This window comes from Ranitomeya imitator, chromosome 4, assembly GCF_032444005.1.
Source record: "Ranitomeya imitator isolate aRanImi1 chromosome 4, aRanImi1.pri, whole genome shotgun sequence".
In the NCBI taxonomy this organism is placed as follows: Eukaryota; Metazoa; Chordata; class Amphibia; order Anura; family Dendrobatidae; genus Ranitomeya; species Ranitomeya imitator.
The window spans coordinates 631,871,268-632,015,446 of NC_091285.1; the positions used below are offsets into that span (position 1 = coordinate 631,871,268).

Sequence of the window (144,179 nt, forward strand, 5' to 3'; positions counted from 1 at the left end):
CTTTCTCTACGACTGAGTAATTCCTTTCAGACGAGGACAGCTTCCTACCCAGATAGAGAATAGGATGCTCCTCCCCATGTAGCTCTTGGGAAAGGAATGCTCCTACCCCAACATCTGAGGCATCTGTCTGAAGAATAAATTCTTTCTTGAAATCTGGGGCCATCAGAACGGGTTGCTTACATAGAGCCGCCTTCAATTCTTGGAAGGCTGACTCTGTCTCTTCGGACCATTTAATCATTACTGATTTTGTCCCCTTTAGCAGATCAGTCAGAGGCGCAGCCACTGTGGCGAAGTTCCGGATGAACCTCCTGTAATATCCCACGATTCCCAGAAAGGCTTTAACTTGCTTTTTGGAGAGTGGTTTTGGCCATGTTTGGATTGCCTCCACTTTCCTGATTTGGGGCTTTATTTCATCCACGACCCACTATATAGCCTAGGTATTTAGCTTCTTCCTTACCCAAGGCACACTTCTTCAGGTTTATTGTAAACCCCGCCTCTCTTAGAGCATCAAACACCGCTTGGACTTTTTCCAGATGACTCTCCCAGTCCGGGCTAAAGATGACGATATCATGCAGGTACGCAGAAGCGTATGGCTTATGGGGTGCAAGGACTCTATCCATAGCCCTCTGGAAGGTCGCAGGAGCTCCCTGTAGGCCAAACGGCATCCGGACATACTGGAAGCATCCATCTGGTGTAGAAAACGCCGTCTTCTCCTTGGCTTCCTGTGCCATGGGGATCTGCCAATACCCCTTCTTGAAATCCAAGGTGGTTATATATCTGGCGTGCCCAAGCCTTTCGATGAGCTCATCAATGCGGGGCATGGGATAAGCGTCGAACTTGGAGACCTCATTCAACTTCCGATAGTCGTTGCAAAACCTCCACTCTCCATCAGGTTTTGGGACCAGGACAATTGGGCTCGACCAACCGCTCTTGGATTTCTCAATGACTCCAAGCTTCAACATATGCTCCACCTCCTTGGAGATTACTTCTCGACGAGCCTCAGGAATACGATAGGGCTTCACGTTCACCCGCACATGTGGCTCTGTTAGAACCTCGTGTTCCATGACTTTCGTGTATCCTGGCAACTCTGAAAACAGGTCCCTGTTTTTCTGGAGTAACTCCTGGCACTGCTGTTTCTGGGTCTTCGATAGCGTCTCCGCTATAGTAACCGCTCCAACCTCACCTGGGTTGTTTAACAACAATGGAGTTACTGCCTGCTCTCTATCTTGCCATGGCTTGATGAGGTTGACATGGTAAACTTGGAATGGTTTCCGTCTTCCTGGGTGGTGAATTTTATAATTTACCTCACCAAGTTTCTCAACGACCTCATATAGCCCTTGCCATTTGGCCAAGAACTTGCTTTCCACCGTCGGAACTAAGATAAGAACTCGGTCTCCCGGATTGAACTGCCTGACTCTTGCAGACCGGTTGTTGTAGACCCTGGCCTGAGCTTCTTGTGCCTGGAGGAAGTGTTCATTCATGATAGGCATCACTTTTGCAATCCTCTGCTGCATCAGGGCCACATGCTCAATGATGCTTCTGTGGGGCGTGACTTTGGCTTCCCAGGTTTCCTTGGCTATATCCAAGAGTCCTCGTGGATGTCGGCCATATAGGAGCTCAAACGGCGAGAACCCTGTGGAGGTCTGTGGAACTTCATGAATGGAAGACATCAGATAGGGTAAGAGACAATCCCAGTCTCTACCGTTTTCTCTATAGCTTTTCTCAGCATGCTCTTCAGTGTCTTGTTAAATCTCTCAACAAGGCCATCTGACTGGGGATGGTACACCGAGGTCCTCAACTGGGAGATTTTCGGGGCTTTGCATAACTCCCTCATCACCTTGCTCATGAAAGGTGTCCCCTGGTCATTCAGGATCTCCTTCGGCAGACCTGTCCGGGAAAAGACATGGACCAACTCACGGGCTATACTCTTCGAGGAAGAATTTCTCAAGGAAATTGCCTCAGGATAGCGTGTGGCACAGTCCAGGATGACTAATATATTCTGATGGCCCCGGGCTGATTTAACTAAGGGACCGACCAAGTTCATGGCAATTCTCTCAAACGGCACCTCAATAATGGGCAGTGGCACAAGGGGGTTCCGGAAATGAAGAGTGGGAGCAGTTAGCTGACATGTAGGGCAGGACCTGCAATAGATCACTATTTCCCGGTGACACCCAGGCCAATAGAACCTCTGTACAACCCGTTCCTGCGTTTTTTCCACCCCTAGGTGTCCACCCAAGATGTGTGAATGTGCCATGTCCAACACCTTCCGTCTATATGGACCCGGCACTACCAACTGCTCTACCAACTCCTCCCTTATTTTCGTGACCCGGTACAACAACTCCCCACTCATCAGAAAATGGGGAAATCTTGTGTCTGCCCCCCGGCTCCTGTACCACCCCGTCAATAACTGTGACATTATTAAAGGCTTCCCTCAGAGTGGGGTCCCTATGTTGGGCAGTCCCAAAATTTTCACCGGTTACCTCTAACTCCAGAATATCAGATGCAGGGGACACTTCCTCCTCATCCCCAACCAGAACACAAAAAGGAAACCTGTCTGTCTCTGGGTGTGGCAACACCCTTCCAGGGTTCATTGGTTCCCTACTCTTGCTAGGGAGCTCAGAACCTTTTCCCCACAAATCCCAAAACAAACAGAAATCCCGGCCAATAATTATAGGGTGCAACAAGTCCTGAACGACGCCGACTATGTGGGACTCAGTGCCACATTCCGTTTCAATGTCCACCCTGGCCATAGGGTAGTCCTTTGCATCACCATGTATGCACCGCACTCCGACCTTCTTTCCCGGGAACAGGTGGAGAGGAAAAGTGGCCCTCACCAGGGTCACTAGGCTCCCCGAGTCTAACAGTGCCGTTACTGCTCGACCGTTCACCTTTTACGGGACACGCTTGAGGTCCCTCGTTGGGCGGAGAGTTCACACTGCAGGCTGGATACGCATAGTATGAACAATGGCGTCCCATGCTGCAGTCCATCTGCTCAGTGGTCTGTGGTCTGGGAACAACGGGCAGCTATATGTCCTGGCCCGTGGCACCTCCAACAAATAATATCACCCGTAGGGACCTTGGGCACCACCTCCCCCGCCCTTTGTGACCTTGGACGCGCCACCCCTTTTTGGGACTCAGCTCCCTTCTGGGACCCCCAGTACGGCATGGGCTGCCTCCCGAAGGAGCCTTCCAACCCTTGGTATCTCTCAACCAGTCCGATCAGCTCGTCGGCATTCTGGGGATCACCCTGGGCAACCCAAGACTGTATAGGCCTCGGGAGGGAACGGACCAACCGATCCATCATCACCCGTTCTACCATCTGTGCAGGTGTAGATGACTCTGGCTGCAGCCATTTCTGGACCAGGTGCAACAGATCAAACATTTGGGAGCGAGGTGGTTTGTCCCGGTGATGAGCCCAGCAGCGAACTTGCTGTGCCCTGACAGTCAGTGTCACCCCCAAACATGTGAGAATCTCGACTTTCAATTTGTGATACTCTTTGGCATCCTGCAAGGTCAAGTCATAGTACGCCTTCTGGGGTTCTCCTGTCAGGTATAGCGCCAATACCTCTGCCCACTGCTCTGGCGGAAGTTTTTCCCTCTCAGCGACCCTCTCAAACACCGACAGGAAGGCCTCAACATCATCCCCGGAGGTCATTTTCTGCAATGCGCGTCTTATCGTCTTCCGGACGTGAGTGTCATCAGCCAGACCTGGGGTTGGGGCGCTCGTCTTGCCCTGGATGGTGGCTGCCAGAAGCTGTATCTGCTGTTGGCTCTGCTGTATCAGCTGCCATTGCTCCTGCTGGCTCTGCCGTTGCTCCTGCTGGCTCTGTTGTATCAGCTGCCGCTGCTCCTGCTGGCTCTGTTGCATCTGCTGCCGTTGCTCCTGCTGGCTCTGTTGTATCTGCTGCATCAACAGCTTGTTGGTCTCTTGCTGCTGTGACTGCATCTGGACCAAGTGTTTCAGTAGGTCCTCCATTTTCCCCGGCAATGCTTGCTGGCTTGCAATAGCCTTGACCCAGGACATTCAATAACATACTTACGTCTCCGCTGGGAACGCTGACCGCACATCTACCACCAATTGTAGGGATTTCACTCACTCAGGTGCGACGGCTGACACTCAGGAGACACGTTCCTTTAAAAGCTCACAGGGTTTATTGCTTCATAAACCATGTGGGAAAAATAACAGAAAACAAATAGCCTTTGGCTCAGGGAAGAAAACAAGTGTCCAGTCCTTCAGGCTCAGTCCTGGGGCCTTAACACACTCAGGAGTATTTCACTTCCACACATATCTCCTGTGTTAAGCATTAGCCTGACTTATATAGACCTAACCACACCCAGTAACCCATCACATGATTAGCCATGTGATCTGACATCACCACAGGTCCTAAAACACATATATATACATGGTTATGTGCAACAAAGAAATACTCCGGGCTACATCACAGCGACAAGCCACCTATGTGACACATAGCTCCCATCGACTACACACCGTTTAGCCATGCTACACCAGTTACAGCCAGATGCCAGCTACATGACACAGCCCACACTTGGCGCGTTAGTAGCCGCCTCTGATGGAAATGGACATTTTATTAAATATTTATTGAACAATTTATGGTCTCAAATCCAATATATCTTGATAACAGAAAGGGATAACATAAGACACTTACGATGATACAAACATGGGGAGAATTATGTTATAGTCACTAGGGTTGAGCGAAACGGATCGTTCATTTTCAAAAGTCGCCGACTTTTGGCAAAGTCGGGTTTCATGAAACCCGGCCCGACCCTGTGCGGGGTCGGCCATGCGGTATGCGACTTTTGCGCCAAAGTCGCGTTTCAATGACGCGAAAAGCGCCATTTCTCAGCCAATGAAGGTGGACGCAGAGTGTGGGCAGCGTGATGACATAGGTCCTGGTCCCCACCATCTTAGAGAAGGGCATTGCAGTGATTGGCTTGCTGTCTGCGGCGTCACAGGGGCTATAAAGGGGCGTTCCCGCCGACCGCCATCTTACTGCTGCTGATCTGAGCATAGGGAGAGGTTGCTGCCGCTTCTTCAGAAGCAGGGATAGCGTTAGGCAGGGTCCATTAACCACCAAACCGCTTGTGCTGTAGCGATTTCCACTGTCCAACACCACCTTTGTTTGCAGGGACAGTGGAAGCTACATTTTTTTTTCCTCAGCGCTGTAGCTCATTGGGCTGCCCTAGAAGGCTCCCTGATAGCTGCATTGCTGTGTGTACGCCGCTGTGCAAACCAACTGCTTTTTTCAAAGCACAAATCCTGTTGTTCCTTCCTTTCTGCACAGCTATCTTGTTTGTTTGTCCACACTTTTTATTTAATTTGTGCATCAGTCCACTCCTTATTGCTGCCTGCCATACCTGGCTGAGATTACTGCACGGAGATAGTAATTGTAGGACAGTCCCTGTGTGTTTTTTTTTTTTTTTTAATTCTCCCTAAAAAAAAGGCTGTGGGAGATTAAGATTGGCATTTCTGCTCGAGTGCCATCCCTGAGTGTGCCATCTCACATAGTGGGCCATAGAAAGCCTAATTTTTTTTTCTGTTTTTTTTTTTATTGGGTTTATAAATTCTCCCTGAAAAAAAAAAAACAGTGGGAGATTAATATTGCCCTTTGGGCTTGTGTGCCAGTCCTGAGCGTGCCATCTCTCTCTCAAATAGTGGGCCATAGAAAGCCTATTTATTTATTTTTTATTGGTTTTATAAATTCTCCCTGAAAAAAAAAAACAGTGGGAGATTAATATTGCCCTTTGGGCTTGTGTGCCAGTCCTGAGCGTGCCATCTCTCTCTCAAATAGTGGGCCATAGAAAGCCTATTTATTTATTTTTTATTGGTTTTATAAATTCTCCCTGAAAAAAAAAAAACAGTGGGAGATTAATATTGCCCTTTGGGCTTGTGTGCCAGTCCTGAGCGTGCCATCTCTCTGTCAAATAGTGGGCCATAGAAAGCCTATTTATTTTTTTTTCATTGGTTTTATAAATTCTCCCTGAAAAAAAAAAAAAACAGTGGGAGATTAATATTGCCCTTTGGGCTTGTGTGCCAGTCCTGAGCGTGCCATCTATCTCTCTCAGATAGTGGGCCATAGAAAGCCTACTTGTTTTGTTTTTTTTATTTGGTTTCTAAATTCTCTCTGAAAAAATCACTTTTTTTTTTATTTGGTTTCAAAATTCTTCCTTAAAAAATCATTTTTTGGGGGGGTTTCAGAATTCTCCCTGAAAAAATAAAAAAAAACAGTGGGAGATTAATATTGGCCTTTCTGCTTGTGTGCCAGTCCTGACTCCTGGGTGTGCCATCTCTCTCTCTCAGATAGTGGGCCATAGAAAGCCTATTTGTTTTTTTATTTGGTTTCTAAATTCTCTCTGAAAAAATCACTTTTTTTTTAATTTGTTTTCTAAATTCTTCCTTAAAAAAATCATTTTTTGGGGGGATTATAAATTCTCCCTGAAAAAATAAAAAAAAACAGTGGGAGATTAATATTGGCCTTTCTGCTTGTGTGCCAGTCCTGACTCCTGGGTGTGCCATCTCTCTCTCTCAGATAGTGGGCCATAGAAAGCCTATTTGTTTTTTGTTTTTTTTATTTGGTTTCTAAATTCTCTCTGAAAAAAATCACTTTTTTTTTATTTGTTTTCTAAATTCTTCCTTAAAAAATCATTTTTTTTTTTGGGTTTCTAAATTCTCCCTGAAAAAATAAAAACAAACAGCGGGAGATTAATATTGACATTTGTGCTTGAGTGACAGTCCTGCGTGTGTGGCATCTCTCTCATTTGGTGCCACCAAAAACAGAGTGTGTAACATTGTGCCTGCTTTTCCTTGCGGTCTCACCCACCTGTAAAGGGGTATCTAAATCATACTGAAGTTATAGCTCACCGTGTAAGTTGTTTGACAGCAACAAATACCGTTAGTTTGGTTACGTTTTTAAAACAATGAGGAAGTCTGGTGGAAGAGGTCGTGGCCGGGGGCGTTCATTGTCAGCTGGTAATGAGGGTAGTGGTAGTGGTGGAGCATCAGGTGGTCGTGGGAAAAAAAATATTGCACCTAAGTCTGGAGCTGTGGAGCCAGGTTCGTCGTCTGGCTACACAAGGCCTCGAACGCTCCCTTTTCTGGGAGTAGGAAAACCGCTTTTAAAGCCGGAGCAGCAAGAGCAAGTTTTGACTTACCTTGCTGACTCAGCCTCTAGCTCTTTTGCCTCCTCTTTTGAAACTGGTAAATGTAAAAGCAGCGCGTCGTTAGTGGATGTTCACGGTCAGGGACAAGTCGCTTCCTTGTCCTCTTCAGCAAAAACAACAACAGAGAAGGATGCAGCAGGCGACACAATGGGTTACTCCATGGAGCTCTTTACACATACCGTCCCTGGCTTAGAAAGTGAAGCAGTTAACAGGCCATGCCCATTACAAGTTGAATCTGACATGGAGTGCACTGATGCACAGCCACAGCCAGACTACTATGCTGGTCCTTTGACTCAGACCACAACATTGCCCTCGCAGGGTACTGATCCAGAATCAGACCCTGATGAGACTATGTTGCCCCGTCACGAACGCTCTACCACCGACTTACACGGTGACAAAGTTGCGCACGAGCTAGAAGAGGAGGTTATAGATGACCCAGTTGTTGACCCCGATTGGCAGCCATTGGGGGAACAGGGTGCAGGCAGCAGTAGTTCTGAAGTGGAGGAGGAGGGGCCGCAGCAGGCATCAACATCGCAACAGGTTCCATCTGCCGGGCCCGTTTCTTGCCCAAAACGCGTGGCAAAGTCAAAACCTGTTGGAGGACAGCGTGGCCATCCGGTTAAAGCTCAGTCTGCAATGCCTGAAAAGGTATCCGATGCTAGAAAGAGTGCAGTCTGGCATTTTTTTAAACAACATCCAATTGATCAGCGCAAAGTCATCTGTCAAAAATGTTCAACTACCTTAAGCAGAGGTCAGAATCTGAAAAGTCTCAATACAAGTTGCATGCATAGACATTTAACCACCATGCATTTGCAAGCCTGGACTAACTACCAAACGTCCCTTAAGGTTGTAGCACCCTCGGCCAATGAAGCTAGTCAGCAACGCAACATCCCTTCCGGCAGTGTAGGGCCACCATTTTCCGCACCACCTGCAGTATCTGTGCAGGTTTCTTTGCCAGGCCAAAGCAGTCCGGGTCAGGGAATCACCAGTTTCGTAGTAGGAAACACTGCATCTAGGGCACCGGCGGCAACAATACCATCTCTCACCGTCTCTCAGTCTGCCATGTCCACCGGCACCCCCGCTAGTTCCACGATCTCCAGCTCTCCAGTCCAGCTCACCCTACATGAGACTATGGTTAGAAAAAGGAAGTACTTAGCCTCGCATCCGCGTACACAGGGTTTGAACGCCCACATAGCTAGACTAATCTCGTTAGAGATGATGCCCTACCGGTTAGTTGAAAGCGAAGCTTTCAAAGCCCTGATGGACTACGCTGTACCACGCTACGAGCTACCCAGTCGACACTTCTTTTCCAGAAAAGCCATCCCAGCCCTCCACCAGCATGTTAAAGAGCGCATCGTCCATGCACTCAGGCAATCTGTGAGTACAAAGGTGCACCTGACAATAGATGCATGGACCAGTAGTCATGGCCAGGGACGGTACGTGTCCATCACGGCACACTGGGTGAATGTGGTGGATGCAGGGTCCACAGGGGACATCAATTTTGGGACAGTTCTGCCTAGCCCACGGTCTAGGAAACAGTTGGCTGTAGCCGTTCGCACCCCCTCCTCCTCCTTGTCCTCCTGCAGAAGCGAGAGCTCGTCCACAGACCGCAGTCACCCAACCGCTCCATCCGTAGCTGCCACTGTTGCACACCAGTTTTCCCATTATGGGGCAGCTACTGGCAAGTGTCAGCAGGCTGTATTGGCTATGAAGTGTTTGGGCGACAACAGACACACCGCGGAAGTTCTGTCCGAGTTCTTGCAGAAAGAAACGCAGTCGTGGCTGGGCACAGTAGATCTTGAGGCAGGCAAGGTAGTGAGTGATAACGGAAGGAATTTCATGGCTGCCATCTCCCTTTCCCAACTGAAACACATTCCTTGCCTGGCTCACACCTTAAACCTGGTGGTGCAGTGCTTCTTGAAAACTTATCCGGGGTTATCCGACCTGCTCCTCAAAGTGCGCAGACTTTGCTCACATATCTGCCGTTCGCCCGTACACTCCAGCCGTATGCAGACCTATCAGCGGTCTTTGAACCTTCCCCAGCATCGCCTAATCATAGACGTTGCAACAAGGTGGAACTCAACACTGCACATGCTTCAGAGACTGTGCGAACAGAGGCGTGCTGTTATGTTTTTGTGGGAGGATACACATACACGGGCAGGCAGTAGGATGGCAGACATGGAGTTGTCAGGTGTGCAGTGGTCGAAGATACAAGACATGTGTCAAGTCCTTCAGTGTTTTGAGGAATGCACACGGCTGGTTAGTGCAGACAACGCCATAATAAGCATGAGCATCCCCCTAATGTGTCTGCTGATGCAAAGTTTGACGCACATAAAGGATCAGGCGTCTGCAGCAGAGGAAGTGGAAAGCCTTGATGACAGTCAGCCATTGTCTGGTCTGGGCAGTGTACAGGATGAGGTAGCGGGCGAAGAGGAGGAGGAGGACGAGGAGGATGATGGGGATGAGTATATTTTTAATGAGGAAGCTTTTCCGGGGCCACTGGAAATTGGTGGCGTGGCAAGGCTGGGTTCTGGTTTTTTGAGGGACACAAGTGACGTAGATTTGCCTGAAACTGCCCCTCAACCAAGCACAACCGCAGATTTGAGAACTGGAACTTTGGCCCACATGGCGGATTATGCCTTACGTATCCTCAAAAGGGACACACGCATTACTAAAATGATGAACGATGACGATTACTGGTTGGCCTGCCTCCTTGATCCTCGCTATAAAGGCAAATTGCAAAATATAATGACTTATGAGAACTTGGAACTAATATTAGCAACCAAACAATCAACTCTTGTTGACCGTTTGCTTCAGGCATTCCCAGCACACAGCGCCCGTGATCGTTCTCACACGAGCTGCAGGGGGCAGCAGACCAGGAGTGTTAGGGGTGCACACATCAGAAGTGGCGTTGGACAGAGGGGTTTTCTGACCAGGTTGTGGAGTGATTTTGCTATGACCGCAGACAGGACAGGTACTGCAGCACCAATTCAAAGTGACAGGAGACAACATTTGTCCAGTATGGTTACTAACTATTTTTCATCCCTTATCGACGTTCTCCGTCAACCGTCATTCCCATTTGATTACTGGGCATCCAAATTAGACACCTGGCCAGAATTGGCAGAATATGCATTGCAGGAGCTTGCTTGCCCGGCAGCTAGTGTCCTATCAGAAAGAGTATTCAGTGCTGCAGGTTCAATATTAACCGAAAAAAGGACTCGTCTGGCTACCCAAAATGTAGATGATCTAACCTTCATTAAAATGAACCACAACTGGATTTCGAAATCTTTTGCCCCACCTTGCCCGGCCGACACCTAGCTTTCCTATGAAAAGGTCTTGCCTGTGGACTATTCTGAATGACTTTTCCAATCTCGTAATTTGCAGCACCTGATTGTTCAGCATACGACATGTTTACACTTCCCTAAATGGCCAAACTCCCCACACGGGGCCGTGGTATCGCCACTTGGCGCCAGCACCCGTGAGAGTGCTGTTTGTCTGAAGAGGTGGGTGTGCCCGCTTTTGGTCGACGGCACTGCCACTGGGTCCCTCATAGTACAATAAAGTGTCTCTGGCGGTGGTGGTGCGCACCCAACGTCAGACACACCATTGTAACATGAGGGGCCCTGGGCCTGTACCGCCGGCCACAAGACAGTTCCCCCACCCCCAGCTCAAACATTGCTAAACCACTTGCACAATTATCTCTCACAGTTCCACCAATGTTTAGTCTATGCGCTGACATCCTTAAATTCCAGCCACTGACAATACCATTGTATTGACATGTATGATGGTACTTAACATAGTCCGGGGCAGTGTCCTATATTTACCCAAGTAAATACTTTGCGCCAAATTACTAGGTCTGAAACTCCGCAGAGGAGCCCACCCAGTACTGAATGATTGCACCCTTTGGTGGTTTCGTTTTGTTGTCATGTGAGAGATTAACATCTATTTATTGTTTGGGACTACTGTAACAACTCTGCTGGCATCACAGCATGGCCTCACATCTCTCACACAATCTTACCCACTGCTCCAGGCCATGATGTGCTTTCTCTTTAATGCCAGCTCCATGTTCTGTGTCTTTGCTCTCTGCATGCCTCATGGCTTTGTGTATAGGGGTCCGGCGCCTGAACTCTCTGGTTCTTATAGGAATCAGGTGCACCTGTCCAATCAGTTCCTGACCAATTACCAAGAGGCCTCCTGTATATAGTGCAGCTCCACCCTGTGGTCTGGGCCTGTGCAATGTGTTAGCTCAGTTAGTGTTTAGCTGCTGAGTTTGCCTGGCCTTGCTCTGAGTTTCTCCTCTGAGCTTTTCTCTGTGCTTTTGCCTTGTTCTTGTAGTCCGCCCTCCAGGAGGCAGAATATCCTGGTCCCTGGGTCTTTGTCCCTGTGTCTTGTTCTATTGCCTTGTCTGTACTTTGTCTTTTCTCGGTCTCCTTATCTGTGGCTTCCTTCCCTGCTTTCTTTCCTTGTGTTTTCTGTCTGCTTTACTCCGCACTCTTGCGGCTCTGCACTCAGACCTTGCTTCACACTCTCTGGCTTTGCTCTGTGTCTCCGCTCTTTGCGGTTCTATCTGGCTCCGCTCTTTGCGGTACTATCTGGCTCCGCCTCCTGTGTTTCTGCACTTGGCTCCGTCTCTGCTCTTGGCTCCGCCTCCAGCATCTCTGCTCTTGGCTCCGCCTCCAGCGTCTCTGCTCTTGGCTCTGCCTCCAGCATCTCTGCTCTTGGCTCCGCCTCCAGCGTCTCCACTCTTGGCTCCGCCTCCAGCGTCTCCGCTCTTGTCTCCACCTCCAGCATATCCGCTCTTGGCTCCGCCTCCAGCATCTCCGCTCTTGGCTCCGCCTCCAGTGTCTCCGCCCTTGGCTCCACCTCTTGCGGCTCCGTCCTTGGCTCTGCCTTCTCCTTCTCTTCTCTTAGTTCTCCCTTCTACTTGTTACTTGGTCCTCCTGTGTGAACAGGTCCCTACCTGTTCCTTCATTCTCCTTTCCTACTGGCTTGTTTCCGTACCTGCATCTTCTGTGTGTACAGGTCCCTACCTGTTCCTTCATCACACTCACAATAGGACTGCACTCGGGTATCATCAGAGTGCAGCCTGATTCATACACCACATCAACCCGTCCTGTGTATCCTGTGTTCCTGCCAGTCCTGCCGTTCCTGCCCTGCCTTCCAGTCCTGTGTTCTCTGCAGTGCCTCCCAATCCTGTGTTCCTGCCAGTCCTGCCGCTCCTGCCCTGCCTTCCAGTCCTTTGTTCCTGCTGTCCTAGCCAGTCCTGTTTCCTGCCGTGTCTCTGCCAGCACTGAGTTCCCTGCCGTGTCTCTGCCAGCCCTGTCTCAGCTGTGCCATCCTACTCGTCTGTGTTCCAGCAGTGCTCTTCTGCCAGTTCTGCCTAATGCCCGCACCAATCCAGGTGTTCCTGTCTCCCAAGTGGGATCAGCAGCCACAGCCAGACACCACCCTGGAGTAGCACCTGGCAGCTGCCTGCTGCACAAGCCTGTCCTCACCATCAGAGGCTCCAGTGAAAACCCAGGCAGCTGTCATAGTCACGCCCCTTCCAGGGTAGTCTGGTTTGTGGCACAGTGGGGCCACAAAACCCCCGAGCTCACGCCCACCAGTCAGGGCATGAGCGTGACAGTTTGCACAGGCCATGGCCTCCGCTGTATCCCATGTCCTACCGCTCTCAGAGCATGATGAACTTTCTCTCTACCGGTATGAGCAAGCTGAAGAATTTGTTGCGCCCTGTGTCGTTCCTATTGAGGAGACCTCGGGCCCAATCATAATTTCAAACGCTCTCTATGATCAACTCCGGGCCTATGAGGAGGAGCACGACCCAGCTGACCCACCTAGGTTCTATGGGAATCCGGAAGAATGCCAAAGCTTCCTGGAACAGTGCTTGCGCTACATCCTGCAGAATGCAGCTTGTTTTCCCTCTGACCGGATTAAGGTGGCCTACATCATGTCCTACCTAGCAGGAGATGCTTTATTAACCACACATCCAAGCTCTTTCCACCTCCTGTCGCCTCCAGCTCAAAAATATCTCCAGGATCCGTCCTTTCCTCAACCCCCAATCTACTAAAATGGTTGTGCACGCCCTCATCATTTCCCGCCTTGACTACTGCAACATCCTTTTCTGTGGCCTCCCTGCTAACACCCTTGCACCTCTCCAGTCCATCCTTAACTCTGCTGCCCGACTAATCCATCTCTCTCCTCGCTACTCCTCCGCTTCCCCCCTCTGCAAATCTCTTCACTGGCTCCCATTCCCTCAGCGTATCCAGTTCAAATTGCTAATACTGACCTACAAAGCCATCCACAACCTGTCTCCTCCATATATCTCTGAACTAATCTCTCGATATCTTCCCTCACGTGACCTCCGGTCCTCCCAAGACCTCCTTCTCTCCTCCACACTTATTCGCTCCTCATCCAATCGCTTCCAAGACTTCTCCCGAATATCCCCCATCCTCTGGAACTCTCTGCCCCAACACGTCCGACTATCAACCACAGTCGGATCCTTCAGACGGAACCTGAAAACTCATCTCTTCAGGAAAGCCTACAGTCTGCACTGACACCGCTGCTGCCTCATCACTATCGAAGCTACCGCCTCACCAACACCGGAGCTACCGCCTTACCAACACCGGAGCTACCGCCTCACCAACACCGGAGCTCCTGCAACCCTCAACCTACTGTCTCCTTCCCCATAATCCTGTAGAATGTAAGCCCGCAAGGGCAGGGTCCTCGCCCCTCTGTATCAGTCCGTCATTGTTAGTTTGTTTACTGTATGTGATATTTGTAACTTGTATGTAACCCCTTCTCATGTACAGCACCATGGAATCAATGGTGCTATATAAATAAATAAATAATAATAATAATAATTATGGATTTGTCCCCTCTGGGAAGCAGGGGATCCTATCGTCATGAGTCTTGGGGCCTTCCTGGTGGCCTTCCGTAAAGTCTTTGACAAGCCTCGTCCTGCTGCTCCTGTGAAGTCTTCCCCATCTAGATCCGAGAGGCGCTCCAGACGGGCGAAACCTGTGAGGAAACCTCCACGTCAAGCCATGACCGTCTGTGATCCTGCAGTTCCTCTACCCGTTAAAGCAGCTACTCTAATAGAACCCAAAAAGACTGTCAAGAGTGGACTGGCAAAGCATCAGTCTAAGACCAGTCGTAAGAAGGGCTTACTATGTCGCTGCTGTTGTGAGGAACACCTGGAAGACCTCTGTCCAGGGGATCTAAAGCTCCAAAACCTCGGGCCAGTAGGAGAGACTGCCCTTGGTGAGAATAACTCCCTTCCGCTAAAGTCTGTGTCTGTTCCAGTGCCTTGTGGGAGCTTCGGTCCTGCAGATGTGTTAAAGCTGCTAACCTGACGGATTCTAAGTGTGGTTCCTGTTCCACTGCTCCAGAATCCTGTGAAGGTGTTTGGTGATTGCCGAGTCCTACTTATGAACAGTCCAGTGTTGAAGGGACAACTACAGCTCCAAATCGGAGCATTGTATGCGGAGAGATTTGTTTTCCACTTGTTGACCAGTCCGCCCGTCGGTCGTTCTGAACCGGATACTCTGCTGCCCGCTCCGGTCCAAAGACCCAGCGTGGTTCTGCGTTTGGAACTATCAAGTCTCCAGAGGTTTCTTGTTCCTAAACTGCTAGGTCAACCTACAGTGTTGATATCTTCTCCACCCAATCAACTGGCTATTGAGTCACGGTGTGCTGACCTCACTGAAGTAAAGGAGACAGTGGCGTCCTCTCCGCACACCTCCAGTGTCAATACCTGTGACCAGTTCCCAGGAACATCTCTGTCACTTAAAAAATTTTCTATGAACTTTGGGAAGAAGATGCTTCCTGTAATGATGCCTTCGGATTCCATGTGGCAGGTGGATGAAGAAATTGAAGCTGAAGCTCTTGCATCTCTGTTCTTCACCAATCCGGAGGAAGAAATGGTCCAGTCTTGTCAGAGCAACTGGCTGATAGGTCTTGCTAAATGTATGTCGTCTGCTTCCAAGTGGCTACTTGCTGATAATACTAAGACAGAGACTTACTCATCCTCTAATCTTGAAGAGGAGGTCCAGTTTTTTCAGGGTACCAGGTTGAAGATGTTTCCTATATGTATGCCACCAGTTTCCATCTGGCTATCGGGCGAAGATCCCAAGACTGAAGTGTTCTCATCTCTGCTTCCTACCGGTCTAAAGGAGGAGGTCCAATTTTCTTGTGATGATGGACTTAAGTTGGATCCAGTGAAGGTGTCTTCAGTGTCCAAAGAATCAGTCTATGTTGTGGTCAAATCACAAGCTTCCAAGTCCCTGCTTTCGGTTGACCAGGTGAAAGAAGTCCTGTCCCTTGTGTCTTCTGAGTGGGAGGCTGATCTTACTGGACTCAAAGAGACTGAGCATCCTGAGATCTTTAATGTCTCAAATACCTCATTCTACGAGAGGAATGTTGTGATGGCAATGACTATGTGTCCTCCTATCCTTCTTCTACAGGTTGTTCTGGCGGGCTTGAAGAGGAGGGGCCGTAAAGGGGGGGGGTACTGTAACAACTCTGCTGGCATCACAGCATGGCCTCACATCTCTCACACAATCTTACCCACTGCTCCAGGCCATGATGTGCTTTCTCTTTAATGCCAGCTCCATGTTCTGTGTCTTTGCTCTTTGCATGCCTCATGGCTTTGTGTATAGGGGGCCGGCGCCTGAACTCTCTGGTTCTTATAGGAATCAGGTGCATCTGTCCAATCAGTTCCTGACCAATTACCAAGAGGCCTCCTGTATATAGTGCAGCTCCACCCTGTGGTCTGGGCCTGTGCAATGTGTTAGCTCAGTTAGTGTTTAGCTGCTGAGTTTGCCTGGCCTTGCTCTGAGTTTCTCCTCTGAACTTTTCTCTGTGCTTTTGCCTTGTTCTTGTAGTCCGCCCTCCAGGAGGCAGAATATCCTGGTCCCTGTGTCTTTGTCTCTGTGTCTTGTTCTATTGCCTTGTCTGTACTTTGTCTTTTCTCGGTCTCCTTATCTGTGGCTTCCTTCCCTGCTTTCTTTCCTTGTGTTTTCTGTCTGCTTTACTCCGCACTCTTGCGGCTCTGCACTCAGACCTTGCTTCACACTCTCTGGCTTTGCTCTGTGTCTCCGCTCTTTGCGGTTCTATCTGGCTCCGCTCTTTGCGGTACTATCTGGCTCCGCCTCCTGTGTTTCTGCACTTGGCTCCGTCTCTGCTCTTGGCTCCGCCTCCAGCGTCTCCGCTCTTGGCTCCGCCTCCAGCGTCTCCGCTCTTGGCTCCGCCTCCAGCATCTCCGCCTCCAGCGTCTCCGCTCTTGGCTCCGCCTCCAGCATCTCCGCTCTTGGCTCCGCCTCCAGCGTCTCTGCTCTTGGCTCCGCCTCCAGCATCTCTGCTCTTGGCTCCGCCTCCAGCGTCTCTGCTCTTGGCTCCGCCTCCAGCGTCTCCGCTCTTGGCTCTGCCTCCAGCATCTCCGCTCTTGGCTCCGCCTCCAGTGTCTCCGCCCTTGGCTCCGCCTCTTGCGGCTCTGTCCTTGGCTCTGCCTTCTCCTTCTCTTCTCTTAGTTCTCCCTTCTACTTGTTACTTGGTCCTCCTGTGTGAACAGGTCCCTACCTGTTCCTTCATTCTCCTTTCCTTCTGGCTTGTTTCCGTACCTGCATCTTCTGTGTGTACAGGTCCCTACCTGTTCCTTCATCACACTCCTCACAATAGGACTGCACTCGGGTGTCATCAGAGTGCAGCCTGATTCATACACCACATCAACCCGTCCTGTGTATCCTGTATTCCTGCCAGTCCTGCCGTTCCTGCCCTGCCTTCCAGTCCTGTGTTCTCTGCAGTGCCTCCCAATCCTGTGTTCCTGCCAGTCCTGCCGTTCCTGCCCTGCCTTCCAGTCCTGTGTTCCTGCTGTCCTAGCCAGTCCTGTTTTCTGCCGTGTCTCTGCCAGCCCTGAGTTCCCTGCCGTGTCTCTGCCAGCCCTGTCTCAGCCGTGCCAGCCTACTCGTCTGTGTTCCAGCCGTGCTCTTTTGCCAGTCCTGCCTAATGCCCGCACCAATCCAGGTGTTCCTGTCTCCCAAGTGGGATCAGCAGCCACAGCCAGACACCACCCTGGAGTAGCACCTGGCAGCTGCCTGCTGCACAAGCCTGTCCTCACCATCAGAGGCTCCAGTGAAAACCCAGGCAGCTGTCATAGTCACGCCCCTTCCAGGGTAGTCTGGTTTGTGGCACAGTGGGGCCACAAAACCCCCAAGCTCACGCCCACCAGTCAGGGCGTGAGCGTGACAACTACTAACTGGCAGACACTCATTACAATCGGCCTCCGCTGACAACACCAATGCTGCCCGTGTACCCCTGGAACCAATTATAAAGTGCGTACAGCCCAATTTTATTATGTTAGGCCTTCGAAGCCTGTCTGCGGTCCGTTCTTTCTACTACTCCTCCACTGACCAGACCACTGCTGCCCGTGTACCCCTGGAACCAATTATAAAGTGCCTACAGCCCAATTTTTTTTATGTTAGGCCTTCGAAGCCTGTCTGCGGTCCCTCCTTCCACTAGGCCTCCACTGACCTGTCTACTGCTGCCCGTGTACCCCTGGAACCAATTATAAAGTGCCTACAGCCCAATTTTATTAGGTTAGGCCTTCGAAGCCTGTCTGCGGTCCCTTCTTTCTACTACTCCACTGACCAGACCAATGCTGCCCGTGTACCCCTGGAACCAATTATGAAGTGCCTACAGCCCAATTTTTATTATGTTAGGCCTTCGAAGCCTGTCTGCGGTCCCTCCTTCCACTAGGCCTCCACTGACCTGTCTACTGCTGCCCGTGTACCCCTGGAACCAATTATAAAGTGCCTACAGCCCAATTTTATTAGGTTAGGCCTTCGAAGCCTGTCTGCGGTCCCTTCTTTCTACTACTCCTCCACTGACCAGACCAATGCTGCCCGTGTACCCCTGGAACCAATTATAAAGTGCCTACAGCCCAATTTTATTAGGTTAGGCCTTTGAAGCCTGTCTGCGGTCCCTTCTTTCTACTACTCCTCCACTGACCAGACCAATGCTGCCCGTGTACCCCTGGAACCTATTTTAAAGTGCCTACAGCCCAATTTTTTTATGTTAGGCCTTCGAAGCACACCGCCGTACTTTGAGGGGCCCTGTGCCAGTGCCAATGCCAACGAGTGGGCCCCCCTGCTTGCTCAGGATCACAGCACTTGCAAAGTTTAAATACTTACCTTACCTTAACTATTATTATAAGGGAAATTAAGATTGACAAGCTTCATTAAGAAGAATGCATGGTTTTGGCATTAAAATGGGCACTCTAGGTGTTTTCCTGGCCCCCACTCACTGCCGACTATGCTGCCCCATTGACTTGCATTGGGTTTCGTGTTTCGGTCGATCCCGACTTTACGTCATAATCGGCCGATTTCACTCGACTCGGCCGATTTCACTTGCGAAACCCGACTCGACTCTAAAAAAGTCAAGGTCGCTCAACCCTAATAGTCACCTATGCAGTTTTTGATGGTTTGCTCTTGCCAAAGTCCACTCTTGCTGATATATCTCCTGCGCAACTCTTTCCCAGGCGCTCTCTTTTTTCAAAAAGCAATGGCGATAGACTTCTTGGTGAATGTCCCAGTGCACAAGACGCTTCTGCACCAAAATTATTAATTTTTTTATATCTAGTGGAGGTGACATGGTGCCACAGCCAAAATAAGAATACAATGGAGAGATCCTGGGGTTGCGGCTTCAGAACACTGATATATTCTGTGGGTCACAACCCACATTTAGGGATATTGCCAAAAACTTAATTTCCAGGATTTGCATGGATCTCTTCATGTGACAGTTTGGGATCAAATGAGCATCAAAGGTAGCAGCTTCCAGCTCTACAGAGGTAGGGGTAAGGTCCTTTTCTTTTGTGTGAAGGGACCCAAGATCACATCTACATCCTCAGATGTTAATGGACAAAAAAGTATGATGATTATTTTTGATGTTATTACTTTTGCTGTTGATGTTTTTCAATTCTAGATGTTCGGTTGTCGGCCACTTTGTTACAAGCGTTCGCTTCTTCTTACGACGACATAGAGCTCACCTTTGAGTGTTGGTGTTTCCATTGATGGAAGAATGGAAATGTTATTTGTACAGGTGACACTTGGACGTGACATCCACGAGATGGTTTCTAGGTCTCTTGTCTCTACTTGTGTGGCTACCGAGACTTTAATTACAGGATCAGTGCTTGTTCTTTTGGAGGCCACTTGGATGTTATTGAGATCCTCCTCACTTACTTGTGTCCCAACGGTTTTGTATTTGGGGACTTGTGGATGAAGCTTTGCTGATCCAGACTTTTCCCTAAAAAAAAATCCAAGAATCTCCTTTTTACAGTCTTAGAAGGTTGTTTTGTCATCTTTATAGGACTTCCCTTCCTGACTGACGGGGACAGCCTCTTAATCAGCCCCTCTTCAATTTGTACCAGTTCCAGTTCGCGTGGTGAATCGCTGCTTGTTTCTTTCTTTGCTATTTCAGCAGCAGCATCTGCTGGAACATCATAAGGCTTGATCCTGTTCTCCCTTTCCAGAATGGTTTCCATGACCTCGCTGGAATTTTAGTCTTTTTTTCTGAAGTGTCAAAGATGTCATCAAATGACCCAGCCAGCTGATCTCCGAGCATGAAACATCCGAACAGGTTCCATTTCCTATCATCATTGCTAAAGCATGGGATGGAGCAGGTAGATTGGAAACTGTCACCTCACGTACCGGAGCCACTGACGTGTGAAACCGGCCTAAGTCACATACTGTCCATTTCCTTGTGATCCTCCTTGAGATCGTCCTACTCCTTGATTGGAGGCCACCTCTGTTTAATTAAACTGATAGGACTTGATTTGGAAAGGCGCACACCTGTCTATACAAGACCTCACAGCTCACAGTGCAAACTCAAGCTCAAACTCAAATAGGCTTTATTGGCAGGACCAAAATACATTAAGGCTATGTGCACACGTAGAATGATCCTCTGAGGATTATTGTGGATTTACCGCGGTTTTTGTGCGGATTCCACTGCGGTTTTACACCTGCTGTTTTCTATTCTGGAGCAGATGTAAAACCGCTGCGGATTCCACACAAAGAATTGACATGCTGTGGAATGTAAACCGCTGCGTTTCTGCGCGTTTTTTTTCCACAACATGTGCACTGCAGATTGCAATTCTCATAGGTTTACATTGTACTGTAAACGCATAGGAAACTGCCGCGGACCCGCAGCTGCAGAAACGCTGCGGATCTGCAGCAAAATCCACAGCGTGTGCACATAGCCTTAGTGTTGCCAAAACAAGGAAAATAAATGTGACAGAGGATGGGATTGGGGTTATGGGAATGGGGTGTTGGGGGCACAATTTTGGAAATAGTAGTCCATTTGGGGTTTTAGGCTACGTGCAAACATCACAGATTTTCCCGCGGATCTGCAGCAGTTTTCCATGCGTTTAACAGTAGCATGTTAACCTATGGAAAACCAAATACCTGTGCACATGCTGCGGAAAAAAACGCACGGGAGCGCAGCATTGTTTTTTCCGCAGCATGTCAATTCTTTGTGCGCATCTGCAGCGTTTCTGCACCCATAGACTTCCACTGAGTCAAGCACATCCACAGCAAAACCGCAGATGTAAAAAATCTGCAGGTTAGCTGCGGGGGGAAACGCTGTAGATCGGGAGGGAGTGTGTGGGTGGTGACTGTGTGCGTGTATGTGTGTGGGCAAGGCATCTGCGGGCTGTCCGGGGGGGTCTGTGGGCTGTCCCGGGGTGTGCGGCTCTGTCCGGGGCTGTGCCGGGGTGTCCGGGTGTGTGCGTGGCTGTCCGGGTGTGTGCATGGCTGTCCGGGTGTGTGCGGCGCTGTACGGGTGTGTGCGGTGCTGTCCATCCGGGTGTGTGCGGCGCTGTCCGGGTGTGTGTGTGTGTGTGGGTGCAGGAATCGTCCGATGGGACTACAAGTCCCATCGGGCTATGCCTGCTACAGTAATAGTGATTGACACATTAGCCAATGATGGGACAGTAGTAGTCCCATCATCCGGCTATTGTGTTGAATGTAAAAAAAAAAACAAAAAACACATACTGTACATACAACATACAACAGAACATACAACATATAACATACAGTACATACAACAGTACATACAACATAACATACAGAACATACTACATACAACATACAGTACATACAACATATGACATACAGTACATACAACATATGACATACAGTACATACAACATATGACATACAACAGTACATACAACACATACATATAGACATACAGTACATATACACAACACATACAGTACATACAACATGTATGTATGTGAGTATGTACATGAGTACATACTCACCATCACCTTGATCCCCGAAGCCATTGTTCACCTGTAAAAAATATTAAAATAAACCAACAATATACTCCCTGATCCGCAGAAATCCAATTAAAACGAGTGTCCCACGATGATTTCCCATGGAGAGCAGCCACATCAGCTGATGCGACCGCTCTCCAGGGGCTCCAGGATAAAATGATGGAAGATATCCTTCCGCACTGTATCCCTCCGCTGCTGTGAGAAATAGTTCCTACTCTCACTTGTGGCACTGCTGTGTGGGAAAATTCCCATGCAGCTTTGTCATAAAGTGAGACCCTGAACTCAGGTAACCTCTTCAGTAATGCACTGCAGAAGCCATTGTCTCCTGTCAGTGTGTCACTGGAGGCCTATAGAGCAGTGACATCACCCGATGTCACTGTTCTATAGGGGAGATTGTCGTGGGATACTCGTTATTAATTGGACTACGGCGGAAAGTGAGTATACGGTTGGTTTAATATTTTTTATTTTTTGCAGGCGATCGAGTATGGTAAGTATGGTGAAATTAAGAATATTAAAATACTTTTTTCTGGCTGTGTCTTTTTTTTAAACTCTTTCACTACTATAGGATTAGTAATGGATAGGCATCTTATTGACACGTCTCCATTATTAACCGAGCTTAATGTCACCTTACAATAGCAAGGTGACATTAACCCCGTATTACCCCATATCCCACAGCTACAGAGGAGTGGGAAGAGAGGGGCTAAGTGCCAGAATTGGCGCATCTTACAGAGCCAGTTTCTTTGTAGCGCTTGATGGTTTTTGCAGCTGTACTTGGGGACACTTTCAAAGTTTTCTCAATTTTTCGGACTGACTGACCTTCATTTCTTAAAGTAATGATGGCCACTCGTTTTTCTTTACTTAGCTGCTTTTTTCTTTCCATAATACAAATTCTAACAGTCTATTCAGTAGGACAGGGATACTGTTGAAACTCCATGTTTGCTGGTCAAGCCAGAAGGGGTAGGTGTCACAACTTGAGCATGGGAAAATATTCTGAAAAGTTCCCAGGCTCAAGTTCATATGAGTTCATCCAGCAGAGGGCGCATCACCGCGACTCGAGGTAACTACAGTACATTCCCCTGCATTCCATTCATTCACCAAGTTTTACAGTCAGTAGCACAGCTGCATTAGCAGAGCTCCTGGGTGTAAAATGATTTAACTCCTTCAGATGGATTTACAGCGTAGGACAAGACTGAACGACGGAAGGTATGGAATATTGTTGTTTGTTTTTTTTAACTTTGTTTCAGGTGACAAAGGTCTTCAGGTGGATTAAGAGTATAATAAAATATTAAAACACCATGTGTCTTTATTTCATTAACCCCTTCATGACCCAGCCTATTTTGACCTTAAAGACCTTGCCGTTTTTTGCAATTCTGACCAGTGTCCCTTTATGAGGTAATAACTCAGGAACGCTTCAACGTATCCTAGCGGTTCTGAGATTGTTTTTTCGTGACATATTGGGCTTCATGTTAGTGGTAAATTTAGGTCAATAAATTCTGCGTTTATTTGTGATAAAAACGGAAATTTGGCGAAAATTTTGAAAATTTCGCAATTTTCACATTTTGAATTTTTATTCTGTTAAACCAGAGAGATATGTGACACAAAATAGTTAATAAATAACATTTCCCACATGTTTACTTTACATCAGCACAATTTTGGAAACAAAATTTTTTTTTGTTAGGAAGTTATAAGGGTTAAAATTTGACCAGCGATTTGTCATTTTTACAACGAAATTTACAAAACCATTTTTTTTAGGGACCACCTCACATTTGAAGTCAGTTTGAGGGGTCTATATGGCTGAAAATACCCAAAAGTGACACCATTCTAAAAACTGCACCCCTCAAGGTACTCAAAACCACATTCAAGAAGTTTATTAACTCTTCAGGTGCTTCACAGCAGCAGAAGCAACATGGAAGGAAAAAATGAACATTTAACTTTTTAGTCACAAAAATTATCTTTTAGCAACAATTTTTTTATTTTCCCAATGGTAAAAGGAGAAACTGAACCACGAAAGTTGTTGTCCAATTTGTCCTGAGTACGCTGATACCTCATACAGTGGGGCAAAAAAGTATTTAGTCAGTCAGCAATAGTGCAAGTTCCACCACTTAAAAAGATGAGAGGCGTCTGTAATTTACATCATAGGTAGACCACAACTATGGGAGACAAACTGAGAAAAAAAAATCCAGAAAATCACATTGTCTGTTTTTTTTAACAATTTATTTGCATATTATGGTGGAAAATAAGTATTTGGTCAGAAACAAACAATCAAGATTTCTGGCTCTCACAGACCTGTAACTTCTTCTTTAAGAGTCTCCTCTTTCCTCCACTCATTACCTGTAGTAATGGCATCTGTTTAAACTTGTTATCAGTATAAAAAGACACCTGTGCACACCCTCAAACAGTCTGACTCCAAACTCCACTATGGTGAAGACCAAAGAGCTGTCAAAGGACACCAGAAACAAAATTGTAGCCCTGCACCAGGCTGGGAAGACTGAATCTGCAATAGCCAACCAGCTTGGAGTGAAGAAATCAACAGTGGGAGCAATAATTAGAAAATGGAAGACATACAAGACCACTGATAATCTCCCTCGATCTGGGGCTCCACGCAAAATCCCACCCCGTGGCGTCAGAATGATCACAAGAACGGTGAGCAAAAATCCCAGAACTACGCGGGGGGACCTAGTGAATGAACTGCAGAGAGCTGGGACCAATGTAACAAGGCCTACCATAAGTAACACACTACGCCACCATGGACTCAGATCCTGCAGTGCCAGACATGTCCCACTGCTTAAGCCAGTACATGTCCGGGCCCGTCTGAAGTTTGCTAGAGAGCATTTGGATGATCCAGAGGAGTTTGGGGAGAATGTCCTATGGTCTGATGAAACCAAACTGGAACTGTTTGGTAGAAACACAACTTGTCGTGTTTGGAGGAAAAAGAATACTGAGTTGCATCCATCAAACACCATACCTACTGTAAAGCATGGTGGTGGAAACATCATGCTTTGGGGCTGTTTCTCTGCAAAGGGGCCAGGACGACTGATCCGGGTACATGAAAGAATGAATGGGGCCATGTATCGTGAGATTTTGAGTGCAAACCTCCTTCCATCAGCAAGGGCATTGAAGATGAAACGTGGCTGGGTCTTTCAACATGACAATGATCCAAAGCACACCGCCAGGGCAACGAAGGAGTGGCTTCGTAAGAAGCATTTCAAGGTCCTGGAGTGGCCTAGCCAGTCTCCAGATCTCAACCCTATAGAAAACCTTTGGAGGGAGTTGAAAGTCCGTGTTGCCAAGCGAAAAGCCAAAAACATCACTGCTCTAGAGGAGATCTGCATGGAGGAATGGGCCAACATACCAACAACAGTGTGTGGCAACCTTGTGAAGACTTACACAAAACGTTTGACCTCTGTCATTGCCAACAAAGGATATATTACAAAGTATTGAGATGGAATTTTGTTTCTGACCAAATACTTATTTTCCACCATAATATGCAAATAAATTGTTAAAAAAACAGACAATGTGATTTTCTGGATTTTTTTTTCTCAGTTTGTCTCCCATAGTTGAGGTCTACCTATGATGTAAATTACAGACGCCTCTCATCTTTTTAAGTGGTGGAACTTGCACTATTGCTGACTGACTAAATACTTTTTTGCCCCACTGTATGTGGGGGTAAACCACTGTTTGGGCGCACGGCAGGGCTTGGAAGGGAAGGAGCGCCATTTGACTTTTTGAATCAAAAATTGGCTCCACTCTTTAGCGGACACCATGTCACGTTTGGAGAGCCCCCGTGTGCCTAAAAATTGGAGCTCCCCCACAAGTGACCCCATTTTGGAAACTAGACGCCCCAAGGAACTTATCTAGATGCATAGTGAGCACTTTGAACCCCCAGGTGCTTCACAAATTGATCCGTAAAAATGAAAAAGTACTTTTTTTTCACAAAAAAATTCTTTTAGCCTCAATTTTTTCATTTTCACATGGGCAACAGGATAAAATGGATCCTAAAATGTGTTGGGCAATTTCTCCTGAGTACACCAATACCTCACATGTGGGGGTAAACCACTGTTTGGGCACATGGTAAGGCTCGGAAGGGAAGGAGCGCCATTTGACTTTTTGAATGAAAAATTATTTCCATCGTTAGCGGACACCATGTCGCGTTTGGATAGCTCCTGTGTGCCTAAACATTGGCGCTCCCCCACAAGTGACCCAATTTTGGAAACTAGACCCCCCAAGGAACTTATTTAGATGCCTAGTGAGCACTTTAAACCCTCAGGTGCTTCACAAATTGATCTGTAAAAATGAAAAAGTACTTTTTTTTCACAAAAAAATTCTTTTCGCCTCAATTTTTTCATTTTCACATGGGCAGTAGGATAAAATGGATCATAAAATTTGTTGGGCAATTTCTCCCGAGTACGCTGATACCTCATATGTGGGGGTAAACCACTGTTTGGGCACACGGCAGGGCTCGGAAGGGAAGGCGCGCCATTTGACTTTTTGAATGGAAAATTAGCTCCAATTGTTAGCGGACACCATGTCGCGTTTGGAGAGCCCCTGTGTGCCTAAACATTGGAGCTCCCCCATAAGTGACCCCATTTTGGAAACTAGACCCCCCAAGGAACTTATCTAGATGCATATTGAGCACTTTAAACCCCCAGGTGCTTCACAGAAGTTTATAACGCAGAGCCATGAAAATAAAAAATAATTTTTCTTTCCTCAAAAATGATTTTTTAGCCTGGAATTTCCTATTTTGCCAAGGATAATGGGAGAAATTGGACCCCAAATATTGTTGTCCAGTTTGTCCTGAGTACGCTGATACCCCATATGTGGGGGTAAACCACTGTTTGGGCGCACGGCAGGGCTCGGAAGGGATGGCACGCCATTTGGCTTTTTAAATGGAAAATTAGCTCCAATCATTAGCGGACACCATGTCACGTTTGGAGAGCCCCTGTGTGCTTAAACATTGGAGATCCCCCAGAAATGACACAATTTTGGAAACTAGACCCCCAAAGGAACTAATCTAGATGTGTGGTGAGGACTTTGAACCCCCAAGTGCTTCACAGAAGTTTATAACGCAGAGCCATGAAAATAAAAAAAAAAAATTATTTTCTCAAAAATGATCTTTTAGCCTGCAATTTTTTATTTTCCCAAGGGTAACAGGAGAAATTTGACCCCAGAAGTTGTTGTCCAGTTTCTCCTGAGTACGCTGATACCCCATATGTGGGGGTAAATCACTGTTTAGGCACATGCCGGGGCTCGGAAGTGAAGTAGTGACGTTTTGAAATGCAGACTTTGATGGAATGCTCTGTGGGCGTCACGTTGCGTTTGCAGAGCCCCTGATGTGGCTTAACAGTAGAAACCCCCCACAAGTGACCCCATTTTGGAAACTAGACCCCCAAAGGAACTTATCTAGATGTGTGGTGAGCACTTTGAACCCCCAAGTGCTTCATAGAAGTTTATAATGCAGAGCCGTGAAAATAATAAATACGTTTTCTTTCCTCAAAAATAATTATTTAGCCCAGAATTTTTTATTTTCCCAAGGGTTACAGAAGAAATTGGACCCCAAAAGTTGTTGTCCAGTTTCTCCTGAGTACGCTGATACCCCATATGTGGGGGTAAACCACTGTTTGGGCACATGCCGAGGCTCGGAAGTGAAGTAGTGACGTTTTGAAATGCAGACTTTGATGGAATGCTCTGTGGGCGTCACGTTGCGTTTGCAGAGCCCCTGATGTGGCTTAACAGTAGAAACCCCCCACAAGTGACCCCATTTTGGAAACTAGACCCCGAAAGGAACTTATCTAGATGTGTGGTGAGCACTTTGAACCCCCAAGCGCTTCATAGAAGTTTATAATGCAGAGCCGTGAAAATAATAAATACGTTTTCTTTCCTCAAAAATAATTATTTAGCCCAGAATTTTTTATTTTCCCAAGGGTAACAGGAGAAATTTGACCCCAATATTTGTTGTCCAGTTTCTCCTGAGTACGGTGATACCCCATATGTGGGGGTAAACTACTGTTTGGGCACATGCCGGGGCTTGGAATTGAAGTAGTGACGTTTTGAAATGCAGACTTTGATGGAATGCTCTGCGGGCGTCACGTTGCGTTTGCAGAGCCCCTGATGTGCCTAAACAGTAGAAACCCCCCACAAGTGACCCCATTTTGGAAACTAGACCCCGAAAGGAACTTATCTAGATGTGTGGTGAGCACTTTGAACCCCCAAGTGCTTCATAGAAGTTTATAATGCAGAGCCGTGAAAATAATAAATACGTTTTCTTTCCTCAAAAATAATTATTTAGCCCAGAATTTTTTATTTTCCTAAGGGTTACAGGAGAAATTGGACCCCAAAAGTTGTTGTCCAGTTTCTCCTGAGTACGCTGATACCCCATGAGTGGGGGTAAACCACTGTTTGGGCACACGTCGGGGCTCAGAAGGGAAGTAGTGACTTTTGAAATGCAGACTTTGATGGAATGGTCTGCGGGTGTCACGTTGCGTTTGCAGAGCCCCTGGTGTGCCTGAACAGTAGAAACCCCCACAAGTGACCCCATTTTAGAAACTAGACCCCCCAAGGAACTTATCTAGATATGTGGTGAGCACTTTGAACCCCCAAGTGCTTCACAGACGTTTACAACGCAGAGCCGTGAAAATAAAAAATCATTTTTCTTTCCTCAAAAATTATGTTTTAGCAAGCATTTTTTTAGATTCACAAGGGTAACAGGAGAAATTGGACCCCAGTAATTGTTGCGCAGTTTGTCCTGAGTATGCTGGTACCCCATATGTGGGGGTAAACCACTGTTTGGGCACACGTCAGGGCTCGGAAGTGAGGGAGCACCATTTGACTTTTTGAATACGAGATTGGCTGGAATCAATGGTGGCGCCATGTTGCGTTTGGAGACCCCTGATGTGCCTAAACAGTGGTAACCCCTCAATTCTACCTCCAACACTAACCCCAACACACCCCTAACTCTAATCCCAACTGTAGCCATAACCCTAATCACAACCCTAACCGCAACACACCCCTAACCACAACCCTAACCCCAACACACCCCTAACCCTAACCACAACCCTAATTCCAACCCTAACCCTAAGGCTATGTGCCCACGTTGCGGATTTGTGTGAGATATTTCCGCACCATTTTTGAAAAATCCACGGGTAAAAGGCACTGCGTTTTACCTGCGGATTTTCCACGGATTTCCAGTGTTTTTTGTGCGGATTTCACCTGCGGATTCCTATTGAGGAACAGGTGTAAAACGCTGCGGAATCCGCACAAAGAATTGACATGCTGCGGAAAATACAACGCAGCGTTTCCGCGCGGTATTTTCCGCACCATGGGCACAGCGGATTTGGTTTTTCATATGTTTACATGGTACTGTAAACCTGATGGAACACTGCTGCGGATCCGCAGCCAAATCCGCACCGTGTGCACATGGCCTAATTCTAAAGGTATGTGCACACGCTGCGGAAAACGCTGCGGTTCCGCAGCAGTTTCCCATGAGTTTACAGTTCAATGTAAACCTACGGGAAACAAAAATCGCTGTACACATGCTGCGGAAAAACTGCACGGAAACGCAGCGGTTTACATTCCGCAGCATGTCACTTCTTTGTGCGGATTCCGCAGCGGTTTTACAACTGCTCCAATAGAAAATCGCAGTTGTAAAACCGCAGTGAAATGCGCAGAAAAAAACGCGGTAAATCCGCCATAAATCCGCAGCGGTTTAGCACTGCGGATTTATCAAATCCGCAGCGGAAAAATCCGCAGAGGAACAGAATACGTGTGCACATACCGAAACCCTAACCCTAGCCCTAACCCTACCCCTAACCCTACCCCTAACCCTAACCCTAGCCCTAACCCTAACCCTACCCCTAACCCTAACCCTAGCCCTAACCCTATCCCTAACCCTAACCCTACCCCTAACCCTAACCCTATTCTAACATTAGTGGAAAAAAAAATTTCTTTATTTTTTTATTGTCCCTACCTATGGGGGTGACAAAGGGGGGGGGTCATTTATTATTTTTTTTATTTTGATCACTGAGATATAATCTATCTCAGTGATCAAAATGCACTTTGGAACGAATCTGCCGGCCGGCAGATTCGGCGGGCGCACTGCGCATGCGCCCGCCATCTTCCAAAATGGCCATTTGGAAGATGGCGGCGCCCAGGGAGAAGACGGACGGGACCCCGGCTGGATCGGTAAGTATGATGGGGTGGGGGGGACCACGGGGGGGGGGATCGGAGCACGGGGGGGGGGAATCGGAGCGCGGGAGGGGTGGAACGGAGAACGGGGGGGGTGGAACGGAGCACGGGGGGGCTGGAACAGAGCACCGGGGGGTGGAACGGAGCACCGGAGGGGGTGGATCGGAGTGCAGGGGGGGTGATCGGAGCACGGGGGGGTGATTGGAGCACGGGGGGAGCGGACAAGAGCACGGGGGGGGAGCGGAGCACTGGACGGAGGGGAGCCGGAGCAGTGTACCGGCCAGATCGGGAGGCTGGGGGGGCGATCGGTGGGGTGGGGTGGGGGCACATTAGTATTTCCAGCCATGGCCGATGATATTTCAGCATCGGCCATGGCTGGATTGTAATATTTCACCCGTTATAATAGGTGAAATATTACAAATCGCTCTGATTGGCAGTTTCACTTTCAACAGCCAATCAGAGCGATCGTAGCCACGAGGGGGTGAAGCCACCCCCCCTGGGCTAAACTACCACTCCCCCTGTCCCTGCAGATCGGGTGAAATGGGAGTTAACCCTTTCACCCGGCCTGCAGGGACGCGATCTTTCCATGACGCCACATAGGCGTCATGGGTCGGAATGGCACCGACTTTCATGACGCCTACGTGGCGTCATGGGTCGGGAAGGGGTTAAAATACTTTTTAATAATGTGTGCGTGTTTTATTAACCATTTCGTACTATTGGATTAATAATGGATAGGTGTCATAATTGACACCTCTCCATTATTAACCTGGCTTAATGTCACCTTACAATAGCAAGGTGACATTAACCCTTTATTACCCCATTTCCCACCGCTACAGGGGAGTGGGAAGAGAGTGGCTAAGTGCCAGAATAGGCGCATCTTACAGATGTGCCTTTTCTGGGGTGGCTGGGGGCAGATGATTTTAGCCAGGGGGGTAGAGGGGGTCCTATAACCATGGTCCCTCTCTAGGCTATTAATATCTGCCCTCGGTCACTGGCTTTCCCACTCTGGCGGAGAAAATTGCGCGGGAGCCCACTCCTATTTATTCCGGGACTTAACCCTTTAATTTAATAGCTGGAGACCCCAAATTTGACACAAAGATACTTATTACATTACTAAAGAGGAATATGTAGTAAAAGAAGGGATATGAGATGGTTTACTGTATGTAAACCATGTCTCATATCCTGTCGGGTTTGGGATGGAAATAGGAAAAGCCAGCAATTGAATTACTGGCTTTTCTGCTATCTAGCGCGGAATTAAATATATATATATATATTTGTGTGTCTCACTGACACACATATATATATATATATATATATATATATATAGCGTATTGCGCAAAAAATATGCCAATGAAAGTCTATGGGGGCAATAAAATTACGGATTACACACGGACCATGCATGTGACATGCAAGAAATACGGAGCGGTGTTCCATAGAAAAGCCGGCAATTCAGCGCGCTGTACAGTAAAATCACACTGACAGGTTAGAATAGAATACAATAGGTAGAAAGAATGTGTACACATAGTATAGGTATATACAGTTAGGGCCAGAAATATTTGGACAGTGACACAATTTTCGCGAGTTGGGCTTTGCATGCCACCACATTGGATTTGAAATGAAACCTCTACAACAGAATTCAAGTGCAGATTGTAACGTTTAATTTGAAGGGTTGAACAAAAATATCTGATAGAAAATGTAGGAATTGTACACATTTCTTTACAAACACTCCACATTTTAGGAGGTCAAAAGTAATTGGACAAATAAACATAACCCAAACAAAATATTTTTATTTTCAATATTTTGTTGCAAATCCATTGGAGGCAATCACTGCCTTAAGTCTGGAACCCATGGACATCACCAAACGCTGGGTTTCCTCCTTCTTAATGCTTTGCCAGGCCTTTACAGCCGCAGCCTTCAGGTATTGCTTGTTTGTGGGTCTTTCCGTCTTAAGTCTGGATTTGAGCAAGTGAAATGCATGCTCAATTGGGTTTAGATCTGGAGATTGACTTGGCCATTGCAGAATGTTCCACTTTTTGGCACTCATGAACTCCTGGGTAGCTTTGGATGTATGCTTGGGGTCATTGTCCATCTGTACTATGAAGCGCCGTCCAATCAACTTTGCAGCATTTGGCTGAATCTGGGCTGAAAGTATATCCCGGTACACTTCAGAATTCATCCTGCTACTCTTGTCTGCTCTTATGTCATCAATAAACACAAGTGACCCAGTGCCATTGAAAGCCATGCATGCCCATGCCATCACGTTGCCTCCACCATGTTTTACAGAGGATGTGGTGTGACTTGGATCATGTGCCGTTCCCTTTCTTCTCCAAACTTTTTTCTTCCCATCATTCTGGTACAGGTTGATCTTTGTCTCATCTGTCCATAGAATACTTTTCCAGAACTGAGCTGGCTTCTTGAGGTGTTTTTCTGCAAATTTAACTCTGGCCTGTCTATTTTTGGTATTGATGAATGGTTTGCATCTAGATGTGAACCCTTTGTATTTACTGTCATGGAGTCTTTTCTTTACTGTTGACTTAGAGACAGATACACCTACTTCACTGTGAGTGTTCTGGACTTCAGTTGATGTTGTGAACGGGTTCTTCTTCACCAAATTAAGTATGCGGCGATCATCCACCACTGTTGTCATCCGTGGACGCCCAGGCCTTTTTGAGTTCCCAAGCTCACCAGTCAATTCCTTTTTTCTCAGAATGTACCCAACTGTTGATTTTGCTACTCCAAGCATGTCTGCTATCTCTCTGATGGATTTTTTCTTTTTTTTCAGTCTCTGCTTCACCTCAATTGAGAGTTCCTTTGACCGCATGTTGTCTGCTCACAGCAACAGCTTCCAAATGCAAAACCACACACCTGGAATCCACCCCTGACCTTTTAACTACTTCATTGATTACAGGTTAACGAGGGAGACGCCTTCAGAGTTAATTGCAGCCCTTAGAGTCCATTGTCCAATTACTTTTGGTCCCTTGAAAAAGAGGACGCTATGCATTACAGAGCTATAATTCCTAAACCCTTTCTCCAATTTGGATGTGGAAACTATCATATTGCAGCTGGGAGTGTGCACTTTCAGCCCATATTATATATATAATTGTATTTCTGAACATGTTTTTGTAAACAGCTAAAATAACAAAACTTGTGTCACTGTCCAAATATTTCTGGCCCTAACTGTATATATATATATATATATATATATATATACACACACACACGGCTCCACTCCGTACACCTCGTACACATCCAGTTCCGCTCTGTACACCTCGTAGACACACGGCTCCGCTCTGTACACCTCGTACACACACGGCTCAGCTCCATACACCTTGCACACACCCAGTTCCTCTCCGTACACCTCATACACACACGGCTCAGCTCCATACACCTTGCACACACCCAGTTCCACTCTGTACACCTCATACACACCCAGCTCTGCTCCATACACCTTGCACACACCCAGTTCCGCTCTGTACACCTTGTACACACACGGCTCCGCTCCGTACACACCCAGCTCCGCTCCATACACCTTGCACACACGGCTCCGCTCTGTACACCTCGTACACACACGGCTCTGCTACATCCACACAAACCACTCCTGACCCCACACAAAAGCTTACCCTCGTCCAGCACCATGACAATCAGCAGAGTCCTGCACTACACGGAGGTCCTTGATCATGTGACTCCTGACCTCATCACAGGTCCTGTGCGCACAGAGCAGTGGCAGCAACAGCTGTGGTGGGCGGCTCTCTGCGGTGGAGGGGCTCTGCTGTAGGATAGTTACGCCACTGGGATTCGATGCGCAGCACTTTCTCTGAGCTGGCTGTCAATTTGACAGCCGACTCAGAGAACAGGACTATCTCAGTGTGGGGGGTGGCAGAATGCCGCTGGCGAGGAGCCTCCTTGGACCGCTGCATCATCAGGCGGCCCGCTGGCGCCCCCTGTCGGCTGCGCCCGGGAAACATGCCTGGCTGCTTACCCCTTGGATACGCCACTGTGGCCAGGTCTGGGAAGACTTCTGGTGGTCCCAAACTTCCTCCATTTAAGGATTATGGAGGCCACTGTGCTCTCAGGAACCTTGAGTACTGGAGAAATTCTGTTGTAACCTTGGCCAGATCTGTGCCTTGTCACAATTCTGTCTCTGAGCTCCTTGGCCAGTTCCTTTGACCTCATAATTCTCATTTGGTCTGACATGCACTGTGAGCTGTGAGGTCTTATATAGACAGGTGTGCGCCTTTCCAAATCAAGTCCTATCAGTTTAATTAAACACAGACGGCCTCCAATGAAGGAACAGAACCATCTCACGGAGGATCACAGGGAAATGGACAGCATGTGACTTAAATATGAGTGTCTGAGCAAAGGGTCTGAATATTTATGAAAATGTGAAAAAAATGTATACATTTTTGTTTTTTTCAGTCAAGATCGGGTGCAGAGTGTACATTAATGAGAAAAAAATGAACTCTGGAAAGCAAAGACAACTCTACTTCTGAAAACGAATAGTTAGATAGATTAATTACCTCTGGATTACTTGGTGGATAGTCGTTTCTTTTTTTTACATTTATTTACCGTCTTTTTACATTCTCATTTACATTTAGGATGAGTGGAAATAGAATGTTGTGATGTGTTTGAAATTTTCCCCGGTAAGGATACAGATGGAACAGACATAGATCGGTTGTGGCGGGCTTGTGATAAATAACGTCTCCATCTATACACCATTTTCTGTTGATAATCAACAGATTCGCATTGTATTTTTTAAGTTTAAAATTTACTACTCTGTTTCTTCCATTTATCAAAATGACTTTCCATATTGAAAGAAGCGACACCCCGAGTACAAAATCTCTGGGGCTCACTGACTTGAGATTGATGCCGCCATCTCTGTCACCTTGGTCCTTTGCCGATCTGCTCTCTTAGCTGGCATGCCTTGGAGCTGTATCCCTTAATTGCGCAGATCCCCGACTGAGCCGTTGCACTTACGTCACCCACTTCCTTTATGTCAACCAAAAAAGAATGACCCACAATCAAGTGTGTGAATGTGAAGAATGGGAAAATGTATTTGTTTTACCCTCATATCACATAATGGTGGGCATCATAAATCAGTGCTTTTATAGTCAACCCTTGGGACGCACCTATCTATAATGGAATACCCACATTTTGATAGGGTTTACATAAATCTAGCCCCTTTTCCCAGCCTGACATAACACCAAATTTGCCAGGATTGTATCAGAAAAATCCAAAAAGTCACAGAAATTTGGAATTGTTGGCAGCTATGCTAGGATTTCACTTGAACCCTCGACTAAGTAGGTTGTTGTACCGCATCCGCATGAAATTGACAATGCTCTCTAGACCCATAGATTTACTATTAACTTGAGCCTGATGTGCAAATAATTTATCGAAATCCAATTTTTCTTTCTAAGAACAAGAAAGGAACAGATTATAAACTGGCATGAAGGAAGCTCCTCTCCTTACTCAATAATGCTGCTGACAAATGACGAGCTTCACGTAACCATCGGCAGCATTACGTGACTTCAGAATTGCGCCACTCAGATTGCCACATTTTCTTTCTTTTGGGTTTCATAGAAAAATGATAATCACATAATTACTGCATTTGGGCAATTCTACTGGTAAAGAGGCCAACTCTGGGCTAACGTTAGTGTATCTCTACATCGTCCATATTTTAGCACTGAGTTGAGGTGAAATTGGTGGCATGAGGTTTTTTTTAGCTAAAATTACTAACCTTTTGAAATAGATTTTAGGTAAAAATTGATTCCGCTGCCAGGTTTGTTGCCAAATTTCTATAATTTGGTTTTACCCATTGACCTAAAAGTTAAATGTTCGATTGCGTTTTTGTAGAATCTTGGTCATTGCAATTTTATCCACATCTAATCACATAGTAAGTACGGTACCTAGGATAGTAGTAGGTACAGTACTTTTGGTAGCAGCATAATGGCAGTGTTAAAAGGAATCTGTCATCAGGATTTCACACCCCAAATATGTTACATGTGTATGTAGCTCTTACAAAGACAAATCCAGCAATACATTTATATGGCTGGTCCATTACTCCGTTACTGAGCATTTAATCAGCATTTGAAGCATTTGAATTTATAGTATATGAAAATTAGGCTATTTGCAGATCGGAAGCCTCTGTCGCTCCAGCTCTACTCCTCATCCAGCTCTGGAGCTGAACTGACAGAGGTCTCAGATCTACAAATAGCTTCATTTTTATATCGATTCAAACACTGATTTCTCAATAATGGAGGAATAGACTGGTCATGTAACGGTATTGCTGGACTTGTCTTGGAAAGAGCTACATGCGCATAGAAATAGTCTGCGGGGGTGAAATCCCTTTAAATAATATAGGGGTTTGTTGGGTGCTGCTATAAAAGCTGGGGATGTCTACAGAAGTGAGGGGCCAAACATGTCTAGGAAGTCAGTTCTGCAGAAGTCATCATGATGGTCTGGCCCGGAAGGAAAGGAAGAAAAAAAAAGTGATCCAAACAAAAAAATCAAAACTTACGTGAGTCACCAAATCTAAAATGTATGTATTGTGCCAGTGCTGTATTCTCTTGTATAGTGTGCAGTGTGATACTCCTCTCTGCAAATCTGATCACTTCATGGTCACTGTTCTACAATATTATAGCTTATTTTTTAGGTGCAATTTGCCTTTGCATAAAAACACTTGATAACTGCATGAACCAGGGACAAGCAATGGACCACAGTTGCATCAACCATGGACCAAAGATGGCCCTTACGCACAGGTGAGCGCTGGACAAATGAGAAAAAAGAGCTGAGAAACCTGGGGGGCACAAGGACGCCTCCCCATTAATATATAAGTGTGAGCGATTGTGAATACATTTCCTCTGCTTTGGGGCAAATGAAAATGTAAACAGGGGCAAACCCAAAAAGGGAATGGTGGCCACAGACAATAACGCTCTCCTTCCTGACAGATTCTTCTCTAGTTTTTTGTTTTCCTGGTACCCCTGTCCATCAATTGTATTGATGGTAGTATGAGGAGGTACTTGCAGCCCATTTAAGTTGCACATGGTAATGTAGCGCCCTCTGAAGGACACATTCATATGTGCCATTGCAAGAAGATGCTGTGCCGCTCAACACAGAGTGAAGATCATGAAACAGATACCAGGACATGGGCCTTCAAACAAGTCTATGAAAGGGCATAATAAACACAGCATGAAGACCAGTATCTGCTTCTTTGTTCTCCTTTATTGTTTAATCCAGCTGCCATATTATTGAAGTGTCCAGGAGTAATAGCCGAGGAACGGGAAGACAACCGTAGTTTCGGTCCATGTGCGATCCGTCAAAACAGACCAATGTTGTTCAGTGTGGCAGTGCACATATCCAATTTTTCTTCCAACCGAGTGTCCAAAAATAAATTTTCAGCATGCATGATATGCCCCTGATAATCAGATGGAAGTCACCCATTCATGTCTGTGGGTCAATGGAAAACATCGGACAAACATCCGAGTGCTTTCAAATTTTCACAAACAGACTGAATGGAGAAGAAGAAACTTTTTTCTATTTACCGTAATTCTCTACATCCGAGAAAATCGGATCACACTCTGATCATAAGCTGATCAAACTCTGATCAAAGAGTTCCATCAGTGCGATTAGTTTAATCGTACCATTATTCTTGGATGGAGAACACATGGTCATCCGCATCTTCCCTAAAAATGTTCAGTTTTATAATCTTTTGGTAATCTAATGTGTGATCTACGTGTTCCCTTAATTTTTGAATTGTATATAAACTGTTATCTGCCCTGTGTGCTGTAATCTATAGGCTGTGGTGTGTATATACAGTATATGCCATATTATCTGTATGGACAGCACCATATAGTACAGTGTGCGGTTTGTACTTTATAATATGCACATTATTTACTATTCGCTGCTTCTTTAACATATACAGTACAGATCAAAAGTTTGGACACACCTTCTCACTTAAAGATTTTTCTGTATTTTCATGACTATGAAAATTGTAAATTCACACTGAAGGCATCAAAACTATGAATTACCACATGTGGAATGATATACTTAACAAAAAAGTGTGAAACAACTGAAAATATGTCTTATATTCTAGGCTCTTCAAAGTAGCCACCTTTTGTTTTGATGACTGCTTTGCACACTCTTGGCATTCTCTTGATGAGCTTCAAGAGGTAGTCACCGGGAATGGTCTTCCAACAATCTTGAATGAGTTCCCAGAGATGCTTAGCACTTGTTGGCCCTTTTGCCTTCACTCTGCAGTCCAGCTCACCCCAAACCATCTCGATTGGGTTCAGGTCTGAAGACAGACATATATACCACAATATATACAGGGGTATAGGAAATAATTCATATAGATATATGCACTGTATAGAAATGTGACTATAGCAGCCCGATTGTAACTCTGACCTCCTTGCCCTGGGAGATTCCAGAGTGACAGTGTCCAGGACAAGCTGAAAACTTCAGCATTACTTTTATATTAGTCACCCTGAACTTCATGGTTTAATAATAATTTTACAATAATACATTTCCAACATTGGTTTTGTTAGAAAACACAGACCATGCCACGCGGATGAGTAAGGAAATGGACATGTTACTCACGTTCCCCCTTTGCCGAACATGTGTAATGTTATATTGTGTAATGTGAATAGTGATATATGCTGATGATGTTTGTATGTGTAGTGAGCTGTGAACTCACCGGTATCTGTGTCACCAATGGTGGAGCATGGAGCTGTCAAAAACCTGCCAACCCCCCCCCTCCCCCCCCCATTTGAGTAAATACTGAAGGACCTGCAAGGACCTTTACGTGATGTGACTGAGCAGCTCAGTTATACAACAACAGGCATGAGAAAGGACACACATGAAAGAGTGGGTCACTGGGATGAATTAATACCATGGGGGGCACTGTACAGAATTCATACTGTGGGGGGGATTGTGTGGAATTGATAATGTGGAGTTACTTTGGGGACATCATACTGTGTGCAGTGGAATCTAGTGTGGCTGCATTATACTTTGTGGGGGTGGCTGTGTTGGCAACAGTGTGTGGGAGAATATAAGGCATCAAATTGTGTGTGGGGTTTTTGGCTGCATCATATTGTGTGTGGGGAACTGTGGAGACATCATAATTTGTGGGGGGAGTGTGTGAGCATTATTTTGATTGGGGGGCTATGAGCATCATATCGTTTGTGGGGAACCGTAGCGACATAATAATGTGTTGGGGGGGAGTGTGTGAGCATCATTCTGATTGAGGGACTGTGAGCATCATATTGTGTGTGGAAAACTGTGGAGACATCATAATGTGTGGGGGGACTGTGAGAGCATCATTCTGATTGGGGTACTGTGAGCATCATATTGTTTGTGGGGAACTGTGGAGACATCATAATGTGTGGGGGAGTGTATGAGCATCATTCTGATTGGGAGACTGTGAACGTCATATTGTGTGTGGGAGCTGTAGAGAGTAGAGACATCATAATGTGTGGGGGGAGTGTATGAGCATCATTCTGATTGAGGGACTGTGAACATCATATTGTGTGTGGGGAGCTGTAGAGACATAATGTGTGGAGGGAGTGTGTGAGCATCATTCTGATTGAGGGACTGTGAATATCATATTGTGTGTGGGGAGCTGTAGAGACATCATAATGTGTGGGGGGAGTGTGTGAGCATCCTTCTGATTGAGTGACTGTGAACATCATATTGTGTGTAGAGAGCTGTAGAGACATCATAATGTGTGGGGGGAGTGTATGTGCATCATTCTGATTGAGGGACTGTGAACATCATAGTGTGTGTGGGGAGCTGTAGAGACATCATAATGTCTGGGGGGAGTGTGTGAGTATCATTCTGATTGAGGGACTGTGAACATCATATTGTGTGTGGGGAGCGGTAGAGACATCATAATGTGTGGGGGGAGTGTGAGCATCATTCTGATTGAGAGACTGTGAACATCATATTGTGTGTGGGGAGCGGTAGAGACATCATAATGTGTGGGGGGAGTGTATGAGCATCATTCTGATTGAGGGACTGTGAACATCATATTGTGTGTGGGGAGCGGTAGAGACATCATAATGTGTGGGGGGAGTGTATGAGCATCATTCTGATTGAGGGACTGTGAACATCATATTGTGTGTGGGGAGCTGTAGAGACATCATAATGTGTGGGGGGATTGTGTGAGTATCATTCTGATTGAGGGACTGTGAACATCATATTGTGTGTGGGGAGCTGTAGAGACATCATAATGTGTGGGGGGATTGTGTGAGTATCATTCTGATTGAGGGACTGTGAACATCATATTGTGTGTGGGGAACTGTGGAGACATCATAATGTGTGGGGGAAGTGTATGAGCATCATTCTGATTGAGGGACTGTGAACATCATATTGTGTGCAGTGGAGACTGTGGGAATTATACTTTGTGAAGGGCGAATATGGGAGCATCATAGTATGTGTGGTGGGTAGTGTGGAGGCATGTTAGTTTGTTGGGGACATCATAGTTTGTGTGATAGGTACTGTGAGGAAATAATACTGTATGGGGGCTTCAAACTCTGTGTGGTTGACCCTGTTATGCCATGAAAGGGTGTTGTACTGTCTGAGGACACTAATGGGCTTCACTAGGAGCAATATTGCTGTGTGTGCACATAGAAATGACTGACTGAGATTAGGGGAATGCTTAACTTAATATAAATATGTTCCCACTTTCCTACCTTTCATAGCTGGGGGTATGGGTTTCCATGGACAGGAATTTAGTGAAGTAGGTAGGGTAGTGGGGTAAAGTTGTCCCTATTGTCATTCTTTGAAAATTGGGAAGTAAGCACCAGAAAGCATGCGGCAGTGAGGGAAGGGCTGTGACAGAGAGAATGTGCAGAACATGACATTTATTAACCTAAAACCGGAAAATTCTATTAAGGCATTGTCAGTGAGGTTACCTTAGGCTGCTGGTTTTAGCTGCATGAAAATTGATTTCTTCTGGTCAGGCTCTCCACAAGTCTCAGCCTGTAAATTGTGGTTGAGGAGTATTGCACAAGTCATAAAATAATGTTAGACTATTGACAAGATTTGATTTTCTCAAAATATGCAAATGTAACATGACAAAAGTCTAACAATATAATAGTTTCAAACAACATCATCATGAAATTGCAAATTTATTTAAAATAGATATTTATTAAAACATTTTTTTTTTGCTTTTCTTTTTGGTTCATGTTACTACTAATCATACAAAAATGAACAGTATTCTCACACTGGCCACTGACGTAAAAATAACAGGAGATTTATGGTTTTCTGCTGCTCGTTAACTTTACTGTTTAGACTGGGATTGAATCAGCAGAGTCATTTCGTTATCATAAGACATACTTCTAACCCTTAATGATATAGACAGATCTACTTTGTCATCGTGATTCAGATATACACCAAGCTGACATGCAGCCCTATCTCAAATGTGTATTTATGTTTGAAGCCCTCAATCCAGAAGAGCAGATGTAATGCCGCAGGGACTGATGACTTGGGTGCAGCAAAGTGGTCTGTTTTGATCTGTAGAGACTGGTCTAAGGGGAAATAAAGCAGTAGTAGCACAGCAGAGCAGTATTGGCTCAGTAGATCAGGAAGCTCAACGAAATGACTGATCTAGTAGAGTCCAGTGATGTAGCAGAGTCCAGTGATGTAGCAGAGTCCAGTGATGTAGCAGAGTCCAGTGATGTAGAAGAGTTGAGTAGGTTAGGAGACTCATGCAGTATTGATTGATCAGCTAGAAAAAAGTCTCAATAAACTCTGTGTGAGTATAGCCTAATGTATGCTCCTGGGCGGTGATCTTCACCCTTGAAAAAAGGCTATTTTGAAATGTAGGCTCAACGACGCTGATTCCATTGATGTGTCACTTACTGGGTTGCTTACTGTAGTTTTGATAACCACTATTTTATCGGCAGCAGATTATCACTAAAATTCCTTCATATTCAAGAGCTCTGTATAAAGGTACCGTCACACTAAACGATATCGCTAGCGATCCGTGACGTTGCAGCGTCCTGGATAGCGATATCGTTCAGTTTGACACACAGCAGCGATCAGAATCCTGCTGTGATGTCGTTGGTCGCTGCAGAAAGTCCAGCACTTTATTTCGTCGCTGGACTTCCTGCTGACATCGCTGAATTGGCGTGTGTGACACCGATTCAGCGATGTCTTCGCTGGTAACCAGGGTAAACATCGGGTTACTAAGCGCAGGGCCGCGCTTAGTAACCCAATGTTTACCTTGGTTACCATCCTAAAAGTAAAAAAAACAAACGCTTCATACTTACCTTCCGCTGTCTGTCCCCGGCGCTGTGCTTTCCTGCACTCACTGTGAGGACAGCGGCCAGAAAGCAGAGCGGTGACGTCACCGCTGTGCTTTCCGGCCACTGTGCTCACAGCCAGTACAGAGAAGCACAGCGCCGGGGACAGACAGCGGAAGGTAAGTTTGAAGCGTTTGTTTTTTTACTTTTAGGATGGTAACCAGGGTAAACATCGGGTCACTAAGCGCGGCCCTGCGCTTAGTAACCCGATGTTTACCCTGGTTACCGGCATCGCTGGAGAGCTGTCTGTGTGACAGCTCTCCAGCGACCAAACAGCGACGCTGCAGCGATCCGGATCGTTGTCGGTATCGCTGCAGCATCGCTTAGTGTGACGGTACCTTAACCCCGCGACCCACCACTGATTGGCAGGTTTCTGCCTATGCACAGTGTATACAGAAAGCTGCCAATCAGTGGTGTGGGCGGAGTTATACAGGGCTCAGCATTCAGAGAACTGCTAGAGTTGCAGAAGATAAAAGAGTGATTTTATCAAAACTACAGCAAGCAGCTCAGTAAGTAACACATCGCTTGAATTAGGGTCTCCGACCTTACATCATGCTGCTCTCAGATGGGGTATCATAAACCTGATGACAGATACCTTTTAAATGGAATGTGTCATCAGAAAATGGCCTATTGTTTATATTAGGTTTTTATGTTAGAGCATTTACATAGATTTTCAACAGGATAGGACTGTCCCGAATGGGTACACCTTGTCATGATGGGATGGATTTTGCATTTTTTTCATCAAAATAGCGTTAACTAAGTATCCCGTGTTATTTACATGTACTAGTATTATTTACTGATTTACTTATTACAAGGTATATGCTCATTTTGGTTTTGTCTTGAGTTTTATAGCAGCCATGTCCACCACGAGAAATGATAGTGTTGGGAAGGTTTATTATGGAAGAGTGTGGAGGTCATTTTATTTGATATGCAAAGGTCACTGTGCAGGGTGGGGGAGGAGGTGCAGTCCGATTTTCACCAACTGACAGAATTGAGAATATGTAGAAGTTTTTTTTCCATCTTCTCTTGAACAGAGAGAATCTGATCATCGTGTATTTAGCAAATTCGACTTAATTATCTTGGACGAGAGAAGATATGCTGTTGTGACATTAGCCTTAGAGACATTTCTGCAAACCTTTTCACCAGACTTTTGAATAATTTTTCTTACCCAATGTCATTGAAGAGTGACCTTCCATGCCACCACACAAATAGCCTCTTCAGAGGAAGAGAATAGTCCCTGGAGCCACTTATTAGAAGAAGCAATGCTATAAGACAATATTGACCCTTCAGGATGCAGCCAGGACGTCATCAGGAGGCGGCGCTGCAGTTACGTCCTACAGTGTTTTTTGCAACGCCAGCCTCAGAAGACCATGGTTGCTGTGGGAGATGTGAATGCAGCTCCCGCATCCTGCTTCTGTCTAAACTGCAGAGATTGGAGCTACTGTCGCTGTTATAGGCAGGTAATAGCTGTATAACACAGAAAATCAATTGACCTCCAAATAAAAAAAACTAAATAAAAATAAATAAATAATGAGTAGTTTATTAAATTTAATAAGCAGTTTATTAAATATAATACAAATTATAACTGTATATTAGTGCCAGTTACAAAAGAAGTTCAGCCTCCTGCCTGTGCTGAATTAGTCTGCTAGGACCCATCAGCTCAAGCTCCCTCCCAACACCATGCAATCATATGATCTCTGGGTCTGGAGAAGGAAGCACTGTCAGTGGCTCTTAATCTCTATACATATTGCTTGATCAGCGTTATGAACACATGGATCAGGTAGGCAAACATGATAATGAATCATATTTATCTTCTCTGTGGGAGTCTTGTTGCATCTGACAGCCATCTCCCCAACCTGACAATCTTGTGCAAGCAGCTTACTTTGCATTGACATGTTAGAACATCACTGCAGAGTAAAGTGTGAACTGCCCAGAAGTTTAAAGTCTATGGGCGGTCCAGAATTAGTTAATTAGTGGATAATGTTATATAGCCAAATGTTTTGTTTGTTACATATTGGTAAGTCTAGTCACTTTTGCGCGGTGACATACATTTTATTGTACGCCTATTGTACAAAATTAATCAAATCTCTGTAAACATATTATAAAGGGACCCGGTCATTTAAAAAAAATTGTATTTATCTGCAGCCATAGTGGGAATTTTCTCTTTAATATGTGAATGTGTCTAACTAGAAGTGCAGCTGCAGGGAGAAAATGACGTTATGTTCTCCTGCAGCCACTTGCTTGAATTCATGGGGTCTGTACCAGGACAGTGATGTGAATGTGTCTAACTAGAAGTGCAGCTGCAGGGAGAAAATTACGTTATTTTCTCCTGCAGCCACTTGCTTGAATTCATGGGGGCTGTACCAGGACAGTGAACAGTCAGTGCTCACTACACATATGTTTAGAAAACAATTTGGCTGCAGGTAAATAACGTTTTGCTTTCATGACAGGTTCCCTTTGATTTTCTCAAATTTGCAGCATCAAAGTCCAGGTCCAAGGAGAACCAGTGATGGCAGCATTGGTGATTTCTACTACCAACCCTGAAGTTGGTGGGTTGCTTGGGTGAATGGTCCCACATGCGACCATGGAGATAATTTTTTCTTATACATTTCCTGGTTTTGATTCTTGAGATTGTTTGCATCAGATCTTCACTGTTTTCAGAAAAATAAAAGAAATGGAGAAATGATAATTATTTTCGGTTAGAACTTTTTAAAATTTTTATTTAGTTACTTAATAATATTTAATAATATAATTAGCAAAGACAAAGGGCAGACGGATATATTGCCAAGCTTGTGCCCTGGCACTCAACATTCTACATTAACCCCTTCAGGCTCCATGATGTATATATACATCATAGCCTATAGAGCGTATTAGGGACTCTTGAGGGGGCTCAGAAGCATAGCCAGCTCCATGGACATCTGATGCCAGTTATATTATACAGCTATGTTATATAGCTGTGATTTCCCTCTAACAGCAGCAATCTGCATGTTGTCCGATCGCTGCTGTTGACAACTTACATGCTGCTGTTAGTCACTGACTGGCTTCCAAATACTGATGTAAAATACTGACCAAATACCGAACATGTGAACGTGGCCTAAGGGTAATAATAAAGTGTTTTTATGTACATTTCCACAATTAGCCATAAAGAAATATATTTAAAAAAATATAAATTTGGTATCACTCCATCCAGAAAACTCTGATCTTTGAAAATATAAAATTAATTAAGTCAATCGGAAAAAAAAAACGCTATAAAGGAAAAAATCAAAATACCAGAACAGCATTTTTTCATTCGCCACAGCAACAGAAAAAATGCAATAAGAAGTGATCAAAACATAGTGTGTAGTCCAACATTTTATAAATAAAAAAAAAATCACAACACAAGAAGCAAGCTCCATGGATAATAGTATAAAGAAGTTATGAGTCTCAGAAAATGGCAACAAACACTTATTTATTCATTTTTTTCATTCATTTTTTATTTTTTCCTGTTATTTTTACTGCACAATTAATTTTGTAAAAATGAAACTCAAAAAACAATTGCAGAAGTTGTGTGTATTTTTTCACCGCACTTTTTCCTGTACTTTGAATGGTAGAATGAATGGTGTCATTCAATTCTACATCTTGCTCAGAAAAAAACATAACATAGTTATATATACTATGTCGGAGGAAAAATTAAAAAAAAAAGTTTGGGCTTTTTGAAAAAAGTAGAGGAAAAAAATGAAAATTCAAAAATGGCAACATGCTACATCCATTAACTGGTTGAAGAAGACACAAAAATAAAACCCCTTTAATAAAAATTATTTAAAACAAAAAAATAACAGGTGAATAGTTTTTTTTAAATTCCCCTTCAAAATAATAATAAAGTTAATCACTAATTTATATTTCCTCCAAAATTGTTTTGTTAAAATATATTACAGTACTCATCCTGCAATAATCAAGCTCTCATACAGCTACATGATTGTAAAAAGTAATAGATGAATCATGGTCATGGACTGTCAAAAGGATAAGTGAGTGCAGTGTAAGTCAATGACCCAAAATGGAAACATTGAAAAGTATAGCTTGTCCTGTAAAAAATAAGCCATCAAGGAGCTACAGCACATCAACAGGATTAAAAATAAAATTTAGGGATTGCCAAAATAGGGAGTGTTAACTATTTTTGCTTTTAAAGATTGAATCTTTCTTCCAGAATCCAAACCGCATCTATCCATAGTTTAGTTCTGGTATTGGAGCTGTGCAGCAGAACAACACATAAAGCTACTGCCGGGAACTAAGCAAAGGGGGACATGACTTTAGGAGGGGTGGACATATAACGCCTGTACCTTGGTTTGTAGAGAGATTCTACTTTAAGAGGAAAGGAGCACAGTATGTCTGTGCCTGGTGTAATACTGTGAGAAGGGTTAGGCTTAGAAAGAGGATGTCATATTTCTCTCTCTCTCTGTCTCTCACCAGAAGAACTGGAGGAAACCGCAACAGTGTGTAGCAAGAAGACCGCAGCATCTGATTGCTCCTACTCCGACGCTGAGAAGAAGCACTACTTCTTCATTTTAAATGTGTTTATTTCTTCTGGCAGAACAGGGGTTAATTGGCCATGTTGGAAATCCCTTTGCTCACAGCTGAGCTTGGTTAGCCACTCTTTTCCCCTTTATAATCTGGGCTCTGTTACAAATCCTTGTCAGAGCTAGCATTTGCTGCATGGCTAACGGAGGGAGAGGAGTTCATATGAGGAGAGTTGGAGGAGTTATCAGTGACTGTTGCTTGGTTTGTATGTATGATAATTCCCTATCTTTTATTTTGGTATATTCTCCTGCCTACACGCCCCTGTGCATTCCTCTGTTATATGTGAGTGAATATTTTGTTTGGATGGAGTTTTCTGTTAACCCTTGTTTGTGTTGCCTTATTTGTTGGGTTGGTGTACTACGGTGCACAATAGTGCCCCCTCTTCCCTGGGTGGGGAAGAGAACAGACAGAGGGCTTTCTCAGGAGATAAAGGCAATGGTGGAGGCCTCGGCATCTTTACCTTCAGAAGTATCCTAGGGAGTAGGGTGAACTAAGGTGCCTCCTAGTATTAGGAACAGGGAAGGAGCCCCTGGTCCCGGGTCATCCAACAGCTGTGTCGTGAGAAATACAACTGTTTCTATAAGCATTACTTGTATAGTTATCAATACCTTAATTGTTGGCTCAGGCTTTTTATATCTCGTGCCATGTCCAATTCTATCATGGCTATAAAGAGTTAAAGTTTAGTATTAACTTTCTAAGCCCAAGGGCAGTCCTTCACCTGTGGTTCCGCAGAGATTTCCTCCACAGGGTTTTTTTTCTTCTGGCCAACCTGAAGCATGTCACAATAGTAACATCGATCAGGGCGGGCAAAGTGGTTAAGCACAGGAGTGAGGATAATAGGGTCATTGGTGCCCTGAAAGTTTACTGGCTCTGCTTGAATGTTCCTTCTCTACAGTCATGAGATAAAATGTGAAAAATGTAAGGGGTGATTCATCAAAGCTTTTATACCAGAAAACCCTTTGCAAAGTAGCAAAATGTTTGCACCACACCGAGGTGCGTAAAATATTTGCGACTTTTGGCATTTTCACAACAGTGTCTGGGAATGAGCCAGGTTGAGATGAGGCTTTGAAATTCAGCAAAATTTGGCAAGGTGCACACCTGTAAGATGCGCCAAATTCCAGAAGTGGTGTCCACCTCTTAATGAATTTGGTGCATGGTACTCCAGCAAGCCCGTCATTAAGAGTGACTTCTGACGTGCGCAACACCATTCTTATTTAAATGGCCCCTTAGTCTTTTAGACAAGTGGGTTGGTTCTCAAGACTCCACCCACTTCAAAAAAAGGATTAATTTGCATACATTGAAGAAGGGGCCATATATTAGGAAAAGGCGCAGAAACAAACAAAAAAAGGGCATCAGATTTAGGAGAACAGCGGCATTTACACCAGATAAGAAATACATATTTATGGCAAGAGACAGGTCCTCTTGCAAAAAACTTCGGTAATATTAAATTAAATGATTGTAGTCCACAGCATTTCTACTAAATGTTCCCCTGGGACTGACCTCGCACATTTAATGCCATCCCAGGTAATAACTTTGGCGGTGATTGTCCTGTCTGCGCCTCCTGTATGGATCGTCCAGCCCCAGGGAGCATACATCCATTAGATAACCATCTCGTGCTAGAAAAGATCGGTATCTTTCCCGGACGGCTCTGTTGTTGTAGGAGTAAAATGAGGCATCATATTCTGAAAGTTAAAGAGAAGACATTGATGGCAAATGATAAGGCCGGTACTAATTATTGCAGGCTACTAGAACTATGTTAGGCCCTGGCTTTTCATCCGGCTTTCCCAGGAACAGATATCACTTCTAATGATACTTCTGTTATGTCACAAATTTTCATCACATGCTCTAAACCATCACTTAAAGGGGTTGTCCGGGACTTTAACAATGATAGCCTATCCTTAGGATAGGTCATCAATTTCTGATCAGTGAGGGTGTGACACCTGGCACCCCTGCCAATCAGCTGTTCCAGGTGTCAGCAGGGGCCGGAACTGCTCAGTTTTGGAGCTGCACAGCTCCGTAATCAGAATAGTGGCCGCGGCCGGTACTATACATCCGTCCCCTATTGATTGGAATAGATATTGGATGTGCAGCACCTGGCTGTGGCCACTATATGGTCGATGGAGTTGTGCTGTGCAGCTCCGCAAACCAGGAATAGCTGATCGGTGGGGTGCCGGGTGTTGTACCACCACCGATCTGACATTGATGACCTATTCTAAGGGTAGGCGATCAATGTTAAAGTCCCGGACAACCCTTTAAAGAGAAACAGTCACCAGGTTGAACGTGGGCAATGTGTCCTCTTTTGCTCCTGATTCCCTAAGTAGTCCATGTTTGTTTTTTTACATCTTCTATACCAGTCTTTCCAGTCCTCACGCCCCCCGACAGGTCATGTTTTCAGGATTTCCATAGTATTTCACAGGTGAGAGAATTCCTGATGCCTTGATTATACTTCCACCACCTGTGGAACACTATGGAAATCCAGAGAACATGACCTGTTGAGGGCCCTGTTTTTCTCGTACGTGAAAAAAAAATTGTTTCAGGAAAACAACAGGTGAAGTCTACCTGAAAAAAAGCTTGTCTGCACATACCCTAAGAGGGTTTGTACCAAGGTAATAAATTATCTCTTATCGATAAGATACGGGATAACTTATGATAATTGAGGGTCAACTTCTGGGACCACCACTGATTCCTAGAACGGGGCTCCTCAAACTGAATAGAGAAGAGATCGATCCTGCCTACCTCTGCTCTATCCATTCTCCATGGGACTGCCATAGATAGCCGAGTACAGCGCTCCGCTGTCCCACAGACAATGAATGGAACAGAAGTTAACCTCTGCTCCATTCAAGATTGGGCTCCGGAGAAACTAGGATGGAGCAAGTCCCGGCAGTTAGACCCCAGCAATCAATAAGTTATCTCCTATCATATTAGTCGCGGGTCAAATGTGCTTATCTATATTTAGAAAAAAACAATCATCTCCAAAATAAATATTTTTTTTTAATATGATTGATTTTTTTAAAAAAAGAAAAAAAATATATAATTACCAACATGAAAAGGACTTGTGTAGTCAAACATCCATGTTATGCACCAATCCCTCAGTCCACCACATATGGAGTTAGACCATAGATCCTACAAGTTATCACGAGATCTGCCAACTTTGACTACATAAGTACAGTTTGCAGATTAGTTGTCCAAGGGATTGTCAATGACTATTATACTGATGGGGGACCAGCAAGATGGCACCCCCAAGCTGATATCAGGTCCTGAAGTTGCTGGAAGTACAGACGTAGTGGTCATCTTACGTACTGCAGCTCAGACTGCATTCACTCCCAATAGGAGCTGATCTGCAGTACCCTAGAACAGCCACTAAACGCTGTATGGAGCTGTGGTGTCCGGACTCTGCACGCTGCCCTAGGAGCTGGAAAGTGGTGATTGGTGAGGGTCCCGAATGTTGGACCCCCAATGATCTGATATTGATGATTTACTGAGCTGTAGGATCCAAGAATGGTTGCAATGTCTGCTGGAACAACTCGGAACTTCAGATACGACTCCGCTACAGCGTCATATCTTGCTGGTAATCATAATTTTTTTTTACATTTTTAATCAATATTATGGGGGCGTGTCTGTTTTTTTTTATATAAAAATGTTTGACACCTTTCGATGACAGATCCTCTTGAAGGACACAGCTGGCAGAGCATCAGTCGAGGGAGTTGACAGGTAGTGAAACCTTCATCCATTGTATAGTATTTTCATGTGATGTGCTGGAACACCCCTTTTATTGGTGCCTGCTGTAATCAATGTTGACTTTGGTGGATATTAATTTATGTCAATTTATACTGTGGAAAGTGTGATGCCGGTAACTTGCACCGCCCTGCTCACTGTGTTCACCGCTCTGCTTCCCCAGCATCAGACCATCTCCTTGAGCTGCCTTGTGATTACTGCCAGATCTGCTCCTGGAGAATCTCCACCTGGCTATAGGGACAGATCCTACAGGAATTTAATGCTGCTGTGTCCTGCAGGGTTTGCCTTCCCCATCCTATCCCTAGGCAGCTGCGGGGTTATTAGGCAGCTAGTCCCACCATTCCTGCTCCAATCGTTGGTTCCCAGTTGCTTGTCTCTAGTTCTTGTAGGTGCATGTTTGTTCTGTCTCCATTATTGACCCAGCTTGTATATCCATCCTGTCTGACCTCTCTGCTCCTGTTCTTGGCTTTATACACTGATCCTCTGCTGCCTGCCTTCACCCCAGATTGCCTGACCATGTCTCTGCCTTTGTCCTCCTTTACCTCATGCCCGTGTCCATGACCCTCCTGTCAGGTGCCGCAAAACTCGGGGCTGTCCTGGAGTGGTACCTGGTGAGTACCTGTGGCCAAGCCTATCCTCACCATCAGAGTCTCTAGGGAATAGCAGGTACTCACTAAGCTACGTCCCTCCTGGGTAAACCCGGCCCATGGCACAGTGGGTCCACACTCTCCCACCAGTATTTCTGAATTAATTTTATGCAAATGTTGCTGCTGTGGATATTCTGATGCTGAAAATCCACAGCAAAAAAGTCATTTGTGGACATGACAATGTAACTGGAACTGCTCTTGCAATTTATCCGACACAGTCAGTGATTGGATACAAACATCAATACTTACTGGATGTGTCCTCTGTATTAAGTTTTAATCTGGACCCGCTGATATATCCTATATCAAAATTTATATCGAATGCGAAGGCCATATAGTGGGTCTGGTCCGAGGAAGGCTCCACAGTAACCGGGCCGTTATCAGGAGCGGTGCTGATGAACCAGTCCGGTTCTGCCACCGGCTCCAGTGAAAATTTTTTGTTGGCGACTTCAATGATGTTGAAGAAAAAATGTCTGGTGTCGGAGTTTGTGATGTCAAGATTCCTCTGTCCTAAAGGCTGAATAGAAATGAGAAGCTGTTAGGTAGATAAACAAGGTAAGACGAGGAATGCAGAACAAGAAGGAGAATACAATAAAGTATCAAAGAGAGTAAAGAAAAAATGATGGACTTCTACAGAGTTCCATCCCATTCTCTTTCCAGCTTTAAAAAAAATTTCTATTAATTAATGACATCTTCGAATGCCAAGATCGATGACAATTGACATAGACTCATATTTTAGTAAATTGTTTTTAGTTTTTAGTAAAGGGTTTAAAAAAAAATAATAAATTACACACAGGACCACGGTATTTGCAAAAGTTAAGAAAATAACTTTTATTAAATATTTCTTAAAAAGCTCACAAAATGATTGAATGGTCGCTGATCCAACATTATAGGAAAAAGTGGCACAAAACGCATAGTAAAATACAAAGAAGTGTGTAATATGTACAGAACACAAGGTGATAAATTAGTAATTAAAAAATTATATACATAAGGTAGATTATAAGCATTGGGGGACCATAAAATAGTAATTCCTTAAAAGTACACATAAGAGAGTACATGCTAAAGTAGTAAGGTATAATGGGTCACCCACCAAACACATCTGACGAGCATTAATCTACCGTCTGTACTCAGAGTATAAATCAGGTTTATAAAAATTGAAAGGAACGGATGGCACTCACTGGTTAAAAAACGTCTTTATTCCAATACTTTAAAACATCGGCGTCGGGAGGATGGGAGCAGGAGTGGAATGGACGACAGCCGTTTCACACTGCAGCGCGAAACGGCTGTCGTGCATTCCACTCCTGCTCCCATCCTCTCGACGCCGATGTTTTAAAGTATTGGAGTAAAGAAGTTTTTTAACCGGTGAGTGCCATCCGTTCCTTTCAATTTTTGTATCCATTGTGGCTATTTCTTTGGAGTGGCACCCCGGCTTACGGAGCTCTTACTGCTGTATACATGCTTGCAGCATCAGTTCATGCAATTACCTGTGCACTGAGTGGGCTTCCCTGTTGTGCGGATTAACACTTTGTTGGAGATAAATCAGATTTATGTTTTTATACTTTACATTGTTTTATTTCATTATTTTTTATGTTTTCAACATTTTGATAATATTTGTATTATTTTTCATATATTATTATTGTTATTTTAAGCTTTCTTATTTGAATATACACTGATACTTCCTGTGCTTTAGAGATCACTTGTCTGCAGTCATCTCATTATCATCACAGACAGGATTACAGTGAAAGGTGATTCCTCCATATACAGTAGTAACACAGGATACACCATTCGACATAGGTGGTATCACAGCTCACCTCCTCCCACTCCGTTAACAATGACATTTGCACAGATTAGAGAATGTTTAGAAAACTTTTCTGTCTATTGCTGTCTAAGGTCCGTGGAATCTGTCAGCCAGATTTTACATCACTAACAACGTATGTGTGCATGTAGCTCTTTCAAAGATAAGTTCAGCAATACCTTTAAGGAATAAAAGCAATAATGACCACTCCATTCCTTTGTTACTAAGATATAATTGTTTGAATTTATATGCAAATGAGGCTGAAGATCTATTTGTAGATCTGAAGCCTCTGTCACTCCAGCTCTATTTACTGCCCATTGACGCCTCCTCCTGCTTGAATGAAAGCCTCTATGCACTGTGATTTCAGGGAAAAAAACATCAGTCCAGCAGGAGGGGGTGGCTATGGGTGGGAAATAGAGCTGAAGTGACAAAGGCTTCAGATCTACCTTGGCTCTTCAGCTGCATTTTCATATAAAATCATATGCTGATTTCTCAGTAATAGAGGCATGGACTGTTCATGTAAAGGTATTGCTAAACTTGTGTTTGAAAGTGTTACATGCAAATTAAAATAGTTTGGGGTGTAAAATTCTACTGCCAGATTCCCTTTAATTGCTGTTAAAGGGAACCTGTCAGCAGGATTGTGCTCGGAAACCTACAGACAGTGTCAGGTCGGGGCCGTTATACTGATTACAATGATACCTTGGTTGATGAAATCCGTCTTGTGGTTGTTGTGTAATCTTTATTTTCAGTTTTGAGTTAATGATATGCCCGTGCTTCGGGGCGGCCTGTGGGGGTCTTCATGTGGTGCTCTGATTAGGTATTCATAATGCAGACTGCTGACAGGTCACTGATCTCTCACTGACCTGCCCCCTAGTTTACATAATAAATATTATATATACAAACTGAAAAAAAAAAACTTCAGCAGGCAGGGCTGGCCATGGCACCTGCGCTGCATTACAATCGCATGTGTAAAGTGTATGTAATTATTATGATTGAGGTTATCCTAATATTAAGAAAAAAAATCCATTTGAAAATGGCGCTTGCCACGCCTGCGCAGTAGTAGCTACCAGTGTATATAGAGGTGATCCGACTGCTGCTACTGCGCAGGCGGCGCCATCTTGCTAGAGAAAAATTTTTTTCTCCTCCTCCAAGATAATGGCATCGATGCAGGCGTGAGGCAAGGTGTGCGCCATTTTCAAATTATTATTATTTTCTTTGAATATCAGGATAACCTCAAGCACATTAATTATATGCACAGCATATATGAAATGATGCTGCAGCGCAGGCGCCACCTACATATTATAGTCATTAAGTAAACTAGGGGGCCAGTCAGTGAGGGATCAGTGACCTGTCAGTAGTCTGCATTATGAATAACTAATCAGAGCACCACATGAAGACCCCCACAGGCCGCCCCAATGCCCGAGCATATCATTAACTGAAAATAAAGATTAAACAACAACCACAAGACGGATTTCATCAACCAAGGGATCATTGTAATCAGTATGACGGCGCCGACCTGACACTGTCTGTAGCTTACTGTGCACAATCCTGCTGACAGGTTCCCTTTAACAGCAGCTTGTCAAGATGGACACCTCCATAATTATGTTTCACTATTTATATTCACTATTGAAAATACTATAAGTAATACATTCAGGGCCGCCATCAGGGTATTACTGTCCTTACTGCTGTATGGGGCCTGGTTATAAGCAGTGCAGAGGGAGACCCAGGGCTCCGCCTCGTGTGCTTCAGCTCACCGGGCCCCATCGTGCCCTAAAGTGCTGTGCGCTGTGGCGCACACATCGGCGCTGAGGCCTGGGCACTTTATCAGACCTCCACGGCCATCTAACCTTGACGGCTGCGCAGCTCCTGCTCCCTTCCCTGGACTTCTGGTCAAGTTTTGGCATGTGCGCGATGACGTCATCACGTAAGCGCCGACATGTACGAGGACACCAGAAGCAGAGCTGTGTCTGCTGGGGATCATCTGTGAGGTAAGTATGAAAAACATTTTTTTTTTCTTTATAAAATTAATTAAATGGGTGAGGGGGGCTGCAAATGATGGAGGGGGCTGCAAATGATGAAGTGAAGGAGAGGGGGACTGCAAATGATGAAGTCACGGGGAGGGGGACTGCAAATGATGAATTGAGGGTGAGGTGAGGGTGGGGAGAGAAAATGAGGACGTGGGGGAGAGCAAATAATGATGAATTTTGAGGGTGGTGGGAGTAAATGATGTATTGAATGTGTGGGGAGAGCAGTTGATAATGAATAGAGGGAGGGGGTGGGGAAGAGAGAAGATTTGACAATGAATGGGGTGGAAGGGGCATGTAAATATAATGAGGTGCGGGAGGTAAAGAGTATCGGGCGTTGAGGATGCAGTGACTGGTAATGAATTGGGAGAAAAGATTACAGGGGCTAATTAATTAATATATTTGCTAGGTGTGGAAATTTTCTAATTATAATTGGTGGGAGCACATTGGTGGATTACAATTTATATTTGGAATGATGGATTACAGAATAACTAATTATATATTAATCTCTTAACCCCCAAGGGTGGTTTGCACGTTAATGACCGAGCCAATTTTTACAATTCTGACCACTGTCCCTTTATGAGGTTATAACTCTGGAACGCTTCCATTGATCCCGGTGATTCCGATATTGTTTTCTCATGACATATTGAACTTCACGTTAGTGGTAAAATTTCTTTGATATTACCTGCATTTATTTGAAAAAAAACGGAAATTTTGTGAAAATTTAGGAAATTTTGCAATTTTCCGACTTTGAATTTTCATACCCTTAAATCACAGAGATATGTCACACAAAATAGTTAATAAGTAACATTTCCCACATGTCTATTTTACATCAGCACAATTTTGGAACCAAATTTTTTTTTTGTTAGTAAGTTATAAGGGTTAAAAGTTGACCAGCAATTTCTCATGTTTTACAACACCATTTTTTTTAGGGACCACATTACATTTGAAGTCACTTTAAGGGGTCTATATGATAGAAAATACACAAAAATGACACCATTCTAAAAACTGCATCCCTCAAGGTGCTCCAAACCACATTCAAGAAGTTTATTAACCCTTCTGGTGCTTCACAGGAATTTTGGGAATGTTTAAAAAAAAATGAACATTTAACTTTTTTTTCACAAAAAATTTAATTCAGATCCAATTTGTTTTATTTTACCAAGGGTAACAGGAGAAATTGGACACAAAAGTTGTTGTGCAATTTGTCCTGAGTACGCTGATACCCCCATATGTGGGGGTAAACCACTGTTTGGGCACATGGCAGAGCTCGGAAAGGGAAGGAGCGCCATTTGACATTTTCAACCCAGAAATGGCTGGAATTGAGATGAGACACAATGTCGCGTTTGCAGAGCCCCTGATGTGCCTAAATAGTGAAAACCCTCCACAAGTGACCCCATTTTGGAAACTAGACCCCCTAAGGAACTTATCTAGATGTGTGGTGAGCACTTTCAACCCCCAAGTGCTTCACAGAAGTTTATAACGTAGAGCCGTAAAAATAAAAAATCATATTTTTTCACAAAAAAATGATCTTTTTGCACCAAAATTTTTATTTTCACAAGGGTAACAGGAGAAATTGGAACCCAAAAGTTGTTGTCCAATTTCTCCCAAGTATACCGATACCCCATATGTGGGGGTAAACCACTGTTTGGACGAACGGCAGAGCTTGGAAGGGAAGGAGCACTGTTTTACTTTTTCAATGCAGAATTGGCAGGAATTAAGATCGGATGCAATGTCGTCTTTAGAGAGCCCCTGATGTGCCTAAACAGTGGAAACCCCCAATTCTCACTCCAACCCTAATCCAAACACACCCCTAACCCTAATCCCAACCCTAATCCCAACTCTAACCACACCCCTAACCCCAACACACCCCTAACCACACCCTTAAGCCAGACACATCCCTAAACCTAATCCCAACCATAACCTCAACCGTAACCATAATCCAGACCCTAACCCCAACTCTAGCCCCAACCCTAACCCTAACCTTAGCCTTAACCCTAATGGGAAAATGGAAATAAATACATTTTTTTATTTTGCTATTTTTCCCTAAATAAGGGGGGTTTAATTTACTATTTATAGCGGGTTTTTATGTTTGGCAGCTGTCACACACTAACAGAAGCTTTTTATTGCAAAAAATAATTTTTGCATCACCACATTTTGAGAGCTAAAATTTTTCTATATCTTAGCCCATAGAGTCATGTGAGGTCTTGTTTTTTGTGGGACGAGTTGACATTTTTATTGGTACCATTTTCAGGCACATGACATTTTTTAATCGCTTTTTATTACGATTTTTGGGAGGCCGAATGAACAGAAGCCAGCAATTCATGAATTTCTTTTGGGTGGGGCGTTTATACCGTTCCGCGTGTGGTAAAATTGAGAAAGCAGTTTTATTCTTCGGGTCAGTACAGCGATACCTCATTTTTATCTTTTTTTATGTTTTGGCGCTTTTATACAACAAAAACTTTTATATAAAAAATTATTATTTTTGCATCGCTTTATTCTTAGAGCTGTTACTTTTGTATCTTTTTGCTGATGATGCTGTATGGCAGCTTGCTTTTTGCGGGACAAGATGACGTTTTCAGCGGTACCATGTTTATTTATATCCGTCTTCTTGATTGCCTGTTATTCCCCTTTTTTTTGTTTGGCGGTATGATGATAAAGCATTGGTTTTTGCCTCGTTTTTTATTTATTTTTTTACGTTGTTCACTGAATGGGTTAACTAGTGGGACAGTTTTATAGGTCAAGTCATTACGGACGCGGTGATACTAAATATGTGTACTTTTATTGTTTTTTTTATTTACATAAAGAAATGTATTTATTGGAACAATATATATACAGTATATATATATTTTTTTTTTTTTGTATTTAGGAATTTAAAAAAATATATTTTTACACAGTATAATATTTTTTTTCACTTTTTTACATTTTCCCAGGGGGGGACACCACTGTATAAAGTCAGATAGCTGATCGGACACTTTGCACAGCAATGTGTCAGATCAGCGATCTGACAGGCAGTGAAAGAGGCTTCTCAATTCCTGCTCTCAGCAGGCACTGATAAGCCACCTCAATGCAGGACCCAGAAGGACCCCGTGGCCATCTTGGATCTGGGGGTCTGCTGGCAGGGAGAACCTCAGAACAACGTGATCAAATCGCGTTGTTCTGAGGGTCTCACTGAAGCACACAGGAAGCCCCCTCCCTGCACGATGCTTCTCTATGCCACCAGAACGATGCAATCTTGTTTGATCACAGTGTTCCGGGGGTTAAAGTGCCGGGAGCGTCCCGTGACCACTCCTGGCACTTAGTGCTGGGTGTCAGCTGTGAGAATTGGCTGACACTCGGCCGCGCTCCCCCCGTGAGCGCGGCTGATCGCATGTGACCTACTATTCCATCCATGGGGATAAAGTCCCAGGTCACATGGATGGAATAGTACATCGGATGGCAGAAAGGGGTTAATGGTGGGTGCACGTCTGTATTCAGATGTAGAAGAAAGGGGAACAGTGGGGAATGTGCTCTGGAAGCGGGGCTCTAGGTAACTGTGTTATTTTATGCAGAGACGAGTCCTGGCTGGAAAAACTGATGGTGGTCTGCATGAAAAAGAAAAGCGAAGACAAAGGACTTCAACTAGAGACATCACGGGTAAGTCAGTGTGTTAATTGTACACTATATACAGAGCTCCTGTGTATAATGTCACTGGTGATCCCTGTATTACCTATACATTATACAGAGCTCCTGTGTATAATGTCACTGGTGATCCCTGTACACTATACACTATACAAAGCTCCTGTGTATAATGTCACTGGTGATCACTGTAATATCTGTACACTGTATACTATGTACAGAGCTCCTGTGTATAATGTTACAAGTGATCCCTGGTCTCAGCCTACCACCCTACCCGTGCTCTCCGTTCTGCTAATGACCTGAGGTTAGCATCCTCAGTAATCAGGACCTCCCACTCCTGTCTCCAAGACTTTTCATGTGCTGCACCAATTCTTTGGAATGCACTAAAAACGTATTTGTTCAGACTGGCCTACCGCCTCAACGCATTAACCTAACTATCCCTGTGTGGCCCATTCAAAAAACTTAAACCATAATCAGGTTCCTCGAATCATGTTCTCATTCACTTTATGCAGTTATTAGCCCTCTGTGTCTGTACTGTTACATATTTAGGCTGTTAACTGGTTCATGCAGCTTTACATGAACACCCGATTCTTACACTATAGCTGGCCTGATCAACGAAAGCAATTGTTACCATCCACCTCTCGTGTCTCCCCTTTTTCCTCATAGATTATAAGCTTGCGAGCAGCAGGGCCCTCACTCCTCTTGGTATCTGTTTTGATCTGTGTTTATTGTTATGCTATATATATATACATATATATATATGCTATATTATATTTCCCAGAGGAGCATTGCACGGCGAATAAGCCTCCTTACCTTGACAAGCCAGAGATGGTATGTCACTCTCCATAAGGAGAAACGATACCCCTTAGACCCCAGTCCATAGCCTCTCACCTAGCCAAATCAGTTCTCATGCTTTGCACTGACGAGGGCCAACAGCCCGAAACACCGTGTCTGCGAATTGAGATATTGATTTGGCTTTTATGCTAAGTTATATTGCACGACTCGTTAAAGGGTTGATTGTGACTTGTAGGATTGCTACTTCCAACATGTGGCGCTATAGAGTTTAAGTCCTCTTTTTCTCAGAAGAGGCAATTTGCATATTATTATGCTGTAATTGTCTGTACAAGTCCAATCTATAATGTAAAGTGCTGCGGAATATGTTGGCACTATATAAATCAAAAATTATTATTATTATCACTGTATTACCTGTACACTGACAGAAAATACAGAGCTCCTGTGTATAATGGCACTTAGTATTGTGTTGTTTTTTTATTAATGATCAGTATTGTAATATTCGGTCACTATGTGGTGGTATATGTGGTCTGGTCATGGTGTGACGGTATTTGCCCCTTGTAAGTGGTATTAATTGTCATTCTAAAAAATGTATTTGGCTCATTCTTTTAAAGAAGAATAAATAAAAATATACCTAAAAAGAGAATTGGATATTTTAAGAAATGTTTAATAGGTCAGAGTAGAGTAGTGACCGGCCAAAAGAGTCTGCCTTGGTGGTGGCTTAAAAAATCTTTTGGCAAAAACAAAAGCTGTTGGCTATGTAAGTAATATGGTGTTTCCTGTTAATGAGTGATTGGTGAAGACGTGGTGTGGAAGATGAGTTTTTCCAAGAGTGGGTGACTGTGAATGGTTCGAGGTGTGGATGCGGAAACAATTTGTTTCTTGTTTTTTTTATGTACCATGTTCATTATATGGTAAAACTGACCTGACAATATGATTCTTCTCCAGGTCGGTGCAATTACATACTGTAGATACTAAACATGCATAGTTTTTTTTATTTAAGTGGCGAAAAAAAAATCGTAAATGAGTAAAAAAACGAATTACTTTTGCTGTCATTTTCCAAAACCCGTAACATTTCAATTTTTGGGATCTGTGGCTGGATGAAGGCTTATTTTTTGCGCCCCAAGATGACATTTTTACTGATATCATTCTGGGGTAGATACAATGGTTTTGATAGTCTTTTATTGCATTTTATTGCAATGTTGCGGTGGCCCAAAAAAACATAATTCTGGTGTTTTGATTTTTTTCTCATTTCTCTGTTTATCGATCAAACTAATTTATTTTATATTTTGATATATTGGAATTGGACTTTTACAAAAGGAGTGATGCCAAATATGTGTATTTAATTTTTTTTTTATTATTATTTTATTTTTTATGGGGCAAAAATTGGGTGATTTGAACTTTTGTATTTTTGTTTTTTTTTCATATTTTTGAAACAGCTTTTTCACTTTTTACTGTATTTATTAGTACGTGAAGCTGCAATCCTCCAATCACTTTTACTATACAGCCCTGCTATATACAGTGAAAATCATGATCTCATATGAACGCCAGCTAAGCGCTGGCTTTTACAGGGGTATTGTAATGACAGGCATATGATGTACCAGTGTCTTTTTTTGTCTTGTGATATTTGTTGACTTTTTTGCACCAAATTGATCACATAATGGATCGTGAACATTGCGCAAATATTGAAAATCTGTATTTTTTTAACCTTTTTTGCACCTTTTCAGAGCAAAAAGTCACATGTTCCGTTAAGTTTGTAAAATTTGTGCAAAAGGGCTGGACGTACAAAAAAATCACTTCAGGGAGGGGAGTGGGAACTGGAGTATATTTTTGCAAAAAACACTTTCCAAATTTTTAAAAACTTGTAATTGATCAAACGCAAACATCTGGAAAACAAAAACACTCACATTGGTGAAAAAATATATAAAAAAAGAGCCACGTGAACAGTGTCGGACTGGGAAGAAAGGCTGTACTGGGGGCCCACGGCACGTAAAGGGAGGCCGCCATGACGGGGTTACGTGGGACCTGGGGAGCTGGAGCAGTTAGAAGGGATACGGTGGTAAGGGGTTAACGGGGAACTTGAGGGGTGGCTTTAGGGGCATTTTTTGAAAATAAGGGGTGGAACTAGGGGACTGTGGGGAGGGGGCACATAAAAAGGGGCACGCTCCTCACGCAGGCATCCATTTTAGGTGCCTGCGTGACAAGTGAGGAATCTCTGTCACACTTACCAGAATGGACGTTGAAGCGATCCTCCAGCGTCTCCGGACGGCAGCCAGCTCCCAGGGGACAGATTGGCTGAATGCATCCGTTAACAGCCTTCTCCAGGGGACATCGGGAGCACCATCGCAGGCACCGCAGGACGGGCGCCGGCCGCGGAGGACTAGGCCTCCGGCGCGCCTAAGCCCGGACATCATCCCCAGGGCCCGGCGCCGAAATAGGAGCCCCTCTGCGGACCCTCCGGTAAGCAGCGCTGTTCCCTCCACCTCACAGCGCGGCGCCGGGAGGAATCCTCCAGTGCGGCGGGGCCTACAACGGGGGGTGGATCCTTCCTCCCCTCCTTCAGTGTCCGGGCGACGTGGGGCGGCAGGAGCAGGAGCCGGTACGGCGGCCGCCAGCATGCCCGCTGGCGCCGCTCAGCGTGGGAGGCAGCGACAGCCGAGGAGACGGGGGTCAGGTGCGGTGGCCCCTCAGCGCCGAGGATTATGCGGGTGGCAGTCGGCTGGCCCTGGCATCAGCGTGCGGCCTTCTGCAGTGCACAGCTCTGGAGTCTTCAACGCAGCAGCGCCCTCTGCTGGTGGTGGCCTGGATATTGCAAGTTCTGCGCCCTCTGCTGGTGTTGGCCGGGATTTTCCTGCAGCTGCGCCCTCTGCTGGTGATGGCCGGGATTTTCCTGGATCTGCGCCCTCTGCTGGTGATGGCCGGAACTTTTCTGGATCTGCGTCCTCTGCTGGTGGTGGCGGAAATTTTCCGGATTCCGGCAGGCGACATTCCGTCGCTTCGGTACGCAGTGGCGGGGACGTATCCGTGGCAAGGAGCCGCACATCTTCCATCGGGCGGCAGGATGCTGGCTCGGCCTTTTCCCTTTCCGCAGCACCAGGGCAGTCGACGGCATCACCGAGTCGCCAGGACACGGATACGGCCGCCAGGAGTTCGGCGGGCAACATCGCGGATCAAGCCGGTCGGGATGCATTACACCTTCGGCTGGGAGCTGGATCTTCGGCTGCTGGGCTCACAGCACCCAGGCAGCTAGGTGAGAACATTTTCCCTATCTTTAATTTGCCAGGCATAGTTTCCCCTGAAGCTAGGAATAGTGACATTACTTCGGGAGTTGCTAGCGGGGGTATGGGTTTAATCCTTAGAGGTTTAGGGGAGCTAGCGGGCTTGTGGGGGTCCGGTCTTAGCAGGGGGTCTTTGCCGTCAGCTGCTTGGTTGGGAAATACGGGGTCGTTTGAGGGGTCTAGACAGTTGTCTGAAGTTACGGGTACATCCAGCAGTGCGGGTCCTGCGGCAGACACGGGGAGCTCATCAAGGGAGAAGGACGGAACAGCACCAGGGTCTGGGTCAGGAATTGATGCACCAGGTGAGGGAGCTTTGCAGGATAAGGAAAAGGAGGATGTACCGCAACTAGACGATGCGGCTAGGGGGGAGGTCTATGTCTGCTTCGAGGGCCCGTTAGGGGCACATTTAAAACAAGAGGTTAGGGAAAAAATCTGGAAAGGGGAGTACATAGAAATATTTTCTCTTTTACCCCTAGAGAGATTTAATTTGGATAGACCTAGAAGGGAGGACTCTAAAAAAGAAGATGAGGAGAAACGGAGATATAGGCTGATTCCCAGATCATTTTCAAATTGGCTGCAAGCTTTCGCTATTATGGCTAGCGTAATCGGGGAGAAGGCCCCGGTAAATTGCTCGGCATTATTTTGTTACTTAGATGCCATAGGGGAGGCTTACAGGACCTATGGGGGACAGGGTTGGTTACGCTATGACGAACAGTTTCGTCAGCGTAAGGCTTTTAGGCCAAGTATCAGGTGGGATCACAAGGACATAGCGTTGTGGATGAGAGTTATGGTCCCGTCCCGTTTAGGTCAGACTAGCCAGCCTTTTCACGGGGGCGCCGGGAGTTCAGGGCAGTCAGGACACTCGGCGGCTTTGCAGAAGGGACTGTGTTTCGCCTTCAATGATGGCATATGCAGATTCGGGAGCAAGTGTAAATATAGGCACGAGTGTTCAACCTGCGGGGGGGGTGCATAGCGCTTCAAAATGTTTCAGGGGTAACAGGCAAAAAGTTGGAGATTCAGCTGACAAAAGGGGTGACTCCGGTGCAGTGGGTCGTGATGGAGGCCTTTCTAAGTAGATACCCTGATAGGTCAGCTGCAGTTTTATTGCGCGACGGTTTTAAGGAGGGTTTCAAAATCCCTTATGTTGAGCAGGATGTTAGTTTAAAAAGAAAAAATTTGAAATCGGCGTTACAATTCCCGGAGGTCGTGTCGGAGAAGTTGAATAAGGAAGTTGCTCTGGGAAGAATGGCAGGCCCGTTTGTCGCCCCTCCGATTGCAAATCTGAGGGTGTCACCTCTTGGCGTGGTCCCTAAGAAAGAACCTAATAAATTTAGGTTAATCCATCACCTGTCATTTCCGAAGGGATCTTCGGTTAATGATGGTATTGATCCCGAGTTGAGTTCGGTGTCGTACTTATCATTCGATTCAGCGATGGAGTGGGTTAGAGCATGTGGAAAGGGGGCTAAGCTGGCTAAGACCGACATCGAAGCGGCCTTTCGTTTGTTGCCAGTTCATCCTGACAGTTTGCATTTATTGGGTTGTTTTTGGGATGGCGGCTTCTTTGTTGATCGTTGTCTTCCCATGGGTTGCTCGATTTCATGTGCTTACTTTGAGGCCTTCAGCACGTTCCTAGAATGGGTGGTGAAAGATGTGTCTGGGATACGCTCATGTTCGCACTATCTGGATGACTTTCTGTTTATAGGGCCAGCGGAATCAGCAGATTGTTCGATTTTGTTGCATACAATGGAGAGTGTGACAAAAAACTTCGGGGTGCCTTTGGCGGAGGATAAAACAGTTGGTCCGGTGACAGTGTTGAGCTTCCTAGGCATTGAAATCGACACGGTAGCAATGGAATGTAGGCTACCTGCAGACAAGGTTACCGCGTTGCGCCAAGATGTGGTTAATACGATTGGTTTGAAGAAGATAAATTTGCGCAGTTTGCAATCGTTGTTAGGGAAACTGAACTTTGCATGTAGGATCATGCCGATGGGTCGAGCGTTCTGCCGCCGCCTATCCTTGGCAACAGTAGGGGTAAAGTCCCCTTTGCATTTCATCAGGATAAAGAAAGAGTTTCGGGACGATTTGAAGATGTGGGCGGATTTTCTGGACGAGTACAATGGCAGATCTCTGTGGATTCAGCCGGTGGCAGATGCTACCTCCTTGGGCATTTTGGTGCATGTCGTTGAAATGAGTGGCTTTGGTCTTTTCTTTCATGGTAGCTGGTCAGCAGCGGCTTGGCCGGAAGAATGGAAGGAGGAGGGGTTAACAAACAACCGGCTACTGTTGCATTTGTTCCCCAGGGTAGTTGCGTTGGCCCTGTGTGGTGACAAATTGAGGAATTTGAAGATTTCTTTTCATTGTGAGCATGTTGGAATGGTGACGGCGGTAAACTCGTTGTCAGCGGCTACGCCTGCAGTAGTGAAGGTCTTGCAGCACTTGGTTTTCCTGGGTCTTAAGTTTAACTTATGGATTGTATCTGAAGTTAGCTTGTCAGCGCCTGATCCAATAGTTGTTGCTCTTTCTCAATTTCAGTGGCAGCTTTTCCGGGATTTGGCACCACAGGCGGAGAGCGCGGGCCGGGATTGTCCAGTGGAGTTGTGGAACCTGCCGCGAGGGCCGTAACAGAGTTATTTACCAAATCGCTCGCGGATTCATCTTGGTCTCATTATAATCAGGCTTGGAGCTTGTGGGAATCCTGGATGTCAAGTATGGACCAGGATATGGAGGAGGAGTATGGTTTGTTGTTGTTCTTAGGTCATCATTGGGAGGCAGGTTGGTCTGTGACACGTTTGAATAAGTTTCTGGCGGGGCTAGCCTTCAACCTTAAATGGAGGGGGGGTAAGGATATAACGAAATCCTTCTTGGTTCGGCAAGTTGTTCGGGGTTGGAAGAAAGGCTGGAAGGCTTCGGACGGTCGCCGACCCGTATCTTATGAGGTGCTCTCAGCCATTGAGCGGAAGTTGCAAGAGGTGTGTTTTTCCGAATGGGAAGTGGTTCTGTTCCGTGCAGCCTTTTCTTTGGCCTTCTTTGGGGCATTTCGGTTAGGTGAGTTGGTTAGCCTGTCCGTTAGTAAAAAAGGTATTTTGTTAAGAGAAAACGTGGATGTCGAAGGGAATAAGGTGGTAGTGTTTATTAAGGCTTCCAAAACGGACGTGTATGGGAAAGGGTGCAAAGTGGTGTTGTTCAATGTTGAAGGATCCCCGGTGTGCCCGGTGGCATCCGTGAAGAAGTACATGGCAAAGGGCGGGGTGTTAGACGAGCCATTCTTGGTGCACGAAAATGGGTCTTTCTTGTCCCGTTTTCAGTTTATTTCTGTTTTTAGGAAATGTTTGGCGGCAGCGGGCTTACCTGCAACACAATATAGTGGTCACTCCTTCAGGATCGGGGCAGCGACTGAGGCCGCTAGGTGGGGCCTTGGTGAGGATGTGGTTCGGAGAATTGGGAGGTGGGAATCTTCAAGATTCCAGTCGTATGTTCGCCCAAACCTATTGTGAGTTAGAAGCTGTGTTAAGTTAATTGTTTGTTGCCTTTCTTTCTGTGTTGCAGGGCCTGATCCGATGCTCGTCTGGATCATGGCGCATTCGTATGTTGTATGGGCTGCGTTGCGTGCTGCGGTTCGTCCGGACGGTTGTCAGTTGGGTCTTTCTCGAGAGACAGTGACTTTACGATGGATCGGTAAAAGGGGGATGGTGTGGAAGGAATGGTTACCTGAATTTCATCGTTTTGTTAGACTGGATAGAGTGCCGGAGATCGTGGTAATACATTTAGGGGGGAATGATTTGGCTAAACGGTCTTGTAGGGAGCTGATTAAGGATATCAAATTCGATATCCTGAGGTTCTGGGTCATGTTTCCAAAAGTGTTGTTGGTGTGGTCCGACATCATTCCCCGTAAAAGATGGAGAGGTGCTAGATCACACGAGGGGGTGAACAGGGCCCGGATTAAAATAAACAGGGCCATATCTCGGTTTATGGTGAGGAATGGCGCGTTGGCCGTGAGACATGTGGACTTGGAATCGGGTCAAGGAGCTTACTGGAGAGCTGATGGCGTGCACCTGAACGCGGTGGGTAATGATATGTGGTGTTTGGCTATCCGTAGTGGCATTGAATTAAGCTTGAAGGTGTGGAGGGACATGAATGGCTAAGGTGTCAGGCCATTCGTGTTCGTGGCGGGGGTGGAGGTCCTCGAAGTCGGTGGAAATGGTAAATCGTGGTTCAATGGGGTGGGGATCTTGAGAGGTCCTGGACACCCCATGAGAGAATTTAACAAGGCACGGTACGGTTATTCCGCGTGAGGTGGATTTATGGACCCCTGGCATGGGGGTGGGTTCGGTGGACCAGGATTGGTTGTTATCTATCCCTGAGCTGGTGCTTTACGGCTGGGGGTAAGACTCATCCTGGGCTGAACATTGTGGAGTTTTTGGGATACTGAGTTTTTTATAACTTTGGGGCTTCGAGGACCGCCCCTCCTATTCTGGGTTGTCATAAAAGTTCTGTTATCTTTTATTTAATAAAATGGCTGCTGTGGCCAATTAAATCCAACATATGTCTCCGTCTGCTGTTTTGAGTACGTTAGAAGTTTATTCTTTAGATTGTTAAGAGATCTGTTTAAGGGGGTTGGGGTAATTTTTTCCAGGTCACGGAACTCACGTATACCCTATGTCAAGAAAGGCCGTACTGGGGGCCCACGGCACGTAAAGGGAGGCCGCCATGACGGGGTTACGTGGGACCTGGGGAGCTGGAGCAGTTAGAAGGGATACGGTGGTAAGGGGTTAACTGGGAACTTGAGGGGTGGCTTTAGGGGCATTTTTTGAAAATAAGGGGTGGAACTAGGGGACTGTGGGGAGGGGGCACATAAAAAGGGGCACGCTCCTCACGCAGGCATCCATTTTAGGTGCCTGCGTGACAAGTGAGGAATCTCCCGCCCACCCTCCCTTTTTTGGTTAGGGTAATGGGGGGGGTGAAGTCGGCATATGTGGGCTTTTGGAGTATTGTTTTAAGAGGCGTCTAAATGTATTTATTTTGTTATGTGAATGCTGTCAGGGTATTGTCACGGCAGTTGGCGGGGGTGGAGGTCCTCGAAGTCGGTGGAAATGGTAAATCGTGGTTCAATGGGGTGGGGATCTTGAGAGGTCCTGGACACCCCATGAGAGAATTTAACAAGGCGCGGTACGGTTATTCCGCGTGAGGTGGATTTATGGACCCCTGGCATGGGGGTGGGTTCGGTGGACCAGGATTGGTTGTTATCTATCCCTGAGCTGGTGCTTTACGGCTGGGGGTAAGACTCATCCTGGGCTGAACATTGTGGAGTTTTTGGGATACTGAGTTTTTTATAACTTTGGGGCTTCGAGGACCGCCCCTCCTATTCTGGGTTGTCATAAAAGTTCTGTTATCTTTTATTTAATAAAATGGCTGCTGTGGCCAATTAAATCCAACATATGTCTCCGTCTGCTGTTTTGAGTACGTTAGAAGTTTATTCTTTAGATTGTTAAGAGATCTGTTTAAGGGGGTTGGGGTAATTTTTTCCAGGTCACGGAACTCACGTATACCCTATGTCATGCCAATGGCTCACCACCAGTAACAATGACTTTGGGGGTGCCCACTTTTCATCTGCATACAAATATTTCACTACCCTCATTCACAAATGTACCAATATATATACATCATTGTCTAAGGGGTACTTCCATCTGTCTGTCTGTAATGGAAACCCCGTGTCGCTGATTGGTCGTGGGATTTCCGTTACAGACAGATGACCAATCAGCGACGGGCACAGTCCGGCCGAGAATTAGTCCCTCCCTACTCCCTTCCAGTCAGTGCCCGACGCCCGCTCCATACTCCCCTCCACTCAGCGCTCACACAGGGTTAATGACAGCATTAACGGACAGCGTTATGTCGCGGGTAACGCACTCCGTTAACGCTGCTATTAACCCTGTGTGACCACCTTTTTAGTATTGATGCTGCCGAGACCGCTAAGTCATCAGGGTAATTTCGCAATGCATCAATGGGAACGGAAGCTGGCAGCAGCAGCGCCCGCATTGAGACAGCTTCGTGGCATCTATATACTATGTGCCCAGTGTTATATACTGCGTGGGCTGTGTTATATACTGCGTGGGCTGTGTTATATGCTATGTGGGCTGTGTTATATACTGCGTAAGCTGTGCTATATATTACGTGAGCTGTGTTATATACTGCGTGGCTGCTATATACTACGTGGGCAGTGTTATATACTACATGGGCAGTGTTATATACTGCGTGGGCTGTGTTATATACTGCGTGGGCTGTGTTTTATACTGCGTGGCTGCTATATACTACGTAGACTGTGTTATATACTATGTGAGCAGCGTTATATACTGCGTGGGCTGTGCTATATACTGCATGGGCTGTGTTATATACTGCTTGGCCACTGTTATATACTACATGGGCTGTGTTATATACTGCGTGGGCTGTGTTATATACTGCGTGGCCACTGTTATATACTACATGGGCAGTGTTATATACTGCGTGGGCTGTGTTATATACTGCGTGGGCTGTGTTTTATACTGCGTGGCTGCTATATACTACGTGGACTGTGTTATATACTATGTGAGCAGCGTTATATACTGCGTGGGCTGTGCTATATACTGCATGGGCTGTGTTATATACTGCTTGGCCACTGTTATATACTACATGGGCTGTGTTATATACTGCGTGGGCTGTGTTATATACTGCGTGGCCACTGTTATATAGTACGTGGGCTGTGCTATATACTACGTGGGCTGTGTTACATACTGCGTGGCTGCTATATACTACATGTCCAGTGTTATATACTGCGTGGGCTGTGTTATATACTGCGTGGGCTGTGTTATATACTATGTGGGCTGTGTTATATACTGCGTGGCTGCTATATACTACGTGGGCAGTGTTATATACTGGGTGGGCTGTGTTATATATAATGCGTGGGCTGTGTTATATACTGCGTGGCTGCTATATACTACGTGGACTGTGTTATATACTATGTGAGCAGTGTTATACTGCATGGGCTGTGTTATATACTGCGTGGGCTGTGTTATGTACTGCTTGGCCACTGTTATATACTACGTGGGCTGTGCTATATACTACGTGGGCTGTGTTATATACTGCATGGCTGCTAAATACTACGTGCCCAGTGTTATATACTGCATGGGCTGTGTTATATACTGCGTGGGCTGCGTTATATACTATGTGGGCTGTGTTACATACTGCGTAAGCTGTGCTATATATTACGTGGGCTGTGTTACATACTGTGTGGCTGCTATATACTACATGGGCAGTGTTATATACTCCACTCATATATACTTATATACTGCGTGGGCTGTGTTATATACTGTGTGGCTGCTATATACTACGTGGACTGTGTTATATACTATGTGAGCAGTGTTATATACTGCGTGGGCTGTTATATACTGCGTGGGCTGTGTTATATACTGCTTGGCCACTGTTATATACTACGTGGGCTGTGTTATATACTGCGTGGGCTGTGTTATATACTGTGTGGCTACTGTTATATACTGCGTGGCCTGTATTATATACTGCGTGGCCTGTGTTATATACTGCGTAGGTTGTGTTATATACTGCGTGAGCTGTGTTATATACTACGTGGGCTGTGCTATATATTACGTGGGCTGTGTTATACTATGTGGCTGTGTTATACTATGTGGCTGTTGTTGTGAATTCTGTGGTCAAGCTCCCTCCTGTGGTCATGAGTGGTACTTCGGCTGGTTCTGTCTATGAGCTTCCTCTGGTGGATGTGAGTGGGGCTGCGGCTTCTGAGTTTCCTTCCTCAGGTGACGAGGTTAAGTCGTTAGGTGCTGCTCTATTTAACTCCACCTAGTTCTTTGCTCCTGGCCTCCAGTCAATGTTCCAGTGTTGGTCTTGCTCTCTCCTGGATCGTTCTTGTGGCCTGTCTACCCTGCATAAGCTAAATTTTGCTGGTGTTACTTTTGTTTGCTATTTTTTCTGTCCAGCTTGCTATATTGGTTTTTCTTGCTTGCTGGAAGCTCTAAGACGCAGAGGGAGCACCTCCGTACCGTTAGTCAGTGCGGAGGGTCTTTTTGCGCCCTCTGCGTGGTTGTTTGTAAATTTTTGTGCTGACCGCAAAGCTATCTTTCCTATCCTCGGTCTATTCAGTAAGTCGGGCCTCACTTTGCTAAAATCTATTTCATCTCTGTGTTTGTATTTTCATCTTTACTCACAGTCATTATATGTGGGGGGCTGCCTTTTCCTTTGGCGAATTTCTCTGAGGCAAGGTAGGCTTATCTTTCTATCTTCAGGGCTAGCTAGTTTCTCAGGCTGTGACCGAGGCGCCTAGGTCTGGTCAGGAGCGCTCCACGGCTACCTCTAGTGTGGTATGATAGGATTAGGGATTGCGGTCAGCAGAGTTCCCACGTCTCAGAGCTCGTCCTATGTTATTAGTAACTATCAGGTCACCTTGTGTGCTCTTAACCACTAGGTCCATTGTGGTTCTGAATCACCAGTTCATAACAGTACTGGAGGCTCAAAGTACTAATGCTTCTCAATAGAGGGAAAAGAGAAGTTCTGAGACCATTTTTTTTTCTCTGCACTGTGTTTTGTCTTTCTTTTCCCCTAGACATTTGGGTGGTGCAGGACACAGGTGTAGTGATGGACATTAAAGGTCTGTCTTCTTGTGTGGATCATCTCACTGCAAGAGTACAAAATATTCAAGACTTTGTGGTTCAGAATTCTATGTTAGAACCAAGAATTCCTATTCCTGATTTGTTTTCTGGAGATAGAGCTAAGTTTCTGAGTTTTAAAAATAATTGTAAACTGTTTCTGGCTTTGAAACCCCGCTCCTCTGGTGACCCAGTTCAACAAGTTAAGATCATTATTTCTTTATTACGTGGCGACCCTCAGGACTGGGCATTTTCCCTTGCGCCAGGAGATCCTGCATTATGTAATATTGATGCGTTTTTTCTGGCGCTCGGATTGCTTTATGATGAACCTAATTCAGTGGATCAGGCAGAGATAAATTTGCTGGCTCTGTGTCAGGGTCAGGATGAGGTAGAGATATATTGTCAGAAGTTTAGGAAGTGGTCTGTGCTCACTCAATGGAATGAATGTGCGCTGGCAGCAATTTTCAGAAAGGGTCTCTCTGAAGCCCTTAAGGATGTCATGGTGGGATTTCCTATGCCTGCTGGTCTGAATGAGTCTATGTCTTTGGCCATTCAGATCGGTCGACGCTTGCGTGAGCGTAAAACTGTGCTCCATTTGGCGGTATTATCTGAGCATAAACCTGAGCCTATGCAGTGCGATAGGACTTTGACCAGAGCTGAACGGCAAGAGCACAGACGTCGGAATGGGCTGTGTTTCTACTGTGGTGATTCCACTCATGCTATCTCCGATTGTCCTAAGCGCACTAAGCGGTTCGCTAGGTCTGCCACCATTGGTACGGTACAGTCGAAATTTCTTTTGTCCGTTACTTTGATCTGCTCTTTGTCATCCTATTCTGTCATGGCATTTGTGGATTCAGGCGCTGCCCTGAATTTGATGGACTTGGAGTATGCTAGGCGCTGTGGGTTTTTCTTGGAGCCCTTGCAGTATCCTATTCCATTGAGAGGAATTGATGCTACGCCTTTGGCCAAGAATAAGCCTCAGTACTGGACCCAGCTGACCATGTGCATGGCTCCTGCGCATCAGGAGGATATTCGCTTTTTGGTGTTGCATAATCTGCATGATGTGGTCGTGTTGGGGTTGCCATGGCTACAAGTCCATAACCCAGTATTGGATTGGAAATCAATGTCTGTGTCCAGCTGGGGTTGTCAGGGGGTACATGGTGATGTTCCATTTCTGTCTATTTCATCATCCACCCCTTCTGAGGTCCCAGAGTTCTTGTCGGATTACCGGGATATATTTGATGAGCCCAAGTCCAGTGCCCTACCTCCGCATAGGGATTGTGATTGTGCTATCGATTTGATTCCTGGTAGTAAGTTTCCTAAAGGTCGACTGTTTAATTTGTCTGTGCCTGAACACACCGCTATGCGGAGTTACGTAAAGGAATCCTTGGAGAAGGGTCATATTCGCCCATCGTCGTCGCCATTGGGAGCAGGGTTCTTTTTTGTGGCCAAGAAGGATGGTTCGCTGAGACCTTGTATTGACTACCGCCTTCTAAATAAAATCACAGTCAAATTTCAGTACCCCTTGCCGCTGCTGTCTGATTTGTTTGCTTGGATTAAGGGGGCTAGTTGGTTCACCAAGATAGATCTTCGTGGTGCGTATAATCTTGTGCGTATTAAACGGGGCGATGAATGGAAAACAGCATTTAATACGCCCGAGGGCCATTTTGAGTACCTGGTTATGCCATTCGGGCTTTCTAATGCTCCATCAGTGTTTCAGTCCTTTATGCATGACATCTTCCGTGAGTACCTGGATAAATTCCTGATTGTATACTTGGATGATATTTTGGTCTTCTCGGATGATTGGGAGTCTCACGTGAAGCAGGTCAGAATGGTGTTCCAGGTCCTGCGTGCGAATTCTTTGTTTGTGAAGGGGTCAAAGTGTCTCTTTGGTATTCAGAAGGTTTCATTTTTGGGTTTCATTTTTTCCCCTTCTACTATAGAGATGGACCCTGTTAAAGTTCAGGCCATTTATGATTGGACTCAGCCGACATCTCTGAAGAGTCTGCAAAAGTTCCTGGGCTTTGCTAATTTTTATCGTCGCTTCATCAATAATTTTTCTAGTATTGCTAAACCGTTGACTGATTTAACCAAGAAAGGTGCTGATGTGGTCAATTGGTCTTCTGCTGCTGTGGAAGCTTTTCAGGAGTTGAAGCGTCGTTTTTCTTCTGCCCCTGTGTTGTGCCAACCAGATGTTTCGCTCCCGTTCCAGGTCGAGGTTGATGCTTCTGAGATTGGAGCAGGGGCTGTTTTGTCGCAAAGAAGTTCTGATAGCTCGGTGATGAAACCATGCGCCTTCTTTTCCAGGAAGTTTTCGCCTGCTGAGCGTAATTATGATGTTAGCAATCGAGAGTTGCTGGCCATGAAGTGGGCATTCGAGGAGTGGCGTCATTGGCTTGAAGGAGCTAAGCATCGCGTGGTGGTCTTGACTGATCACAAGAACTTGACTTATCTCGAGTCTGCCAAACGGTTGAATCCTAGACAGGCTCGTTGGTCGCTGTTTTTCTCCCGTTTTGACTTTGTGGTTTCGTACCTTCCGGGCTCTAAAAATGTGAAGGCGGATGCCCTGTCTAGGAGTTTTGTGCCCGACTCTCCGGGTTTGCCTGAGCCGGCGGGTATTCTCAAAGAGGGGGTAATTTTGTCTGCCATCTCCCCTGATTTGCGGCGGGTGCTGCAAAAATTTCAGGCTAATAGACCTGACCGTTGCCCAGCGGAGAAACTGTTTGTCCCTGATAAATGGACGAGTAGAGTTATCTCTGAGGTTCATTGTTCGGTGTTGGCTGGTCATCCTGGAATCTTTGGTACCAGAGATTTGGTGGCTAGATCCTTTTGGTGGCCGTCTCTGTCGCGGGATGTGCGTTCGTTTGTGCAGTCCTGTGGGATTTGTGCTCGGTCTAAGCCCTGCTGTTCTCGTGCCAGTGGGTTGCTTTTGCCCTTGCCAGTCCCGAAGAGGCCCTGGACACATATCTCTATGGATTTTATTTCGGATCTCCCCGTCTCTCAAAAAATGTTGGTCATTTGGGTGGTTTGTGATCGCTTCTCTAAGATGGTCCATTTGGTACCCTTGTCTAAATTGCCTTCCTCCTCTGATTTGGTGCCATTGTTCTTCCAGCATGTGGTTCGTTTACATGGCATTCCAGAGAACATCGTTTCTGACAGAGGTTCCCAGTTTGTTTCGAGGTTTTGGCGAGCCTTTTGTGCTAGGATGGGCATTGATTTGTCTTTTTCCTCGGCTTTCCATCCTCAGACAAATGGCCAGACTGAACGAACCAATCAGACCTTGGAAACATATCTGAGATGTTTTGTTTCTGCTGATCAGGATGATTGGGTGTCCTTTTTGCCTTTGGCTGAGTTCGCCCATAATAATCGGGCCAGCTCGGCTACTTTGGTTTCGCCGTTTTTCTGCAATTCTGGTTTCCATCCTCGTTTCTCTTCAGGGCAGGTTGAGTTTTCAGACTGTCCTGGTGTGGATACTGTGGTGGATAGGTTGCAGCAGATTTGGACTCATGTAGTGGACAATTTGACATTGTCCCAGGAGAAGGCTCAACGTTTCGCTAACCGCAGGCGCTGTGTGGGTCCCCGACTTCGTGTTGGGGATTTGGTTTGGTTGTCATCTCGTTATATTCCTATGAAAGTTTCCTCTCCTAAGTTTAAGCCTCGTTTCATTGGTCCATATAGGATTTCTGAGGTTCTTAATCCTGTGTCTTTTCGTTTGACCCTTCCAGCTTCTTTTTCCATCAATAACGTATTCCATAGGTCATTGTTGCGGAGATACGTGGCACCTGTGGTTCCATCCGTTGATCCTCCTGCCCCGGTTTTGGTTGAGGGGGAGTTGGAGTATATAGTGGAGAAGATTTTGGATTCTCGTATTTCGAGACGGAAACTCCAGTACCTGGTTAAGTGGAAGGGTTATGGTCAGGAAGATAATTCCTGGGTCTTTGCCTCTGATGTTCATGCTGCCGATCTGGTTCGTGCCTTTCATTTGGCTCATCCTGATCGGCCTGGGGGCTCTGGTGAGGGTTCGGTGACCCCTCCTCAAGGGGGGGTACTGTTGTGAATTCTGTGGTCAAGCTCCCTCCTGTGGTCATGAGTGGTACTTCGGCTGGTTCTGTCTATGAGCTTCCTCTGGTGGATGTGAGTGGGGCTGCGGCTTCTGAGTTTCCTTCCTCAGGTGACGGGGTTAAGTCGTTAGGTGCTGCTCTATTTAACTCCACCTAGTTCTTTGCTCCTGGCCTCCAGTCAATGTTCCAGTGTTGGTCTTGCTCTCTCCTGGATCGTTCTTGTGGCCTGTCTACCCTGCATAAGCTAAGTTTTGCTGGTGTTATTTTTGTTTGCTATTTTTTCTGTCCAGCTTGCTATATTGGTTTTTCTTGCTTGCTGGAAGCTCTGAGACGCAGAGGGAGCACCTCCGTACCATTAGTCGGTGCGGAGGGTCTTTTTACGCCCTCTGCGTGGTTGTTTGTAGGTTTTTGTGCTGACCGCAAAGCTATCTTTCCTATCCTCGGTCTATTCAGTAAGTCGGGCCTCACTTTGCTAAAATCTATTTCATCTCTGTGTTTGTATTTTCATCTTTACTCACAGTCATTATATGTGGGGGGCTGCCTTTTCCTTTGGCGAATTTCTCTGAGGCAAGGTAGGCTTATCTTTCTATCTTCAGGGCTAGCTAGTTTCTCAGGCTGTGCCAGAGGCCCCTAGGTCTGGTCAGGAGCGCTCCACGGCTACCTCTAGTGTGGTATGATAGGATTAGGGATTGCGGTAAGCAGAGTTCCCACGTCTCAGAGCTCGTCCTATGTTATTAGTAACTATCAGGTCACCTTGTGTGCTCTTAACCACTAGGTCCATTGTGGTTCTGAATCACCAGTTCATAACAGGCTGTGTTATATACTGCGTGTCTGCTATATACTACATGGCTCCTATATACTACGTGGCTTGTGTTATATAATATGTGGCTGCTATATACATACATACATACATATTCTAGAATACCCGATGCGTTAGAATCGGGCCACCATCTAGTATCGCTACCTATATATATAATTGTCTAAGGGGTACTTCCGTCTTTCTGTCCTCAACTTCCATAACGAAATTCCCGCGTCGCTGATTGGTCTCGGCAGCTGCCTGTCATGGCTGCTGCGACCAATCAGCGACAGGCACAGTCCGATTAGTCCCTACCCTACAGTCACAGTGCATAGGCAGCATCAATAGTAAAAAGATGTAATGTTAAAAATAATAAAAAAACAAAAAACCTGCTATACTCACACTCCGTTGTCCGGTGAGCCGCTCGCACCGGCCGCCATCTTCCGTTCCCAGAGATGCATTGCGAAATTACCCAGAAGATTTAGCGGTCTCACGAGACCGCTAAGTCATCTGGGTAATTTCGCAATGCATCTTGGGAATGGAAGATGGCGGCCGCATCACACAGCTTCGCTGGATCCCAGGGGTGAATATATAACTATTTTTTATTTTAATTACTTTTTTTTAACAGGGATATGTGCCCACACTGCTAAATACTGCGTGGGCAGTGTTATATACCTTCGTAACTGGGCAATATACTACGTGGCTGGGCAATATACTACGTGACTGGGCAATACACTACGTGGCTGGGCAATATACTACGTGGCTGGGCAATATACTACGTGGCTGGGCAATATGCTACGTGGGCTGTGCAATATACTACGTGACTAAGCAATATACTACGTGGTTGTGCAATGTGCTACGTGGCTGGGCAATATACTACGTGGCTGGGCAATATACTATGTGGCTGGGCAATATACTACGTGGACATGCATATTCTAGAATACCTGATGCGTTAGAATCGGGCCACCATCTAGTATAATTATAAACTAGGTAATTTGGTTAATGAATTATGAGATGTTGTTTTTTTCTGTACAGAGTAAATCATGTGAATTATAATTATGCCAAGTACTACCCATATAGTAGGGTTGGGACCCCGTGTCTGCACAGAGGTCCACCGGCCCTATGGGCCAGTCCAAGCTTGCATGTGAACTTTTCTGAAATAAACTTTAAAATGGGCAAAATTTAAAGAGCAATTTGGCAGAAATAAAAAAACAGGTTAAAAAAAATCATGGGTGCAAATGCAATAATGAATCGACCCTAAGCAGCGGCGTAACGACCGCAGTCACCGCTGGGTCAGGGGTCCGGTGGGTGAGGGCCGGGTCCCGCCAACACCAGCAAAAGCTGCAACTGTATTTGCGTTCTCAAACTCATACAGTTGAAGCGTATTGCAGTGCGGGGATCCGCGTGCCACAATACACACTGTCGGCGAATCAGAGGCCAGCAGCTGATGTTGCCGTACACGTGAAGGGGCACATGACAGCGGTATCACACGCTCCTGTCACATTCCGGAGTCAGCTGCTGGTATCATAAGAGGACACGCACTGCACAGCAGCGAAGCAACAGTGAGTATTTATTTTAATATGTGGTGCATACTACTATGGATGATTATTGGGGTGCATTATACTTTATGAATAACTATAAGGTGCATTATACTATATCGATGACTATGGGCTGCATTATACTTTATGGATGACTATGAGATGCGTATTATGCTTTATGGATCACTATGAGCTCTGCATTATACTTTATGGATGACTATGAGCTGTGCATTATACTTTATGGATGACTATAAGCTGTGCATTATACTTTATTGATCCCTATGGACTGTGCATTATACTTTATAGATGACTATGAGCTGTGCATTATTCTTTATGGATTACTCTGTGCTGTGCATTATACTTTATGGATGACTATGAGCTGTGCATTATACATTCTGAATGACTATGGGCTGTGCATTATACTTTATTGATGACTATGGGCTGTGCATTATTCTTTATGGATTACTATGTGCTGTGCATTATACTTTATGGATGACTATGAGCTGTGCATTATATATTATGAATGACTATGGGCTGTGCATTATACTTTATGGATGACTATGGGCTGTGCATTATACTTTATGGATCACTATGGGGGTGCATTATACTTTATTGATGACTATGGGCTGTGCATTATACTTTATTGATGACTATGGGCTGTGCATTATACTTTATGGATGACTACGGGCTGTGCATTATACTTTATGGATGACTATGGGCTGTGCATTATACTTTATGGATGACTATGGGCTGTGCATTATACTTTATGGATTACTATGTGCTGTGCATTATACTTATGGATGACTATGGGCTGTGTATTATACTTTATTAGTAAATGTAGAAACTGGGAGAAAAAAGAGCGCAAATAGGGATTTAACTTATAACAATGCAGAAATACAGAAAATGGATCTGCTCACCTAGTGTAGTTACACCTAAGCAACATGTGTATATCACATAACTCAGCTGCTGCAGGACACAAGTCCAAAAGACTTAAGGTACCTTCACATTGATCAACTTTCCAACGATCACGACCAGCGATACGACCTGGCCGTAATCGTTGGTAAGTCCTTGTGTGGTCGCTGGAGAGCTGTCACACAGACAGCTCTCCAGCGACCAACGATGCTGAAGTCCCCAGGTAACCAGGGTAAACATCGGGTTACTAAGTGCAAGGCCGCGCTTAGTAACCCGATGTTTACCCTGGTTACCATTGTAACATAGTAACATAGTAACATAGTAACATAGTTAGTAAGGCCGAAAAAAGACATTTGTCCATCCAGTTCAGCCTATATTCCATCATAATAAATCCCCAGATCTACGTCCTTCTACAGAACCTAATAATTGTATGATACAATATTGTTCTGCTCCAGGAAGACATCCAGGCCTCTCTTGAACCCCTCGACTGAGTTCGCCATCACCACCTCCTCAGGCAAGCAATTCCAGATTCTCACTGCCCTAACAGTAAAGAATCCTCTTCTATGTTGGTGGAAAAACCTTCTCTCCTCCAGACGCAAAGAATGCCCCCTTGTGCCCGTCACCTTCCTTGGTATAAACAAAAAAAAAAACACTACATACTTACATTCCGGTGTCTGTCACGTCCCTCGCCGTCAGCTTCCCGCACTGACTGTGTCAGCGCCGGCCGTAAAGCAGGGCACAGCTGTGACGTCATCGCTGTGCTTTACGGCCGGCGCTCACAGTCAGTGCGGGAAGCTGACGGCGAGGGACGTGACAGACATCGGAATATAAGTATGTAGTGGTTTTTTTTTTTACATTTACAATGGTAACCAGGGTAAACATTGGGTTACTAAGCGCGGCCCTGCGCTTAGTAACCCGATGTTTACCCTGGTTACCCGACGACTCATCGCTGGATCAGCGTCACACACGCCGATCCAGAGATGACAGCGGGTGACCTGACAAAATAAAGTTCTGGCCTTCTAGCTCCGACCAGCGATGTCACAGCAGGATCCTGATCGCTGCTGCATGTCAAACACAACGAGATCGCTATCCAGGATGCTGCAACGTCACGGATCATTGTCGTTCTCGTTCAAAAGTTGCTCAGTGTGACGGTACCTTTAAGCAAAGAACATATACTGGTGAAGTGTCACTTGATGCGTATCTGATGGGATCTGATGAACAGATGGCTTGCTTGACAACTTTATTTTAACAGGTTTACAAAGTCTTTGACTTTGACTTTGTAATCCTGTTAAAATAAAGTTTTCAAGCAAGCCATCTGTTCATCAATTCCCATCAGATGCGCATCAAGTGACACTTCACCAGGATATGTTCATTATACTTTATGAAAGATTATGCGCTGTGCACTATACTACATGGAGGACTATGGACTGTGCATTGTACTATATGGAGGACTATGGGATGTGCATTATACTTTATGGAGGACTTTGAGCTGTACATTATACTTTATGAAGGACTATGGGCTGTGCATTATACTTTATGGAAGATTATGCCCTGTGCATTATGAGCTGTGCAGTGTATTTTATGGAGGACTATGGGAAACATTTGCAGTGGGGTCCCTCAGACTCTAGCTATGCCAGAGGCCCTAAGACTACAGACTTGTTACAACAACTATGTTAAGCACAAACAAAACAGACAATAAAATAAAACACTCACCGACACTTTCAGCTGTCTTTTTTCATTGGGTTGATAGGAGAGGAACAGGTCCTGGTTTTGGACTTGTAGTGTAATTGGGGGCTTTGTTTTGTTCAAGTCGATGTATAGACTAACCTTGAATTTTGCTACAGACATACAAAAAGTTGCACAATGTAAAGTGTGAAAATAGTAATTATAATTTATTACCATACACGGATGTTCAGTTATGTGATACAATTGTCCAGGAGCGCAGATGATTTTGGTTTATGGAACATAAGTGAATGTACTTTTGCCAAAAATCCTTACTCTCCCCCCGATAACATAGAATCTTTTTCTTTGTCAGAGTGGTTTAAAAAATATATACCTTGTTCGTTAGCACCTTGCAGTGACTTTGCCCACACAGTGTCACCTTTTATGACAAAGTATTTACTTAATGGATCTCGAATGGAGGTGATGTCCGTCTTTTGCATAGTTATGAACTCTTGATCATCGATGTATGAGATATCTGAAAATAACCACACAGTTATCAATACTTCACAGCAAGTTCTCCATATGGAACCAAAGGTTTATTACAAGTGCATAAAGGACCAATTGCCTTAAAGGGAACTTGTCACCGCCAAAATCGATGGTAAGGTAAGCTCATCGTCATCAGGGGCTTATCTACAGCATTCTGTAATGCTGTAGATAAGCCACCGATGTTGCCTGAAAGAGGAGAAAAAGAGGTTAGATTATACTCACCTAGGGGCGGTCCTGCTCCGATGGGTGTCTCAGGTCTGGGGCCTCCCATCTTCATTCCATGACGTCCTCTTCTGGTCTTCACGCTGCGGCTCTGGCACAGGCGTACTTTGTCTGCCCTGTTGAGGGCAGAGCAAAGTACTGCAGTGCGCAGGCGCCGGAAAGGTCAGAGAGGCCCAGCGCCAACTTGTTTCACTCCTATTGACTTGCTGAAGGTAGCATTTCCAGCAGTCCCATGGAAGTCAATCACTCACAGGTGACTTTGGGACCCTTATTGTCAGGGATACAAATATTGTCATGACTTTCCTAATCCCACAAATCTCTGATATCACAGGCCGGGAAGGTCACGAGTACCACCCGCTGCGATCTCTGGAGAGAACCGCTCTCTGCTGCCCCCTATCGTCTGGACAATTATGCAATTGGCTGACGATCAACGGAGAAGGCCGCAGCCTGTTCGCACCACTAGGCCAGCTATCAGAAAATTAACCGTGAACGTACGGCATGTACACCTCAGGATTGCAACACATGGAATATGTCTACACACTCCAGTACGGTCACAGCCAACTCTCAGATGCCTCCAGACTACCCGTTGCCACCACTAATCTGTTTCAGTCGATAGACACCGTTAAACGGCAGCGATCACTTTGAGGCGTAGTTTACAGAACAGAAGGAACAGAACTATTACATTTTATATTTAATCCAAAGGCTGGCAGTGTTTATGAAAAATATACAAAAGATTTTACACGGGGGACAAAACAACACAGCATAAACAGATACATAAAATAAAAGGGATTAACAGGAGAACTTACTAAACCGATCGCAGAGACGATTCAGTTTAGCCAAAGGAGAGCGCTTCGATTGGTCTGCCGATAAACAGGGCCCCTGCATACATGACATGTAACTTGCTTGTACAAACCCTAATTGGGATTGAACATTTATCAGATGCGGAGTCCCACTCACACACCCCTCTATGATGACCTCAGAAGGACCTGGTTGTGGGCTAGACTCAGCCCTTCATAAATTTAGGAAATCCCAATTTATGTAATAACTCCTCCTAAGATGACCGCAGAACTTTGAGACCGATGCCATCTTTTGTATCGGGATTTTATTTATGCTCAGAGACCAAACGTGGCCTAGCTGCTGGTGGTTATATGACCCCTATGGCTTTGGGGCCTTTTGGTGAGGGTTATGATTATGAGAAAATATGTGTATGATTTCCTAGTTATCCCGGTGCCGACAATATACGTCTCATTAATAATGAATGGGTAGAAATTCCGATATTCCATATTTTCTTCCAGAGATTAACTGTCTGCTGTCTTGTACTGCAGAGACTACAGCTATGTGTAAAGGTGTCAGATCTTCTTTGATCCTCTCCAATCTAATAGCCTTTTCCTGTCTCTCTGTGTGTGGACAATACACATCTCTTCAGTCACCTAGATATCAAGAGGAATTCTCAAATTTTAATTAAGCGGCTTCACAGCTCTGTACCTTGCCATTTTACATGAACACAGCATGGAGTGCACGCTCCTATCTTGTCATGATGACAAATGGTACATGAAAGAAAAAGAAGAAAGGAGGGGGGATGAGGGACCTCACAGATTTTTAATATTTTCTGACACTCATCCTTGGGAATGCTGGGTGCTAGAAGTCGTTTCCCCAGAGATCTTACATTGAACAACTGAACTATGAATTGGTGCTAAATATACTTAATGCTTTTTGTGGAAACCCTCTTTAAACTCCTTGACCAACAGTTTCCATGAACTGTAAATAACTATTGGCAAAAGAATTTATTTTATCTGTCTTGCCAGAGGCCAGCTCTTCATGGATTTCCAGGCATAGCGCTATTTATTTGTAGTGGCTGTGCTTGGTATTGCAGCTTAGTCCTTTGTACCGTTATATTACTTAACTGTAGACAGCTGCAGTACCAGTCACAACCACTAGAAAATGTATGTCGCTGTGCCTGGTCAGTGATGGAGTGACCTTAGCGCATCTTGGAGCACCATGACCTCTCCATCTAGTTGATGGCCTATCCTAAGGATAGTAGAAATAAAATTGTTGACTTTGCACTAGAGTTGGCGCAAATTGATTCCCAGGACCCAGTCCAGTGGCCACGTCGGTAATCTTTGGCCACTGGATGGGAGTTCTGAGAGCCACTTCTTACTTGCCGGTATCCCTGGTTCTTCTTTTGATTAGCCAACCTGGCACAAAGTCACAAGCGATTCACGCAAAAATGATTACATCGCGCCAGGCAGGTTAATCAAAAGAAGAGTCGGAGATGCTGTCAAGTAGGAGGTGGCTCTCAGGACTCCCGACCAGGGCCACAAATTACTGACGTGCTGTATATAGAGCTGTAATCTGTCGTACAGTAAAGGGAGGAGGAGAGCTGTGAGATCACCTATTGTGAATGTTGGATCCTGTCATCTGTTTTATATAGAGGTGTTATGAGTCCTTGTACAGAAGGTGCAAGAAGTGAGCTGTGACATCACACATTGTGAATGGTGGATCCATGAGACTGCTGAAAACGCATCTGCACAGAAGAAATGTGAGTCTAGTATAACACCTAATGACCTGTGAGAAATTGCAAGGTGCCTGCGTTTTTTAATATAGATTGTGATAGGAAATTTAAAAAAAACATAAAAAATTGCATAAAAATCTAACAAAAATCTGATTTAAAAATGGCAGTTTTTCATGACACGCTACCTCTAAAGAAGCACTCCTCCTCCAATCAAAATTTTTATCCTCTTAATATATTGCAGTCTTCACATTATATAGCACTGTGTACTTACAATTGCTCATTTTGCCTTTCTACCAGATAATTCTTCTCTTTTTCATTAGGTCTATGACATGACATGATTAAAAACTGACTAGCTGAATCCTTCTAAACTCTATTTAGAAACAGGAGGTCAATTTTCCCTGCATGAGTCATTACTGCAAAAGTCTGTTGCAGGGGGGAGGGGGTACAGCTGGGTCAGGAGGTGAAGAGGGGAATGATAAATGCAGGTACAAGAGACTTCCTGTTTCTAACTAAAGAAAAGATAAAAGAGAGGAACTAGCTGGGTAGAAAGGCAAAATGAGCAATTGAAGCAATTGAAAGTAGCAACTGAAGTTAAGCATTTGAGACTATCCTGTATACCAATAGGGAGCATAGATTTCATACTTTCGGAGGGCCCAATCACCCTTTGCCATGCTGGTCTCTAGTGCCTCACCTTAGCTCAGTACTCTTGAATTAGCAGAAAATGCCCAATCAGCCAATCACCGGGTGCAGCGGGGACCCTCCTCAGCCCGGACTCTACTGAGCCAGGATTTTCAGGCATTTCGGGCATTTCCAGTGAGACAGAACCAGGGAGTGGGGACCAGTGGGGCTGGGTAGGCGAGATTTGACGATGGATGAGGATGAATATTGCTTCTTTGTCTATTTTTCTAATCTGGGCCCCTTTAAACGGGTTTTCTCTGCTTCCCGGCTTCATATTTACTGGGGGTGGTGGATTCCTGAAGGCTGACCGTTTAGGCAAGTGGTAGGGAGAAGAATGAAGGAACACTGAAACTATCCGAGCGATCCGGAAAGCTTCCGGGCAGCACATGCAAGTTCTAAAGCAAAGAGTTTGCAAATATGCGCTCGTTGCGTGGAAACAGGCGACTTCTGTTAGACTGTGGAGGTGGTCGGTAACCTAGGCAGCGAGCCGTAAACTATAGAAATAAAAATTCCTCTGTTCTTTAGAACAGAGAACATTTTTAATAAGATTTCAATTACAGCGTTGTTCGTTTTTACAAACACTTTGCAATTTTAACCATTCAACAAGATGAGACAACCCCTTTAAAAGATGAGACAACCCCTTTAAAAGTCATATTTATCCAATTGGAATCCTTTCTAATTCATCCTTCCCACCTTTCTCCCGAGTGGGCCCAATTTATCATTATTGTTTCTTACCATTTGGATCAAACTTTTTTATCATATCCATCAACTTGCGTTGTGTCACAGGTAGCTGGAACATTTCAATCCCTTCCCTCCGAATGCTCATGTATGGAGGCGTCGGATATGTAATTGGCTGCACGGAAAACCGATGCGGAAAACAGTAATTGTTCCTCATTGCGATGGGTTTCGATTCTCCCTGGTCAGATAAAGACAAAAAGAAAAATAATATGTAATGTGTTGTGAATTCTGTGGCTGAATTCACTCCTGTGGTCACAAGTGGTACTGCAGCTTCTGAGCTTCCTCCCTCAGGTGTTCTGGTGAGCTCGTTAACTGCTTCATTACTTAACTCCGCCTGATGCTGCTATCCTTGCTCCTTGTCAATGTTTCAGTGTTGGATCTGAGCTTCTCCTGATTGTTCCTGTGACCTGCTGCTCTGTATAGCTAAGTGCTTTTTGCTTTTTTGTTGCTTTTTTTTCTGTCCAGCTTGTCTTTTGTTTTGCTGGAAGCTCTGAGACGCAAAGGGTGTACCGCCGTGCCGTTAGTTCAGCACGGTGGTTTTTTTTTGCCCCTTTGCGTGGTTTTGCTTTAGGGTTTTTTGTAGACTGCAAAGTTCGCTTTACTGTCCTCGCTCTGTCCTAGAATATCGGGCCCCACTTTGCTGAATCTATTTCATCCCTACGTTTTGTCTTTTCATCTTACTCACAGTCATTATATGTGGGGGGCTGCCTTTTCCTTTGGGGAATTTCTCTGGGGCAAGTCAGGCCTATTTTTCTATCTTCAGGCTAGCTAGTTTCTTAGGCTGTGCCGAGTTGCCTAGGTAGTTGTTAGGCGCAATCCACAGCCGCTTTTAGTTGTGTTTAGGATAGGATCAGGTGTGCAGTCTACAGAGTTTCCACGTCTCAGAGCTCGTTCTTGTATTTTTGGGTATTTGTCAGATCACTGTGTGCGCTCTGATCGCTAAGCACACTGTGTTTCTGGATTGCCTTCATAACACCTGTCATTAGCAAACATAACAGTACAAGGAGCCCAACTAATGATTCTCAATAGAGGGAAAGAAAAAGTTCTGACATCATTTTTTTTTTTTTTCTGCTCTGTGTTCACTTTTTTTTTTTTTCCCCTAGACATTTGGGTGATTCTGGACACAGGTGTGGACATGGATATTCAGGGTCTGTGCTCTTCAATGGATAATCTCGTTATAAATGTACAAAAAATTCAAGATACTATTGATCAGAAATCTATGTTAGAACCAAGAATTCCTATTCCTGATTTGTTTTTTGGAGATAGAACTAAGTTTCTAAGTTTCAAAAATAATTGTAAGCTATTTCTGGCCTTGAAACCTCATTCTTCTGGTAATCCTATTCAACAGGTTTTGATTATTATTTCTTTTTTGCGCGGCGACCCTCAAGACTGGGCATTTTCTCTTGCGCCAGGAGACCCTGCATTGAGTAGTGTCGATGCGTTTTTCCTGGCGCTCGGATTGCTGTACGATGAGCCTAATTCAGTGGATCAGGCTGAGAAAAATTTGCTGGCTTTGTGCCAGGGTCAGGATGATATAGAAGTATATTGTCAGAAATTTAGGAAATGGTCAGTACTCACTCAGTGGAATGAATCTGCGTTGGAAGCTTTGTTCAGAAAGGGTCTCTCTGAGGCTCTTAAGGATGTCATGGTGGGATTTCCTATGCCTGCTGGTTTGAATGAGTCTTTGTCTTTGGCCATTCAGATCGGTCGACGCTTGCGCGAGCGTAAATCTGTGCACCATTTGGCGGTACTGCCTGAGGTTAAACCTGAGCCTATGCAGTGCGATAGGACTATGACTAGAGTTGAACGGCAGGAATACAGACGTCTGAATGGTCTGTGTTTCTACTGTGGTGATTCCACTCATGCTATTTCTGATTGTCCTAAGCGCACTAAGCGGTCCGCTAGGTCTGCCGTCATTGGTACTGTACAGTCCAAATTCCTTCTGTCCATTACCTTGATATGCTCTTTGTCGTCGTTTTCTGTCATGGCGTTTGTGGATTCGGGCGCTGCCCTGAATCTGATGGATTTGGATTATGCTAAACGTTGTGGGTTTTTCTTGGAGCCTTTGCGGTGTCCTATTCCATTGAGAGGAATTGATGCTACACCTTTGGCCAAGAATAAACCTCAATACTGGGCCCAGCTGACCATGTGCATGGCTCCTGCACATCAGGAAGTTATTCGCTTTCTGGTGTTGCATAATCTGCATGATGTGGTCGTGTTGGGGTTGCCATGGCTACAAACCCATAATCCAGTATTGGATTGGAATTCCATGTCGGTATCCAGCTGGGGTTGTCAGGGGGTACATGGTGATGTTCCATTTTTGTCGATTTCGTCATCCACCCCTTCTGAGGTCCCAGAGTTCTTGTCTGATTATCAGGATGTATTTGAAGAGCCCAAGTCCGATGCTCTACCTCCGCATAGGGATTGTGATTGTGCTATCAATTTGATTCCTGGTAGTAAATTCCCTAAAGGTCGATTATTTAATTTATCCGTGCCCGAACACGCCGCTATGCGCAGTTATGTGAAGGAATCCCTGGAGAAGGGACATATTCGCCCATCGTCATCACCACTGGGAGCAGGGTTCTTCTTTGTAGCCAAGAAGGATGGTTCGCTGAGACCGTGTATTGATTACCGCCTTCTTAATAAGATCACTGTTAAATTTCAGTATCCCTTGCCATTGTTATCTGACTTGTTTGCTCGGATTAAGGGGGCTAGTTGGTTCACTAAGATAGATCTTCGTGGTGCGTATAATCTGGTGAGAATCAGGCAAGGAGATGAATGGAAAACTGCATTCAATACGCCCGAGGGTCATTTTGAGTATCTAGTGATGCCGTTCGGACTTGCCAATGCTCCATCTGTGTTTCAGTCTTTTATGCATGACATCTTCCGTGAGTATCTGGATAAATTCCTGATTGTTTACTTGGATGACATTTTGATCTTCTCAGATGATTGGGAGTCTCATGTGAAGCAGGTCAGAATGGTTTTTCAGGTCCTGCGTGCTAACTCTTTGTTTGTGAAGGGATCAAAGTGTCTCTTCGGTGTGCAGAAAGTTTCATTTTTGGGGTTCATCTTTACCCCTTCTACTATCGAGATGGATCCAGTTAAGGTCCAAGCCATCCAGGATTGGATTCAGCCGACATCTCTGAAAAGTCTGCAAAAGTTCCTGGGCTTTGCTAATTTTTATCGTCGCTTCATCTGTAATTTTTCTAGCATTGCCAAACCATTGACCGATTTGACCAAGAAGGGTGCTGATTTGGTTAATTGGTCTTCTGCTGCTGTGGAAGCTTTTCAGGAGTTGAAGCGTCGTTTTTGTTCTGCCCCTGTGTTGTGTCAGCCAGATGTTTCTCTTCCGTTCCAGGTCGAGGTTGATGCTTCTGAGATTGGAGCAGGGGCGGTTTTGTCACAGAGAGGTTCTGATTGCTCAGTGATGAAACCATGTGCTTTCTTTTCCAGGAAGTTTTCGCCCGCTGAGCGTAATTATGATGTGGGCAATCGAGAGTTGCTGGCCATGAAGTGGGCATTCGAGGAGTGGCGTCATTGGCTTGAAGGAGCTAAGCATCGCGTGGTGGTATTGACTGATCATAAGAACTTGACTTATCTCGAGTCTGCCAAGCGCTTGAATCCTAGACAGGCCCGTTGGTCGTTATTTTTTGCCCGCTTCGACTTTGTGATTTCGTACCTTCCGGGCTCTAAAAATGTGAAGGCGGATGCTCTGTCTAGGAGTTTTGTGCCCGACTCTCCGGGTTTATCTGAGCCAGCGGGTATCCTCAAGGAAGGAGTCATTGTGTCTGCCATCTCCCCTGATTTGCGGCGGGTGCTGCAAAAATTTCAGGCGAATAAACCTGATCGTTGTCCAGCAGAGAAACTGTTCGTCCCTGATAAGTGGACTAATAAACTTATCTCTGAACTTCATTGTTCGGTGTTGGCTGGTCATCCTGGAATCTTTGGTACCAGAGAGTTAGTGGCTAGATCCTTCTGGTGGCCATCTCTGTCACGGGATGTACGTACTTTTGTGCAGTCCTGTGGGATTTGTGCTAGGGCTAAGCCCTGCTGTTCTCGTGCCAGTGGGTTGCTTTTGCCCTTGCCGGTCCCAAAGAGGCCTTGGACACATATTTCGATGGATTTCATTTCTGACCTTCCCGTTTCTCAAAAGATGTCAGTCATTTGGGTGGTGTGTGATCGCTTTTCTAAAATGGTCCATCTGGTGCCCTTGGCTAAATTGCCTTCCTCCTCTGATTTGGTACCTTTGTTCTTTCAGCATGTGGTTCGGTTGCATGGCATTCCTGAGAATATTGTTTCTGACAGAGGTTCCCAGTTTGTTTCAAGGTTTTGGCGAGCCTTTTGTGGTAGGATGGGCATTGACCTATCCTTTTCCTCGGCTTTCCATCCTCAGACTAATGGCCAGACCGAACGAACCAATCAGACCTTGGAAACATATCTGAGATGTTTTGTTTCTGCAGACCAGGATGATTGGGTGTCCTTTTTGCCGTTGGCTGAGTTCGCCCTTAATAATCGGGCCAGCTCGGCTACCTTGGTTTCTCCATTTTTTTGCAATTCTGGGTTCCATCCTCGTTTCTCTTCAGGACAGGTTGAGTCTTCGGACTGTCCTGGTGTGGATTCTGTGGTGGATAGGTTGCAGCAGATCTGGACTCAGGTAGTGGACAATTTGATCTTGTCCCAGGAGAAAGCTCAACTTTTCGCTAATCGCAGACGCCGTGTGGGTCCCCGACTTCGTGTTGGGGATCTGGTTTGGTTATCTTCTCGTCATATTCCTATGAAGGTTTCCTCTCCTAAATTTAAACCTCGTTTTATTGGTCCGTATAGGATTTCTGAGGTTCTCAATCCTGTGTCTTTTCGTTTGACCCTCCCAGACTCCTTTTCCATACATAATGTATTCCATAGGTCGTTGTTGCGGAGATACGTGGCACCTATGGTTCCATCTGTTGAGCCTCCTGCCCCGGTTTTGGTGGAGGGGGAATTGGAGTATATTGTGGAGAAGATTTTGGATTCTCGTGTTTCTAGACGGAAACTCCAGTATCTGGTTAAATGGAAGGGTTATGCTCAGGAAGATAATTCCTGGGTTTTTGCCTCTGATGTTCATGCTTCCGATCTTGTTCGTGCCTTTCATGCGGCTCATCCTGGTCGGCCTGGGGGCTCTGGTTAGGGTTCGGTGACCCCTCCTCAAGGGGGGGGTACTGTTGTGAATTCTGTGGCTGAATTCACTCCTGTGGTCACAAGTGGTACTGCAGCTTCTGAGCTTCCTCCCTCAGGTGTTCTGGTGAGCTCGTTAACTGCTTCATTACTTAACTCCGCCTGATGCTGCTATCCTTGCTCCTTGTCAATGTTTCAGTGTTGGATCTGAGCTTCTCCTGATTGTTCCTGTGACCTGCTGCTCTGTATAGCTAAGTGCTTTTTGCTTTTTTGTTGCTTTTTTTTCTGTCCAGCTTGTCTTTTGTTTTGCTGGAAGCTCTGAGACGCAAAGGGTGTACCGCCGTGCCGTTAGTTCGGCACGGTGGTTTTTTTTTTCCCCTTTGCGTGGTTTTGCTTTAGGGTTTTTTGTAGACTGCAAAGTTCGCTTTACTGTCCTCACTCTGTCCTAGAATATCGGGCCCCACTTTGCTGAATCTATTTCATCCCTACGTTTTGTCTTTTCATCTTACTCACAGTCATTATATGTGGGGGGCTGCCTTTTCCTTTGGGGAATTTCTCTGGGGCAAGTCAGGCCTATTTTTCTATCTTCAGGCTAGCTAGTTTCTTAGGCTGTGCCGAGTTGCCTAGGTAGTTGTTAGGCGCAATCCACAGCCGCTTTTAGTTGTGTTTAGGATAGGATCAGGTGTGCAGTCTACAGAGTTTCCACGTCTCAGAGCTCGTTCTTGTATTTTTGGGTATTTGTCAGATCACTGTGTGCGCTCTGATCGCTAAGCACACTGTGTTTCTGGATTGCCTTCATAACACCTGTCATTAGCAAACATAACAGTAATGTTAAGATCTGGAGATGTTAAAATTGCTTCTGCCTCTATAGTGCATTTACATAGGCGGTCCGTGTGCTGCAGTATGGGGTCTCTTTGCAGCACCATTTCTTCTACCTAGGCTTCTGATTACACAGATGATGGCTTAGGCAGGCACAGGATCTACATGAACAATATGAATGATGTATTCCTTTGTATAGTAATAACACTTGTTTTATCTGTCAGTACTAACAGGCACACACCTTCCGCCAGTAACTCCTCCTCTTACATGAACGTCAAATACAGTGGTGTGAACAAGTGTTTGCTCCCTTTCTGATTTCTTATTCTTTTTCACCACTATTCCATGTTTTCGTAGATAATGGCTCTAACTGTGGTTCGCTGGAATTCCAAAGCTTTAGAAATGGCTTTAGAACCTTTTCCAGACTGATAAATCCCAATTACTTTGTTCCAGACTTTCTTTGGATTGCGGCATGATGTCTAGCTTTTGAAGATCTTTTGGTGTACTTCACTTTGTCAGGCAGGTCCTATTTAAGTGATTTCTTGATTGAGATCAAGTGTGGCAGTAATCGGACCTGCATCTTCCTAAGGCCAGTCTCACACGTCCAGATAATTTCGGTACCGGAATTATCCATGTCCGTGTGTCCATGTGCTTACGTTGAACATCAGTGTGGCACATGTGCGGCAGCCGTGTGCCACCCGTGTGCCGACTGAGGACCACACGGACCGTGCAGGAGACAGCGCTAGAGATAAGCGCTGTCCCCTGCATGCGGTGCTGAAGCCGGTATTCATCCCTTCATCCCAGCAGCGTTCGCTGGAAAGAAGGAATGAATAATCTTTTTTTTAAATTTATTTTTGTTTTTAAAATAAAGTTGCCGGTAATCTGCCCCCTCCCACCCCCTGTGCGCCCCCCCCCTGCTGGCATTAAAATACTTACCCAGCTCCCTCGGCGCTTACATCCTCTCAGCGTCGCTGCTTGTCCTCTATGAGCGGTCATGTGGTGCCGCACATTACAGTGATGAATATGCGGCTCCACCTCCCAAAGGGGTGGAGCCGCATATTCATCACTGTAATGTGCGGCACCACGTGACCGCTCATACATTACAAGCAGCGACGCTGAGAGGATGTAAGCGCCGAGGGAGCTGGGTAAGTATTTTAATGCCAGCGGGGGGGGGGGGGGGGGGCGCACAGGGGGTGGGAGGGGGCAGATTACCGGCAACTTTATTTTAAAAACAAAAATAAATTAAAAAAAAGATTATTCATTCCTTCTTTCCAGCGAACGCTGCTGGGAAGAAGAAATGAATGGGGCTTCAGCACCGCACGCAGGGGGACAGGGCTTACAGTAGCGCTGTCTCCTGCACGGCACACGGACTGCACACGGACAACATCCGTGTGCGGTACGTGTTTTACACGGACCCATTGACTTTAATGGGTCCGTGTGATCCGTGCGCTCCCACGAACACTGACATGTCTCCGTGTTTTCCAAACGGACACACGGTCCGTGAAAACACGCTGACATGTGCAGAGACACATTGATTTTAATGTGTCTACGTGAGTTAGTGTCTCTGGTACGTGAGGAAACTGTCACATAACGTACCGGAGCCACTGACGTGTGAAACCGGCCTAAAGATGTGATAAATCACAGTTAATTTATGTTTTAAGGGGAAGGGGCGAGGGGAAATAACCTTTTCACACAGGGCCCTGTAGGTTTGGATTTCTTTTTCCCTAAATAATAAAGACCTTCATTTATAAACTGCATTTTGTGATTACTTGTGTTATCTTTGTCTAATATTTACATTTTTTGGGTGATCTGAAACATTTAAGTGTGACAAACATGCAAAAGAATAGGAAATCCAGAAGGGTGCAAACACTTTTTCACACCACTGTATTTCCGCATTGCAAAAATCCTCAGACCAGTGCCATTGGAGCTATCAGGTAAGCTCTTAAATATTTGCGCCATAAATTCCCCATTCATATCATCATTGCTATGTCAGATCAGTTTCCTTATGGATAACGGTGAATCCTGACAGACTCCATCGAATTTCAAAGGATCTGTCTGGGTGCTAGTATTTTTTACATAAAAAATAACGGTGCAAACCCTGATCTAATGCATTAATGTACAGTACTTGTTAATAGATTTTTTAGGTGTATTTTTTCCAGCCTGGAAGGCTATGAAACTTCACAAATCACTTTAAGGCCGGAGTCACACTAGAGCGTAAAACGTACGTGTGCTATACGGAAAAAAAAATGCATAGCACTTGGACCAATGTTAATCTATGGGGCAGCTCCTATCGTCCGTTGTTTTCTCGGCCGTATTATACGTGCGTACGAAATCACAGCATGCAGCGATTGTATCCGTATTACGCCCAAAATGCGACAATGCAAGTCTATGGGTGCGAGAAAAACTCGCATACCACACAGACCATCAGTGTGACTTGCGAGAAATACGCACCGGTGTCCTTTAGAAAAGCCGGCAATTCAGTGTGGCGTACAGTAAAATGACACTGACAGGTTAAAATAGATAGATAAAATAAATGTCGACAAATAGTATAGGTATATATATATATATATATATATATATATATATACACTGCTCAAAAAAATAAAGGGAACACTTAAACAACAGAATATAACTACAAGTAATGTATATCAAACTTCTGTGAAATCAAATTGTCCACTTAGGAAGCAAAACTGATTGACAATCAACTTCATATGCTGTTGTGCAAATGGAATAGACAACAGATGGAAATTATTGGCAATTATCAAGACACCCTCAATAAATGAGTGGTTCTGCAGGTGAGGACCACAGACCACATCTCAGTACCAATGCTCTGTGGCTGATGTTTTGGTCACTTTTGAATGTTGGTTGTGCTTTCACACTCGTGGTAGCATGAGACAGACTCTACAACCCACACAAGTGGCTCAGGTAGTGCAGCACATACAGGATGGCACATCAATGTGAGCTGTGGCAAGGTTTGCTGTGTCTGTCAGCATAATGTCCAGAGGCTGGAGGCGCTACCAGGAGACAGGCCAGTACACCAGCAGACATGGTGAGGGCCATAGGAGGGCAACAACCCAGCTGCAGGACCGCTACCTCAGCCTTTGTGCAAGGAGGTAAACGAGGAGCACTGCCAGAGCCCTGCAAAGTGACCTCCAGAAGGCCACAAATGTGCATGTGTCTGCACAAATGGTTAGAAACCGACTCCATGAGGATGGTCTGAGTGCCCGATGTCCACAGATGGGGGTTGTGCTCACAGCCCAACACCGTGCAGGATGATTGGCATTTGCCACAGAACACCAGGATTGGCAAATTCGAAAACAGGTTCATGCTGAGCACATGTGACAGATGTGACAGATTCTGGAGACGCCGTGGAGAGCGATCTGCTGCCTGCAACATCCTTCAGCATGACCGGTTTGGCAGTGGGTCAGTAATGGTGTGGGGTGGCATTTCTTTGGGGGGCTGCACAGTCCTGCATGTGCTCGCCAGAAGTAGCCATTAGGTACCGAGATGAGATCCTCAGACCCCTTGTGAGACCATATGCTAGTGCGGTTGGCCCTGGGTTTCTCCTAATGCAGGACAATGCCAGACCTCATGTGGCTGGAGTGTGTCAGCAGTTCCTGCAAGATGAATGCTTTGAAGCTATGGACTGGCCTGCCCGTTCCCCAGACCTGAATCGAATTGAACACGTCTGGGACATCATGTCTCGCACCATCCACCAACGTCACGTTGCACCACAGACTGTCCAGGAGTTGGTAGATTCTTTAGTCCAGGTCTGGGAGGAGATACCTCAGGAGACCATCCGCCGCCTCATCAGGAGCATGCCCAGGCATTGTATGGAGGTCATACAGGCATGTGGAGGCCACACACACTACTGAGCATCATTTCCTTGTATTGAGGCATTTCCACTGAAATTGGATCAGCCTGTAACTTCATTTTCCACTTTGATTTTGAGCATCATTCCAACTCCAGACCTCCATGGGATATTAGTTGTGATTTACGTTGATAATTTATAGGTTTTATTGTTCTCAACACATTCCACTATGTAATGAATATTTACAACTGGAATATTTCATTCAGTGATATCTAGGATGTGGTATTTTAGTGTTCCCTTTACTTTTTTGAGCAGTGTATATAATAATATAAATATTATATCTATAGATTTGTCTCCATAAAAAGAGAGGGTCTCAAACACATTTCTTGCACAGGGGCCCCAAGCTGTCAGTGTCCGCCACTGAAGATACCTAATGTTTGAGATGAGGATACCTCTTTACCAAGGTGTTAACAGCCGTTACTGACAAAAGCAATAATAACGAAGCCAACCTGTAACTGATATTTTATGGCTGGAAGGAACATGGACTCAATGCCAGTCTGCAACCTAAGGAGGACAATACACAACCACACCGTGATCATACAGGTGCATTCTGCATCAGTTCCTCATCATTTTCAAGAACTCTGCTTGCAATTACTAGGAACCTTGTTCTTATTCTATGCTGGTCCTGTAATGGACACCAGGGTGACTTCTCTGTTTCAGATTTCGGTGATGTGCGCTATAAAAATGAGTGCAGACAGTGTCAGATGTTAGCCATTCTTCCTACCACCTTAATATTAGCAGCTCCAGGTCAGGTAACATTCACGAACCATGTAGTGCACAATTACAGGAGAATTCCTTAGAAACCTCAGATTTCATTCTTGACTGAAACCAGACGTGATCACAGACTCACCCAACCCTGCGAACTACCTGTTCCTCCTCGGTCCTCACTCGCTGAATTCCTTAGTCTTTATGTTTCGCAGAGTATTTATTTGTATGAAGCATGTGGGCGGCACAGGCGTCCATGGATCACATCATTCTCCAAACATCCATGGCACACCTGCTCATGATCGCTGCCTGAATGGAGGTTTATTACTATCGGGTTTCCCAGTCTGATGCAAGTAAATGTAAAAGGGTTTACCATCTATCCATCGGATTGGTAATAAACATCCACAGGTGGGATCCTTCTCTGGGACCACCCCTGAAGGTGGTCCTAGTCCCTGTTCTTCCTTATTAAATGGAGTAACATAGTCACATATGACCACTGCTCTATTCATGTATCCTGCAAAGAAATTCAAGCAGAAACTATCCAAAAACTCACTAGTTAAATGGATGCAAGAATTGTAAAAAGAATTGTGAAGGTGATGTAAAAAGTGGGTCCTATATAGTGATGAGCGAGTATACTCGTTGCTCAGGTTTTCCAAAGCATGCTTGGGTGGTCTCCGAGGATTTGTGACTGCTCGGAGATTTAGTTTTCCTTGCCGCAGCTGTAAGATTTACAGCTATTAGCCAGCTTGATTACATGTGGGGATTCCCTAGCAACTAGGCAACCCCCACATGTACTCAGGCTGGCTAATAGCTGTAAATCACGCAGCTGTGTCAGCAAAAACTAAATCTCCGAGCAGTCATAAATACTCGGAGACCACCCGAGCGTGCATGGGAAAACCCTAGCAACGAGTACACTCGCTCATCACTAGTCCTATATTAACATGTAACTTGGCCTGGTAAGATGTTTTTATTGAAAAACCTTTTGATTTCAGTAAATGTGACCTCTTAAAGGGAACCTGTCATATCGGTTTAGTCGATATGAGATACGGTCACCACCTTTCAGGGCTGCTATACAGCATTCTATAATGATGTATATATGCCCTCAATCCGGTATGCAAGACAAGAAAAAGACCTTTTATTATACTCATCTATGGGCAGTCGGGTCTGATGGGTGTCGTTGGTGTTGGTCCGGCGTCTCACTTCTTCTTGTGATGCCACCCTCCTGCACAGCTCCGTATGGATGACGTGGCCTACATGATCCACACCAGGGCCGGACTGGCCATCTGGCAATTCTGGCAAATGCCAGAAGGGTCTGTCTGGTTGTGGGCTGCCTTGTCTGCTATGTTGTTAACAGAATTGGTGTTCTCAAGACACCCATATTGTTACAAGTTGTGACAGAGCACAAAGTCGCTGACTCCGCCACTTACCCCAGAAGGCAACGGGTATCATTAGAAATATTGGCCTTGTAGTAAATCTTGCTTTCTTCAATCCTGGATAATATTAGTAATATATCAACATCTGGTGCTCGGGGGCGGGGACGGCATGGGCCTGTGTGATTTTAAATGCCAGGGCTGAATTTCAGTCCCAGTCCGTACCTGATCCATACATTGTCCCCGGCATCTCGCTTCTGCACAGGTGTACTTCTCTCTGCTATGTCGAGGGCAGAGCAAAGAACTGCAGTGCGCATGCTCCGGGAAAGGTCAAAGAGCCTCGGCGCATGCGCACTGCCAACACATTATTTTGCCCTGATCAGGGCAGAGAAGTACAGTACAGGTGGAGCGCCCCTATGGGACCGTGGGGTACTCGGTACCGGGTCCTGCGGTTTACAGGGGAATGTCACGGTGGCTGACCCGGTCTGTGGCCCTGGGATGTCCGTGTAAAAGTGAAAGGTCTTTAAAGGGATAGAGTTTGTGTTCATGATGCCACCTGTGCTATTCAGTCAGGGTGACCGATGCTGCTTTAAGGGGTCCGCTGGGGTGATGTTATGGCAACTAGATGGTATACCTTCCCACAGGTGAAGTATATCCCCAGGGCTTCCCGGTGTGTAGATGGTGGATGGTGAGAGGCGCAGAGAAGAACGAGGACACAAGGTTGCAGTCCTTTACCTTTACTGAAGACTTCAGCATCCACAGTCCAGGGCACCAGATCACAAGCCAGGCAGAGTCCGGCCGGTTTGGAGGCAAGTCCAGAGTCCCCTTGTCTAGGTGGAAATCAGTAGCCTTTCCTTGCGCTGCGGTGGTGTAGTCCCTTACTGCCTATGGCTTCACATAAGGATTTCACAGATGTAATGTCTTTCTCTCTGTCCCCTATATAGGATAGGACAAACCCGTATGACTGGTGGCTTGAGGCTGTTTATAGGGACTCTAGCATGCCCCGGCCTCCATGAGTCGCCACCGTGCCTCCTGGGTTTAGGGTGGACAGGTAACTTGCAATTAGCTGTCCTGCCGGTCTCTGGAGCAAAGCATAAAGGTTCTTACTCCCTCGGTGTTCCGGCTACCGGCCTTCTGCACCTCAGAAGGAGGCAGCTTGTGCAGGGCTGGTCCCCTTCTGGTATCCTCTCCTTTGCTGCGACTCCCTTCACGCTCGCTGCAATACAGTTCTGCCTTCTGAATGTCTCTTTCTGGGAGCTGCAGCTCTGAGAGCATGCACAGCTCCTTTGGACCCTCTGTCCACCTCAGACTACTGTCTGGAACGCTCTAACTCTCCCTACAGACTACCAGTTATATATATATATATATATATATATATAGGGAATAAATAGGAGCAGAAGCTCCCCCTGGTGGTCTGGAGTGTGAAATGTGTTGCATGTTTGTTATCCCTCTTTGCCTCCAAACGCAGCATCACTCTCCCCTAGAGGAAAGCAATACCACTGCGACGACCAGGACCCTGTTTTTTGTGGGATGAGTTGACGTTTTTATTGGTACCATTTCCTGGCACGTGACATTTTTTATCGCTTTTTATTCCGATTTTTGTGAGGTAGAATGAACAAAAACCAGCTATTCATGAATTTCTTTTGGGGGGGGGGGGAGGCGCTTATACCGTTCCACGTTTGGTAAAATTAATTAAGCAGTTTTATTCTTCGGGTCAGAACAATTACAGCAATATCTGATTTATATCATTTTTTATGTTTTGACGCTTTTATACGATAAAAACTATTTTATATAAAAAAATAATTGTTTTTGCATCGTTTTATTCTGAGGACTATAACATTTTTATTTTTTCGTTGATGATGCTGTATGGTGGCTCGTTTTTTGCGGGACAAGACGTTTTCAGCGGTGCCATGGTTATTTATATCCGTCTTTTTGATCGCATGTTATTCCACTTTTTTGTTTGGCGGTATGATAATAAAGCGTTGTTTTTTGCCTCTTTTTTTTTTACAGTGTTCACTGAAGGGGTTAACTAATAGGACAGTTTTATAGGTCGGGTTGTTACGGATGCGGCGATACTAAATATGTGTACTTTTATTGTTTTTTTTTTTTAGTTATTTAGATAAAGAAATGTATTTTTTTTTTACACATGTAAACATTTTTTTTTTTTTAACTTTTTTACATTGCCCCAGGAGGGGGGGAGGGGGAGACATCATATTATAGTGACAGATCACTGATCTGACACTTTGCAGTGCACTGTGTTAGATCAGCGATCACACAGGCACTGCAGGGAGGCTGCAAGGCGCTTACAAGCCACCTCCCTGCAGGACCCGGAAGGCACTCGTGGCCATTTTGGATCTGGGCTTGCAGTGAGGAGGAGGTAGGAGATCACATTGTTTTGCTCCGAGGGTCTCAGGGAAGCACGCAGGGAGCCCCCTCCCTGCGCGATGCTTCCCTATGCCGCTGGAACGCTGCAATCATCCTTGATCGCAGTGTGCCGGGGGTTTATGTGCCGGGAGCGGTCCGTGACCACTAATAATCATTGCCACCCGGCGGCGATCGGCCGTGCTCCCCCAGTGAATGCGGCCGATCTCCTATGACGTACTATCCCTTCACTGGGAATTGAGTCCCAGGTCACCTCAACGGGATAGTACGTCATATGGGATAAAGGGGTTAAAGTAATGATGGCCACTCATTTTTCTTTACTTAGCTGCTTTTTTCTTGCCATAATACAAATTCTAACAGTCTATTCAGTAGGACTATCAGCTGTGTATCCACCAGACTTCTGCACAACAAAATTGATGGTCCCAACCCCATTTCTAAGGCAAGAAATCCCACTTATTAAACCTGACAGGGCACACCTGTGAAGTGAAAACCATTTCCGGTGACTACCTCTTGAAGCTCATGAAGAGAATGCGAAGAGTGTGCTAAGCAGTCATCAAAGCAAAAGGTGGCTACTTTGAAGAACCTACATAGAATATAAGACATATTTTCAGTTGTTTCACATTTTTTTGTTAAGTATATAATTCCACATGTGTTAATTCATAGTTTTGATGCCTTCAGTGTGAATGTACAATATTCATAATCATGAAAATACAGAAAAATCTTTAAATGAGAAGGTGTGTCCAAACTTTTGGTCTGTACTGTATGCCTGCGCAGAAGCACGAAGCTGGGGACACTGTGCAGATGACTTAGGCTATGTTATCCACACGAAGCAATAAGGAGGTCAGAGATCGCAAGAAGAAGGGTCGCATCGGACCAATGTAAATTACACCCATCGGAACCGACCGCCCCTCACGTGAGTATAATAGGTATTTTTCTTGTCTTGCAGGCTGGATTGGGGCAGATTTACAGCATATTAGTATCTATATTAGGGCTGAAAGGTGGTGGTCTTATCTCATATGGGACAAACCTGGTGACAGGCTCTCTTTAAACCCTTACCGACCTCTGCCATACTAGTACGGCAGAGGTCACATCTCTTCCTTTGATGTGGGCTGAGGCGGTGAGCTCTCATCAAAGTCGGGACATGTCAGCTATTTTGAACAGCTGACATGTGCTCGCAATAGCGGCGGGTGGAATCGCGATCCACCCGCTGCTATTAACTAGTTAAATGCTGCTGTCAAACCCTGACAGTGGCATTTAACTAGCACTTCCGGCCATTGGGCCGAAAATGAGCGCATTGCCGACCTAGTAACATGATCGGGGGTCAGCGATGCGTCGGCATAACAGCCAAAGGGCTCCTTGAGACCTCTATGGTTATTGATGCTGGATTGCTATATTGCGACCCTGTGGTCGGCGCTCATAGCAATGGAGTAATTCAGCTACATAGGAGCGATCTATGCTTCGCTCCTATGTAGCAGAGCCAATCGAGTTGTGCAAGCTTCAAGCCTCCCATGAAGGCTATTGAAGCATGGCAAAAGTAAAAAAAAATGTTTTAAAAAATCTAAAAAAATAAAAAAATATATAAAAGTTTAAATCACCCCCCCTTTCGCCCCATTCAAAATAAAACAATAAAAAAAAATCAAATATACACATATTTGGTATCGCCGAGTTCAGAATCTCCCAATCTATCAATAAAAAAATGATTAACCTGATCGCTAAATGGCATAGCGAGAAAAAAAATTTGAAACGCCAGAATTAAGTTTTTTTGGTCGCCACGACATTGCATTAAAATGCAATAACGGGCGATAAAAAAGACTGTATCTGCACAAAAGTGGTATCATTAAAAATGTCAGCTCGGCACGCAAAAGATCATGAAAAATGGAGACACTACGGGTATCGGAAAATTGCGCAATTTTTTTTTTAGGCAAAGTTTGGAATTTTTTTCTTACCACTTAGATAAAGCATAACCTAGACATGTTTAGTGTCTATGAACTCATAATGACCTGAAGAATCAAAATGACAGGTTAGTTTTAGCATTTAGTGAGCCTAACAAAAAAGTCAAACAAAAAACAAGTGTGGGATTGCACTTTTGCAATTTCACCGCAATTTTTTCCCCATTTTCTAGTACACGACATGCTAAAACCACAATGTCGTTCAAAAGTACAACTTGTCCCACAAAAAAACAAGCCCTCACATGGCCATATTGACAGAAAAATAAAAAAAGTTATGGCTCTGGGAAGGAGGGGAGCAAAAAACGAAAGCGCAAAAATGGAAAAGGGCAAGGTCTTGAAGGGATTAAGTGTTGTGGGTTCTGTTTTTGGGCTCCCTCTGGTGGTTACTGGTGGTACTGGGTGACTTGTGTTCTCTGCGGTCTCTGGTGTCCACCTGTTCCATCAGGATATGGGAGTTTCCTATTTAGCCTGGCTTTCTTGTCATTTCCTCGCCGGCTATCAATGTAATCAGTGTGTCTTTTTACCTCTGCTACCCGCTTCTGTAATCTTCAGGACAAGCTAAGTTTTGATTTTCCTGTTCCACGTTTTGCTTTATTTTTGTCTTGTCCAGCTTGCAGATATGTGATTTCTTGTTGCTGGTTGCTCTTGTGGGCTGAAATTACTCCTCATGTTCCATGAGTTGGCACATGAGTTCAAGTAATTTCAGGATGGTTTTTTGAAGGGTTTTTCGCTGACCGCACAGTTCACTTTTGTATCCTCTGCTATCTAGCTTTAGCGGGCCTCATTTTGCTGAATCTGTTTTCATAACTACGTATTTGCTTTCCTCTCATTTCACCGTTATTACATGTGGGGGGCTGCTATTTCTGTGGGGTGTTTCTCTGGAGGCAAGAGAGGTCTGTGTTTCTCCTAATAGGGGAAGTTAGTTCTTCGGCTGGCGCGAGACGTCTAGAATCATCGTAGGCACGTTCCCCGGCTACAGCTAGTTGTGTGTTAGGTTCAGTATCGCGGTCAGCTCAGGTTCCATCACCCTAGAGCTTGTTTTGCTTTTGTGCTTGTCCTTTTGTGATTCCCTGCCATTGGGATCATGACAATTAAGGCTGTAGATTCAACAAACAACCACTCTCAGTTCTGTACAACCTATGTAAACTGTTTGTATACTCTGCTGTGCTTAACAATTTGGAACAATGCATATTGATTTTTTTTAGTTTTGAAAGAAATACTGTTATCATTGGGAGTTTCATCCAATAAAATGAGATTTATCCTCTTACAGTTGATGATTTGAGCATCGTACTGACTCATTTGCATTTACCATTTAGGAACATTGAAAAATAGCTTTTGCATAATAATTTGGAAAGCAGTGTTGTAAATCCTCAAAACGTGCACAGATTTTCCAGTTCTAGCGACAAAAGCAGTGGGCAAAAATGTGATTTGCATACATGTGGTCACCTGCCGACTAGTTGTGAATTGAGAGAAGCCAGACAAGTCTAGTCAGTATGTGTCCGGAAATATCCAAATAACATACTAGTGGTCGCATGACTGCCTGCTCCTATCACCGGAACATGGTTTAGGAGGGATAACCATCAGCAGAATAAGTGTTCAACGGATAGCTAAATACGGTGTTATGATGAATCAAAGTTTTACTACCTCCACAAAATGAACTTTTTTAAGACATGAATGCAATATAGATATAAAAATATAAATACAAAATCCTTTAACAAATAACATGGGTTATGGAATGATAGAAAATTACATATTACTTATATGTAAGAATAGGCAACTGCCAGGAAGAAAAAACGAACTAAACTGCTACCGAAACTTGACTCATCTTGGTTGATGAAATCATCATTGATGGTGATTGGTGAGTAGTGATGTGGTCACAACATTGGGTCACATTTCTCATGATTTATTTTTTATCAGTATTCAATCGCAGGTGGAATCAAATGGAAGAGACATAGAGGAAAGAGTGAATATCAAACATTCTCCAAAAAGAGATCTTTCCATTCACTAACAAACTTTTTCTGACATGTCTCATTTCCTCCAGATTTTGTATTTTAGATGCCATAACTTCCTGCTTTATGCTTTGTTTTGCAATGCTGTGAACATTTAGGAAATGAAAGATAATATACAAGTGTCACTTATACCATGCAATCATAAGAAAGGATATAGACTTACAGTACTTAGTAAAAAGGAACAAGGATTTAATTCTGCGGTTTGCTGATTGCTAAATTTTAATGGCCTAAATAGGAATTTGTCACCAGAAGTACCTGTTAAAATTAGATTGTAGATATTGTATTTCTCCGTAGTAAAAATGAGTACAGATACAAAGCTGACGCATTTTGAATCAATAATACAAATCACAGCAATTACTATGATTTTTCTTATAAAGGTTAAGTAGTTTAGACAGCCTAGAACTTTGCGCCTTGCAACCTAGATCTTTCCACCTTGCATCCTAGAACTTTGCGCCTTGCAACCTAGAACTTTGTGCCTTGCAACCTAGAACTTTGCGCCTTGCAACCTAGAACTTTGTGACTTATTAGATCATATGGATGGAAATATAATGAAGTTATGGGTCTCAGAAAATGGTGTCACAAGTCAATTTTTTATGAAGTTCAGAATGCTTCAAAGCCATGAAAACAATAAAAAAAACTGTACAAATTTGGCATCTCTGTAACCATACTGACCTGAAGAATCTTGTTGCCTGGTCATTTTACTGCACAATTAACACCATAAAAGTAAAACCCCAAAAAACAATGACGGAATTGTGTTTTTTTGTTGCTATTTTCTCTTACTCTATAATGTAAATTTAATGGTGTAATTCACAATTATGTGTAGTGATGAAGAGAAGAAAGATCATAAGCAAGCCCTCATATGTCCGTATTGATGGACACTTGCTCATATGAGCTGGCAAGAAAAGAGTTGATGCAGCGGCCCACCCAAGGGCTAGGGGTTACTCGGTACTGGGCCCTTCGGTTCTCGTTGGGGATATCACGGTGGCTGACCCGGTCCGTGGCCCTCGGGAGGTCCGTTGATAATAAGATGGGGGAAAGGTCTTTAAAGGGATAATGTTCGTGACGCCACCTGTGGTATTCGGTCAGGGTGACCGACACTGCTTAGGGGTCCGCTGGGGTGATGTTATGGCAGCTAGATGGTATACCTTCCCACAGGCGAAGTATGTCCCCAGGGCTTCCCAGAGTGTAGATGTTGGATGGTGGATGATGTAAGGCACAGTGAATAACGAGGACACAAGGTTGCAGTCTCTTTACCTTTACCGAAGGCTTCAGCATCCACAGCCCAGGGTAGGGACCACAGGGTAGGCAGAGTCCGGCCGGTCTGAAGGCAAATCCAGAGTCCCCTTATCCAGGTGGAATTCAATAGCCTTCCTCTGGCGCTGGGCATTGTAGTACCTCCCTGCTGAGCAACTCGGTAAGGTCCTCACAACTATTGTAGATGTTAAGTCTCTTCTCTCTGTCTCCCTGATGGATAGGACAAACCCGTATGATTGGTGGCCTGAGGCTTTTTATAGGGACCCTAGAGATGCCCCGGCCCCCACAAGTTGCCACCCTGCCTCCTGGTTATATAGTTCGGCAGCCAATGTGGAATCAACTGTCCTGCCAGTCTCTGAAGTAAAGCATAGAGATCCTTACTCCCTCGGTCTTCTGGATACCGGTACTGCGCTTCAGAAGGAGGCAGCCTGCTTCTAGCTGGTCTCCCACTGATATTCTTCTCCTTTTGCTACGACTTCGTTTCTCACTCACTGCAACACAATTCCTTTCAATGTCTCTCTCTTTGGATGCTGCCGCACGTGGGGCAGGCGCAGCTCCGTGTACCTTCGCCTTCCGCAGGCCACAGTCTGGAGCTGGCTGGAACCCACTCCAACCAGCCTCTGCCAAACTCGGTCGGGATGTGACTGTCTAACTTTCTGTCCTGACCACCAGTTTTACCTATATGTGAGGAGTGCCCTAATAGATAGAAGCATGGCTCCCCCTGGCGGACTGGAGTGTGAAGTGTGTTTTGTGGTTGTGATACCTGGACAGAAGATCTCCTTCATTGCCTTCAGACATAACATCACTCACCCTGGTGGAAGAATAACATTACTGCAACGACCAGGACTCTGGGGTGCTGCACCCTCAACCTCCCTCCACCCCCCCACCCCCCTTCCCCCGTTAAATCCAGTACTCCCAGACTGGGAGAAAGAAAACAACAATACATCAGCAAAAGACATGCAACATTTTGAAATGCTATAAAACAAGTTAATATATACTAAGCTTCCCTTTATGGGAGGTGAGAACACTTGAACGTTACAAACAATAACATATTTACATTGCGCGCGCGACTTTTAAAGGCAAGTTGAAAAACAATTACTATCTAACTATGAAACACAGTTACCCATACAGGTATTCTATCTGCTTAGTGCAAGTACCCTCTAAGGGTATACTATCATTAAACCTTAAAGTGCAAATCAACATTTTCGTTATCTCTGTTCTACACATGCAGGACTATCTGTCTATCCCCACGGGCCTACTGCATTTTCCTTCCTAAACCCTATCATTTAATTTAACTTCAATTTTATTCAAAGTACATCATCTAACATTTTACCATTTTACTCTCAACATTATCAAACATCTTATCACTTTTGGGGTCCAATTTGTCCTGTTACCCTTGGGAAAATAAAAACGTGGGGGATAAAATATCATTTTCGTGGAAAAAAAATATTTTTTATTTTCACGGCTCTGCGTTATAAACTGTAGTGAAACACTTGTTGGTTCAAAGCTCTCACAACACATCTAGTTCCTTGGGGGGTCTAGTTTCCAATATGGGGTCACTTGTGGGGGGTTTCTACTGTTTAGGTACATCAGGGGCTCTGCAAATGCAACGTGACGCCTGCAGACCAATCCATCTAAGTCTGCATTTCAAACGGTGCTCCTTCCCTTCCGAGCTCTGCCATGCACTCAAACGGTGGTTCCCCCCCAGATGTGGGGTATCAGCGTACTCAGGACAAATTGGACAATAACATTTGTGGTCCAATTTCTCCTGTTACCCTTGGGAAAAAAAAATTGCGGGCTAAAACATCATTTTGTGGAAAGAAAAAATGATTTTTTAATTTTCACAATGCTACATTCTAAACTTTAGTGAAACAATTGGGGGTTAAAAGTGCTCACCACACATCTAGATAAGTTCCTTAGGGGGTCTTCTTTCCAAAATGGGGTCACTTATGGGGGGTTTCCACTGTTAAGGCACGTCAGGGGCTCTCCAAATGCGACATGGCGTCCGATCTCAATTCCAGCCAATTTTGCATTGAAAAGTCAAATGGCACTCCTTCCCTTCCGAGCTCTGCCATGCGCTCAAACAGTGGTTTATCCCCATATATGAAGTATCGACGTACTCAGGACAAATTGCACAACAACTTTTGGGGTCCAATTTATCCTGTTACCCTTGGGAAAATAAAAAATTTGGGGCAAAAAGATCATTTTTTGTGAAAATTAATATAAAATTTTTTTTACGGCTCTACATTATAAACTTCTGTGAAGCACTTGGAGGTTCAAAGTGCTCACCACACATCTAGATTAGTTCCTTAGGGGGTCTACTTTCCAAAATGGTGTCACTTGTGGGGGTTTCCACTGTTTAGGCACATCAGGGGCTCTCCAATCGTGACATGGGCTCCGATCTCAATTCCAGCAAATCTTGCATTGAAAAGTCAAATGGCGCTCCTTCCCTTCCGAGCTCTGCCATGTGCCCAAACAGTGGTTTACCCCCACATATGGGGTATCGGCGTACTCAGGACAAATTGTACAACGACTTTTGTGGTCCAATTTCTCCTGTTACCCTTGGTAAAATGAAACAAATTGGACCTGAAGTAAAAATTTTGTGAAAAAAAAGTTAAATGTTCAATTTTTTTAAACATTCAAAAAATTCCTGTGAAGCACCTGAAGGGTTAATAAACTTTTTGAATGTGGTTTTGAGTACCTTGAGGGGTGCAGTTTTTAGAATGGTGTCATTTTTGGGCATTTTCTGTCATATAGACCCCTCAAAGTCACTTCAAGTGTGAGGTGGTCCGTAAAAAAATGGTTTTGCAAATTTTGTTGCAAAAATGAGAAATCGCTGGTCAACTTTTAACCCTTATAACGTCCTAACAAAAAAAAATTATGTTTCCAAAATTGTGCTAATGTAAAGCAGACATGTGGGAAATGTTGTTTATTAACTATATTATGTGATATAACTCTCTAATTTAAGGGCATAAAAACTAAGAGTTTGAAAATTGCTAAATTTTCATAATTTCCGACAAATTTTTGTTTTTTTTCACAAATAAATGCAAGTCATATCGAAGAAGTTTTACCACTATCATGAAGTACAATATGTCACGAGAAAAGAGTGTCAGAATCACCAGGATCCGTTGAAGCGTTTCAGAGTTATGACCTCATAAAGTGACAGTGGTCAGAATTGTAAAAATTGGCCCTGTCACTTAGGTGAAAACAGGCTTTGGGGTGAAGGGGTTAAAGTAAAAAAGCAGCAAAACAAACAGGAAAAGTTTTTAAACTATTTACAGATCCTTCGAGGTTTATTGGTGCCACTCTGGTGGTAGTACCGGTGGGGGTCGTCCTGTTGGATATCAGCTACCACCGGGTACTACGTAGAAGGCATCTGCACTCCAGATAGGGGTCTGTGTACTCACAGTTCTCTATGCCACTGAGGTCTGAGTGCACTTCGAACACATGGTGACCGGTGCAGAGGTCACCTGTTCGGGTGGAGCTTGCGGCGTTTCCTTCAGCACGGATGCAGGGCGGTGGGGTGGTGTTGCAGTGACTTCTGGCTTATATTTGTAAACATGAAGGGCATACCACCCCTTGTCTCCCCAATGGCGCGTATATCGAACACGGTCACCAGGGTACAGATCCCGACCTGGGTGTCCTTCTATGAGGTGCGCCTCCACATCCCGCCAGTTCACAAACACCTCAGGGTAGAGGCCAGGCTCCTTTATAAAGCCCCAACCCCCTTGTAAGCGGAAGGTCACGACTGTCCCGTAATGCTGGGGGCCACAATCCTCCTGACTCGTCTGCCTAGCCTGAGCTTTGGCCTGCAGGTCTCTCTCGCGGTCGGCCTGACGTCTGAGCTCTTTCTTCCTGGCCCACTTCTCCTGCTGCCGGAGTAGCTGTTGATGGTAATCCTGCTGGGAGACGACCTCGATGCTCTCTCCCTCTGGCTGGGCCTCCCCAGGGAACCCGATCAGGTCAGTGGTGGGATGGGTCCACTTGAATGTCACCCACTCTCCCTGGACGTTCACAGTCTGCCTGGTGGGTTGCAGTGGGATGTCGGAGGTCTTCAGAGTCTCCAAGGGCCTCTCGCATTCTATGCGGCTACACACCCGGCTGGGTGGTGGTGGCGGGGGCAAGTCTATGGCCACTAGCAGGGGCTCTTCTGCTACCGGGGCAGGACCGATGTCGTTACCTGCTTCCGCGGTGTCTTCGGTGCCGGTCTCCTCCTCTGCAGGCTGGGGTTCAGGCGGCTGCCGGCATCGCTGCTCCTCGCTGGCGGCGGTCGTGGCACAGGCTCTGGAGCTGATGACACAGCCTGTGCCTCAATCTTGATGAGTGACCACAAAGCCTTGTATCCCTATTTACTGTGCAACCACCATGAGCTCTGTGCCTCAATCTTGATGAGTGACCACAAAGCCTTGTATCACCATTTACTGTGCAACTACCAAGCTCTGTGCTTCAATCTTGATGAGTGACCACAAAGCCTTGCATCACCATTTGCTATACAACCACCAAGCTCTGTGCCTCAATCTTGATGAGTGACCACAAAGCCTTGTATCACCATTTACTGTGCAACTACCACGCTCTGTGCCTCAATCCTGATGAGTGACCATAAAGCCTTGTATCCCCATTTACTGTACAACCAACAAGCTCTGTGCCTCAATCTTGATGAGTGACCACAAAGCCTTGTATCACCATTTACTGTGCAACCACCATGAGCTCTGTGCCTCAATCCTGATGAGTGACCACAAAGCCTTGTATCACCATTTACTGTGCAACCACCAAGCTCTGTGCCTCAATCCTGATGAGTGACCACAAAGCCTTGTATCACATTAACTGTGCAACCACAAAGAGCTCTGTGCCTCAATCCTGATGAGTGACCACAAAGCCTTGTATCACTATTTACTGTGCACCCACCAAGCTCTGTACCTCAATTCTGATGAGTGACCACAAAGCCTTGTATCACCACTTACTGTTCAAACACCAAGCTCTGTGCCTCATTCCTGACATATGACCACAGAACCTTGAACCACCATTTTTGCTGTGTACCCACCAAGCTCTGTGCCTCAATCCTGATGAGTGACCACAAATCCTTGAATCACCATTTACTGTGCAACTACCATCAGCTCTGTGCCTCAATCCTGATGAGTGACGACAAAGCCTTGTATCACATTTACTATGCAACCACCAAGCTCTGTGCCTCAATCCTGATGAGTGACCACAAAGCCTTGTATCACCATTTACTGTTCAACCACCAAGCTCTGTGCCTCATTTGTGACATATGACCACAGAACCTTGAACCACCATTTTTGCTGTGTAACCACCAAGCTCTGTGCCACAATCCTGACGTATGACCACAGTTGTACAACCATTTACTGTGTAACCACCAAGCTCTATACCCCTGTTCAGTGGATAACCTCCAAGTTTGCAGCCTTTTTAAGAACTATACTAAGTTGCCTTATCATATTCGATATGACCAAGGTATTCTGCCCAGGAAACTACATCTGTTATTAGGCACCATTTGAACACACAGTATGAGATGCATGAGGCACCTACATCTTCACAAAGTGTGTTCCTCCACGCAGGCACAGTGCACATGATTTTTCTGTGTGCATGAAACCTTAATTTGTACGGCACTATAGAATATGGTGGAGCTAAATAAAGATTATTTGTATTATTACTTTGCTTATGTTATCAATAGTTCAGAGTTGGGTTATTGCTATTACTGCTATTTCCCATTTTTCCACCACAAATATGTATGTGGTGTTAAAGTGAAATAGTTTTGTTTGCTTATTGGTTTCGTTCACTTTCATTACGACACTCAAACCCAATATGGAGAAATAAAGCAAAAAGTGAATATAGATTAAAAAAAATTAATGTGGTGACATGACTTATGTTAACTCCACAAATATGAAGTGAATTAGGTTCTATGAATAATGTTCGTTATATTTAGGCCACGTTCACCCGTTCATAATTTGATCAATATTTTGTCAGTATTTGTAAGAGAAAACTGGGAGTGGGACAAAATTTCAGAAGTGGTTCACTTGTTTCTATTATACATACGATGGAATGTAAAAGTTTGGGCACCGCTTTGGCAAAATGATTGTTTTTGTGAACAGTTAAGCAAGTTGAAGATGAAATAATTAGTGATGAGCGAACATGCTCGGATAAGGTGTTATCTGAGCATGCTCGTTTGCTAACCAAGTGTCTATGGCGTTCTCAAAAAATATATTTGATTCCCCGCACCTGCATGTCTCACGGCTGTTCGACAGCCACAACATATGCAGGGATTGTCTAATAAACAGGCAATCCTTGCATGTGTTGTGGCTGTTGAAAAGCTGCGGGGACTTGAACACAGTATAAATAAATTCTAAAATGGCTAAAGTTCAAGATGATATATTTCTTTTGCATTTTAGTCAAATATACGTATATATATATATATATATATATATATATATATATATATATATATATATATATATATTGTTCTTTTTTACATTTTAAAAATCAACAAAAGGAAAATGGACTGATGCAAATGTTTGGGCACCCTTGGAGATTTGAGTGCTCAGATAACTTTGACCAAGGTTTCAAAACTTAATTAGCCTGTTATTGTTATGGCTTGATCAATATCATCGTCAGGAAAGGCCAGGTGATGTAAATTTCTTTACAAAAACCCAGCCTCCTCTAACCTTGTGCCAAACAGCAGCCATGGGTTCTTCTTAGCAGCTGCCCAGCACTCTGAAAATGAAAATGGTAGGGACCCACAAAGGAGTAGAAGGCTATAAGAAGATAGCAACGCGTTTTCAAGTTGCCCTTTCCTCAGTTTGAAATGTAATGACGAAATGGCAGATATCAGGAACAGTGGAGGTCAAGATAAGGTCTGGAAGATCAAACAAAATTTCAATGACAGCTGCTTGTAGGATAATAATAATCTTTATTTTTATATAGCGCTAACATATTCCGCAGCGCTTTACAGTTTGCACACATTATCGTCGCTGTCCCCAATGGGGTTCACAATCTAAATTCCCTATCAGTATGGTCTTTGGAATGTGGGAGGAAACCGGAGAACCCGGAGGAAACCCACGCAAACACAGGGAGAACATACAAACTCCTTGTAGATGTTGTCCTTGATGGGATTTGAACCCAGGACTCCAGCACTGCAAGGCTGCATAAGAACCCCTGTTTCACTGCAAAAAACCTTCAGAAAGATTTAGCAGACTCTGGAGTTGTGGTACATTGTTCTACTGTTCAGAAACACCTTGTCACGGAGTTACCGCGACAGAGCAGTACCAGAAGACCACGGCGTCTGATGGCTTCTGCTTCATCGCTGAGAAGAAGCACTTCTCCTGTGTATTAAGTGTTTTGTTTTCTTTCAGCAGGACAGGGGTTAATAGGCCATGTGGAAATTCCTGCTTTCAGCTGTGCTCAGTTAGCCACTCCTCTCTCCTTTAAAAGCTAGGTCTTCTGGTCAGATCCTTGTCTGAGATAGCACTTGCTTGATAGACCTGGAGTAGTGAGGAGCTGGTGTTTGGAGAGCTGGAGGAATTTATTGTGCGACAGTTGTATGGTTTGTACGCTTGGAAAATTCCTCATCCTTACCTGCTTTATTTACCCTCCCCGTCCTTCACACCGTGGTGGATACCTCTGTTATTTGTGAGAGCACATTTTGTGTGAGTGGAGTTTTCGTTTTACCCTTGTCTTTGTTCCCCTGTTTGTCGGGTTAGTGTACTGTTGTACACGGTAGCGCCTCTCTTCCCCGGGTGGGGGAGGGGGACAGACGCAGGGCGGCAGTCAGGAGACAGGGCGAGGGCGGAGGCCCCGGCATCCTCGCCATCTGAGGTATCCCGGGGAACAGGGCGAGTTAGGGTGCCCCCTAGAGCTAGGGCCAGGAAAGGTGCCCCTGGTCCCAGTTTACTCGCCAGTCCAATCGTGACACACCTGCACAAATATGGTCTTCATGGAAGAGCCATCAGAAGAAAACCTCTCCTGTGTCTTCGCCATAAAATCCAGCGTCAGAAATATGCAAAAGAACATCTAAACAAGTCTGATGCATTTTGGAAACAAGTTCTTTCGACCAATGAGGTTAATATAAAACTCTTTGCCCACAATCACCAAAGGTATGTGTGGAGAAAAAAGGGCACAGAATTTCAGGAAAAGAACATCATGCCAACAATTAAGCATGGGGTGGATCAATCATGCTTTGGGGATGTGTTGCAGGTAAATGGCACGGAAAAATATTTCTCAGGTAGAGGGAAGAATGGATTCAATGAAACTTCAACAAATTCTTCATACAAACATAACATCTGTAAAAAAGTTGAAATTGAAAGAGGATGGCTTCTGCAAATGGATAATGATCCTGAACACACATCAAAATCCACAATAGACGACCTCAAAAGGCTCAAGATGAAGGTTTTACAGTGGCCCTCACAGTCCCCTGATATGAACATCATTGAAAATCTGTGGCTAGATCTCAAAATAGCAGTGCATGCAAGACGACCCAGGAATCTCACAGAACTGGAAGAATTTACCAAGGAAGAATGGATGAAAATCACTCAGACAAGAACTGAAAGACTCTTGTCTGGCTACAAAAAGCATTTACAAGCTGTGATCATTTTAAAAGAGGGTGCTACTAGATACTAACCTTTGAGGGTGCCCAAACTTTTTCATCAGCCCATTTTCCTTTTTGTAATTGTTAAAATGTAAAAGCTGAAAATATATGGTGTGGCGGTATTTGTCCTTTGTATGTGGTATTATTCTGTCACTATCTGGTGGTAATATGTGGTCTGGTTATGGTGAAGGTATTTATCACATGTATATGGTTTTATTCATTCACTCTGTGGTGGTAATATGTGGTCTGGTCCTGGTGTGGCGGTATTTCTCCCTTGTATGTGGTATTATTTGGTCACTATGTTGTGGTGGTAACATTTAGTCTGGCCATGGTGTGACGGTATTTATTCTGTATTATTATTGTTCATTTTATTAAATGTATGTGACACATTCCTTTAAATAAAAATATACCTTAAAAAAGTACAGAATATTTTAACAAATGTTTAATAGGTTAGAGTACAGTAGAACACTGCCAAAGAGTCTACCTTGTCATGGTGGCAGCTTAAAAAATCTTTTGGCCAACACAAAAGCTGATGGCTATGTATGTGATATGGTGTTCGTTAATGTGTGATTGGTGAGGACGTGGTACAAAAATGTAGTTTTACCAAGAGTGAGTGATAGGTCTGTGGAAGGTTCGAGGGGTTGAGGCGAAGCTGGGGTGGAGCCTGGGTGAAATTCTTGGTGGCAGCCTTGGTAATGGGTCTCCCTATACATGCATAACAATGATGTGCCACATGAGCACTGCAGCTTATCAGTGGCCACTAATGGGCTGTTTCGCTGACACTCCTCTCAGCTGTCAGAATTTCATCCAAGGAATGTATGAGAGCTGAAGTTCATCTGCAGCCACTGATTGGCAACAATACTAGCGCTGGGAGAACCATCATCAACATCACAGGAATGGTGCCAATATGGGTTGGCAATAGGTTACCAAAGCAGTTAGTGGCTTTTTGAAACCCCCATGGTTGCCATGTTGGTACACATGTGAAGCCCAGCCATAAGCTAGGCTTCAAAGAAGACCATTATTTCAGCTATATACTTCAAGACTGTAATAGTGTAACATGACGTGGGGCAGTAGCTGTATGTGAGGTACTCCTCTCTTATGCCACTTATGGCACTTTACATGAAGGTGATCGTCCAGGCTGGGTGTGTGGACTTGTGTTATGAGGGGGCTATGCCCGTGCAGGCCGCATGTAACCGATGACGCTGGTTTGCCAGGACCAGATGTTAATCAGTTCATGAAAGGAAACCACCAGTTCTTAACAAACGAAGATTTACTAAACAGCCATTGCATGGCAACTATGTACATAGGATAGCGGGTACACAACTCCTCTCTCGTTTCTTCAATAATACAGAGCATCTCAATACACAGACTCATTACTTCCTTGGCCTCACACATTCCTGTCTACACTGGTCTCATTTCCTTCACCACCACCTCGCTTAGCACCACAGTACAGTCCGTGAAAGTCATTTCCTCTTCACGCAGTTGCATGTTTGATTTTCCTCGCAGAGGAGAGGGTTTGCCAATATGGCTGGACTCAGCTTGCAGCTCTCTGACACTTAGGGAACTCCCACATGGGGCACTCAATTCGCCTCACATTCTAGTTGGTTCTGGCCCGTTACTTTTAAGCGCTATATGCTAAGCAGGGTCTTGATGCTAGGCGTACCTTCTCCTGACCTTTTTCACTTGGTCACTCTGCCCTCTGATCAGTCCTCTGAGCTGGCACTTTCCTTCTCTCTGCGTTTCTGTATTTCTCTCTCTCTTCCACAGGGTCATGCTATCTCTGTCATGGTCTCCTTCCTCTCTTGTCACAGAACACCCAACTCATGTGGCCATGCTGAGCACTCAGATCAAGCATCTGCTCTAGCTGCAAGCTAGGCCCTATCTGAGTCACTACTAGGAAGTCCTCTCTGATCCTGCTACATAGCTTCTCCTGTTCTGAGCTAGTACCAAAACTCACTGTCTATTGCTGGGCAGAACTCAGCTTCCTAACCATACAGTGCAAAACACTACAATGCATCATAGCACAATTCACATTACACATCACCCCCACACTGTATATTTTACACAGCACTGATTTCTTCAGGGGGAAACAGGGCAATATGTCCATCGCCTTACAGTATTACAAAGCAAGTGATTAGATGATCGCAAGTTTGTGGAACCCCAGGAGTTCGGGTACCACAGTAGTGCTGCCTTCCTCTCGGGGAGAGTAGTGCTGTAGTGCTATGCCTGGAGACAAGAGGGATCCTTTTGGCAGCTAATCTCACATACAACACCTTCTGAATCCAAGCCATGAGGGGGAGTTCAAAACCCGGTTTTAGGGCAGCTTCCCTGAATAAGGATCCATGTCTGAAGGAGGAGTCAGACAGACGGTCCAGAGAGACCAGAGAGTTCAGTTCAGTGTGGAGAAGACAGGAAAGGAGCAAAGGAGAGATTTAGGGCTAAGGGAGGCTGCGAGTGGACTTCCTGTGAGCCAGAGCGCAGAGACCGGTACCGGGAGCTCGAGGCTGTGGGGAGCTGCAAGCCCCATAGCAGAATCAGAGGGCATAGGACTATTCGTATACCGCACATATTAAACCTGTTGCACAGCAGCATTCTGGAGCCTGGAGACACCGTGCAGAGACCCCAGAAAGAACGGCTCAAGCTGCCTATCATACAGGCACTGTCCAAGGACAGAAAAAGGACCAGGACCTTGTTAGGACACTTCAGGCAGCAAGGGACATATAGCGAGCGCAAAGTGGAAGGCTCCCAACCTGACTTGCAAAGGGGATTTAACTTGTTTCCGGGCTGCCTGGATTCCTTATGCACCTGTTGCCGGTACCCTGGACTAAGGCCTGTTACAACTTCAGTAAACCACGTAAAGACTGCAACGCTGTGTCCTTTACTCATTCACTGACATACACCATCATCGCCATACACCTTAGGAGCCCTGGGGACCCCGCTTCACCTGTGGGAAGCGTCACCATCCAGTGGCCATACACTCAGCTCAGAGGACCCCTTTAAGCAGCGTCGGTCCCTACTGACTGAGAACCACAGGTGGCGTCACGACAGACTTTATCACAATTCCCTTTAAAGACCGTTCACCTTTAATTGAGTCCCAGGGCCACGGACCGGGTCGCAGCCACAGTGACATCCCCTTTAATAGCAGACCCGGTGCCGAGTACCTCGCTGCCCTGGTGGGTGACTCAAGTTCAAGTTCCATAAGGGAGCCAAACAAATAAAAAGTAAATAAAGTGTAAGAAAGTATTTAAAAAATATAGAAAATTGAATCAGCTTCTTTTACCCCTTCAAAAATGAAGAAATTAAAGAAAAAAGAAATTAGCATATTTGGTATTTCTGTCTCCATAAAATTCTGATCTATACACATCTAAAATTAATTAATCCAGATGGTAAAAAAAAACATACAGAGAAAAAAGTTTGAATGCCAGAATAGCTTTTTTTTCAGTTGGGGCACCTCCCTCAAAAAATGAAATAAAATGCAATCAAAATGTCAAATGTAGTCCAAAATAATACCAATAGACAAGTTAGCTCGCCAGGCACAAAACTACCTCTGTTAATGGAAAAAAAAAGAAAACATTATGGGTCTCATAAAATGGGGACGCAAATGGATCGCCCCCAAGGGCCATGGGATACTCGGTACCGGGTCCTGCGGTTCACAGGGGGATGTCACGGTGGCTGACCCGATCCGTGGCCCTGGGACGTCCATATAGAAGGGGAAAGGTCTTTTAGAGTTTATGATCGTGACGCCACCTGTGGTATTTGGTCAGGGTGACCGACGCTGCTTTAAGGCTACGTTCACATTAGCGGTCCGCTAATGTGCGTCGCTGTTGCGTCGGCGACGCAGCGGCGACGCGTCCCTATGTTTAACATAGGGGACGCGTGCGTTTTTTTGGTAGCGCTTTTCGACACGTGCGTCGTTTCCGACGCTAGCGTCGGACGCAAGAAAATGCAACAAGTTGCATTTTTCGTGCGTCCGATTTTCGTCAAAAAACGACGCACGCGTCGCAAAACGCAGCGTTTTTGCGCGCGTTTTTTGTGCGTCGTGCGTTGCGTCGCCGACGCACCGGCGCGCAACGCTAATGTGAACGTAGCCTAAGGGGTCTGCTGGGGTGATGTTATGGCAGCTAGATGGTATACCTTCCCACAGGTGAAGTATGTCACCAGGGTGTCCCATTGTGTAGACGGTGGATGGTGAGAGGCGCAGAGGAGAACGAGGACACAAGGTTGCAGTCTCTTTATCTTTACTGAAGACTTCAGCATCCACAGTCCAGGGCACCAGATCACAGGGCAGGCAGAGTCCGGCCGGTTTAGAGGCAAGTCCAGAGTCCCCTTTGTCCAGGTGGAAATCAGTAGCCTTCCCTTGCGCTGCGGTGGTGTAGTCCCTTACTGCCTATGGCTTCACATAAGGGTCTCACAGATGTGGTGTTTCGCTCTCTCTGTCCCCCATATAGGATAGGACAAAACCCATATGACTGGTGAATTGAGCCTGTTTATAGGGTATCTTAGATAACCCGGCTCTGTAGGTGTCACCGTGCCTTCTGGGTGTAGGTGCGGACAGGTAACCAGCTAATGCTGTCCTGCCGGTCTCTGAAATAAGGCGTAGAGGTCCTTACTCCCTCTGTGTTCTGGCTCCTGGGGTTTTGCGCCTCAGAAGGAGGCAGCCTGAGCGGGGCTGGTCCCCTTCTGGTATCCTCTCCTTTGCTTCAACTTCCTTCATGCTCGCTGCAATACAATTCGGCCTTTCAATGTCTCTTTCTGGGAGCTGCAACTCTGAGGGCATGCACAGCTCCGTTAACCTTCTGTCCTCCTCAGACTCCGGTCTGGAACTAACTAACAGAACTCCTGTCTGGAGCTCTGTCAGGAGCTGACTAACTTTCCCTACAGACTACCAGTTATATATATATATATATATATATATATATATATATAGAGTGACCTAATAAATAGGAGCAGAAGCTCCCTCTGGTGGTCTGGAGTGTGAAATGTGTTGCATGTTTGTGATACCTGGATGCAGTTATCCTTCCTTGCCTCCAAATGTAGCATCACTCTCCCCGAGAGGAAAGCAATACCACTGCGACGACCAGGACCCTGGGGCGCCGCACAAACCATTTTATCTATCAACTTTTGAATTTTTTTCACTACTTAAAAAAACACCTTTACAGGTTTGTTATTGTCAAAATCGGACTAATCATTTTTAGCATACAATAAACCCTGCAAAAACAGGAGCAAAAAACAATTCCATTTTTCTAACCCATTTCACCATACATTTTAATACCGTTTTCCAGTGCATTCTATGGTAAAATGTATAGTATCATTTAAACCAACAACTTGGCTTGCAAGAAAACATGGCTATATGGCCGGATTAATACGAATAAAAAAAGTTATGGCTTTTGAGAGAGGGAGAGGAGAAAGAAAAAAAATTGAAAAATTCCCAGTCTTGGAAGGGTTAATGTTTCTGTACTAAATGGATTCTGATACTTATTTTTTAATGTAATTTGCATTAAGCACCACGTTCGGAGGTTCCTCATATAATCTAGTTGACTCGTCAAGTTTTATAAGTTCCTGGAAACGTCTTTAAGAAAAATCCAAAACTCCCAGCTGTGTCAGAGTTGTAAAAAATGTTGCCTCACATACTACAAGGCATTGAAAAGGAATGTCCATATTAATTTATCCAAAGCATCTAAATAATAATAATTAGGCAACTTTCTCAAACATTTTTGGGATGAATTGTAAGTGTTTTGTTTTAAAGAGATCCAATACAACAAGTGGGCAGTTTTTGTGCTTCTTTTATTCTCACTGTTCCCCTGAGTATGCCGGTATTTTTTTTATTTATTTTTTTAAGTCTGCCATTCCGCTCCAGGAATGTCTGCCCCTATTAATTCAGACTAGCGTTTTGTATGACAATCTTAATGTATGGTATGCAGTAATAGGCTTAGCCGAATTCATTAAGGCGCCTCCCTGTGTCTCGGCAGAAATGCTACTCTAGTCAGACACTGGAATAACATTTCTGGTGTAAGAAGTGTCACCCCTATTGATGAATTTGACAGGCAAGCGTGATCTTGCAAAACTTTATCTGTGTCACATGACCATATTTCCCTCCCGAAATTTCCTGTTAGTAAGGTGATAGGAGAGGAGGTAGACGGCAGCACAAGATTGAGGAGCGTCGTGGGAGCAGTGAGGACCGAGTGTACGTATTACTGTTAGAGAGGTAGCGAGTCAGGGCTGGCATTACATATCCTGGTGCCCTAGGTAATTGCCTACCCATGGTCCAGGCCCTGCAGTGATGCATCGTTAGCGTAATCACAAGAGACGAAGTCTTGCGCGATCATGCTGGCACACTTTCTGTCCTTAATGGGCATTATTAATACTACTACTAATAATTTTATTTTTATTGAGCCAAGACATTCCGCAGTGGGGTGCTTGGTACCGGGTCTGGTCTTAAAGGGGATGTCATGGTGGCTGCGACCCGGTCCGTGGCCCTGGGCGTCCACTTAAAGGGAAAGGTCTTTAAAGGGATCTTGAAATGTCTATGTTCGTGACGCCACCTGTGGTTTTCGGTCAGTGAAAACCGACGCTGCTTAAAGGGATCCTCTGGGGTGATGGTATGCAGCAAGATGGTGACGCTTCCCACAGGTGAAGCGGGGTCCCCAAGGCTTCCCAAGTGTATGGCAAGATGGTGTAAGCAGATGAATGCACAAAGAACGAGGACACAAGTTTGCAAAGTCTTTTACCTGGTTTACTGATGGTAGCAGTCCTCAGTCCAGGGTACCAAGTGTAGGGCAGCTGTAGTCCTGTCGGCTTGGAGGCAATAGGAGATCTCCCTCCCAGGTGAGGTCCGTAAGCCTTTCCTACTTGCGCCAGATGGCGAGGTCCCTGCGGCTTAAAGCTTGCTGACAGGGTCCCCTCTCTCCTGTCATAAGACAGATGTCTGTACAATAGGCAGTTTGAGCCTGTTTACAGGATCTCTTAGATGACCCGGCTCTTAAGGTCACTGCTTCATCTCAGACTTATTACAGGCAATTGACATATAATAATCTTAATAATAATAATAATAATAATCTTTATTTTTATATAGCGCTAACATATTCCGCAGCGCTTTACAGTTTTGCACACATTATCATCACTGTCACCGTTGGGGCTCACAATCTAAATTCCCTATCAGTATGTCTTTGAAATGTGGGAGCAAACCAGAGAACCCGGAGGAAACCCACGCAAACACGGAGAGAACATGAACCCAGGACTCCAGCGCTGCAAGGCTGCTCTGCTAACCACTGTGCAACCGTGCTGCCCAATGCTGTACTATGCCCTCCGGTCCTGTCGCGCGTCCCGGAGAACAACATGACCTCGGGCTCCCGATACCCAGTTCTGCGCTCTGGTTCCCAGGGTGTCCTTCCGCTGTTCCCCTGCTGAGCCTCTTCCTCCTCTGTGATTCTTCCCTCTAAGCTCCTCCACAATTCAATGCTCCTTCTGCTTCTCTTTCCAGGGGTAGCAGCTCCCTTGTGGCTGCTCAGCCCCCACGTCTGCTCCAGACGTCTTACTGCTCTCCTCCTCTTCACTACTGTTTCCTTGGTCTCCCTGGACCAACTAACTAGCTCCTCCTCCAGACCAGGATACATAAAGTGTAAGGGAGCTTCCCTGAATCCGGGTCTTGAGCTCCCCCTCCTGGCCTAGATTCAGACATGTTGAATGCGAGTGCCTTACCTGATAGATAAAATCTCCCTTGCCTCCAAGCGTGATATCACCCTCCTCGAAAGGAAGGCTACCTGAGGTGTTGCATTTGTACAGAGAAAAAAAGACATTGCAGAATAACAATAATCACATGTATCAACAGAAATCAAAAGGAATGAGAGTCCTGTTCGCAAGCTTACAATCTATGAGGAAATAGGGGGGACACAAAAGGTGGATGGTAACAATTGCTTTCATTGTACTGTCCAACCATCAATGTAATAAATCGGGCGTTCATGTAGCGCTGCATGAATCGGTCACCAACCAGTATATGTGCAGTACAGAAATAGTTTACAGATTTAGTAGAGTATAAAGAGTGGAAACCGAAATGTAGAGGGTCAAGAACAGAGTGATCTGAGAGTTAGTGGATTACACGGGAGTGGACCAAGCGTTCCAGGAGTTTAAAGATGAAGGGAAGATTAGAGACAGGTCTGTAGTTAGCAGCACAGTTTTGATCAAGGTATGGTTTTTTAATTATTGGTTTGTAGCTGGCGTGTTTAAATGAGGAGGGAAAGATACCGGATGAGAGAGAGAAGTTGACAATTTTTTGTTAGCTGAGTGGTGACAGCCGGGGAAAGGGACTGGAGGAGATGTGAGGGAATAAGGTCACTGGTGCAAGCAGTAGGGCAAGAACATGCAAGGAGCCTGATCACTTCTTTTGTGACTGGTTCAAAGACAGAGAGTGAGCTAAATGCAGTTAGGGAGGGAGTACAGTGCATAGTATGATGGGATTGTGAGAAAATTTCCTGTCGTATATATGGTCATTTTTTTATTTTAAATAATTGGATAGATCTTCAGTGCTAAGGTCGGTGGTTAGAGCCTGTATTCTTGGATTGAGGAGGAAATTAAAAGTGTCCAAAGAGTCGTTTAGGTTTATTGGATAGTGTGGTGATGAGGGTGTTGAAGTAGGTTTGTTTGGAGAGGTGAAGGGCAGAGTTATATGTTTTAAGAATAAACTTATAATGGATGAAATCTTTTAACCAGATTGGATTTTCTCCACAAACGTTTGGTGCATCTGAAGCATCGCTGTAGGAAATGTGTTTGCAGCGCGTGCCAGGGTTGCCATCATCTCTGCCTACTTGCTGGGCATTTCATATAAGTCAGAACTGTGACTAATTTTTCCTTCCCATAGATGCTGCCTTTTTACAATTGGTCAGCGTCATAGTGGGATGAAAGTACACCCCCGCAGAGCAGAACATAATGAAACACCTAGCTGAATGATAAGACAATTTCATTTTAGGCACATGGCATTTTGGTGTCCTCTATCCCAACAACGGAATGGAGGGAAAAAAATGTTTTTATCTACACTTCTACTGTATGTGCAGGAATGCACAATTTATAAGTAAAAAATTGGTGAAAGGTCCACTTTAAAGTGATTCAGTGATCATTTCATTGCTTCTTGTTTTTAAAAGGACCTGAGAAACATGCGAATCGGACTTTTGGCTATGAACAAATTCAACACTTTTCCATTGAACTATTTTTTTTTAAATTATTATTATTTTAAAGGGTATTTTTAGTTAACATGTATCTAAAGAACCTACAGTATCTATCGCACTGTAATATCTTCTAGAACCTCCACAGATACAACATTCCACACTTCATCATTCTTGGCAGAGAACCGGCTTGTTGAAATCTTAAAGTCCTGATAAAGCAAGTTGTTGATTAAACCCTTTCACTGCATGATTGTCTTTCGAGGAATTACTGCTTGATCTTTAGGGCTCAGCCCCTCCTAGAAATAAGTAAGATTATACATGACTCATGATTCCTCCATTTTAATTTGTAGGGTACTCATTATTACATCTTCTGTCTCCTTCCTTCTAAAGGTGTCAACCTTTCAATTAAAAGATTTTTATTGACTGAGCAACAAATAACCCTTAGTTCAATTTACGTAATATCGGGATTAGGCTAGTTGAGATCTCCAAATCTTAAAGGGAATCTGTCAGCAGGATTTCACCCCACAAACGATTTCTATGTGCATATAGCAATACCTTTACATGCCCAAACCATTCATACATTATTGAGAAATCAATGATTGAATTGATATGCAACTGAGGCTGAAGAGCTGTTTGAAGTTCAGAAGCCTTTGTCAGTCCAGCTCTATTCCTGCCCAGCGTTGTCTTCTCCTGCTTGACTGTGTGCTTCAAGTAAAGGAACCGCCAGTCAAGCAGGAGGGGGCGGCTCGGGCATCGAATAAAGTTGGAGTGACAGAGGCTTCAGATCTACCATAGTTCTTCAGCCTCATTTTCTTTTCAATTCAAACGCTGATTTTTCAGTAATGGAGGAATGGTCTGGTCATGTAAATGTATTGTTGGACTTGGTTTTGAAAACACTACATGCAAATATGAAAAGTTCAGGGGTGTAAAATCCTGCTAACAAATTCCCGTTAATGTGATTTGTACATCAAATTTCAATGCCTTGGCTTATTAGGCCAAGGTTTCATATTTTACTTTTGACACTTAGTGCTCCCAATAATCCCCTCTTACTACATTGTATGCCTCCAGTCCAAAGACCTGATTGTGATGATGCTTGGATGCTGTCAGTACTGCATTATCTTTTCAGACACTTGTAGGCACAGATGGCATGGCATTCGAGATTCCACTCATCAAACAGGACATCCTTAAAGAGGTTGTCCACTTGAAAAAAATATCTTTATATGTAATTAAAATACATAAGACTTACTCTTACTACTTAAAAATGAGTCTGTCACCCCAAAAATCTACCCAGTGATATACACTCCCTGACAGAAGTTATGTTGCTTATCCATGTTATGTAAATAAAAGCTTATAACCTGACGTTAAATTCATGCATTGGTTGTATGAATTATTCTTTTGAAAGCTGAAACCCTCCGAAATGTGGTTTAGGTTAAGAAAATAAATTGGCATCAATGCAGAAATATTGATCTGTTAATGGACACAGAATGGTCAGATTTTGGCAAGACAAAAGTTTTGTCGCCCACAGAAAGTAATGTGATGGTCAAACAAATAATGAACTTAAAATACATACAGTTAGGTCCATATATATTTGGACAGAGAAAACATTTTTCTAATTTTGGTTCTAGACATTACCACAATGAATTTTAAACAAAACAATTCAGGTGCAGTTGAAATTCAGACTTTCAGCTTTCATTTGAGGGTATCCAAATTAAAATTGGATGAAGGGTTTAGGAGTTTCAGCTCCTTAACACGTGCCACCCTGTTTTTAAAGGGACCAAAAGTAATTGGACAATTGACTCCATGGCTATTTCATGGACAGGTGTGGGCAATCCCTTCGTTATGTTATTCTCAAGCAGATAAAAGGCCTGGAGTTGATTTGAGGTGTGGTGCTTGCATTTGGAAGGTTTTGCTGTGAAGTAAACATGCAGTCAGAGGAGCTCTCCATGCAGTTGAAACAAGCCATCCTTAAGCTGCGAAAACAGAAAAAACCCATCCGAGAAATTGCTACAATATTAGGAGTGGCAAAATCTACAGTTTTGTACATCCTGAGAAAGAAAGAAAGCACTGGTGAACTCATCAATGCAAAAAGACCTGGGCGCCCACGGAAGATAACAGTGGTGGATGATCGCAGAATAATCTCCATGGTGAAGAGAAACCCCTTCACAACAGCCAACCAAGTGACCAACACTCTCCAGGAGGTAGGCATATCAATATCCAAATCTACCATAAAGCGAAGACTGCATGAAAGTAAATACGGAGGGTTCACTGCACGGTGCAAGCCACTCATAAGCATCAAGAATAAAAAGGCTAGACTGGACATTGCTAAAAAACATCTAAAAAAGCCAGCCCAGTTCTGGAAGAACATTCTTTGGACAGATGAAACCAAGATCAACCTCTACCAGAATGATGGAAAGAGAAAAGTATGGTGAAGGCGAGGTACAGCTCATGATCCAAAGCATACCACATCATCTGTAAAACACGGTGGAGGCAGTGTGATGGCGCGGGCATTCATGGCTGCCAGTGGCACTGGGTCACTAGTGTTTATTGATGATGTGACACAGGACAGAAGCAGCCGAATGAATTCTGAGGTATTCAGAGACATATTGTGTGCTCAGATCCAGCAAAGTGCAGCAAAACTGATTGTCCATTTGTAGTATGAAACAACGACCAATGACCCAAAACATAAAGCCAAAGCAACCCAGGAGTTTATTAAAGCAAAGAAGTGGAATATTCTTGAATGGCCAAGTCAGTCACCTGATCTCAACCCAATTGAGCATGCATTTCACTTGTTAAAGACTAAACTTCAGACTGAAAGGCCCACAAACAAACAGCAACTGAAAACCACTGCCGTGAAGGCCTGGCAGAGCATCAAAAAGGAGGAAACACAGCGTCTGGTGATGTCCATGAGTTCAAGACTTCAAGCAGTTATTGCCAACAAAGGGTTTTCAACCAAGTACTAAAAATGAACATTTTATTTAAAATTATTGAATCTGTCCAATTACTTTTGGCCCTTTTAAAAACAGGGTGGCACATGTTAAGGAGCTGAAACTTCTAAACCCTTCATCCAATTTTAATGTGGATACCCTCAAATGAAAGCTGCAAGTTTGAACTTCAACTGCATCTGAATTGTTTTGCTTAAAATTTATTGTGGTAAGGACTATCACCAAAATTAGAAAAATGATGTTTCTGTCCAAATATATATGTACCTAACTGTACATATGTTGCATAACATTGGTGAATGAAGTTGTGGTGCTAATAGAGTCATATTTAATATTTTGTGTGACTTCCATGGGCTTGAAGGACTGCATCCATGCGGTTCAACAATGATTCATACAATTTATTAATGAAGTAATCAGGAATAGCAAAGAATGCAGTCTTACATGCCTCCCAGAGTTCATCTAGATTCTTTGGTTTTGTCTTCCAAGCTTCCTCTTTCATCCTATCCCAAACATGCTCAATGATGTTCATGTCTGGTGACTGGGCTGGCGAGTCCTTGAGCACCTTGATCTTTTTTGCCTGGAGGAACTTTGTTGTAGAGATGGATGTATGAGATGGAGCACCTTCCTGCTGCAGAATTTGACCCTTTAATGATTTGGAATATAAGAGGTAGCTAATACTTCTTGATATTTTAGGCTATTGATATTGCCTTCCACCTTGAAAATGTTTCGCACACTCCCATACTAAATGTAACCCCAGACCATGATCTTTCCACCACCAAATTTAACTGTTTTCTGGGTGTATTTTGGATCCATACGGGCTCCAGTAGGTCTCCTGCAGTATTTGCGGCGTCTGTGGTGTAATTCTACTGAAGATTCATCAGAGAAATCCACCTTTTGCCACTTTTCCAGCGTCCATCTGTTTAGCAGGCTATTGGACTTTGCAAATGCCACACAGTTTTTTATTTGCCTTTTGTTTAGTGCTGGCTTCTGGGCACTGATTCAACCATGGAGGCCATTTCGAGACAGAATCCTACAAACTGTTCTAGTTGACACAGGGACTTGAGGTGACCAGGCCTGTTGGAGCTCTGCTGCAGTGGAAGAGGGGCTTGCTTTGGATTTTCTAACCAACAAATGTTCCTCCTGAGCAGTTGTCTTGTGGGGTCTGCTGGACCTGGGCTTGTCAAACACATCTCCAGTCTCTTCAAATCTTTTTTTAATTCTTTGTACTTAATGCTGAGATGCTGAGACACATTAAATGTGCCAGCCACCTCTGCAGTGGATCTGGTCTTCAGCCTCTTGATAATCCAGGCTTTGGTCGCAGGGTGGATTTTTGGCATGTTGTCAGAGCTCAAGTTGCAGTTCAAGTGAAGGTCTGGGGAGCTGGGTTTCCTTTTATACACACACACTAATTAACCGATCATTTACTGAGCACAGGTGAGGTTGCAAACTAGGATTGGGTGCATTATATGACTAGGCGACAAAACTTTTATCTTGCCAAAATATGACCATTCTGTGTCTATAAACTGATCAATATTTCTGCATTGATGCCAATTTATTTTCTTAACCTAAACCACATTTCGGAGGGTTTCAGCTTTTATAAGAATAATTTATACAACCAATGGATGAATTTAACGTCAGGTTATAAGCTTTTATTTACATAACATGGATAAGCGACATAACTTCTGTCAGGGAGTGTAGATATAGAGGGCTTTACCTCGTATAAAAATCATAATAGCGCTGACCTGATTAGTGGTACTGTGACTGAGACAAATATTTTTAATTCATATGTAAAGGGGCTTCCGTGCACCCTTTGGCATGGCCAAGAGTTTAGTGCACTGTTACACCCCATCATTTTTCATATTGGGGACCGTTGTGCAACATCATAATAAAAGTGAGCTCTCTGTGCCATCAAATAGTCAAAGTTTCCTCTTTGTGCCCATACACTATAACATTGGCCACTTTGTGTCTCCAAAAAGTAAATATCTCCCCACACAATCTTCTCCCTTCATTTGTGCCCCCATGTAGAGGACATATCATAAGTAATATTGAATGGGTTATCTGTGATAAAGCCCTAAAATATCCCCTACAAGTAATTTGTAACACTATTGACGGCGCCCCTGCATGGTCCCTCTTTCCCCTCCATGCAGGGATACCGACATACTCACCGCCCCGGGTGTGCGGTGACCTCCTTGTCTCCTGATTCATGTGCGCTCCACACAGGCTTACCGGCGGCACTTCTAGTCCGCACTCACACGCTGTCCCCAGTTCTCAATGGGGCAGTGTGCGCACCTTGAAAATACCCCCAGCCAATGGCTGGGAGGCATATAATATAAAAAGCACCCTTCCCAGTTGGGGGCTGCCTGAGCAACACTTAAGCCCTTGGTCCTTGTGTGGCCAGGGCCTGCACCTGAAACCGCACCTGGCGGTCCCTGTAGCCTGACACCGTTCCCGGTGGTACCTGTGCCTGTGCAGCAACCCAGGTTACCGGTTGCTGCAGTGATGTTGCTTTTCCTTCAGGGAAGGTGATGTCATGCTTAGAGGCAAAGGAGTTCTCTTCACCAGGTAAGGCACATACATGCAACACAATCTGAATCCAGGCCAGGAGGGGGAGCTCAAGACCCGGATTCAGGGGAGCTTCCCTGTATAAAGATCCTGACCTGGAGGAGGAGCTGGGGAGTTGTTAAGAGACACAGAAGTAGAAGGAAGTCTGTAACTGAGCACAGACAGAGAGGCCTGGCAGCCACAAGGGAGCTGCAGCCTCTTCGAAGGAGTAACCTGTTGGGTTGCATGTGGAGCAGCCGGAAGGGAAGGAGCACAGGAGAGAGACAGAGCTCAGAGGGGAACTGTGGCAGGGCAATAATCCGGGTACGGGGAGCCTGAGGCTTTCATAGACTCTAGGACATGGAGCAGAACCGGAGGGCATAACACTAAACGTCACCTGCCCGCATGACACATGAGACGCAGCAGCACTGGAGGAGCCCAGGGCATCTGAGTCCCTGTAAAAAGGCTCAAGCTGCCCGTTGTGCAGGTTCCTGTCCCAGGACAGGGGGGAAACTGGAGGAAGCTTAAAGCAGCAGGGACCTCGCTTAGAAAGGCGCAAGTAGGAAAAACTCATGGACCTCTACTGGGAAAAGAGAACTCTAATTTGCCTCTGAGTCGGCCGGACTGCCATCATCCGTGCCTGGTACCCTGGACTGTGGCCTGTCACCCACAAGTAAACCAGGTAAAGACTTATCACTTTTCTCCTCCATTTATTCACCGGCCTTACCATCTACACCACACACCATAGGAGCCCTGGGGACCCCACTTCACCTGTGGGAAGTGTAACATCTGGGCTGCCGCAACATCCCCCCGGGGACCCCTCTAATGCAGCGTCGGTCCCCCTATTGACCGAACTCCACAGGTGGCGTCACGACAAACTTTGAACATTTAACCCCCTTTAACGTTGATGCCCAGGGCCACGGACTGGGTCGCAGCCACCGTGACATTCCCCTTTGCGACCGTACCCGGTACCGAGTATCCCACTGTCCTGTGGGCATGTCACCTGAAGCTGCACTTGCCGCATGTGGACCCTGACACCACTCTGGCAGTACCTGAGCCTGAAGCTAGTTCGTCGTTACATAAACCCTGAAGCCGCTCCGGCGGTACCTGAACCCTGAAGCCACACCAGCCATATCTGAATCTGAAACCGTTCCGGCGGTACCTGAACCTGTACCAGTGTCTGTCCTGGTTAGGATTCGAGAAACCGTACTGTCAGAGCCTGTTTCAGTATCAGAATCCAGCCCTGTCTGTGACTCTGTGTCAGTATCTGTTAAGCCTGAGGACCTGTGCAGTCTGAACAGAGTTTGCATCCTGTGCTGCCGGTTACTCCAGTCCGTGTCTGCGGTCTGACTCTTGGGGTCATCAGCTGTAGTACCCGGCTGCTACCTGCAGCTCAAGCCTGACTCCACCATCAGGAGCTCTAGTGAAAACAAGGTAGCCACTGAGCCACGCCCCTCCTTGGTAAGCCTGGCCCCGTGGCACAGTGGGTCTATGAACCACATGTGCCACACACATATGTGACAGGTTGCTCAGGCTATGGACCCCACTGATCTCCAGGCTTTTTGCGTTTGGAGTTGTATCACCAGTTATCAATGCCTGTTCCATTAACCGAATCCAGCCCTATCTGTGTTTGTATCTGTATTCTGTATTCTGTCCGATGATCTAGAACCTGTGTAGTCTGAAGAGAGTCTGAATCCTGTGCTGCCAGTTACTCCAAGTCCAGTCGGTGTCTGCGATCCTGAGCTACAGTCCGGGGACTGTCTAGGAGTGGTACCTGGCGGCTACCTGCAGCTCAAGCCTGACCCCATCATTAGGAGCTTTAGCAAACACAAGGAAGCTGCTTAGCCATGCCCCTCCGTGGTAAGCCCGGCCCCCCCTCCGTGGTAAGCCCAGCCCCATGGCACAGTGGGTCCACGATTCACATGCGCCACAAACGTGCGTGCCATATTTGGCATGAAGGTCCCTTTCAAATAAGGTTGCCTTATACTGGCCTTTTTGGGCCCCTATATAGCGGAGGCTCTTTATTGTGTCTGGCCTAATGGTAGACTTTGCACAATAAAATATTCCATTGCTCAGTCAATTACTCGCCTCCTTCTCCAATCTGTAGAACCTGTATGGTTTCCATCCTGCGCATTGTTGTGCTGTGTGAGAAGCAGGGACTCCTCACGTCATCACACTTCCTTCTGCAGTGATTGCTGGTGACTCACTCGGCTTTACACGGCTCCAAGCCGCACTTATATCCATTTTAATAGCTCCCTTAAGAGCTAATATTTCCAGAAATATGCCCATCAAACAAGCTGGGTGAACCGACAAGAACATTACCTAACAATGGAAACATTGTTTGCTTACCTAACAGTTGTACTCATTCTTCATATATATTCTGGTCCATATGTTGCTCCTTATATTGCTTTATTATTATTACTACTTTTATTCATCTCTTACTCATAAATATAACTTTGTATTGCTGTAAAACTCAAAGCAAAGCTGATGTTAAATGGTCCCTGCGCTGTTAGACAATTTGATAGATGCTGATAATACAGAAATTGGGGCCTGGTCTTTGTCTCGCCACGAAAAGCAGGGGCGGGACTTTCTTTCCCTACATGAAGTTGTGGGCGGGGCTTTATTTTCCCTACAGGAAGTGGGGGCGGGGATTTGTTTCCCTACAGGAAGTGGTGGGCAGGGCTTTGTTTTCCCTACAGGAAGTGGGGGCGGGGCTTTGTTTCTCTACAAGAAGTGGGAGCGGGGCTTTGTTTTTCAGCTCCTGTCTCTCATAGCAGAGAGGTGTGCTTTCAGGGCAGGCAACTCACTGGACAAAGGCATGCTGAGAAGTTAAAGAAATAAAGTCCCAGTACTGGTAGAATGCCGATAAAGAGGAACTGTCTACTCAAAAAGATTGCAATTTACAAAGTATCAAGACAGTTCTTAGAGTTATGAGACTGCCCTGTGTGCCAAAAAAGGAGGTTACATTTTTGGGGGTCTGGTGCCTTGAAAAAGTCACTACCGGTGTCTAATGCAGCTTTTTGAGCCAAAATCATACATGGATTATATGGAATACAAAATCTAAAGACATTACTGATAAATCTCCTTCTTTCTGGATTCCTTACTTTCTTTGGCTATAAAAACATTTTACAAACTGCCTTAGTTTTTTGTCCACAAAAAGCTATGTTAACGAAAAAAAATTCATATTCAAGTGTAAAAACAATACATTTTATAAGCCATTTTTATCTTAGGTTTATTGTTCCCTGTCATTTTCATTTTTTTATTTTCCAATTACCAGAACTCTTTTTCTTAGGTGAACAAGATTTTAAGTTGGCCTAAAATCAGCGAATATATTCTAGAATCGTAAGGGCTCTTTCAGACGTCTTTGATCTTCGGTGCGATCTCAGATCGCAGTGCACAGACTGGCTGCGCATCTCTCAACCTAAGATTGTGATCCCTAATGGGGACAGAGCCGATAATATCTGCGAAGTGCTGTGGAATTAATGGCGCTATATAAGCGAGTAAAATAAATAAATAAGCTGCGTCACTGGGATCAGGAACCATGTGGCCAGTCTGTGTATTGTGATTCAAGATTAGATTGGAGATCACGGATGTCTGACAAAGTCCTTAGCCAAAAACTAAAGTCCAAATCCCCACAGACTTCTATGTTTAGCTTATCCAAGTTTGCTTATTAAATGGGTCATCCACCCTCAAAAAAGCACATTCCTGCACCCTATTTGAGCTAATAGAGGGGGATCTTCTATTCACAATTCTTATCTCTTGGCCATTGTAGAGGAGCATTACGAAGAGCGTCTCTTCCTCTCGAGGACCCCTCTAGTCCTGCACTACATAGGCAACTTATTGAATTTAATGGAAACTGGGCCAGACTTGTCCATCAAATTTTATCAATTTGAAAAGGTGCTCATGGTGGTCATAAAAAAATACATACTGAAATTCCGAACGCCGTTCACTCCTCTATACTGCTACAGGTGTCTCCTTGTCAGTCTCCGGCGTTCCTCTTCTGGAAGGGACGTGGGACAACCCAATGGTAGCCACGTGTTGTGAATTCTGTGGTCGAGCTCCCTCCTGTGGTCACAAGTGGTACTTCGGCTGATTCTGTCTATAAGCTTCCGTTGGTGGATGTGAGTGGTACTGCGGCTTCTAAGTTTCCTTCCTCAGGTGATGTGGTGAAGTCGTTAGGTGCTGCTCTATTTAACTCCACCTAGTGCTTTGCTCATGGCCTCCAGTCAATGTTCTAGTGTGGATCTTGCTCTCTCCTGGATTGTTCCTGTGGCCTGTCTTTCCTGCATAAGCTAAGTTTTGCTGGTGTTACTTTTGTTGCTATTTTTTCTGTCCAGCTTGCGTTATTTGTTTTTCTTGCTTGCTGGAAGCTCTGGGACGCAGAGGGGGTACCTCAGTACCGTTAGTCGGTGCGGAGGGTCTTTTTGCACCCTCTGCGTGGTTGTTTGTAGGGTTTTGTGTTGACTGCAAAGTAATCTTTCCTATCTTCGGTCTGTTCAGTCAGTCGGGCCACACTTTGCTAAAATCTATTTCATCTCTGTGTTTGTACTTTCATCTCTACACACAGTCATTATATGTGGGGGGCTGCCTTTTCCTTTGGGGAATTTCTCTGAGGCAAGGTAGGCTTATTTTTCTCTCTTAGGGCTAGCTAGTTTCTCAGGCTGTGATCGAGGCGACTAGGCCTGGACAGGAGCGCTCCACGGCTACCTCTAGTGTGGTATGATAGGATTAGGGATTGCGGTCAGCAGAGTTCCCACGTCTCAGAGCTCGTCCTTGTTATTGGTAACTGTCAGGTCACCTTGTGTGCTCTTAACCACTAGACCCATTGTGGTTCTGAATTACCTGTTCATAACAGCCACGTGCTCTCAATCTCTTTACGGACTCAATGATTTGGATGAGCAATTTTGATCCACAAATTGGATCAAAACCAGACAAGCTGTGCTAAGAGACAGATTCTTACGACCAAGTTGGAACATGACCCCTGCAGGCAATCAGTGGCCATTGATGGCTGCAGTGGTCACTTGATCCTCTTCTCAGCTAACGAAGCCAGAAGACCAACGGTCCAACCTAGGTACGGACTGGGGCTGAAATTCAGTCCTGGCATTTGAAGTCACACAGGCCCATGCAGGCCCCGTCCCCAAGCACCAGATGGGATATATTACTAATATTACCCTGGATAGAGGAAAGCAAAATTTACTACAACACTAATATTTCTAATGATACCCATGGCCTGCGGGGGCAAGTGACTTTGTGCTCCGTCACAACTCTTAACAGTATGGGTATCTTGAGAACACCGATTCTGTTAACAACGTAGCAGACAAGGCAGCCCACGACCAGACAGGCCCTTCTGGCATTTGCCAGAATTGCCAGATGGCCAGTCCGGCCCTGGTCCAACCTCTGGGACCCTCACCTCACTGATCCCGAGATTGTACAGCAACTCCTTCACTTCTTATCCATGCAGCAACTGTTGTCTCTGAACAGCCCAGTGTTGCACCACCACGATCACAAAATCATGGCATGTTTTAACAACATGTCACCACTTCAAATAAAAACAGAGTTCGGTCTGGTTTTGGTTCGATCCATATAGTCCATCCAAATGAATGAGTCCTTGACAAAATGCCAGTCGAGTGCTGTTAGTTTTTCATTGACAAATGAAAAGGAAAAAAATTTAAAACTTTTATCTTTTTTGCATATAAGAAAAAAGGATGCCACCCTGATAGTAAAAATGGAAATAAGGGCCAAAAGGGCCAAAAATGGCTGAAAAGTGTATATAGCACACTGATTAAAAATGACTTGTATTTTATCAAATGCAAAAAAATATGGATATCTGATGGATTTCAGTGACTTTTCGTTTCTTTCTGGGAACAGGTCCCATAGAAATGTATGAGTGATTCTATAGACAATATATAGGGTTGTCTATATATGTGATGGGACATAATTGTACAGCTCGGGGCAACAGTGGTTAGCACTGAAACCTTGCAGCGCTGGGGTCCTTGGTTTAAATCCCACCAATGACAACATCTGCAGGAGTTTCTATGTTCTCCCCATGTTTCCATGGGTTTCCTCCAAGTTCCCTGATTTCCTCCCACACTCCAAAGACATACTGATAGCGAATCTAGATTGGAAGCCCCATTGCGGACTTTGATGATAATGTCTGTAAAGTGCTGAGGAATTAATGGCGCTATATCAGTAATGCATAATAATGAGATTCAAATAAAATGTTTGGAAATCTCTGTGGATCTCAGTTCTTCTTGATTTCTTTGAAAGCACCGTCAGCGATGTATGTAAACATACGTACTAGGCATGACACAGGATGACTTTGTCTGTTGCTGGCAACGAGCCTCCTCTTCGTGGTTTTATTCTTCACACACTGTGACTAATTCATATTACACTACTTACACTAATGGATGGAAAAACTGAAACAACAGGAAATTGTCACCATCGTTTTATCATGATTTAGAATTCACAATAGTCATGGCCGTGTTCTTTTCACCACGTGCATAATTCCATGCACAATATACCGCTATATACATATACACACAAATATACATACACATATATATATAATGAATACACCCCAACAGATCTGTCATAAAATCTTTAGTTTACGTTTAGAATCAATGTTTTCTACGGGATACCGCACTACAAAATGCTTCCACAAATAGCAATAAGAATTGCTATTTTACACCCCCCAAAAAAGTAATGTTCCGAACAAATTCATTCAAGACTGTGTTGCAAAAGTACGCTCCAATGAAATTTTTAGGAGCAAAGCTAAAGTAAAGTCATTTAACATCAATTAACAAGAATTCACATGTAAATCTAATCATTCATTAAAGAGGTATTTAGCAGACAGTTGACTATAAAAGGGTGTTACATGAAGGTAATTTAAAAGTTTATTTTTAATTATTCAATTAAAGTATACTTGCCTGGTAGGATTTAAATAGGGGCTAGGTGCCCTATATAAATGTTTAGACAGCTTAATTGCCATTTTAAGCGTGACAGACTCCTTTTAACAAAGAAAACCCCTTCCCATTTCATGTGGTCAGCAGTGGCACCACATGGAAGAGAAATGTCACAAGACCTGAGAAAGAAAATAAATTCTGTAAAACGAGAAAGCTGAAGGCTACAAGAAGATAAACAAAGCTTTACTTATCAATAAGAATATTGTTGCAAAAGTGATACAAAAATTTATCAAAGATAGACCTGCAAGCATCTCAGAGACGTCCAGGCCAACCACAGAAGTTAACACCTAAACAGGAGCGTCTTATGAAGGTTTAAGAAAATCGACATCCAAGTTCACTGCAGTTAGCTAAAGAAGTAGAAAGACAAACCGGGGTGACACAATATGGCTTACATTATAGAGGAATGGCATGATGGTTGTCGTCCATGAAGGAAGTCTCTTCTAAAGCCAATGTACAAAAACCCCACCTAGAATCTGCCTAGGTCCATGCTGAAAAATGTGAAAACTACTGGGACTCTTTACTCTTGAGTGATGGGATCAAGATAAATATTTTTGGAACTGATGGCTTCAAAACTGTATGACTTTACAGAGGTAAGGAGTACAAAGAAAAATGAAACCAGTCGAGGGCAGTGTCCTCACGTGTGGCTGCATGAGCATTGCTGGTGTCTACATTTCATTGATGTTATCATGAATTCACAGATGTACTGCTCTATATTGAAAGAGAATATGCTTCCATCACTCTGCGCCCTTGGTAGACATGAACTTTTCTAACATGTCAGTGATTCAAAACAGGAGAAGAAAGGATTGGTTCGGCTTCTAGTCCACATTTCCAAGATATCTTTAAAATAGTAAAGTGTTTTTTCCAAAGTTAAATATAATCATAGCAGAAAATCTTGTTCTTTCTTGTATGGAAAACCGAGTTTAAGAACGCAATTGCGTCTGGTGTCCTATAAAATTTAATCTCCATGTTCCCACCCTATTTTTACTACATCAAGATTATCCATAGCTTTCTTTCTGTATTCCAACAAAGAAAGAAAACAATTGTCTGCTGTTTATATAGGGCGAGCTCCAACTCTTGGAATGCTGTTTCTGCTTCAGAAGACTACTTGGCCATCAAGGTGTTTGTGCCTTTAAGAAATTTGATCAGGGGTGCAGCTAGCATGGTGAAATTTGGGATATATATCTGTTATGATCTGGTGGTTAGGACAAATAATGGACCTGATAGTTACTGATAATAAGGACGAGCTCTGGGACGTGGGAACTCTGCTAACCGCAATCCCTAAACCTATCAAAACACACTAGAAATAGCCGTGGATTGCGCCTAACGCTCCCTATGCAACTCGGCACAGCCTAAGAAACTAGCTAGCCCTGAAGATAGAAAAATAAAGCCTACCTTGCCTCAGAGAAATTTCCCAAAGGAAAAGGCAGCCCCCCACATATAATGACTGTGAGTAAAGATGAAAATACAAACACAGAGATGAAATAGATTTAGCAAAGTGAGGCCCGACTTACTGAACAGACCGAGGATAGAAAAGGTTACTTTGCGGTCAGCACAAAAACCTACAAAAGACCACGCAGAGAGTGCAGGGAAAAATATCTTCCGCACCGACTCACGGTGCGGGAGGCGCCCCTCTGCGTCCCAAGCAAGGCAATATTGACAAAAGCAAGCTGGACAGAAAAAATAGCAAACAAGCAAAATAGCACAGAGGAACTTAGCTTCTGCTGGAGCAACAGGAACTCAGAACGATCCAGGAGCGAACTAGAGCCATAGTACAACATTGACAGCTGGCATGGGGCAAAGATCTAAGAGGAGTTAAATAGAGCAGCTCACTAACGAATTAGCCTCGTCACCTGTGGAAGGAAACTCAGAAACACCCACAGGCACCAGAGAAAGTCCATGGACAGAACCAGCCGAAGTACCATTCATGACCACAGGAGGGAGCCTGACAACAGAATTCACATCAGTACCCCCCCCCTTGAGGAGGGGTCACCGAACCCTCACGAGAGCCCCCAGGCCGACCAGGATGAGCCAAATGAAAGGCACGAACCAGATCGGCCGCATGAACATCAGAGGCAAAAACCCAGGAATTATCCTCCTGACCATAACCCTCCCACTTGACCAAGTACTGGAGTTTCCGTCTCGAAATACGAGAATCCAAAATCTTCTCCACCACATACTCCCCCTCAACCAACACCGGAGCAGGAGGGTCAACGGATGGAACCACAGGCGCCACGTATCTCCGCAATAACGACCTATGGAACGCATTATGGATGGCAAAAGAATCTGGAAGGGCCAAACGAAATGACACAGGATTGATAACCTCAGAAATTTTATACGGACCAATGAAACGAGGCTTAAACTTAGGAGAGGAAACCTTCATAGGAACATAACGAGACGACAACCAAACTAAATCCCCAACACGAAGTCGGGGACCCACACAGCGCCGGCGGTTAGCGAAACGTTGAGCCTTCTCCTGGGACAATGTCAAATTGTCCACCACATGAGTCCAAATCTGCTGCAACCTATCCACCACAGTATCTACACCAGGACAGTCCGAAGACTCAACCTGCCCTGAAGAGAAACGAGGATGGAAACCAGAATTGCAGAAAAACGGCGAAACCAAAGTAGCCGAGCTGGCCCGATTATTAAGGGCAAACTCAGCCAACGGCAAAAAGGACACCCAATCATCCTGATCAGCAGAAACAAATCATCTCAGATATGTTTCCAACGTCTGATTAGTTCGTTCGGTTTGGCCATTTGTCTGAGGATGGAAAACCGAGGAAAAAGACAAATCAATGCCCATCCTAGCACAAAAGGATCGCCAAAACCTCGAAACAAACTGGGAACCTCTGTCCGAAACGATGTTCTCCGGGATGCCATGCAAACGAACCACATGCTGGAAAAACAATGGCACCAAATCAGAGGAGGAAGGCAATTTAGACAAGGGTACCAAATGGACCATCTTAGAAAAGCGATCACAAACCACCCAAATGACTGACATCTTTTGAGAGACGGGGAGATCCGAAATAAAATCCATAGAAATATGCGTCCAGGGCCTCTTCGGGACCGGCAAGGGCAAAAGCAACCCACTAGCACGAGAACAGCAGGGCTTAGCCCGAGCACAAGTCCCACAGGACTGCACAAAAGAACGCACATCCCGTGACAAAGACGGCCACCAAAAGTATCTAGCCACCAAATCTCTGGTACCAAAGATTCCAGGATGCCCAGCCAACACCGAACAATGAAGCTCAGAGATAACTCTATTAGTCCATTTATCAGGGACAAACAGTTTCTCTGCTGGGCAACGGTCAGGTCTATCAGCCTGAAATTTTTGCAGCACCCGCCGCAAATCAGGGGAGATGGCAGACAAAATTATCCCCTTTTTGAGAATACCTGCCGGCTCAGAAACACCCGGAGAGTCAGGCACAAAACTCCTTGACAGGGCATCAGCTTTCACATTCTTAGAGCCCAGAAGGTACGAAACCACAAAATCAAAACGGGAGAAAAACAACGCCCATCGAGCCTGTCTCGGATTCAACCGTTTGGCAGACTCAAGATAAGTCAAATTTTTGTGATCTGTCAAGACCACCACGGGATGCTTGGCTCCTTCAAGCCAATGACGCCACTCCTCGAATGCCCACTTCATGGCCAACAATTTTCGATTACCAACATCATAATTGCGCTCAGCAGGCGAAAACTTTCTAGAAAAGAAAGCACATGGCTTCATTCCCGAGCCATCAGAACTTTTTTGCGACAGAACAGCCCCTGCCCCAATCTCAGAGGCATCAACCACAACCTGAAACGGGAGCGAAACATCTGGCTGGCACAACACAGGGGCAGAAGAAAAACGACGCTTCAATTCCTGAAAAGCATCCACGGCCGTAGAAGACCAATTGACCACATCAGCACCTTTCTTGGTCAAATCAGTCAACGGTTTAGCAACACTAGAAAAATTAGCGATGAAGCGACGATAAAAATTAGCAAAGCCCAGGAACTTTTGCAGGCTCTTCACAGATGTCGGCTGAGTCCAATCATGAATGGCCTGGACTTTAACAGGGTCCATCTCGACAGTAGAAGGGGAAAAAATGAACCCCAAAAATGAAACCTTCTGAACTCCAAAGAGACACTTTGACCCCTTCACAAACAAGGAATTAGCACGAAGGACCTGGAACACCATTCTGACCTGCTTCACATGAGACTCCCAATCATCCGAAAAGACCAAAATATCATCCAAATACACAATCAGGAATTTATCCAGGTACTCTCGGAAGATGTCCTGCATAAAAGACTGAAATACTGATGGAGCATTGGAAAGCCCGAATGGCATCACCAGGTACTCAAAATGGCCCTCGGGCGTATTAAATGCTGTTTTCCATTCATCGCCCCGTTTAATACGCACAAGATTATACGCCCCTCGAAGGTCTATCTTGGTAAACCAACTAGCCCCTTTAATATGAGCAAACAAGTCGGACAGCAACGGCAAAGGATACTGAAATTTGACTGTAATTTTATTAAGAAGGCGGTAATCAATACAAGGTCTCAAAGAACCATCCTTCTTGGCCACAAAAAAGAACCCTGCTCCCAACGGTGATGACGATGGGCGAATATGGCCTTTCTCCAAGGATTCCTTTATATAACTCCGCATAGCGGCGTGTTCTGGCACAGATAAATTGAACAATCGGCCCTTAGGAAACTTACTACCAGGAATCAAATTAATTGCACAATCGCAATCCCTATGAGGAGGTAGGGCACTGGCTTTGGGCTCATCAAATACATCCTGATAATCCGACAAAAACTCCGGAACTTCAGAAGGAGTAGAAGACGAAATTGACAAAAATGGAACATCACCATGTACCCCCTGGCAACCCCAGTTGGACACAGACATAGATTTCCAGTCCAATACTGGATTATGGACCTGTAGCCATGGTAACCCTAAAACGACCACATCATGCAGATTATGTAACACCAAAAAACGGATATCCTCCTGATGTGCAGGAGCCATGCACATGGTCAATTGGGTCCAGTACTGAGGCTTATTCTTGGCCAAAGGCGTAGCATCAATTCCTCTCAATGGAATAGGATGCTGCAAGGGCTCCAAGAAAAAACCACAGCGCCTAGCATACTCCAAGTCCATCAAATTCAGGGCAGCGCCTGAATCCACAAATGCCATAACAGAATAGGATGACAAAGAGCAAATTAGAGTAACGGACAAAAGAAATTTAGACTGTACCGTACCAATGGTGGCAGACTTAGCAAACCGCTTAGTGCGCTTAGGACAATCGGAGATAGCATGAGTGGAGTCACCACAGTAAAAACACAGCCCATTCTGACGTCTGTGTTCCTGCCGTTCAGCTCTGGTCAAAGTCCTATCACACTGCATAGGCTCAGGCCCATGCTCGGATAGTACCGCTAAATGGTGCACAGTTTTACGCTCACGCAAGCCGGGTCTCCTGGCGCAAGAGAAAATGCCCAGTCTTGAGGGTCGCCACGTAATAAGGAAATAATGATCCTTACCTGTTGAACAGGATCACCTGAGGAGCGAGGTTTCAAAGCTAGAAACAATTTACAATTATTTTTGAAATTCAAGAACTTAGATCTATCACCAAAAAATAAATCAGGAATTGGAATCCTAGGCTCTGACATCGGATTCTGAACCACAAAATCTTGAATGTTTTGTACCCTTGTAGTGAGATTATCCATCCAAGAGGACAGACCTTGAATGTCCATGTCTACACCTGTGTTCTGAACCACCCAGAGGTAAAGGGGAAAAGTGAGACAGAACACGCTGCAAAGGAAAAAAAAATGGTCTCAGAGCTTCACTTATCCCTCTATTGAGATGCATCAATACTTTTGGCCAGCTGTACTGTTATGATCCGGTGGTTAGGACAAATAATGGACCTGATAGTTACTGATAATAAGGACGAGCTCTGGGACGTGGGAACTCTGCTGACCGCAATCCCTAAACCTATCAAAACACACTAGAAATAGCCATGGATTGTGCCTAATGCTCCCTATGCAACTCGGCACAGCCTAAGAAACTAGCTAGCCCTGAAGATAGAAAAATAAAGCCTACCTTGCCTCAGAGAAATTTCCCAAAGGAAAAGGCAGCCCCCCACATATAATGACTGTGAGTAAAGATGAAAATACAAACACAGAGATGAAATAGATTTAGCAAAGTGAGGCCCGACTTACTGAACAGACCGAGGATAGAAAAGGTTACTTTGCGGTCAGCACAAAAACCTACAAAAGACCACGCAGAGAGTGCAGGGAAAAATACCTTCCGCACCGACTCACGGTGCGGGAGGCGCCCCTCTGCGTCCCAGAGCTTCCAGCAAGCAAGGCAATATTGACAAAAGCAAGCTGGACAGAAAAAATAGCAAACAAGCAAAATAGCACAGAGGAACTTAGCTTCTGCTGGAGCAACAGGAACTCAGAACGATCCAGGAGCGAACTAGAGCCATAGTACAACATTGACAGCTGGCATGGGGCAAAGATCTAAGAGGAGTTAAATAGAGCAGCCCACTAACGAATTAGCCTCGTCACCTGTGGAAGGAAACTCAGAAACACCCACAGGCACCAGAGAAAGTCCATGGACAGAACCAGCTGAAGTACCATTCATGACCACAGGAGGGAGCCTGACAACAGAATTCACAACATATATCACCAAAAGTATCCCACAATTTCCGGAAATGCTGTAACCTGTTTCTTGGAGATCGATTGCTGCTAATTTTGGATTGCCTCTACTTTGTTCACTTGCGGCTTTATTTTGCCCCTTTTGACGATATAGCCTAAGTATTTTGCCTTCTCCATGGCGCATTTCTTTGGGTTTATGGTAAACCCCGCCTTTATTAGCGCATCCAGTACCACCTAGACTTTCTGCAGATGACTTCCCCAATCCGGACTGAAGACACAATATTGCCCAGCTGTGGCATACCTCTTGTGAAGGCTAGGATCTGGTTCATGGCCCTCTGTAAGGAGGCTGGGACTCTCGGCAGCCCGAAAGGCATTCTGGTGTATTGGAGCAACTGTCAAGTGTAGAGAAGATCATCTTCTCCTTGGCACTTTGGGACAAAAGAATTTGGCAAGACAATTTCGTTAAGTCAAGGGTGGTGATATATCTGACTGCCCCTAGCCTCTCAATGAGTTCATAGACCTGGGGCATCGGATATGCATGGACACCTCATTCAGCTTCCCATTATCATTACAAAAGAGCCATTCTCCATAGGGCATCCGCAGAAGGGCAATGGGGCTGGATCAGCCACTCTTTGACTCCTCAATGATGCCCAGGCTCAACATTCTCTTCACCTCCTTCGAAATAACCTTGCAGTGGGTTTTGGGAATTCAAAATGGATTTCGGTTTACCTGTACAAGCAGTTCCATCAGAATTTCATACTCGTCGACCTGCGTACATCCTGGCAAGTCTGAAAATAGGTCTCAGTTCCGCTGAAGCAGTTCTCAGCAGTGTTTTTATGAGCCAGAGATAGTGTCTCTGTCACTTTAACATTCTCAACCTTTGCTTTGGGATTGGCATCCAGGCACGAAGTTTTCACAGGTTCCCTGTCTTTCCATGCCTTAAGCAGGTTGTAGTGGTACTCTAGGTAGGGTTTTCTTTTCCCTGGCTGATGGACTTTTTAGTTGACGTTGTCCAGCTTTTCGACCACTTTGTATGGCCCCAGCTACTTGTCCAGGCTACTTGTCCAGAAATTTACAGCAGTGGGAATCAGCTCTAACACCCAATCTCCAGTACTAAACTGTCTTAGCCTTGCTGACTGATTGTAGACTCTTGCCTGAACCTCTTGTGCCTGAAGGAGGCTCTCTCTCCCAATCGGCATCAGCTCCACAATCCTTTCCTGCATCTGGGCCACATGCTCGATGAAACTCTGGTAGGATGGAACCTCTGCATCCCAGGTCTCCTTTGCAGGTCCCCAAGGGTTTTGGCTGAACAACAGCTTGAACAGTGAAAAGCCCATAGATGCCTTTGGAATTTCCCTAATAGAAAACAGCAGATACGGGAGTAGGCAATGTCAGTCTTGGCCATCCTTCTCCATGACCTTCTTGAGCAAGGACTTCAGGGTTTTGTTCAATCTCTCCACTGGGCCGTTCGTCTGTTAATGGTACACGGATGTCCTGAGTTGTGTAATCTGGGAAGCCTTACACAACTCCCTCATTACTCTGGACATGAGAAAAGTTCCTTGGTACATCAGGATCTCCTTTGCAGGCCTGTCCAGGCAAAAACTATTGACTAGCTCTCGGGCTATACTCCTGGTGGAGCAGTTTCTCAGTGGCACTGTGTCCAGGTACTGTGTTGCGTAGTTCATGACCACCAGGATATATTGTTGCCTTCTGGTGGACTAAACTAGGGCTCAGACAAGATCCATGGAAGTTCGATTAAATGGGACCTCTATAATGGGTAATTGCACTAGGGGACTATGGAATTGAGAGACTGGAGCAGTTAGCTGACAGTTGGGACAGGACCAACAATAGTTAACAATTTATCTGTGATATCCAGGACATGTTATTGGGTTTTCTCTATGCCCAGAGGCCCACCCAAAACATGTGAATGGGCCAGGTCTAACACCCTATGCAAATAGGGTCCCAGAACTAACAGTTGCTCTGTTACCTCCCTCCACAGTTTTGTAACTGGGTATAGCAAGTACTCATTTACCGCAAAGTATGGAAGCCTGGTTTTGGCCCCTGGCACTTGAGCAACCCCATTTAGAACAAAAATGGATCGCCCCCACGTAAGGGCAATGGGGTACTCGGCACCGGGTCCTTTGGTTCTTCAGCGGGGATGTCACGGTGGCCCGACCCGGCCCGTGGCCCTATGAGGGGTGCCCAATAAAAGGCAGTGTTTTGATGGATTAATAGTGTTCGTGACGCCACCTGTGGTATTCGGTCAGGATGACCGATGCTGCTTAGGGGTCGACTGGGGTGATGTGATGGCAGCTAGATGGTATACCTTCCCACAGGTAAAGTGTATCCCCAGGGCTTCCCAGAAGAGTAGATGGTGGAAAGTGGATGGTGTAAGGCGCAGTGAATAACGAGGACACAAAGGGTGCAGTCTCTTTACCTTTACTGAAGGCTTCAGCATCCACAGTTCAGGGTGCAGACCACGGGGTAGGCAGAATCCGGCCGGTCCGATGGCAATTTGAGAGTCCCCCTTTTCTAGGTGGAAATCAGTAGCCTTCCTATAGCGCACAGTAACACAGTAGGTCCTTACTTGCATAAGCTCCAATAAGGTCCTCACTGTTATTACTCCTCTCACTCTTCCCCGTAGTCGGATAGAACAAAACACGTATGACCGGTGGCCTGAGCCTTTTTATAGGGAGCCTAGAGACGCCCCGGCCTCCATAATTTGCCACCGTGCCTCCTGTGTATGATGTTCAGGCAGCCAACATAGAATTAACTGTCCTGCCAGTCTCTGAAGTAAAGCATAGAGTCTATTACTCCCTCGGCGTTCTGGCTACCGGTACTGCGCTTCAGAAGGAGGCAGCCTCTCACAGGACAGGACTCCTTCTGGTTTTCTTCTCCTTGTGCTATGACTTCGTTTCTCACTCCCTACAATACAATTCACTTTGTGTCCTTTCTTAGGATGCTGCCGCACGTGGGGCAGGCGCAGCTCCTTGTACCCTCGTCCTCCTCAGACCGCAGTCTGGATCTGACTGGAGATCACTCCAGCCATATCGACCTGGAAACCTTTCTGCCTCAGTCTCCAGCCAGGAACTTTCTAACTTTCCCTCCAAC

General features: G+C 45.0%; 1 protein-coding gene across 1 annotated transcript; it reads right to left on the bottom strand.

The window, feature by feature from the left end:
* Positions 1-43,512: 43,512 nt before the first annotated feature.
* LOC138674309 (uncharacterized) lies at positions 43,513-95,453 on the bottom strand. The gene is made up of 7 exons (XM_069762169.1): positions 95,424-95,453; positions 84,733-84,913; positions 80,434-80,574; positions 80,091-80,215; positions 51,174-51,438; positions 48,043-48,224; positions 43,513-44,639 (listed from the first exon to the last, which is right to left on the bottom strand). Exons 2-6 carry the CDS (start codon positions 84,890-84,892, stop codon positions 48,052-48,054), a joined length of 864 nt encoding a protein of 287 aa, XP_069618270.1. The 5' UTR covers positions 84,893-84,913; positions 95,424-95,453; the 3' UTR covers positions 43,513-44,639; positions 48,043-48,051.
* Between the last annotated feature and the right edge of the window lie 48,726 nt (positions 95,454-144,179).

Bases quoted from the DNA above. Each gene is read 5' to 3' on its own strand.
- LOC138674309 (XM_069762169.1), bottom strand. From the start codon at position 84,892: ATGAGGAACAATTACTGTTTTCCGCATCGGTTTTCCGTGCAGCCAATT. The intron at 80,216-80,433 runs GTATATATTTTT...GTATGTCTGTAG, and splicing joins GCAAGGTGCTAACGAACAAG to CAAAATTCAAGGTTAGTCTA. The intron at 48,225-51,173 runs GTAAGTATTGAT...TTTAACTTTCAG, and splicing joins TAATACAGAGGACACATCCA to AATATGATGCCTCATTTTAC.